This window comes from Pinus tabuliformis, chromosome 9 (genome assembly GCF_031772625.1).
Source record: "Pinus tabuliformis cultivar Carrire ecotype Pingquan chromosome 9, CPIR1, whole genome shotgun sequence".
Classification (NCBI taxonomy): Eukaryota; Viridiplantae; Streptophyta; class Pinopsida; order Pinales; family Pinaceae; genus Pinus; species Pinus tabuliformis.
The window spans coordinates 825,421,880-825,566,058 of record NC_142307.1 but is presented as its reverse complement, the minus strand read 5'-3'; positions in this window follow the sequence as shown (position 1 = coordinate 825,566,058).

Below are 144,179 nucleotides of genomic sequence, written 5' to 3'. Positions count from 1 at the left end.
CAACAAAGGATTGTCGGATCAGATCAATCTCAAGATTGGAGATTTCCACTGGACACAAACCTTGGATTATGAGAATACAGCCTTCCGTTGCCGCCATTGTCATCAAACGGGGCACCTCCAGAGTACATGTACCCAGTTCCTTCACAAAAAGAAGAATCTAAAACGCAAACCCAAATCCAAGAGCTAGAATCCTTGTGTGTCACCCCCTCCTATGGATGACACAGATTCCTCTAGTTCAGATGAGGAGGAAATTGAAGCAGATGGGAAGAATGATGAGATTCCGCTGGACACTCCCTCGGTCGATCCGGAAGTCCCCTCTGCCCCTCAGATCTCTCAGAAATGTTCTCATATATCTTTGTCCTCAGACTCTGATAAGGATATTCCGCCGCCAGAGCAGAATAGTCTACAACTTGTTATGGCTCAGCCAAACTCCACTGGATGGGTCAAAGTAAGCAAGAAAAAAGGCAAAAAATGTCGTGTGGCAGTAACTACCCTCTCGGGGTAGATATCTCTGCTTAGTTCTAGCTTTTTGTATTCCCGTGTTTTCTATGGCCCTTTCCTTGATTGTCTCTAAGGAGCGAGGTAGATAGCCTATCACCTACGACTCCCATGCTTTTTTGCTTCACTTGCATGCAAGCTTGATTGTACTATACATTTCTTATCTTAATAGATTTAGTCTTATTCAAAAAAAAAAAAAATACTCAATATTTAGAATATTTAATAACTTATAATTGAGCTTCCAAATGATCTTGGAGAATGTAACACACCCCCTTGTCTAACTAGAGGTGGTTACTATGGTAACCCGACCCTAAAAGTGCAGTTATGAGAATGGGGTAAAAAAATGATTAAATATAAGAGAACTATGATGCAAGTTATACTTTCTTTCCTCAATGCAACATTGTGTCTTTATGGGTTTGAGTATGGGTATTATCCATAAAACCTGGGACTTTTACCATTTATCCTCGTCCATGTTGACCAAAGACAGATTCTAATTACATAACTACAAATCATAATCAATGTTGAAAAAGATGTCTCTAAAACAAATATCCATAAAAGGAATAGTACCATATATGCTCTGTTGAGCATTCCATTTGTATTTGATATTATGAATATGGTTCTGACTTTGTAACTAGTCATTCAGAGCACTATAGAAAACTTAGTCTATGAGATTAACTTGACACATTCACTTTTCTCATTGTAGTCTCTTAGAATTGTCAGAAAAATTATTTAACGGAATTTTTATGTTTATCTTATTATATTCCCGAATAACAACGAGCATAGATGGGTTTTTTCACATTTATTTAAAAAACCTACATTAATATAGCAATCTGGTAAAATATATCATGTTCTTTAACCAACTCTATAGAGGTTTTGCCCATTGGAATAACTTGGGGTTTTAAGACTACAAGTTTGGTGGTATTTATGGGGAAATACATATTATACCTCTTGTTGATCTATAGATGGTGGACCTATGGCCTATTCATCTCATCAACATGGATGCTTACTACAAAATAAATCATAATGTTTATGCAATTTTCAACAAACTGAGTTTAGGTTTCTTGTGCTCTATTTAGATTGGTTTCAAAGTTGGTGTGTTTGTTTGTAATGTTGAGATCATGTCCAGTAGAAAATTCAATTGCACTCTTTCCCTATAGCTTTGTGCTCAATACAACCAAGCTCAAAAAATAATCAACAACACTTTGTTATACCAGCAAAATAGCATACTCTAACTTTTAAATATGCAACTTGGCCCTCTATAGTTTTTTTTTATGCCAAGAAAAAGGCAAGCCAGGACTGATTTCTTACTACTCATGCTATCTACATAAAAAAAATAGTAAACATATCGCTCCAACAACAACTAATCACTCTCAGAGTCTTGCGGATGAATTACTTCACTGTGGGATGGTAATATCTGGCTAAAATAGAACTAAGAGATGGTTGTAGAAGGCATACCCTTTTCTCTACAAAGAAGATACAATATAACTAACTATTGTAACTATAGCCCAATTCCTCCAACAAGATTTTTTATTTGGTGTTGTTGGTAGATGTCAAAGCCCATGGGTTTGTACTAGTCAAAGGGGTTGATGACACCACTACACAGTCCTCTCACATACATGATTAAGCCATGAACCATTCAATGCTTAGTTGAAAACACAGATGAGTCTATGCCCAGACGTAAAAGGTTGTAGCCTAGGTCTACATAGAAAGAATCACCAGTGAATAAATGAAACATTGTAATTACTACACATCAAGGCAATCCAAAATGGATTTGGAATTAGGATTGTTGTCATTTTTGTGATTCAGTGATCAATAGAATTAACAAACATGAGAGATGCCACCGGTGAACTGAAGCAAGCATACAGAAATTGAATCACAGTAATGGGTGTTGTGGGAATTAATTAATTAAATGAGAACTAAGCATGCAAACAAAGAACCCTAAAAATGTAGCAATTACATAGAAAAACACAATCACAGGATCAACCATAAAATGAATATCTATGTTGGAAACTCAAATGGGAAAACCGACATAGAATGGTTTTTTTCAACCTTCTTTTTCTCAGCAATATTAGAATTGAAAAGTGTTATCCACAAAATATTTTTCTTATGAGTTGCATCTATCGTTTTATAATACCATCGGTTATATTAGAAATCGATAGTAAATATGAATTACTAGTGAAATATCATTTCCATGTAATCTAGTCAATAAATTATGAGACTATCGATGGTTCCCATTTCTTGATCTCCCTTTGAAGGCCCTACAAGAAGAATCGTTATCCACTTTCCTCAATTTTGTGGAGATTACAAAAGGGGAAACATGAATATAGGAAATATGCATTGTTCCCAACACTCCATATTATATTGCATACATAAGACCGTACACAACATATTATGAATGTGTGTTATATGAGCATGACATACATAAAATCATAAAACTAGTAATAGCATTTCAACATATGTAAGTAGTTGCAACACACTATATGTTCATCATACTAATAGAAACAACAATTCCCTATATAATTAACATGAGAGAAACACTTACCTCAAATGAATATATGCAACTAATTCAAGGGTAGTAACTCACCTCCCAACCATATATGAGTTTCAATCAAAACTCTTGTGCATTTGTAACCCCCGAGCCAGATTTTAGGGCTTTAGAGGACTACTCCAGGGTCCAAAACATTCTACAAATTGGACTAGGGATCCCAAAAATGCTACGCAACAATATCGAGCCCCTCTCTTCTTGTAGAGATCTCTTCAATATCCATTTGATGCACTGCCCACACGGCCTTAAATGGAAGAATATTCTTAACAGTGTTTGAACCACTTCTTTGCCTATGAGTGTTGCCTTAGGGAGGATATAGGGGCCAGTATTTGAATTAGAACGAATAGATAAGGTCTAATGGATGTGTGATCGAAATATTCATGCTCTTCCACTCTCCTTCCTTTCCATTTGGCTCTTTATCTTTTGTCATAAGATGTTCAAACTCTACCTATTAGTAGTTAGTGTCAAATCTAGTCTAAATTATGTGGACCAATAAAAAATGTACCTTCTATCCTTTGTTTCCATATTTATGTGGTGATTGGCCTTGTCATCACTATTTGGTTTTTTTTCATATGTCATCCAAGTCTTGCAAGTCAATCTTCCCAATACCACTTAACATTTTCCCCCCTTTCTTGCCATTTGTCTTGAGTGGCATATCCTCCTCATCCTTGGAATCAGTTGTCAAGTTTGGCTCAGCCCATGTGCCTATATTTTCACCTTTGAAGAGGTTGTAAATATTTTGGTGTTTAATGATCATATACAATATAAAAATAATTGCTTAAAATACACAATACAGCTAATATGCAACTTTATATATACATCTCATTTCAGCTTTTACAATTGAATTTATATGTACAGTGGCTCACCGTGTCTCTCGGTACCATTACTTTATAAATTTAGACATCTACTAATGTCCCATTTTGCAGTCTTTTGGTGCTTTATGTATTCAATCCAATTTGGAATGTTCCCTTTCTCTGGAGTGTTTCTTGCCTGCAATGTCTATCATTACTATCCTTGTGCTCCTTGTTCCTTTAGCAAACATTTATTGGCTCATTATTTCTAGGCACATCCCCACTGTGCTTTTGATTCCAATCAGTTATGCTCATAATGAAATGAGCAATATTTAGCTATATGACTTAGTTAATGGCATATAAACATATTAAGGGGACACCATGACAATCAAGCTCGAAAATAACCATAGGTGAGCCCTTCTAAATCACCATTCCCAATACTAATCCATCTCCAAAATAAATTCCAACCATAATCTGAGTGACTGTCGTAATGTTAGTCTTAATAAAATTCATGTTTGCCTCCAAATAATGACCTAAAGAGTTTCCTATCTCTGTAAAGACTCTGGCAAACCAATATTTGATATGTAAGCTAGGTAGATTTCACCATCGATGAATGTCATCAATTGTTTCAAATTGTGCATTGAAGGAGAGAGGCCAACTTTTTAAACTAAGAAGCATATATTTCCATAATGAAAAAGAAGACAATGCCTTTTCTACATTCCCCCATTGAAAGAAAGGTGAAGGCCAACCATCGTCTTGCAAGAAAAAAGCTCTTTTGGAACATAGCCTAATAATGTTCCCAAACCTTACCACTTAAGGACTTAATGTTGGCTTCATTAAAAATTCATTTGAAGATGCATCCTGCTATTGTATGTTATATTATGTTAATAACCATATTGAGCTTAATATCACTGCAAGGACTAACCTTGTATAAGTACCTTTTAGTTTTATGCATTTTCTTGTCTTCTTCTTAATATTTGGGCCTCATAAGTCCTCAACAATGTGTTCAATTACAAGAATATGTTGATATATTTCATCAGCTAAGTCCTTCGATCCATACTTCATCACATATGGAGGGGACACATAGGGAGATAAGTCAAATGCTGAGGCCTAAATATTAATGAGGGCTTCTACTTGGAATCCAATTCCCTTAACTGAATCATTTCTCAACCCTTCTCAAGAATCTTAGCCTTTTTCTTGGAATCCCCTAGGCTTACAAGGATGGATTGAGTTTTTCTTTGATCCAAAACAACCTCCTTTAATGTAGACAATGTTTTCACAATAACATTACTAGGTGATCTCTCCTTATTATACCCATTCAATGGAGGATATGGATGAAAATATAGACGAACATTTCCTACACAGCCTTATGTTTTTGTTATGACAAACACCCTCCAAAATTTGGTCTAACTTGAATTTTGGAGCCTACTGTGGATCTTGTGATCATTCGTTCCATAATCACTTTATGGTCGTTTGTTGAGTGTCAAAGTCACTTGCTCACACATGCTTATTCTACAACAAGTTTTTGAGCGCACTCTTTTATGCAGGCTTGAATGGGAAAAGCACAAGTCCATCAAGGCAGTGCCTATGTAATGTTCCACCTGTATCAAAAGTTAGTGCACACTTTCATCAACAATCCTTCACTTTTTGTTGTGATTTTCCTCAGACATGATGCTCTCATTAAACTATTGTTATAATACATATATTGAACTAATATTTGATATCTAATTTAAATAGTATACAGTATTGTTGTAAATCAGAATCAATCATCAGAAACTATCACAAGTGAAATCCCTATTAAAAAAAGGTCAAACAATTAATTTATTAATCCAAACCTCTTTTATTTACATTATGAAATATTCTCAAAATTTATTAATCCATATAATTTTCAACTAGGGAAAAATAAATGATCGACAAAAAGATATTGTACACAAATTTCAATATCATTGGTAATTGTGCAACTTTGCACCCAGCATCAATTTGCAATTGAAAACAATATCAGCACTACATTTTTGGCCTTCACACTTTTCCTTCTTAAAAATCCTATCTTTGCATTGGCTTTGGCTTCCACTCGAGATCGATTCAAAGTGGAGAAGTGAGAATTATTTATGCATCTGCTAATCTTCATCTATATAGCTCTTTTCTATGTATTCATGGGCTTACTCTATTTTATTGTATCTAGGGTTTTGTGGTGAAAAAAGTGTTTTACTCGCAATTTGATAATATTTTTAAAAATATACACAATTTTTGTGAGTTGTAATTGGGACTTTTACTCTATTTTCCCATTACAAAGGTTTAGTACATAAATTAAATAGCACATTATTATTTTAATCACTGGTAACAATTTTTGTCACCCATTTAATTTATATAACTATGCTAATTATTATGAGTAATCCTATTTTATTATAACAATAGTGGGATTCTATTGATTCGAACCAACGGGAATTCGATGGAGGTGGGATGTTGATAGAAGGGAGAGAGCACTGAGGAACTAGGGTTTTGAACAGGGGGTGACAAACGCGAGTAGGTAACGATGGAAGGGCTTGGAGGAGGGAGCTCCACTCCCTCCTACAGTAATGTGGTTTCAAACAAAAGTAAAGAGGCGAGTCTGAACAATTTCTTAAATCCACCTGAGGCAGAAACAAAGACCACTGACACTCACAAGCCGGGAAGCATCATTTCCCAAGAAAAGGAAGGGACCCACAAGGAAGCTAGGCGGGAAAAGATTCCTGGTGACACCAGTCAGAGAACTAAGAAAATGTCTGCAACGGGACCATGTAAGCCCAAGGCTAACATTAAACCCCAGGTGGTCTTAAATGATCTGGCCCTACAGGTGCACAGAGAACATATGGCGACTTATGCAGTTATTTGCAAGTTCATGGGCATATGGCCGATCAAAAAAGCGTTGTATACTTGGATAAAAAATAACCGGAAACCAAAGGGAGAAATAAATCTACATCTTGGCTCCAAGTGTTTCTTCACAGTGGTTTTCACTAACCTAGAAGACAAAGATAGAGTTTTCGAAGGAGGACCCTACTTCTATGTTGCTGCAGGACTTTACATGCGACCCTGGGTGATGAACTTTGTTTCGGAGTGAGAAACGTTCACTTCAGTCCCGGTATGGATTAGATTATACTCCTTACCTTTAGACTACTGGCTGTCGGAATCTTTAAAAGCTATAGGTAACAAATTAGGGCATTTCATAAAGATATCAGAGGCGACTCTGCGGAGGAAATATACCTCCTTTGCCCGCATATGTGTCGAGATGGACTTATCGGGAGCACTCCCAGATGAAGTCATCCTGGAAGTTTATGATGAGGAATGGATCCAGGCAATCGACTATGAACATGTACCCTTCAAATGTCATAAATGTCATGAACATGGGCATCTCTTCAGAGACTGCCCACTCATCAAAAGGGAGGAATTCTTAAAAACCAACAAAGGAAAAGACCCAGAAGGCTTCACCAAAGTGGGAGGCAGAGGAAAAGGAGGGGAGAAAGTCCCAAAAGAAATCTAGCGAAAGTAAGATACCAAGTTATAATAGTTTCGATATCTTAGAAGGAGAAGGAGGAGAAATGGAATGCACAAGAAAATTGAAGACTATCAAATAGAAAAGGAAACAGAGGATAACATGGAAATCATACAAGATCACAATGGACAAAAGGAGGACACGCCAAGCATAATGGAACTGGGAAAGGACCTTGAGATGACCCCAAGTGACGGTGGTACGAAGGACCAAGACCTACAGGAGATCCTAGAGATGGAGAACCTAGAACTAGAAAAGTTTCTGAAATAGGGAATCAACACAAGAATAGACTCTCTACCATAAGAGGAGTTTGATAGAGTACAACAACTATTCCTTCAAAGGTCTCACACAAAGGCAGCAAGAGTTAAAGGGAATCATGATAGCCAAGAGAACCGAGGGGTTAAATTTAAAGGAGAAAATAATTGGACACTCCACCAAGAACCCAGGCAATAAAAGAGGACGTAAGAGATAGAATGAACTACTAACAGAGTGTGGAAAACTCATGATTAATTCAGGTAAGATGAAAGATCTCACCAGTTACTCTTTTACAAACCCATCATTATGAAGCTTACAACCTGGAACATTAGAGGACTAGGGAGTAAAAGGAAACAAAGAAATCTCAGTAACAGAATAAAAGAAGAAAAACCAGATATGGTGTTTATTCAGGAAACAAAATGCTCAGTAGACAAAATAAGAGAATTGCACAGAAAATGGCTTATTAAGTACGATTATCTAGAATTCAAAGCAAATAATTCAGCTGGAGGAATTCTTACTCTATGGAATCCTCAGAAATTTGGAATCTTGGATGCTAAGGCATCAAGAAACCACCTTTCAATGGTTATCCAACCATTGGGGGACAAGGATAGCTACTTGATCACAAATGTCTATGGTCCTCAACTTCTGGAAGACAAACTCAGGCTCCTCACCTCTCTGGAAGAGCTGAGAGAGAGACATCCAGCAGTGCCCTGGATTCTGGGAGGGGACTTCAATATGATCAAATCTCTCACAGAGAAAAAAGGAGGAACCAGATCACTTGGTAGAGACTCAATAGCCTTCCAGAACTTCCTTAACAATATGAGACTGGTGGATATGGACACAATAAATGGCATCTTCACATGGAACAACAAGAGAGGAGGAACTTCCCAAGTAGCCTCGAGATTAGACATATTCATAATCTCGAAGGATCTCCTTCTCATCAGCCATAGCATGACTGCTTTCATCCTCCCTTTCAAAGGTTCGGACCACTGGCCCATCCAGCTGGAAGCCTCCTTTATTGGAACCCCGAGGAACAGACCTTTCAGGTTCAAAAATGTCTGGCTTACTCACCCTGATTTCATCACTAACATTGGAAAGTGGTGGGTTGAAGAAATACCCACCCAAGGCACAAAAATGTTCCTCCCACATTAGAGACTCAAACACATCAAGAGAAAGCTCAAAGAATGGAATAACAGTGAGTTTGGAAATATATTCAAAGCCAAGGGAGAAGTGGAAAGAAAACTACAGGAAATTAATCAAATTCTCATCACAGAAGGCTTCACAGAGGAAAAGAAAATGCAAGCGGACTCACTTCAACAAGAATGGGACAAAAGATGCCAACAGGAGGAAATCTTCTGGAGACAGAAATCTAAAGTGCAATGGATTAAGGAAGGGGAGAGAAACACTAGATTCTTTCACAAGTCTACCATGGAACACAGAGATCATAATAGAATCACAAAACTTATAGATCCTCAGGGTACAGAGCAAAACACCCACAAGGAAATGGAAGCGGTTCTGGTCCAACATTTCCAAAGTATAGCAGAGGAGACCATGGAAGACAGATCTCTATTTACTAAAAGTTTTACTCAACACATTCCAAAACTGGTAACCAGAGAAGACAATTATAATCTTAACAGGCCAATAACGGAGGAAGAGGTCAATGAAGCAATCAAAGAGATGCACAATGGGAAAGCTCTAGGCCCTGATGGTTTCAATGTAGACTTCTTCAAAACTTGTTGGGAAATAGTGAAAATCGACATCCTGGAGGTGGTGGAGGACTCGAGAAAATCAAAATTAGTTATGAGAGCGCTTAATGAATCCTTCATAGCCTTAATCCCCAAACAGGAAAAATCCATGACTCCAGATAGATTTAGACCCATAGCTTTATGCAATGTGGTGTACAAAATCATTTCCAAAGTAATTGCTAACAGACTCAAACCCCTTCTTCCAACACTTGTGTCAGAAGAGCAGACTGGTTATGTGGAAGGTAGACAAATTCTCAATAACATCGTTCAAGCTCATGAAGTGGTGCATTCCCTCAGGACCAATAAGCAAGCAGGTATGATAATACATCTAGACATAGCGAAAGCTTATGACAAGCTAAGCTGGTCTTATATAAGGGAAGTTCTTAAAGCATATGGCTTCAACCACAACTGGATAAGATGGGTCATGGATCTCGTCACCACTGCTAGTTGCTCAATTCTTCTTAATGGCTCTCCTTCCAGAACCTTCAAGCCATCAAGAGGCCTCAGACAAGGAGATCCTCTCTCCCCCTTCCTCTTCATTCTCATGATGGAAGGATTGGGCAGAGCGATCATTTTAGCCAAGGAGGAAGGAAGAATCCAGGGACTTAGACTCACTCCGAATGGGGACACATTGACCCATCAACAATTTGTGGATGACACTATGCTGCAGGGCACACCAATAGTCAAGGAAGCCAAAGCTTTCAAACAAATCCTGCATGAGTTCACAATGGCCGCGGGTACTGAGGTAAGCCTCACAAAATCTAAAGTTTTCTTTTTTAATACTGATATTTCAATACAAAGAAATCTCTCCATAATTCTAGGATTTCAAAGAGATCATCTTCCCTTGAAATATCTGGGAATTCCCATCACTGATAAACCACTGAGAAAGGAAATCTGGGAGTCTGTAATCAATAAACTAAAGGATAAAGTTCACGAATGGACAAACAAATCCTTGAATTTAGTTGGCAGGTTAGTTCTCACAAAAGCTATGCTATAAACCATTCCAATCTTCATGTTATCAGCCCTTCCAGCACCAACAGAAGTATTACAGCAAATCAGGAATATTCAAAGAGATTTTCTTTGGGGTAAAGGGGAAGAGAAAAATAAATGGGCTCTGGTAGCATGGGACAAGCTCTGTAAACCCAAAACCCATGGTGGTTTGGGTCTCCATGACCCGGACATTTTAAACAAAGTTTTGGGGGAAAAACTTTGGTGGAGATGGCTAAAGGAAATAAGAAACCCCTGGGCTAAACTTTGGAAACAAAAATATGCAAGGGATTGGCAAGAAACGGACCACATCAGAATGACAGGCCACATCAAAGGTTCCCACATTTGGAACAAGGCGTGGGAAAATAGAGCCTTAGTTCAGAAACACAGTTTCTGGGAGATCAGAAATGGGAAGCTTGCATGGTTTTGGGAGGACAACTGGCAGCAGGAACATAACCTCAGTAGAGAAGGACTGGACATTATCAAAATTGATACCATTAACAAAGGACTGGAAAAAGTAAGTGACTATTGGGATCAATCAAGGGACACTGGTAAATGGAGGATTCAGAAGGTACTATATTACAGTGAAGAAACCCCCTTGAAGACCCAAGCTAAAGTGCTGAAAGATATTCTGGAGAAAAGACAAATTTTGACCTCTACCTCGAATGATCTTCTAAGATGGGGTAAAAACAACGAGGGCATCTTCAACCTCAAAGAAGCCAAAAGAATAGCCATGGGGCTTAACTACCCAAGCCCTGATAAGACATGGAAAGACCTATGGAACAACCCACACTAGACGAAGATCAAACTGTTCAGGTGGCTAGTCTAGCACAAAAATATTTTAACTTGGGAAAATCTCAGAAAGAGAGGTTTTGTTGGGCCATCAAGATGCCAATTATGTGGACAGCAGGAAGAAACTATAGATCACCTTCTCAACCTCTACTCTTTCACCTCCACCTTATGGAATTGGGTAGCTGGTATCTTCAAGCAGACAGACAGGAACGAAAATGACATCACTGACACTTTAAAGAATTGGAGGAAGGACTTCTCGGCGATGAGACAGTAAACACAGCCTGGGCTATCATTCCAGGATTCATGATCTGGGATGTTTGGAAAGAACGTAACAACAGGATCTTCAAAGATAAATCTGGCTCAACTCAAAGCATCATAGCTCAAATCCTAAAACAGCTCAAAGAAACTGTCAATGTCCATCGGAAGCAACCTCCTGAGAAACCCCCGGGTCATCGGGATGCTCACATCCTGGAACTATTGGGACTCCAGTCTCTCGTCCCTCAGGGAACAAGCAAGACAACAAAGAGAATATCAGCTGGAAAGGCTTTCTGGCAACCCCCTCCCAAAGGCTTTTTAAAATTCAATATTGATGGAGCCTCAAAAGGTAACCCTGGGGACGCTGGCTATGGAGGAGTCATAAGAGATGAAGAGGGCAACATAAAAGTCATCTTTCACAGTCATCTGGGGAGGGCCACTAATAATATGGCTGAACTCATGGCCATTGAACAATGCTTAGAGATTCTGATAGAGTTCAATTTACATAATACAATCATCGAGGCTAACTCAGAATTAATAATTAAGTCGGTTAAGTGGCTAGGCACGGGTACTACACCTGACAAAGTCTCGAGACACTGGAGACTTTTGCAGGTCTATTACCGTATTCAATCGCACCTAAGAATTCTCAGAACTCTTAGTTTTGTGCATGTGCGTAGAGATGCCAATAAAGTAGTGGACTGGCTCGCTAATGAAGGGGTGAGATGCACAAAAGACAACAAGTGTTGCTTGTGGGAGTCGGTACCCGCAGGACAACTACGTGAGAGCTGCCACACTCTGGCCCTCACAGACAAGGAGCATTATCAGCACATGCAGGGGAATCTACCAGTTGACCTATAAACAATGGACGATAAGGGTTTGATTGTTAGTCAACCTGAGCTTTGGCACAGTCGGGCCTCGCAGTGGAATACCTCAGGTTGCCTACTCGTGGGTTCTGCAGGCGAGCAGGCAGTCAGAAAAATGGTGATGATCTGCTCTAAACTACGAGGCACAGGTTCAATTGGGTGGCTCAGTCGATTGGATGGTAGCAGTGTAGAGTTATCAGGCGTCAAGTGGTTACCAAGCGTCAAACGGTTCTCAGGCGTCAAGTGGTTATCTGGCGTCAAGCGGTTATCTGGCGACGAGCGGTTATCAGGCATCAAGTGGTTTTTGGGTTATCAGGCGTCAAGCAGTTTCCGGGTTATCGAGCATCCTCAAAACCTGAAGTGGTTTATTAGAAATGTCTCTGATGCCACTCAGCGATCAACACGTGGCTTCCGGAGGAGAGAGAATATCGCCTTCATCGGGTGGGTATTCCTCCGGCTTCTTCTCCGCCCGATATCTCCCTCGACCGTTGGATCTTGCAGATGTAGATTAAGGGCTCTGATTTGTCGAGCTGGTCAGTGGGTCTGGGTACTCCCTCGCGGACCCGAAATCTTTATTTTATAGTCACTATTCACCTCCTCGGATCCGCGCAAAGTTTGTCGGGTTAAGTTGTTTTTGTTCCATTCTACCCCTTGACCGCTTGACCTTGGTCCAAGGTTCGTGTGGTGGTGGCAGACTGTTTTGTTCACGAGTAGTTGACTCTTTCCCCAAAGATTGAAGTGATTGCTAAGTCTTTAGCCCTCTTCCTCTTTGGGTGCGATGTATTTTATGTATCATATTTTGAGTGACAAGATAATAGAAGGACCGACTCTTGCTTTAGCAAAAAAAAGAGTAATCCTATTTTATCATCCACCAAGCTCCCAACTGTCACACTCCTCTAGAATTTCTTGATTGTGCTACATTCTCTTTGTCTTCACCGTTAATTTGATGTTCATAACCCTTGCATTATGCACATTTACATTCTTGCTAAGGAATAATGTTTATAGTACTCTTATTCCTAATTTTTTTGTTCAAATACATAGCATTATGTTGTTTGATTGTGCTACATTCTCTTTGTCTTCACCGTTAATTTGATGTTCATAACCCTTGCATTATGCACGTTTACATTCCTGCTAAGGAATAATGTTTATATTACTCTTATTCCTATTTTTTTGTTCAAATAAATAGCATTTTGTTGTTGTCAACCTTGGTTTATTTCCACAATTTATAATTGGTTGAATTGATGTTTAAATTTTATTTTAATAACCATTAATTATTTGTCACCTTTTATTCCAAAAATATTTGTTTTCAAATTATGAGATATCACTTATTTATTTGACATCACATTTTGTTTGCAGCATCTATTTGGTTAATTTTTATTTTACAAAAATAATTTATTTGGTTAATTTTTATTTAAAAAAATATATTTATATTTTCAAAGCAAGTTAACTGAAGTGAAGAGATATATCACTTTTTTATTCAGCATTAGTTTTTTTCTTAGTTTATTTATCCATTAACAATTATAACATTTATAATATACAAATTTATTATTTAAAAGATTTAAATTATTTTATTTCAACTTTTTAATTTATCATTTAAAACATAAATATTTTATATGAAAAAAATAAATGAGTGGTAAATTTTTAATATATTTTATCTATAAATTTTGTTATATTAACTTTTTTCTTTTCTTTTTTCAGAATGTAATATTTATAAATAAATCATAATATTAAAATCTTATTCCATGGACTTACTAAGTGCAATTTACAAAACTTTCATGATCATTTCAATTTTCAGTGTAATATACTTTGATTCATATATTTTATTAATATATTTTTAACTATATGCTATATTTTATTAATATATTTTCATATATATATATTATATTTTATTAATGTATTTTATTTTATTTTCGTATCAGCATTATTTTTTGTTTGGAGTTTTTGGTTTGAATTTGAGGAAATAATTTTTGGTAAGTTTTTGTTATTTAAAATATGTTTTTGAATGCATCAATTACTAGGGTGTAAATTTGATGGGCACTCCCACCTGTCAAGTAAATTCTTGATCATGGGTTTCCTTTTAAAAGTGTCCTGCACATGGCTTTTGATTTTTATTTTTACCCATCATTTAAACATCATGTATTATTTGTTTTTGTTAGTAAGATCAATAGTAGGGACTTAACTTCCATGGAATATTCTAGAATGTTGATAATAGTATACACAAATCAATGGTTGAGATTTATCTCAAAAGTAGTTATGCTCTTTTAACCATTTTAATTAAATTGATTAATTAAAAAAATGTCATATGAAGTGAGTTGTGATTTTTGGGACATGTGGTATTGATAAGGCATGGTATTGTCCAATGGGATTGTAACAAAGCCTATTTATAGATTAAGATTCTCCAATGTAAAGTGGAGGTAAATCTCCATGATTAAGAATCTTATTCCATGCTTTTTTAAATGTATGTATGTTTAACTTATATATTAATTATTTTTATAAATAATAATAATATTTAAAATAATGATAATTTGTTTAGTTTTTATTATTTTTTACTTCTAGCAACATGAGATGCATATGAAGTAATTGTTTTGATTCTTATTATGGATTGTTGCAAATATGCTTTTACCATCCATCTCTCTCTCTCTCTCTCTCCCTTGCATGATCTCTCTCTCACCTTCTCTCCCCACTCTCTCCCAACTCATCTCTATCTCACCATACTTCCCCTTCAATTTGTCTCCCCATCTGATCCCTCTCCTTCTCTTTATCCCCCCACCTCTACCTCTCTCTCATCCCTCCCTCACTCTATCCTTTTCTCTCAATCCTTCCGTCCCTCTCTCCACCCCTCTTCTACATGTTCTCGATATCTTTCTCTCCACACCCTTTCTCTCAGTCTCCCCTTCTTATTCTCTCTCTCTATCTCCCATGCCCTATCTCTCAAACCATCCCTATTTTCCCCATATCTCTCTCTCCCTCTCTCTCAAGCCCTCCCTATTTTCCCATCACTCCCTCTCTCTTCCTCTCCCTCTCTCCCACTTCTCCATGTCCTCCTTTGTCTCGCACTCTATCATTCTCTTCCAAAATCTCTCTCTCCCCTCCCTCTCTCTCTCTCATGCTCCCTTTTTTTCTCTACACCATCATGCTCCCTCTCTCTCCCCCCATTCTCTCCCTCCCTCCCTTGTGCTCTCCCTCAAACCCTCCCTATTTCCCCCCTCTTTTTCTACCCCACCTCTCTCTCTCTCTCTCTCCCCATCGTTGTTTCCCTTCCTCCCTCTCTTTCCCTCCCTATCTCTCTCCCTCCCTCTCTTTCTCTCTATCCCTCTCCTCTTTGCTCTCTCTCCCTTCTAACTCTCACCCCTCTCCCTCCCTCTCTCTCGCTCTTAGCCCCCCTTATCCTCTCTTTCTCTCACGTGCCCTCACTCTCTCGCTCTCAGCCCCCCTTATCCTCTCTCTCTCTCATGCCCTCCCTCTCTCTCTCTCTTTCTCTCACACACACTCTCTCTCCCCCACCTTTAGCTCCCTCTCCCTGTGCTTATCTCTCTTTCCCTCCTACTCTCTATCTCTCTCTCCCAAACCTTATACTCACTTTCTCTCTCCCCTTATCACTCTCACCCTCCCTCTCTCTTCCCCTCTCACTCTCTGCCCCACTTCCCCTCTCCCTCTCTCTTTCTCTCTCCTGCCCCCCACCTTTCTTTCCCTTACACTTTCCCTCTCCTTCTCTCTCTCTCTTTCTCCACTTAACTCTATCTCTCTCTCTCTCCCCACTTAACTTTCTCTCTATCTCTCTCTCTGTCTCTCTCCCTCCTTTTCCTCCCTCTCTCCCTTATTATCCCTCTCCCTCTCCCTTCCTCCTCCTCCATCTCTTCCTCCCTCTCTCTCTTTCTCCACTTAACTCTATCTCTCTCTCCCCACTAAACTCTCTCTCTCTCTCTCTCTCTCTCTCTCCTTTTCCCTCCCTCCCTCTCCTCCTTTTTCCCTACCTCCCTCCTTCCCTTTCCCACCCTCTCTTCTACTTTCCCTCCCTCTCCTCCTTTTTCCATACCTCCCTCCTTCCCTTTCCCACCCTCTCTTCTACTCTCCCTCCCTCTCCCTCTTTCTCTCACTCTCTTTCCCCCTCTGTCCCTCTTTTCCAAACTCTCTCTATCTCTATCCCTCCTATCCTTTCTCCTTCCTCCCATTAATCTCTCTATCTCCTACCTTCTCTTCCTCTCTCTCTCTCCCTCCCTTTCCCTCTTTCTATCACTCTCTCTCCCACTCTCTCCCTACCTCCCCCTTTTCCACGCTCTCTCTATCTCTCTCCCTTTGACCCTCTCTCTCCCCTCCCTCTACTATCTCTCTCTCTCCCTCCTCCGCCTCTCTCTCCAGCGACCCCTTCTCCCTCCCTTCCTATTTTTCTCTTTTCTCCTATCTCTTTGTCTCTCCCTCCTCCTCCCTCTCTCCCATTCACCATTCTTCCCTCTCCCTCTCTCTCCATCCCAACTCCCTCCCTCTATCTCCCTATCTATCTCTTTCTATATGTCCCTCCTTTATATGTCTCTCTACACCCTCGCTCTCTCTCTCCTCTCCTTCCCACTCTCCCCCCTCTCTCATTCTCTATCCTTACCCCCTCCTTTTACATGTTAATTACATGCTAAAAAAAATTGTATCAATAAAAAAAACACATATACAAGAGAAACAATATAAATATAGACATATATTAAAAACTACAATTCATCATTATTCAAATATATATATAGATAAACTTTTAATTGGTCGTCAACTAAAATCAATTTATTTAGATTAATAATAACACACCTACAATATCAGATACATATTAAATTAAAATAACAATAATTATAATTAAAAAAAAAAAAAAAAAAAAAAAATTCATGTTCGAAAATAAATTAAAAAAACTTTTAATTTTTTATAATAAAATAAAATAATTACTAACATTGAAAAATTATATATATAAAAGATAGTTATTTGAAAATCAAGATTCAAAAAAGAAATAAATAATCTAACCAAAACAATTTAAGCACATTAAAAAATAAATTAAGCAAATGATGAATGTAATAAAAGTTATGTCAAATAGTTATATAGTCTCTTATTTTAAGACATTACTTATTTTTAAACATCACGATCACTAACAGCGACTGAAACCAAATTAATAAGAAAGTGTGAGATCTATCTATCAATTGCAGCGATTACCATAAACGATTGTGTGTAGGAAAGAGATGTTTTAGATAAATTAAATTTGCATTTGAAAAATATCGTTTAATTGGTGGTTTAGATTGGTTACTTGGCTACTAATTTCATTCTGTCATGTCATCTTTTTTTTTCTTTGCAGACTAAAATCTCTTCACTTGTAGTGAAAAATGATGAAAATCTTCTTGCCAATCGAAAAACTATTAGTGAAACCGAGCTGAAAGGGGCAATGGATGGGGATTTGAGAGAGTTGCCTCATAGATATTCTTCTTTGCATGTTTAACATTACGAAGGTTTTCTGCTAAAACCGTTACATTCCAACTGTTTCATTACTAGTATCCGATTAGGAAATCATCAGCGAAATTGTTCTCATTACAGTTATATTTAGATGTTACTACTCATGAAATTAATTTTGTACATGATTCCGTCTTTATCTCCACCTTTCTATTTTGTGGAGGTTCTCCAGATAAGCATCTTCATATGTTGTAAAGCTTTTGCAAATAAGTATTTTTCACAAATACTTGATTCTCAAATTTTATAAATTAATATCCTACTTATCCATTCTCTCATAATGATACTTACATTTGTGATAACGTTCCACAATGGGTAATATGTTCACTTTTTTAAATTAAACTTTGAGTTGTTCTCTTATAATATTGTTTAAGATATTATAATTCATGGAGAAATCATCACTTTGTTTAATTTTGTGTGTTTAGGAATTAATTTAATTATGATCTCCATCCATTCCCAATCCTACAATTTTAACAAGAAATAAAATATATAGATATGCATGGGTATAATGAAATTTTCCAAACAGCTCTATTTAGCCTCTGCCTAAAATCAAGGTTCAAATATTTTATAAAATTGTGCCACAATTGTAATAAACAAATTTTTTAATAATTGTTTCCTTCTTATAAAATAATTTTAATTTTACAATATTTTATTAATTACAATTATTTGTCATAAATTTTCTATATTTTAACATTTAAAAAATAAAACAATTTATTTTAATGATGTTGTACTTTTTAAACTTCATTTTGTAAATACTCCACCTATTATCATCTACCCCTTCAGATGTTGTGGAGCTTCTTGAGAAAAGTATTCTTCACGTGAAACCCTAATTTTTAGAGTTTGAAAATTAATATGCTTAGTATCAATTCTCTTACAATGATACTTACATTCGTGATAATGTCAGACAATGGTGACATTTTTTAGTTGTTCTCTCTTGGAATATTGTTTAAGATATTATAATTCAAGGAGAAGTCATTACTGAGAAAAAAATATTTAATTTTATGTGTTTAGACATTAATTTAATTGTGATAATTTTGATACAAGTAAAATTAGTTGAAGAATATACTCAAAAAATGCTTTAAAATGTTAAATTACCACTTTAAATTCAATACTACACAACTATATATGAGAATATGTTTCAGATTTTAAATCAATAAAAATTATTTAAACCATCTTTTAATATAAAATATACATATTTTAAAGAAAAATTTATGAGGTTCCTTTATCATAATATCTTTAATAAAAACTAATAATTAATCCAGCTTAGACACATCTTAACTTTTGATCTACCAAGGGACGAGAGGGATCAAATCTCTTTTCACTCTAAAAGAGGTTTGTACCTCAAGAGATTTGATCCCTCTGGGTGCTTGGTAGATCCAAAGTCTTTTCACTCTAAAAGAGGTTTGTACCTGAAGAGATTTGATCCCTATGGGTGCTTGGTAGATCCAAAGTTAAGATGAATTTAAATGCTTGGTAGATTCAAAATTAAAATGAATCTAGGCTAGTGTAATTTATAAAGAAAAATACATATTAAATTAGAATAACGGTTAAATTATAGTTTTAAAAAAGAAAACATATTCCAAAAATAAATTAAAAGAATTTTATTTTTTTTATAATAGAATAAAATAACTGCTAGCACTGAAAAAATCATAATAAACAATAATTATTTGAAAATAAAGATTCAAAAACAAAGTTGAGACTCTATGCAAAAATAAATAATCTAACCAAAACAACATAAGCACAATTTAATAAAAAATAAATAAAATAATGATAAATGCAACAAAAGTTATGTCAAATAGATGCATCTCCTCATATTTTAAAAGATTACTTAATTGAAATTGGGCCTAGTCGATGACTAGTCACTACTAAAACCAAATTAATAAAAAAGTGTGAGATCTATCAAACCAATCATGAAAGGTTAAACTACTACAATAATCCTAAACAATATATTTTGAAGATATAAATGTATACCAAACATTGAAATGAGCATAACTTATTGCAAGAATTATCCACATAAATGATGGTTTGTAGCAGCAGCATTAAATTAGGAATCATAAAAAGCTAAACATTATGCCCTACACAGATTGTAAATATACATATTGCAAGAACTATGAATAGAGAATGAACATAGAGAGCTCCATGTGAGTAGGAAATTGTAGGAAGGGCACCGATTAGCAACACCATGGAGACTCTTAACAATAAACTTTAGCAAACATGAGAAAGACATTGTACACTAAACTAAAAAACCCTAGTAAAGTGTTGTACATTAAACTAAATATAATAAACCTAGGTAAGGCATTGTACACTAAAATAAATACAGTAAACCCTAGTAAAGCATTTTATGCCTGAAAAGACTGTAAATAAAGAGATGAATTCCTACACTAAGAATATTGCTAGCAATAAACTCCATGTGGAGATGCATTCAACATATGTTATTTTTACTCCTAAATCAACCCGAGCTGAATCCATGGAGGTAGGACATGTACATGGAAGGAGAAGGGAGAAGGCGAGAGACATTTAATTTTGCAATACACACAAAATGAGAGAGGAGGATTAATAATCAAGGAGTTGTGGTCGATAAAATGATACCAGGTTCAGCTTATATAACACAGCATGCACCAAAAATGGTGAGGAAACCTTTCAAACTCACTCCTAAATTTTATTTGATACTTTGTTAGATGTCAATGGGCTCCTTAATGGATGTTTTTCTCAGTAATGGTATGTATTGCATTTTAAGCTACTTTTAATTTCATATTCTCTTTGTTAAAGATTTAGCTCAACATTTTTAAATTTTAAATCTTCTCTGCTCTACTCTATCTTTGCTTTTAAAATTTCATAGCTTTTTAAAATTCATATTTTTTTTGGTGTGGTCTACCCTAGTATGTTAGCAGTTATTTGAAATCCCATTTTGGACCTGCCTACCACATTCACAACAACATACCAGAAATGGAAAAAAAAACATTGATGCCAATGCAAGGAATGAAGAATTTGACATCATTTATTGTTGGTCAAAACCTCAACAAATTAATGTAAATCCTTTCTTTAGGTATGCATGCATCTCTCTTGTCATGTTAACTCACCTCTTTCTGCATTTCCAATTTTTTTGTCCCTCTTTTGTTCCATGTGTTACTAAAATCAAATCTAAGAATGAGTTTCTTAGATTATCAAAGGGACTTTCTCCATTTCCAATACATGTTGTATATGCCAAGCATGGTATCATTTTATCAATCCCATCTCTTCTATTATTAAACCTTCTTTGTCAATTTATATATATGTTGACAGTGATTATGATTATAGTCAGTTTGGTATAGTGGAGGATTTCTTTTGAGAGGGGGACTCTTGTGCAAATATTGCTCTCCTCCACTGGCTATAACTTCTCCACTATCTTATAGCCCCATTGCATCTCGGGGGTCCACGAGGAAGAAGAGTGCCCAAGGATTAGGCTAGGAGGTAAACTGATGAGTCATTAACATTTGGTCATAACACATCAACATTCACACATGTACATGGATGACGGCAAGGGAGTGCAAACAGCAGCCAATCCGAGAACTGAAACTCCACTCCTTAGTGAATGGTACATTGTGTATTAATAATTTTTGTTATATGATTAATGATGTATTTATAATGACCGGAATGTAATGTGAATGTCACGATGATTGAATTTTAGAATATGACTATTGATGTATGTACCTCAAATTTATGTGTTTTCAATATTGATGAAATTTTATAGTGGTCATGGCTAACAAATGACCAGCTGATTATAATGTTTATTTACTTATTATTATAGTATTGTAACTTAAATAGTAATCTCTCCCTATACCTAGTAACCTTATTTCTACTCTGATTAGTAAAAAAAAATGGCATCAGAGGGTGTCCCCACACTTGGTATCAAAGTCATAAATCTAGGACCTATGGACCCATAAAAAATCATTTTCATTAGTGACGTGATGCTCTCAATAAACTGTTGTTATACTACATATATTGAACTAATATTTTATATCTAATTTAAATAATATACATTATTGTTGTAAATCACAATCAATCATAAGAAACTATCACAAGTGAAATCCCTATAAGAAAGGTCAAACAATTAAATTATTTTATTTACATCATTAAATATTCTCAAAATTTATTAATCCAAACCTCTTTTATTTACATTATGAAATATTCTCAAAATTTATTAATCCAAATAAATTTCAACTAAGGAAAAACAAATGATCAACATAAAGATACCATACACAAATTTCAATATCATTGGTGATTGTGCAACTTTGCACCCAACATCAATTTGCACTACATTTTTGGCCTTCACCTTTTTCCTTCTTACAAATCCTATATGTGCCTTAGCTTTGGCTTCCACTCAAGATCGATTCAAAGTGGAGATGTGAGAATTATTTATGCATCTTCTAATCTTCATATATATATATATATATATATATATATATATATATATATATATATATATATATATAGAGCATAAGAAAAAGTTTATTTCAATAAATTTAAATATGAAATTTTGATAGGGTCATTGCTCTAATTAACCTTATTATTGTACTTTTTCAGTAGATCATACTTCCAATGCTACTTTCTCTTGAGCCTGAGATATAAAAGATTGTTTCCCACCTTTCACTAGGTTATTGGCTAAGACATCCTTAACCCTCCCTTCCTCTAATAAAGAGGAGGTTTTATGTGTTTCAATTTATACTTTTGCCCATATTTAGGTGAGTCATTTTGGTTAGCAGGGTCAATATGCCTTGGAAATGAAATAGGGACTCCATTCACCCCCTAGGGAACTCTGAAGGAGAGACTCCTATGACAAACTTATGGAGGAAACTTAGGGGCATAAGTTGAAGGTTCATTGCATCGTGAGTCTCCTTACATGGAGAATCATCATCAAGACCATATAACAAGAGTTTCTAAGGAGATGCCTACATATTCACCGTCATTCCTTTATATCCAATCACCAAAACAAGTAAAGGAGCTAATTCTTCCAAACACATATCTTTATCTTGAGTTGACTTCAAAATATTAGTCAACTCCCTGTGATTGGCATTCTAGTTATCTTCAAATTCTTCAATAATATCTTTAGGTTCTAGTCCCTCCAGAGACTTTCTAAAGCTTTTATCATTGTGATATTCAAGTAAATTTTTTCAATACCAACCTCCATAGGATAAATTCTCTTTGTCAATTAAGGACCCGTTAAAATGTTGGAAGTAGGTGAATTTATACCCTAACTTTTTATTGAAAGTAAATGAGAACTCTTTAGCTATATGACTTAGTTAATGGCATATAAACATATTAAGGGGACACCATGACAATCAAGCTTGAAGATAACCATAGGTGGGCCCTTCTAAATCACCATTCCCAATACTAATCCATCTCCAAAATAAATTCCAACCATAATCTGAGTGACTAACGTAATGTTAGTCTTAATAAAATTCATGTAGATTTCACCATCAATGAATGTCATCAATTGTTTCAAATTGTGCATTGAGGAGAGAGGCCAACTTTTTAAACTGAGAAGCATCTATTTCCATAATGAAAAAAGAAGACAATTCCTTTTCTACATTCCCCCTTTGAAAGAAAGGTGAAGGCCAACCATCATCTTGCAATAAAAAAGATCTTTTGGAACATAGCCTAATAATGTTCCCAAACCTTACCAATTAAGGACTTAATGTTGGCTTCATTAAAAATTAATTTAATGAAGCATCCTACTATTGTATGTTATATTATATTAATAACCATATTGAGCTTAATATCACTGCAAGGACTAACCTTGTATAGGTACCTTTTAGTTTTATGCATTTTCTTGTCTTCTTCCTAATATTTGGGCCTCATAAGTCCTCAACAAGGTGTTCAATTACAATAATATGTTGATATATTTCATTAGCTAAGTCCTTCAATCCATACTTCATCACATATGGAGGGGACACATAGGGACATAAGTAAAATGTTGAAGCCTAAATATGTTATGAAACCAGCTCAAGAAAAGATAGAAAAGATAGATCAACGCCTTAGAATTCAGCCTCTTCGAGGGGGCAACCTCCTTTACATTACATAAATGAAAAATTCTTTGATGATTCAAATGACAAAACCTCCTTTCTATATATAGGAGTCTAAGGAGTCACAATATAATCCAGCCGACCTAACAATAATAATATAAAGACACAAAAATAACAATAGAGGGATTCTATGGGGCACAGTAATAATAATATGGGGGCAATAGGGGCACAACAATATTAATAAGGGGTATAACTACAATAGTAATGGGGTAATCACTAGTATTATAGGGACCCAACATGCCCCTCTCCTTCAAAAAAGTGTTGTCCTCAACGCTTGAGTAGTTCTGGATACTTCTGCATAAACTTCTCATCCTCCCATGTGGAATCTTCAGCGAATAAGTTCTTCCACTTGATAAGATACTCTGAAATTGATCGATTTCGTAGCTGTCGAGTTCTTGTTTCTGTGACTGCTTCCGATTCCAATATAATTTTTCCTTCCTCGTCAAGTTCTAGCAATATTATTTGAACTGGGAGCTTGTCGCCTATAACCTTCTTTAAACATGAAATATGGAAAACTGGGTGCAATCGAGAAGCTACAGGAAGCTCCAATTTGTATGCCATAGTACCAATCTTTTGCAACACCTTGTACAGACCATAATACTTTGGTGATAATTTATTATCCTTCTTAGCTTGCTTGAGGGACATTTGCTTATATGGTTGTAGCCATAGGAATACCCAATCACCTACATCAAAACTTCTTTCACTGCGATGTTGATCTGCCTGTTGTTTCATTCTATTCTGTGCCAACACGAGGTTATCCTTTAGGAGTTGGAGGACTTGTTGTTGATGTTCGATGTGATGTTCCACTGCCTGAACCTTAGAATTTTCTCTTAAATATGATGTGATGGATGGTGGTTGATACCCATAAAGTGCCATAAATGGGGTCATTTTTGTTGCTGTATGGAAGGAAGTGTTATACCACCATTCAGCCAGAGGCAACCATTTGACCCATTATGTCTGTTTATCAGATACAAAGCAACGAAGATATCCTTCCAAACATTTGTTCACTATCTCAATTTGCCCATCAAATTGAGGATGATAAGATGAGCTATGAGCTAACAGAGTACCAAGACAAGAAAATAATTATGTCCAAAAATTTCCGTGAAAATGTGATCTATGTCACTTACAATAATCTTTGGGTTTCCATGTAGCTTTTGAATTGTTTCCATAAATGCAGCAGAAATTGTACTGGCTTTAAATGGATGTGATAATGCACAAAAGTGTGCATACTTGGTAATTCTGTCAACTACCACCATGATGACACTCTTTCCCTCAGACTTGGGTAAACCTGTGATAAAATCCATTGAAACCTCCTCCCAACGTTGGCTTGGAATGGATAAAGGTTGTAATAGACCTGGTGTCTTAATTGTTTCAACTTTATTTTGTTGGCAAACCAAACATTCCACCACAAACTTTTGAATATTTGATTTAAGGCCATCCCAAAAAAATTCCTTCTTAACCCTGTGGTAAGTTTTTAAAAATCCTGAGTGCCCTCCTAAGGGAGAAGTGTGCAATTCCATAAGAATCTTTTGTTTTAGCTGGGAATTCTTACAGAGGTATAAGCGATCTTTGTACCATAACGAATCATTTTGCCAGCTAAATGTATCAGACGTACTGGAATCTTGTTGTAACTTTCGAATAAGCGCCCACACTTCTTCGTCATTCTTTCATTCCTCCTTTGCTTTGTTTATCCAATCTGGTTGGATAATAGAAATGGCGCACAACAATGCTTCCACATCCTCATCCTTTCTTGAGAGTGCATCTGCCACCACATTTTGCTTCCCTTTTTTGTAGATGATTTCAAAGTCATAACCCAACATCTTTGTGACCCACTTTTGTTGCTCTTAAGAGGATAATATTTGTTCTAAAAAGTATTTAAGGCTATCATGATCCGTTTTTACCTTGAAGTGTCTTCCCATTAGGTAGGGTCGCCATTTCTTAAGTGCATGGAGTATTGCCAACATTTCCTTCTCATAAATAGCTTTTCTTAAAAACTCTCCCTTGATTGGACGACTTTCAAAAGCAATGGGTCTTTCATCTTGCATTAGAACAGCACCAATTCCATTTCCTGAAGCATCACATTCCACAATAAAGGTTTTTGTGAAGTCCGGTGTAGCTAAGACCGGTGCTTGGCACATTGCCTCTTTAAGATGTTCAAAGGCCTTTGTTGCTTCCGGAGTCCATGAAAATGCATCTTTCTTCAATAATGTTGTTAGAGGTGCTGCTATTCTCCCATAATTCTTAACAAACTTGCGATAATACCCTGTCAACCCAAGAAATCCTTGCAGATGCTTTATGGATGTGGAGATTTTCCATTCCTTAATGGCTTTAATTTTGCTAGGGTCTACCTTAACTCCTTCATGAGATACAATATGACCCAGATATTCCACCTCCTGGACTCCAAAGAAACATTTGGATCTTTTTGCATATAATTGTTTCTCCTCCAATAGTTGTAGCACCCTGTCAACATGTTCAACATGATCCTTCCAAGACTTGTTGTAGATTTGTATATCATCAAAAAATACTAACACAAATTTTCTAAGGAATGGTTTGAAAATTTAATTCATCAAACCTTGAAATGTTGAAGGTGCATTGGTAAGGCCAAAAGGCATGACCAAAAATTCATAATGACCTTCATGAGTTCTAAATGTTTTCGGAATGTCTTCAGTCTTCATTCTGCTTTGATGATATCCTGAACGAAGATCCAACTTGGTGAAGTAAATTGATCCATGCAATTCATCGAGTAATTCATCAATAACAGGAATGGGGAACTTATCTTTAATAGTGAGCTTGTTGAGCTCCCTATAATCCGGACACATGCGCCATGATCCATCCTTCTTGTGCACCAATACTACTGGAGCAGAGAAAGAACTTTGACTCGATTGAATTATACCAGCCTCTAGCATTTCTGCAACCATACGTTCAATTTCACTCTTTTGGACATAGGGATATCTGTACGGCCTGATGTTTGGAGGAACACTTCCTGGAATCAAATGAATAGCATGATCATGATCACGCATAGGTGGGAGACCTTTGGGAGTCTCAAATACCTTGGAATGATTGTCCAGGACTTTTTGGAGATCTGGAGAAATAGATGATTCCGATGTGGAAACATCTAGCGAACATAATTGTGCAATTACACCTCTTTTCTCCTTTTTTAGAAGCTTTGTCATACCATTAGAGCTGATTATCTTTCCCAGTTTCCTTGCAATACCCCTTAATTCAACTTCCTTTCCTTCCATAGAAAATTTGATGAAAAGTTCTTGAAAATTAAAAGCTATTGTACCCAAGGATTGTAGCCATTGGACTCCTAGTACAACATTAGCACCTCCCATTGGAATGGAAAGCATTGAGCTAGTCAATACATATTCTCCCATGGATAGTTTGATATTATGGCACTTTCCATAGAAATTTATTGTTCCTCCATTTGCAATCATCACTTGACACTCTGGTGTTGGATATAGGAAGCAATTCAATTCTTTTGCTACCTTACAATGAATAAAATTGTGGGTGCTTCTTGAATCAATCAACACTATTACCTTTTTCTTCTTGATTTGTCCTTCTATCTTGATGGTTTGAGAAGTGGTAATTCCTGCCAATGCATTACAAGAAATGGTCGGATTTATTTGTTCTTCATCTAGGCTTTGTTCCTGGAGTATATCCTCTTCTTTTGACCTTTCTTGCTCCTTTTCTTCTTCCTCTTCACAATCTATGTAGAATAATTTCTTCTCAGCACACTTATGACCTTTAGTGTATTTGCTATCACAACTGTAACAAAGCCCTTTTGCTCTTTTTTCTTCCAATTTTTGTGGTGTCAACCTTATAGGTTGTGGAAGACTAGGGGCAACAACACTTCTATCTTTATAGTTGTGAGTGGTATGCTTCCTGGTTGCCATAATTTTGCTTTCCATTTTTCTTGCTAACCTGAATGCCTTCTCTAATGAATTAGGTTCCCAAAGGCGAACATCATGTTGGATATTATCCTTTAAAGACCCTATGAACACATCAATCCTATGCTCCTCTAGAATATCTTTTACCCTTATGTTCAATTTTTGGAACTCCTCAATGTGCTCCATTATTGAACCCTTTTGTTTGAGACTTATCAATTGGTTAAAAAAAGTGTTGTTTTTTGTATCCTCATAATGTGCTATCAATTCTTCCGTAAAAATTGCCCAAGTGATAAATTGTTTACGAGAGAAAAGCCATTGATACCATACAAACTGATTTGGTTCCAAATATAAAGTTGTCATACGTACCTTTTGTGTGTTTTGCACATTATTGAGATCGAAGAATTGCTCCATCTGTAATATCCATGTAGCGGGATCCTTGCCATCAAACTTCCTCATATCGATTTTTGGAATATGGTGGGTCTTCGATCCAACATTAGAGTCTATGGAATCATGATTAACATTTCTTTTGTTGTCATCATGAGTTTCCTTTACTACCCTTTCACCATTAGTGACCATTTCTTGTAGCAACTTATTCATATCTATCTTCAATTCGTCCATGTTTGTCTTCAAATCTATCTTCAAATCGTCCATCTTAGCTTCTACGCCTTTCTTTAAACCATCCATATTAGCTTCTACATCTTTCTTTAAACCATCCATCTTAGATTATGTTCCTTTTTGTGCAAGTGACAATTGTTGCACTTGGTCTCGTAATTTTGATATATCATGTTGCATTTCTTCCTCTTCTTCATGGGTCATGCTAGAGCTTTCAGGTTGCCTACTAGGTGTTTTCATTTTCTTTCCTCGGGGCATCAATTACCAATAATAATGCTTTACTATGCCCTTTTAATTCCTTCAAACTAATTTTTCAAACCAATCTTATGCAAAAAAATTTAAAAAATACACACCTTTTTTCACTTTGTAGGAGCCTGATATTGAATCTGATGTATCTCTGTAATTTCAGATCATCCAGTTTTGAATTTGTGATTTGCAGTAACCCTCTGTGTCCTCTTTCCAATGCCACAAGTCTGACCCAAATTGGATTCTCCAAGGAAGAGTTATGTGAAATCTCCCACAGTGACTTGATTATAGACTAGTTCAATAGAGCAAACTTGTACGACGTGCCACGAGTCACTGTTTCGACCTTTGGATCTGAAAAATGCATACAAGAAACTACAGTCTATCCTCTTTCTGTACCTTCTTACGAAATTTCAATCTGATCCCCAGAGAGAAAGTTACAATGATTTTCCCCAAGTCACCTGTTTGGAATGTAATTCAGGAGTCTGCAAAAATACCAACTTCCTTAGATCATATCTCCACAAATATAGCGCGAAAAGCTCTGAAATTTGGACCAGAGGTTCGGCACGATTTCTTCTCAAATGGGTTTTTTTTGCAACTTCTGAAACATCGCAGAAAAAAAAAGCTATAGCGAAAATTCCACGATGACCTGTTTGGAGCAGCGAAACCCTAGATCCAAAGCTCTGATACCAAATGTTATGAAACTAGCTCAAGAAAAGATAGAAAAGATAGATCAACGCCTTAGAATTCAGCCTCTTCGAGGGGGAAACCTCCTTTACATTACATAAATGAACAATTCTTTAATGATTCAAATGACAAAACCTCCCTTTTTATATATAGGAGTCTAAGGAGTCACAATATAATCCAGCCGACCTAACAATAATAATATAAAGCCACAAAAATAACAATATATGGATTCTATGGGGCACAGTAATAACAATATGGGGGCAATAGGGGCACAACAATATTAATAAGGGGTATAACTATAATAGTAATGGGGTAATCACTAGTATTATAGGGACCCAACAAAATATTAATGAGGGCTTCTACTTGGAATCCAATTCCCTTAACTGAATCATTTCTCAACCCTTCTCAAGAATTTTATCCTTTTTCTTGGAATCCCCTAGGCTTAGAAGGATGGATTGTGTTTTGCTTTGATCCAAAACAGCCTCCTTTAATGTAGACAATGTTTTTACAATAACATTACCAGGTGATCTCTCCTTACACTACCCATTCAGTGGAGGATATGGATGAAAATATAGACAAACATTTCCTACATAGCCTTATGTTTTCGTTACGACAAACACCCTCCAAAAATTTTTATAACTTGAATTTTGGAGCCTACAATGGATCTTGTGATCATTCCTTCCATAATCATTTTATGGTCAGTTGATAAGTGTCAAAGTCACTTGTTCACACATGCTTATTCTACAACAAGTTCGTGAGCGCACTCTTTTATGCAAGCTTGAACAGGAAAAGCACAAGTCCTTCAAGGCAATTCCTATGCAATGTTCCACCTGTGTCAAAAGTTAGTGCACACTTTCATCAATAGTCCCTCACTTTTTGTTGCAATTTTCATAAGTGACGTGATGCTCTCATTAAAATATTGTTATAATACATATATTGAACTAATATTTGATATCTAATTTAAATAATATACATTATTGTTGTAAATCACAATCAATCATCAGAAACTATCACAAGTGAAATCCCTATAAAAAAAGGTCAAACAATTAATTTATTAATCCAAACCTCTTTTATTTACATTATGAAATATTCTCAAAATTTATTAATTCAAATAATTTTCAACTAGGGAAAGACAAATGGTCGGCATAAAGATACCATACACAAATTTCAATATCATTGTTGATTGTGCAACTTTGCACCAAGCATCAATTTTCAATTGAAAACAATATCGGTACTACATTTTTGGCCGTCACCCTTTTCCTTCTTACAAATCTTATCTTTGCATTGGCTTTGGCTTCCACTCGAGATCGATTCAAAGTGGAGAAGTGAGAATTATTTATGCATCTGTTAATCTTCATCTATATAGCTCTTTTCTATGTATTCATGGGCTTACTCTAGTTTATTGTATCTAGGGATTTGTGGTGCATAAAGTGTTTTACTCGCAATCACTAAGTTTATCAACCTAAAGTGTTTTACTCAATCACTAAGTTTAATTACGTCCATAGGTATCCTCTATTTTGAAATGGTTTCTAAAATTTCTATCTTTTATAATAATAAAATGTATATTTGATTTAAATTTCATAATTTGAGAATATTTTTAAAAATATACACAATTTTTGTGAGTTGTATTTGGGACTTTTACTCTATTTTCCCATTATAAATTAAATAGCACTTTATTATTTTAATCACTCGTAACAATTTTTATCACCCATTTAATTTATATAACTAAGTTAATTATTATGAGTAATCCTATTTTATCATCCACCAAGCTCCCAACTGTCACACTCCTCTACAATTTCTTGATTGTGCTACATTCTCTTTGTCTTCACCCTTAATTTGATGTTCATAACCCTTGCATTATGCGCGTTTACATTCCTGCTAAGGAATAATGTTTATAGTACTCTTATTCCTAATTTTTTTGTTCAAATACATAGCATTATGTTGTTTGATTGTGCTACATTCTCTTTGTCTTCACCCTTAATTTGATGTTCATAACCCATTATGCACGTTTACATTCTTGCTAAGGAATAATGTTTATATTACTCTTATTCCTAGTTTTTTTTGTTCAAATAAATAGCATTTTGTTGTTGTCAACCCTGGTTTATTTCCACAATGCTTGAAATACCTAATTTATCTCTGCGAAATAATGTATTTTGCAGTAACATTTATAATTGGTTGAATTGATGTTTAAATTTTATTTTAATAACCATTAATTATTTGTCACGTTTTATTCCAAAAATATTTGTTTTCAAATTATGAGATATCACTTATTTATTTGACATCACATTTTGTTTGCAACATCTATTTGGTTAATTTTTATTTTACAAAAATAATTTATTTGGTTAATTTTTATTTAAAAAAATATTTATATTTTCAAAGCAAGTTAAATGAAGTGAAGAGATATATCACTTTTTTATTCAGCATTAGTTTTCTTTCTTAGTTTATTTATCCATTAACAATTATAACATTTATAATATATACAAATTAATTATTTCAAATATTTATTTTATTTTATTTCAACTTTTTAATTTATCATTTAAAATATAAATATTTTATATGAAAAAAATAAATGATTGGTAAATTTTTAATATATTTTATCTGTAAATTTTGTTATATTAACTTCTTCTTCTTTTTCAGAATGTAATATGTATAAACAAATCATAATACTAAAATCTTATTCCATGGACTTACTGAGTCTAATTTACAAAAATTTTGTTATATTAACTTCTTCTTCTTTTTCAGAATGTAATATTTATAAAAAAATTATAATACTAAAATCTTATTCCATGGACTTACTGAGTCTAATTTACAAAAATTTCATGGTCATTTCAATTTTCAGTGTAACATACTTTGATCCATATATTTTATTAATATATTTTTATCTATATATTATATTTTATTAATATATTTTCATCTATATGTACAAAATATAAAATGTCATTTTCTCATAACCACAGCCTCCCTTGAATGTGTCATGTCTATTCTTGATCAATATTAATTCATCAGATGCAATGTTAGTAATATATACATCACAACCTGATCGCGCTGCTTACTGAAGGAGCTGCGCAGCCCTAGCCAGCAAACGCAGCAATAAGCATGCAGCTGCCTCTCAGCGGCCTCCTGCTACTGGGGACTGAGCACCATGGACGCATTAGAGGATGGAGAGCCTCTCTCAGATCAACAGCAAGAAAATGAAGGAACAACAAAAGCTTTCGCCTCTCTCATTTCTACAATGGGCCCGGCAAAGAACAGACCATCAGTCACCAAGTTTGTTAAAAGATTGGAAGACATTCTTGAAATCTCACTCCCTCCTGCCCTTCCCCGTAGAGCAGCACTTTCTTTGGCGGAGCGTGGATTAGTGGGGCAGTTCATTATGTTATGGCCATCGCCCAAAACTGTGAAAAAATTGATAGAAAGGAACTGGATGGCGTCAATAGATGAGAAAATCTCAATTAGGTTTTGTGGAAGAGGTTACTACACCTTTCACTTTGAAACCAAGGAGGATCAAGATCTGATATTTAGGAATGGACCTTATTTTATGGATACAAGGGGATTGTATCTAAATAGATGGACGCCGGATTTCGATCCAGAAATGGATGTACCCAATGTCGTCCCCGTTTGGGTTAGACTGCCACACCTTCCCCTTCACTATTGGGGGGGTGATTCGGTCAAAGCCATAGGAAATGTGGTTGGGAAATATATAGACAAGTGTGAGCCAAAGGAAAATATGTATGCATGCGCCAAAATCTGTGTAGAAGTGGATCTTGGGAAAGGGCTACCAGAAGCCATCAAAATCAAAGTGGACCAGTGGACGCACATACAATAGCTAGATTATGAACAAATCCCCTTCAAATGCAAGGTATGTCACGAATATGGTCATTTTTCAAATAGATGTACAAAAAAAAATGAAAATGAAAATGAAAAGAGTGAAGATTCGGAAAATAAATGGGAACAGGTTAAAAGAAAGAAGACAGTCCACAAACAACCAAATCTATCTTCCTCGCAGCCCTCCACATCCTCTGATCTCCACCCTCCATCACCAAAAGAAGATAATAATCCTCTTGCTAGCCTTAATCCTTTTGAGCCTCTGGATCCTTTATCCCCCCATCCCCTGGACCAAGATCCAGATCCCCACAAGATACCCCCAACCCCCTTGCATCCCCTCTAATATCAAACACCCATACCCCTCCCTCCCCTCAGTAGACAGAATCCTAACCAGAAAGCAATCAAAGGAAGCACCCCCAAATGTAGAATATCAAAAAAAAGCAGGAAGAAAGACAAACAAAGAACTCAGGGATGAAGCAGCAGCAAAGGAAATGGCATTAGGAACGCAACAACCTATGGAAACCTTCTTAGGAAGGAGTACAGGAAACAATGAAAAAAGCCAGCAAAGAGGGAAAGGAGCCATGCACCACCCAACAAGCAAATAATGATAGTGGTCTCCTGGAATTGTAGAGGAATGGGATCATCCGTCAAAGAAAATGCCACAAGAGACATTCTGGCAAAAGAAAACCCAGACATCCTTATGATTCAGGAGACAAAAACAAATAGCCAAGAAACTGAAAATATCAAAAAAAAATTCAGAAATTATGAAGGGGAAGCAATACAGGCAACAAAGAGTGTCAGGAGGTATTTGCACAATATGGAAAAAAGAAACCTAGGAATTAATAAAATACAAAAAAGATCAGCACTAGATCCAAACGGATCTAATGCACATCAGTACAAAAGAGAAGTATAGTGTCATAAATATATATGCCCCAAACCACTACAAGGAAAAAGAGCAATGCTGGGCCACCATAAAAGAAGCACTAAAAGAAATGCAAGCTGGGAAAATAATACTAGGAGGAGATTTAAATTTGGTAAGAAGTATAGAAGAAAAGTTTGGAGGAACATACCACACAGACCCATCCAGGGATATTCTAGAAGAAATAATGGAACAACACAATTTAATAGACATCCCGCCAAGCAACGGGAAATACACCTAGAGCAATAAAAGAGTGGGCAAAAGAAACATAAAAGAAAGGCTAGATAGAATTCTGATACAAGAAAACATAGCAGTAGTGCACAGCTCCATAAATTCAAAATTTTACACACCACAGCATCTGACCATAAACCGGTGACAATAGTCATGGGAAAAATGGAAAACCAGGGACCGCAAACCATTTATATATAGTTCAATTTGGGACAACAACATAGAAATCAGTGAATTAGTCAAGGAAGCATGGGAGCCAAGAGTAACAAGATCACCATAGTATATTTGGGAAACAAAACTAAAAACTGCAAGAACCAAATTAAAGGAATGGGCAAGGGGAAATGAAATAAATAAATTTACAATAGAAAATGGACAGCATGAAAATTGAAAAAGAAAGCAAAGAAGAAGGCAAGCAAGATTATCTAAGAGAAAAGGAAATCTTTTGGGAAATATATAGGGAAAACAGGAAAGAAGAAGAAGAGGCAAGATTGAAATCCAGAAGTTTGTGGCTCAAGGCAGGGGACAAAAACACATCATTTTTCCACAACACAATGAAGATAAGAAGAGAAAGAAACCAAATAGAAAAAATACAAGTCAAAAGCCAAGAGGTCAAAAGTGTGAAGGAACTAAAAAAAGCATCCTATCATCACTTTAAAAACTTACTTTCAGCCAACGAAGAAATGGCTGAAAGTGAAGATTTCTTAAAGCACACCAAAAAAAAAAATTAAAAAGATCAAAATATAGCAATGTGCAAGGATCCCACGGAAGAAGAGGTAGTGGCGACCATATGGAGCCTGCATCCAGACAAAGCCCTAGGGCCAGATGGTTTCACAATAGCATTCTACAGATTTCATTGGTATACCATCAGAAAGGATTTCTTAAGAATGGTGAAGAATGTCTTCAAAAAAAAATAGAAGGAAACACAAAATCCTCCTATTTTGCTCTAATCTCAAAGGAAGCAAATCCCTCAACTTTCAATAGGTTTCTCCCTATCTCTCTTTGCAATTCATATTATAAGATAATAACAAAAATAATTGCAAATAGAATCAAGAAAGTGCTTCCAATAATCATATCTGAAAATCAAGGAGGATTCATGCCCAATAGGCAAATCATAGATAATGTAATTATTGTACAGGAAGTTATACACTCCAGCATGCTAAGGCAAGAAAAAGACCTCATAATCAAACTAGATATGACAAATGCATTTGACAAGGTCGGCTATCCATATCTAATGGTTGTCCTTCAGAAACTTGGGTTCTCAAAAGAAATAATGGAAGTTATACAAGCATGCATTTCTACTCCATTGATTGCCCCCCCCACCCCCATAAATGGAAGGCCCAGTGACTTCTTTCAAAGCACGAGAGGCCTTAGGCAAGTTTTTCCTCTCTCTCCCTCCCTATATATTATAATGGTGGAAACATTAAGTAGGGCTCTGGAAAAACAAAGAAAGGAAAGAAATATCACAGGGATCAAAATAGAAAAAGGAGTAAAAACAATAAACCACTCACTCTTTACTGATGACACATTGCTGCTGGGAGGGGCATCAACAATAATAGCAAGGAGGTTCAAAAAAGTTCTGGATGATTTTTTACAGGTTTCAGGTGGGCTATTAAACAATACAAAATGCAGGATATATGGATGGAATACCCCTCCCAGAACTATGCAAAGGATCTCACAAATCTTAGACATCCTTGTACAGGAAAAATGGACACATTTCTTTTACCTGGGACTTCCAATCTCAAAAGAGAACATGAAGATAGAAATATGGACTAAACAAATTGAAAAAATGAAAAACAAAATACAAAGTTGGGGTATGATGTGGCTGAATATGGCAGGAAGGGTAATACTAATCAAAGCACTCCTTGCAGCACTACCTATCTACCAATATGCAATAATCATGGCCCCAGCAAGTGCCCACAAACAAATGGAGTTAATCTTAAGAAGCTTTTTGTGGCAGGGGGGGAAGCAAGAAAACAAAAAATTTAGCCTGGTCAGGTGGGAGCAAGTAGTACTACCTTATGAACAAGGAGGCCTATCAATACGGATACCTGGGCTCATGAATGCAGCACTGGGAATGAAAATAGTATGGAGACTAATTACAGGAAAAGAGAGCTGGTGGAAAAAGACTCTTATATCAAAATACATGGATGGCACCAGGAAAAGACTGCTTAATGGAAATATCCCAATAAGACAATGCACCCAAGTATGGAAGCTGGTTAAAAAAACAATTCCATTAATGAGTAGATACATCTCTAAAATCCCAGGCAATGGAAAAACAATTTCAATTTGGGAGGACAAAATCATGGGAAAAGAACCACTATAGATTCATCCAGAAATTGAAGACATACAAGAGTGGATGAAAGGTAAAGGTTTCAATGATTTACACTCAATCTCTCAATGGAACCAAAAGGAGTGGCAAGACTAGAAAATCTCAGTAATTCTAGTAGATCTGGAAGGGTGATGGAGAAAAATTAGGCAGCTCCTAAAAGGGGCAGCACCAATCCACCATGATGAGGAAGATGATTATCTCTGGGACCCAAGTAGTGGACATTACACAGTTAGGACTGGATATTAAATCCTTCAAGAGCAACCAGATCAACAAGACTGGGATTCCTGGAATATAACATGGAAATAAGAAAGTCTGCCTAAGATCAAAATGTTCATCTGGACTCTTTTAAAAGGGAGAATATTGACCAATGAAAACTTAAAAAAAAAAAGGCTTTCAAGGCCCAACACGATGCCCATTATGCATGCAGGCTGAAGAAAATATACAACATTTATTCCAAGAATGCACTTTTGCCAAAGAATGTTGGCAGCAGCTGATAAGTCCATTGGAAATAAGAATAAATTTTGAAAAGCCCTTGCCGGATTTTCTTTAGACCTTTGAGAAGGCCTACCCATACACAACAAAGAAGAAAGTCACAATTCAGAGAATATGGAAGTGCATTCCAGTAGTTCTATGTTGGAAAATTTGGTTGACACGAAACAAGTGCATTTTCAAAAATCAAATTCCAAGGATATGGAAGACCCTCTCAAAAATGTGGGGATTAACTTCTGAAATCCTCAACGTCAAAGGAACAGCACCAACAGATTATAACACTCTTCAACAGGAAGAGCGAGATTGGCTCAGCAAAGCCATAATAAATAATAATGGACAAAAAGGACAAAGGAAGATAAACTCAGGAAATATATGGAAAATAAGAATGAGTGAAGAGGAATTGACAAACTGGAGGAAAAATCAGAATAGATATTGTCTATACTTTGATGGGGCCTCAAAGCATAATCCGGGAAAGGTAGGGGCAGGGGGGAATAATCCTCGATCCCGATGGGAAAGAAAATGTCACATATGGATGGGGATTGGGACAAATCTCAAATATAATGCAGAAGCTTACAGCTTGTTGATGGGAACAAGAATAGTCAAAAAAAGAGAAATTCAAAATCCTATCAGAATACGAGACTCAGCCATAATAATAGAGGCAATGGCAAGAAACAAAAATCCAAGCAATGAGTTCATGAACAGAATTTTTAGAAGAATCGGGAAGAACTTAAAAGTCTCTGGCGATGTAATCTTCAGACATGTCTTGAGAATTCACAATCAACAGGCGGATTATTTTGCAAACCAAGCAATGGAAAAAAATGAAGGGCATGTTCATGAAAACCAAGAGGAATATCACAACTCTGTTCCTTAATAATCAGCAAAAAATCACAAGTATAAAGCTCACCAAAACCAAGGGAAAAATCACAATGATAAAAGCAATAAATCAAAAAACAACAAAGGACATATCAATGCAGCAACAGCCAGGAAATCACGGGAATGCAAAGGAAAAATCATGAAACTTTAGACTCTCGTATGAGCAACAGCAGGAAGGAAAATTGCAATCCTAGTCACAAGAACCACGTTGCAATCTATCTCATCGAAGGCAAGTATCGGGCTGCGTTAAAGCACTATAAGAATAGAGGGTGTTTTCACAAAAATCACAACAACAATCTCAGCGAAGAAATCTTCATTTTCCATGTTAGTATAGTGTTACTTTGGTTTCAAAGCCCCTCCCTGTCTTCTCTAATAGCCCGCAGTGTTTCCTCTGTTCATCGCGCAGACTTCATCTTAAGCCCCCACCCTTCTTCTTACCTAGCTCACTCACCTTGTATCCCTTCACTCCCTTCACTCCCTCCACTCAGCGATCCATTGCAGTGCAAAGCCCTTTGGAGCATCCACGCCCTCCATCTACCCCTCCCATTATCTCAGCCCTCCTCCCTGACTGTTATAACCAAATTTTGGTCTTCCTTCAATTATGTCGCTCACATGGACTTCAACTCTATCGGAATACACAGGAAAAACCTGGCTGAGTGCTTAAACCAAAATTCGAAAAAATATTCACCCACATCTATAATTATCGACAGGTCCGCACTCCCAAGCCATTTCGCAGTGCAACTCCTTCCTTTCTCCGACCTTCGATCAACCATTGATCTGGCACTCACTCTGACGGTTGTCGCTTAGCCTAATCAATCAAAGTTGCGTGACAATCCTCCACTGTCACTCTGTACTCAATGGATCTGACAGTTCACATCGATTTCGGGTAGATATCAAGCACGGAGAATACCCACCTGAAAAGCAGTTTTCTCTCTCTCCTCCGCTGCTACGTGTCACTCGGTTAGTGGAATCGGGCGACCACTCCTTTTTACCACTTATGGTTTCTACCCCGCCCGAAATACCACTTCCGCATATAAATCCGCTTTTATTCTTGGTTAACGTCCGGACTTGTTCACGCCCGATGACCGTAGATTTCAACCATCGATGGTTGTGACGGCTCCTCCAGATTCCTCTTCCACCAGCGCTTCTAGTTAATCTCCACTGTTCATCCCCTGATTCCAATCTATGCAATTTAATCTTGGTCGCTATTCATCTGACAACCTTGTCTGTTGATCTTCAATATCCAACGGTTCCTGTGTATGACAAAAGGAAAGCGCTCAACATCAGCAGAAGAAGAAGTATCTCAGGCAATACAAAATCAAGGAAGCACAGCAAAACAAGGAGCAGTAAGCAGAGCCAAAGGAAGAACAAGCAAACAAATCAAATGGAATTCAACCCCATTGAAAATTCAGCAAGGAATGATGCATGCCCAACATGCAAAGCGAATAAATTTGTTATCCAGCACCTACAAGTGTCTCTCAAGGATGTCAGAAACGAAATGAAAATGGAGTATGGTTTCCAGAAAAGAAACATGGCAATGCAGAAAGAAGAAATCATGGAACTAAAAACCAAATGCAAACGTCTAGAAGAAGCAGTGGCATATTACAAAAACAACACTATGGCAATGAAGGAGAGAAATCGGTCAAATATGACAAGAAGAACCAGCCAACTCAGGAGAAATCAGTCTACAAGCCATGAAAATATGTCAGAGAATCCATGACATGTAAATTTCCATTTCTAATAGGTTAGTTTGTTAAGCAGTATACTAGAATACTCATAAAAATACATGAAGTTTTGAACACAAGCTTAGGAGAAGAGACTATGTTTCTATCTCATGGCTTAGACGTCTATCATGTTACAGTCGATTATAATAGGAGCTTGCTCCATCAAAGCTTTTGGTAATATATCAACTACCTGACCTTGTTAAAAAATAAATAAATAAAAATCACCTATATATTATATTTCATTAATATATTTTTATTAATGTATTTTATTTTATTTTTGTATCTTTTTCGTCATTGTTTAATTATTTTATGTTTCGAGCTTTTGGTTTGAATTTGAGGAAATAATTTTTGCTAAGTTTTTGTTCTTTAAAATATGTTTTTGAATGCATCAATTACTAGGGTGTAAATTTGATGGGCACTCCCACCTGTCAAGTAAATTCTTGATCATGGGTTTCCTTTTAAAAGTGTCCTTCACATGGCTTTTGATTTTTATTTTTACCCATCATTTAAATATCATGTATTATTTGTTTTTTTGTTAGTAAGATCAATAGTAGGGACTTAACTTCCATGGAATATTCTAGAATATTGATAGTAGTATACACAAATCAATGGTTGAGATTTATCTCAAAAGTAGTTATGCTCTTTTAACCATTTTAATTAAATTGATTAATTAAAAAAAATGTCATATGAATTGAGTTGTGGTTTTTGGGACATGTGGTATTGATAAGGCATGGTATTGTCCAATGGGATTGTAACAAAGCCTATTTATAAATTAAGATTCTCCAATGTAAAGTGGAGGTAAATCTCCATGATTAAGAATCGTATTCCATGTTTTTTTAAATGTATGTATGTTTAACTTATATATTAATTATTTTATAAATAATAATAATATTTAAAATAATGATAATTTGTTTAGTTTTTATTATTTTTTACTTCTAGCAACATGAGATGCATATGAAGTAATTGTTTTGATTCTTATTATGGATTGTTGAAAATATGTTTTTACCATCTCTCTCTCTCTCTCTCTCTCTTGCATGATCTCTCTCTCACCTTCTCTCCCCACTCTCTCCCAACTCATCTCTATCTCACGATCCTTCCCCTTCAATTTATCTCCCCATCTACTCCCTCTCCTTCTCTCTTTATCCCCCCACCTCTACCTCTCTCTCCTCCCTCCCTCACTCTATCCTTTTCTCTCAATCCTTCCATCCCTCTCTCCCCCCTCTCTTCTACATGTTCTTGATATATTTCTCTCCACACCCTTTCTCTTAGTCTCCCCTTCTTATTCTCTCTCTCTAACTCCCATGCCCTATCTCTCAAACCGTCCCTATTTTCCCCATATCTCTTTCTCCCTCTCTCTCAACCCCTCCCTATTTTCCCATCACTCCCTCTCCCTCTCTCCCACTTCTCCATGTCCATCTTTGTCTCACACACTATCATGCTCTTCCCTCATCTCTCTCTCCCCTCCCTCTCTCTCTCTCATGCTCCCTTTCTTTCTCTCCACTATCATGCTCCCTCTCTCTCTCCCTCCCTTGTGCTCTCCCTCAAACCCTCCCTATTTCCCGCCTCTCTTTCTACCCCCGCTCTCTCTCTCTATCTCTCTCACCCTTTCTCTCTCCAACGTTGTTTCCCACCCTCCCTCTCTCACCCTCCCTATCTCCCTCCGTCTCTCTCTCTCCCTATCTCCCTCCCTCTCTCTCTTTCTCTCTCTCCCTCTCCTCTTTGCTATCTCTCCCTCTAACTCTCACCCCTATCCCTCCCTCTCTCTCTCACTCTCAGCCCCCCTTACCCTCTCTCTCTCTCATGCACCCTCCCTCTCTCTCTCTCTCTCTCACACACTCTCTCCCCCACCTTTAGCTCCCTCTCCCTATCCTTATCTCTCTTTCCCTCCTACTCTCTATCTCTCTCCCCCAACCTTATACTCACTTTCTCTCTCCCCTTCTCACTCTCACCCTCCCTCTCTCTTCCCCTCTCACTCTCTGCCCCCCTTCCCCTCTCTCTCTCTCTTTCTCTCACTCCCCCCCCAACACCTTTCTCTCCCTTACACTTTCCCTCTCCCTCTCTCTCTCTCTCCACTTAACTCTATCTCTCTCTCTCCCCACTTAACTTTCTCTCTATCTCTCTCTCTCTCTCATTCCTTTTTGCTCCCTCTCTCTCTCTTTCTCCTTTCCCCTTCCTTCCTCCATCTCTCCCTCCCTTTCCTCCTTTCTCACTTCCTCCCACCTTCCCTTTCCCACCCTCTCTTCCGCTCTTCGTCCCTCCCTCTCCCTCTTTCTCTCACTCTCTCTCCCCCTCCCTCCCTCTTTTCCACACTCTCTCTATCTCTCTCCCTCCTTCCCTTCCTCCTTCCTCCCACTACTCTCTCTCTCTCCCTCCCTCTCCCTCTTTCTGTCAATCTCTCTCCCCCTTCCTCCCTCTCTCTTTTCCACACTCTCTCTATCTCTCTCCCTTCCACCCTTCCTCCTCTCTCCCTCCTCTGCCTCTCTCTCCAGCCACCCCCTCTCCCTCCCTTCCTCTTCTCCTATCTCTATTTCACTCCCTCCTCCTCCCTCCCTTCCTCTTCTTCTCTCTCCCCTATCTCTATGTCACTCCCTCCTCCTCCCTCTCTCCCACCCACCATTCTTCCCTCTCCCTCTATCCCTCCCTCTATCTCCCTATCTATCTCTTTCTATCCATCCCTCCTTTATATGTCTCTCTACACCCTCACTCCCTCTCTCCTCTCCTTCCCACTCTCCCCCCTCTCTCCTTCTCTCTCCTTACCCCCTCCCCTTACATGTTAAAAAAAATTGTATCAATAAAGCAAACACACATACAAGAGAAACAATATAAATATAGACATATATTAAAAACTACAATTCATCATTATTCAAATATATATATATATCTATATATATATAGATATATATATATATATATATATATATATATATATATATATATATATATATATATATATATATATAAACATTTAATTCATCATCAATTAAAATCAGTTTATTTAAATTAATAATAAAACACTTACAATATCATAAACATATTAAATTAGAATAACAGTAGATTATAATTTAAAAAAAAAAACAACAACAACCATAATCCAAAAATAAACTAAAAAAGCCTTTAATTTTTTTATAATAGAATAAAATAATTATTAACATTGAAAAATTATAGATATACATACATACATACATACATACATACATACATACATACATACATACATACATACATACATACATACATACATACATACATACATACATATATATATATATATATATATATATATATATATATATATATATATATATATTTGAAAATCAAGATTCAGAAACAAAATTGAGAATCTATGAAAAAATAAATAATCTAACCAAAACAATTTAAGCACGTTAAAAAATAAATTAAGCAAATGATGAATGTAACAAAAGTTATGTCAAATAGATACATCGCCTCTTATTTTAAAACATCGCAATCTCTAACAGCTACTGAAACCAAATTAATAAGAAAGTGTGAGATCTATCCAGCCAATCGTGAAAGGTTAAACAACTACAATAATCCCAAACCATATATTTTGCATTGAGATTAGCATAACTTATTGCAAGCATTATCCACGTAAACGAGGGTTTACACATAAACGATTGTTTGTAGCAGCAATAAAGTAGGAATCATAGAAGGCTAAACATTACGCCTTAGAGAGATTGTAAATATACATATTGCGAGAACTGTAGAGAGCTTCATGCCAGTAAGAAACTGTAGAGGAGGGCGGTTATTGGCAGCACCATGGAGAATTGAAAGGAGGACTCTCTGAATCAACCCCGAGCCGAATCAATGGAAGGAGAAGGGAGAAGGCGAGAGACATTTGATTTTGCACTTACACACACAAAATGAGAATTAATAGTAAGGTTTGGCTTATATAACTCAATCTATGGAGAGGCAGTCTTTCAAACTCACTCCTCAATTTGAGTTTATTTTATTTTAGAAACACATGAAACAGATAGGTATGAAAACAAAAATTAAAAAAACTTGGAAGCACGAGACAGAAGCATACATACTTGGAAGCACGAGAAAGAGGCATACATACAAGATAGAAGCATGATTGGTTTTGGCAGCAACTCAATTTCATCCAGCAGAGGTGGTTCATGAGCAGAGCAGATGTCCAATTCCATTTCCCTAGCAGAGGTGGTTCAAGAGCAGAGTAGAGCAGAGATCCAATTCCATTTCCCCTAAAGGCCACCCTCCTCCTCTAGGCCAATCTCAGACTCGAGACTCAATCTCGGATGTGTAGAGCAGTTCCAACACGACACAAAACAATGGTTTGACAACCATGTCAAAGTGAAGATAGAATACAAAGATTTGTTCCATGGTCGTGGCCGCTTGCCCTGGCTGGGGCTTCCAAGCTAGATCGACATGGAGGCGCAGACTCCCCCACAGGGACCTCCCCCCCCTCCTCCGCCCTTTGCCGCTGAGGCTTTCAAATCTTTGCTGGCCTCTTTGCCCAAGAAGAAAATCACGGAAGCTGCAACGTTTGTGAGGAAATTAGATGATATCCCTGAGATCGCCCTTCCGCCAGAAGGACCGATCCAAGTAGCTCTATCTCTGGCAGATCATGCCCTTGTTGGCCAGTTCACAGGTCTCTGGCCTTCCCCAAAATCCACAGAGAACTAGGTTGCCAGGAACTGGGCTCCATTTATTAAAGGCAATGTAACCTCATTCTTCCTCGAGAGAGGCTACTTTTTGTTCGAGTTTACTGCAAAAGAGGACAAAGATCTCATTTTCCGAAATGGCCCTTACTTCATGGGTCCCAAAGGCCTATATTTGAATAAATGGACGCCAAACTTCGATCCGGCAGTAGATGTGCCTACAGCGGTCCCAGTGTGGGTGAGACTCCCCAATCTTCCAGTACATTGTTGGAATTGGGATTCTCTGAAGCAAATAGGAAATACCCTTGGCAAATTTATAGACAAGGCGAAACAAAGATCAGTATGACTGCGCCATAATTTGCGTGGAGGTAGATCTAGATATCATACTACCGGAAGCCATCAAAATAATCGTAGGCCCATGGACTCATATACAAAAACTGGATTATGAGCAGCTGCCGTTCAAATGCTGGAATTTCCATGCCTATGGACATTTCGCCAGAGATTGTCCGTCCATTGGTGTGGAAGAAAAAGGGAAGGAAGAGGGCTGGAACCAGGCAAAGCGCTCCAAAACCTCTCACAAGAAGAATGCAAACGTAAATGCCAAAGTCCCATAGACGGGTCCTGCTCGGAAACCTCCCATGGAAAACCAAGGGAATAAATTCGAGATCCTTGGATCTGCAATCATGATATCTCAGGAGGCAGAAATCCCAAAGGAGGTTACTCCATCTAAAGCCTCCCCCTCCTCCAAAAGCGCAACAGAGAGATCCAAAGGGAAGATTTCAAAAGAGGAGGAAACCCAAGAATCAGAGGAATCAGAGGAAGAAGGAGAAATAGGAGACTCTCAATCATCTCCCAGAAGATCCACAAGAGGACACAAGTCTGCAAAGGAAAAAAGAGAGCAAGAAACCTATAAGGACAAACTTCAGGGTAGTCAACCAACACTAGAGAAATTACTGGAAAAAACCCCGAAGATGACGAGGAACCAATCCCAGGGCTCCAAAGGAGCTCATCCCAGCAAAAATAAATGATGAAGATAGTCTCCTGGAATTGTAGGGGAATGGGCACTAAAGCCAAGGAAGAAGCAATGAACAGTTTAATAAGACTGGAAGCCCCAGACATCCTTCTCATCCAGGAAACTAAATTGGAGGACTCAGCTTTCCTCCAAGCAAGTGAAAAATTTTGGAATAAAGACGAAGCACATGCAACCTCTGCCCGTGGAGCTTCGGGAGGACTTGGGTCGCTCTGGAATCCTAATAGGTTCTCTTTAATCTCTGAGTCCTTGAATACTCATTGGATTCTTTTAAAAGTGAAACATTTAGAATCTAAGGAAATTATTTGCCTGTTCAATGTATATGCTCCTAACAATGCAGGTGAGAAAAAAATCTGTTGGGACTCCATAAAAAGCCTGGCAAATCTAGAGAACCTGGAAAATATAATCATAGCCAAAGATCTCAACCTCACCCTCCTCTCGTCAGAAAAAAGAGGAAGCAGCATTGTCAGGGATCTGGTAAGAGAATTAGTGGAAGACCTCATGAAGGACTGGGATCTGCTAGACATTAAGCCGATTACTGGTAAGTTCACTTGGTCAAATAAGAGAGTTGGTTCGGGTTACATAGCGGAAATACTTGACAGATTTTTGGTTCAAAGTTCCTTCCTACTTCTTGGGCTAGAGGCTAGAATGTGCATTCTTCACAACAGTGTTTCAGATCACAAGCCCATTAGTCTAGAGCTGCTGACCCCCAAGGACCTGGGGCCTATACCTTTTAGATTCAGCTCACTTTGGACCAAAGAGGCAGACTTCATGGAAAAGGTCAGAGACTGCTGGAAAGATCCAATCAAAGGCTCCACTTTTTTTGTTTGGGAGGAAAAACCTAGAAGAGTAAAAGTCATGTTGAAAAATTGGGTTAAGACCTTGCCCAATCCTGCTGCTGAAAGAAAAAAAATCCAAAGCGCTATAGAGAATAAACATCTCCATCTAGAAGTAGCTGAAATTACTAAAGAAGAGCTGGAAAAGGAGGCTCAGCTTCAGCATAATTTCCACAAGGCCTGTCTGGCAGAAGAAGAATATTGGAGGCTCAAGTCCAGGAGTCTTTGGCTCAAATCTGGTGACAAAAACTCCTCCTTTTTCCATAAACAAGCTCAAGCCAGGAAATGTCGTAACTCCATCTCTGAAATCAAAGAAGATAACTGCACCCTAAAGGATTTTTCCAGCATCAAAAAGGCAGCCTCAGAACATTTTGAGAAGCTGTATAGGGAAGACATAGAGGCTGGTCAAAACGATAATCTGTTGGACGCTGTCCCCAGCCTTATCACTTCCAGAATGAATCAGGCTCTTGAAGGCAAAATCAATCAAAATGAAGTCAGGGATGCCCTCTTCGCAATGGATCCCGATAAAGCCCCGGGACCGGATGGTTTTACACCTAGATTTCTCCAAACCTGTTGGCAGATTGTTGAGAAGGAGTTCTTTAAAATGATTCAGAAGTCCCAAGAATGTCAGAAAATTGGAGGTTGCACAAATTCAGCTTTTCTCGCCCTCATCCCTAAAGAAAAAGGTGCAAACTCTTTCAATAGATTTCGCCCAATCTCCTTATGTAATATTGGGTACAAAGTGATAACCAAAGTGATAGCAAACAGGTTGAAGAAAATTCTCCCCAAAATCATCCCAGAGAATCAAGGTGGATTTATTCATGGCAGGCAGCTTGTGGACAACTTCGTCCTGGTCCAAGAGGCAATTCATTCCAGCCTTCACCAAAAAGAAAAAGGTATGGTTATTAAACTAGATCTAGCAAATTCATTTGACCTAGTTAGACATAGCTTTTTGTTTGATGTTCTGCACAAACTGGGGTTTGGTCAAAATTTCATCAAGTGGATTAGAGCTTGTATTTCGGAACCCTAGATAGCCCCACTGGTGAACAGTAGGGCTGCTGAGTTTTTCAAAGCCTTTAGAGGGCTGAGGTAGGGGTGTCCCCTCTCACCCCTCCTCTTTTTGCTACAGGATTCTGTCCTCAGCTCTTATTTAGAAAATAAACAGCAAGATCAAGACATCATTGGCCTGTGCATTGCAAGAGGGGTAAAGAGCATCAATCACGCCCTCTTCGCTAATGATACCTTGCTACTGGGGGCTGCAACTCCTCTTTCAGCAATTAAATTTAAAGAAGTGCCGGAAGACTACTGTAAGGCTTCAGGGAACGAATTAAATAAGGGAAAATGCCATATCTACTACTAGAATATACCTGCTTCAACCACAAACTCCATTGCCAGCTGTCTAGGCTTTGCAGCCTCTACATCTTGGTCCTCATTTAAATATCTTGGACTGCCCATCTTTCACAAGAGGGCCTTAAACAAAGACTAGTATTCCCAGATAGATAAATTCAAAGCAAAAATGCAGGCCTAGGGATCCTCCTGGCTCAACATTGCGGGAAAATTAGTGCTCATCAAAGCAGTGCTTAGCAGCCTTTCGTTATTCAAATTCTCTATTCTGTTGGTGCCTGTGGGAATCATTAAGAAGATGGAGGAGCTAATAAGAAAAAATTTCTGGAAAGGAGGCAAACAAAATGAAAAGAGGATTCCCCTAGTCAACTGGGAAATTGTCACCAGACCGATTCAGGAGGGAGGACTGAATTTCAAAGACCTCAGTGTTCAAAACTTAGCTATGGGAGCCAAATTGATTTGGAAAATCATAGCTCCAAAACCAGGTTAGGTTCAAGTAGCACTGTGGAGAAAATACTTCAGAGGACAGAGACTCAGATGCCTGGAACAACCCAAAAATCAACACAGAACCCCTTTCAGCATGATCAACAACAAAATTGGCCCACTGATAAGAAACCACTCCTTTTGGATTCCGGGAAATGGAAAACGCATTAACCTGTGGAATGATAGTATATTGAATAGACCCCCGCTGGCAGATTCGGGATCCATGACAGAGCTAAAGCGATGGATGGCAGAGGCTAACATCAGCACGCTATGGGACCTCTCGAACTGGAATGGTGACGTTTGGACGGGTTGGAAACAGCTTCCAGTTCCACCCGCCTTACAAACAGAACTTGTTGTGCTTACAATGATGATGCACGGGCTGGCTCCAATACACGCGCGTAGGCAAGATGTGAGAGGCTGGGGCTCGAATCCAGTAGGCTACACGATGGCTCAGGGCTACACCAAGTGTTTGGAGTGGCCTCACGTGCCTCCCAATCCTGCCCCCTGGGTTGGCATTTGGAAATTCCCTTCAATTCCAAAAGTCGATCACTTCTGTTGGCTACTTTGCCACCAAAAAATTCTAACAGACGACAGGCTACAGAAAAGGGGCATTTCCGGACCTTCAAGATGCTCGCTATGCAAGGAAAGTCTGGAATCCGCCCTTCACCTCATGATAGAGTGCAAATTCGCAGTTTTCATCTGGCATGAGCTTCTTGGTCCATGGAATTATAAGTTCACCTTCCCCCACTCTGTCCTGGACCTGTTTGTGGGATGGATGGCCAGATATCCAGGCCCAAATTCAAAAAATAAAACCGTCAAGGCAGCTTGGTCTGCTCTGCCTAAACTCATTAGCTGGAAAATCTGGTTGGAAAGGAATAGAAGGATATTCTGAAATAAGGAACAGGACTTCAGATTAGTTGCAAATACAGTGAAATGTCAACTAGTTGAGTGGCTGAGAGATAAAAGAGATGATTCAAATCTAAGCCAGCAGGACATTGATTTGGGAGCTGCCCTCAATTTCAAATTTCAAGAATCGAAAAGCACATCTACATCTCTCAAAGACTGGCAAATCAGGAAAAACGAAGAAGATTTTCAATCTTGGATGTCCAAGCTAACTCTTCCTTCTCTCTTCTTTGATGGGGCAGCCAAAGGAAATCTAGGAATTGCTGGAGCAGTAGGGCTCATCATAAACCCAGAAGAAACATCTACACACGGATTTGCTTGGGGACTAGGCCACTCCTCAAGCATACAAGCTCAAGCGATGGCCCTTTTTCAAGGAATCAAATTTCTCAAAGAGCCGGGACACAAGGAGGCAAATGTTTTTGGTGATTCCCAGGTTATCATCAAAGCAGTGGCGACCAATACTAATCCAGCAGATCTGCAGCTTGCAAGGACAATTACAAGGATCAAAGGCATGGCAAAGTTCCTGAAATTGAAATTCTTTCATGTCTTGAGAGCAAATAACGAAGAAGTAGACATTGAGGCTAACAACACAGTCCAATTAGTTGCCGGAACTATTCTTAGAGATAATGAAACCTTTTGGGACCTAATCCCCTAAAGAGCCATGTTTTACTGCATATTATTGAAATAGATTGTATGTATTTATAAGCTCAGGAATTTAGCAGCAAAAGTCCACTATATAAAATGTAAAAAGAGGAGTCTGATAAGAGTAGGCGTTATGTTCCTCCTGCTGGAGAGACATGCAAAAATCTGCCTCACTATTTGTAACCGAATTTGTGGCTCTTTGTAAATCATTTAATGAAATCCCATAACCGTTTCTGTAAAAAAAAAAAAAAAAAAAAAAAAAAAAAAAAAAAAAAAAAAAAAAAAAAAATTGCTTCCAAGTAATAGATATGTTGTAATATCATGTTTGGCTTGTCCTTACTAGTGCATAAAACATTTTGATTATGTCAAATTACATTTTTTTTAAATAATAACAACTAAAGTTAATAATTAAAACAAAATTGAAATAAAATAGTCAATTTACTCTTTTAGGTTTTCACAATTTTCTGCTGGCTTTTCCCTAATATTTGTAACCATGGTTTTTCCCATAGTATTAGCCTATTTAAAGGCATAAAATTCCAATGAAATTTATTTTTTTCTTACCAAAAAGATTTGGCTCGGGATTTGAGTGTTATTTACCAATCTAGGGGCAAAAAACCAAGAGGCCTATGGAATTGAGGGTTGAATTACCAATTTGTAATTTTAATTTACTGCCATCATGCTACCTCAATTTTCCACCATAAGCCTCAAAAGATTATTTGCAGGAAGCTCTTAGTAATGAACGTCTCATCAACCCATAAACTATTTCCACCATTTCCCATTATCTCCACCTTCATATGTTGTGGAGCTTCTCCAAATAAGCATCTTCATATGTTGTAGAGTTTTTCCAAATAAGCATTTTTCACAAGAACTTGATTCTCAAATTTTAGAAATTAATATCCTACTTATCCATTCTCTCATAATGATACTTACATTTGTGATAACGTTCCACAATGGGTAATATGTTCACTTTTTTAAATTAAACTTTGAGTTGTTCTCTTATAATATTGTTTAAGATATTATAATTCATGGAGAAATCATCACTCAGTTTAATTTTGTGTGTTTATGAATTAATTTAATTATGATCTCCATCCATTCACAATCCTACAATTTTAACAGGAAATAAAATATATAGATATGCATGGGTATAATGAAATCTTCCAAACAACTCTATTTAGCCTCTCCTTAAAATCAAGGTTCAAATATTTTATAAAATGGTGCCACAATTGTAATAAACATTTTTTTAATAATTTTTTCCTTATTATAAAATAATTTTAATTTTACAATATTTTATTAATTACAATTATTTGTCATAAATTTTCTATATTTTAACATTTAAAAAATAAAACAATTTATCTTAATTGATGTTGTATTTTTTAAACTTCATTTTGTAAATACTCCACCTATTACCATCGTTACCATCTACCCTTCAGATGTTGTGGAGCTTCTTGAGAAAAGTATTCTTCACGTGAAACCCTAATTTTTAGAGTTTGAAAATTAATATGCTTAGTATCAATTCTCTTACAATGATACTTACATTCGTGATAACATTGGACAATGGGTAATATGGTGACATTTTTTAGTTGTTCTCTCTTGGAATATTGTTTAAGATATTATAATTCAAGGAGAAGTCATTACTCATCAAAATGTTATTTAATTTTATGTGTTTAGACATTAATTTAATTGCGATGATTTTTATACAAGTAAAATTAGTTGAAGAATATACTCAAAAAATGCTTTAAAATGTTAAATTACCACTTTAAATTCAATACTACACAACTATATATGAGAATATGTTTCACATTTTAAATCAATAAAAATGATTTAAATCATCTTTTAATATATAAATATACATAATTTAAAGAAAAATTTATGAAATTCCTTAATCATAATATTTTTAATAGAAACTAATAATTAAACCAGCTTAGACACATCTTAACTTTGGATCTACCAAGGGATGAGAGGGATCAAATCTCTTTTCACTCTAAAAGAGGTTTGTACCTCAAGAGATTTGATCCCTCTCGGTGCTTGTAGATCCAAAGTTAAGATGAATTTAAACGCTTGGTAGATCCAAAATTAAAATGAATCTAGCTAAATTAGAATAACGGTTAAATTATAGTTTTAAAAAAGAAAAACATATTCCAAAAATAAATTAAAAAAATTTAATTTTTTTATAATAGATTAAAATAATCGGTAACACTGAAAAAAAAAATAAATAATTAAAAAAATAAATAATTAAAAAAATTAAAAATAAATAAAATCATAATAAACAATAACTATTTGAAAATAAAGATTCAAAAGCAAAGTTGAGACTCTATGCAAAAATAAATAATCTAACCAAAACAACATAAGCACAATTTAATAAATAAATAAATAAAAATGAATGATAAATGCAACAAAAGTTATGTCAAGTAGATGCATCTCCTCATATTTTAAAATATTACTTAATTGAAATTGGGCCTAGCCGATGACTAACCGCTACTGAAACCAAATTAATAAAAAAGTGTGAGATCTATCAAACCAATCATGAAAGGTTAAACTACTACAATAATCTTAAACAATATATTTTGAAGATATAAATGTATACCAAACATTGAAATGAGCATAACTTATTGCAAGAATTATCCACATAAACGATGGTTTGTAGCAGCAACAATAAATTAGGAATCATAAAAGGCTAAACATTACGCCCTAGACAGATTGTAAATATACATATTGAAAGAACTATGAATAGAGAATGAACATAGGGAGCTCCGTGCCAGTAGGAAATTGTAGGAAGGGTGGTGATTAGCAACACCATGGAGAACTGAAAAGAGGACTCTTAACAATAAACATTAGCAAACATGAGTAAGACATTGTACACTAAACTAAAAAACACTAGTAAAGTGTTGTGCATTAAACTAAATATAATAAACCTAGGTAAGGCATTGTACACTAAACTAAATACACTAAACCCTAGTAAAGCAGTTTATGCCTGAAAACACTGTAAAGAAAGAGATGAATGCCTAGACTAAGAATATTGCTAGCAATAAACTCCATGCGGAGATGCATTCAACATAAGTTATTTGTACTCCTAAATCAACCCGAGATGAATCCGTGGAGGTAGGACATGAACGTGGAAGGATAAGGGAGAAGGCGAGACACATTTAATTTTGCAGTTACACACTGTTAGTGTCGGTCTTGAAAGCCCTCCATCAATGATCAAAGCTCTTTGCATTTGCATTAGTAGGTGTCTCATCAGTGTCAAAGTTTGCATCCCGTTAGGCATGCCATAACCCTGATGGAGGAGCTGGTCTATTATGCCCCTCTTGGCTTTGCTGGATCTGGTCATATCAGTCATTAAGCATTTCAAAATTTGTCTTGTTAGGTCTTGAGGTCAAAGTCCTAGGTCTAGGGTTTTGGTCATTTATCTTCGCAAGGTCATGTCTTTGAAAATCCTTGAGTGCCCAGCAAGCCAGAGGGAGGATTGTAAACATGTTTCTTTGATATTTTCATCATGTACAGTTCATTTTTAACCTTGGATTTAAAAACTCTGTTTTTAAAGCCAAGGTCATGTTAAATTTTTGTAAAAAGAATAAAATTCCAAAAAGTCTTCAAAAAGGCAGCAATAACCCTGGTCCCCTTGCCACAGTCCCTCAGATGATCTACCTGCAAAAAGAATCAAGTCAAAGCACTCAAAAAGTCAAATTCAGAATAAAGGAAACCAAAAAATCAGTGTTTTAAAAAGTGTCAAAAATAAACTTTATAAAGTGGGTTTATGGATGAAATTTTTTCAAATGAAGTTTATAAAGATTCAACTTCCCACCTTTTACTCTTATTGTGCATCCCAACGATTGAAAGAGTGGTTTGAGAGAGTGATTGGCGAAAGGAGCAAAATCGCAGTGATTTCGGGTAGCAGAGTGGTGCGCGACCCATTGAAGGAGGTGCGCGACCTGTTGGACGGTGCGCGACCCGTCCAGAACCACTCCGCAGTGCAGAATTACTACGGGCGCGACCCGTTGGGAGGTGCGCGACCCGTTGAGGGGCCTGCGCGACCCGTTGAACCGTTTACCTCCAAACTTCAACAGAATTCCTCAATCTCCCTTCAACTCATCTCAATTGGTCGAGGTAGGCTCTTTACACATTGCTTTGGAGAATGGTGATGAATATAAGGTTGTATGCTATGATTTTAAACTCAAATCATGCAAATGAAAAGACTTATATGGCTGCAATATTCATGTGCAAATTGTGCTAGGGTTTATGGTGTTTCAAGCTATTTTTCACTTTGATTGGTTTCCTTCCCTTCCCTTTTCCCCACCCTCATATGTACATTTCTTTTCCCCATGATTATTTTATAAGCAAAATACAAATCCCCTTCCCATCCCTAAATCACTAAAACTGAAAACCCTACCCCTCTCCCAAAGCATCAAAAACAAAACAAAGTGAAAACCCTAATTCCCCCTCTACCATATGCATATGCAAGATAACAAAAACTGTTGGTAAAGTGTCAACATGTGTGGTGTATGGTTTCCCTTTTGTTTTTCCCTATTAAACATGTATGCATATGTTCCCATGTTCACTTTTATGCATGTTTTTCCCATATGCAATAATCTTTGCAAATGATTTCCCTATTACAAATATGTGTTCCTATATGAATATGATTTGCAAAATTTCCCTCAAAACTCCCTGTTATTTTTATATATTCCCATTCCTGGTTAAAAAGTTCCCTCCCTAACATTTCCCTCATGTTTGGTTCCCCTTGAAACAGCATAGATTTCAGCACTTTTTGCAGGCAGAGACAGCTGTTTAGTTTGTCCACTTTGCTCCAAAACCATGTCAGAAACCGAAACTTATGAGCAAAGTGATGACCATTCATCATCTACAGAGGTTGAGGAACAGAGGAGGCCTCGTAGAGGGGGTAAGGGAGGACATCATAAGCGGGAGGAGCCTACTTCTTTGGCAGAATTACAGGCCTGTCCTTTGGCAGTGAATTGCTTCCAGTACATGTCTTGCTATCAGTTTTGTGAGAGGATCTCTCGGATTCAGCATCATAGAGAGTTGGCCCGCTTGTTTGTCTTACACCTCCATGATGGACATGTCACTCTGGCAGGGGTGAACTTCACATTGACACCTGAAGTGATCTCACAGGCTACAGGGATACCAAATGTGGGTGAGGTGTGGCCTAAGCGTAGGTTGCTTGATTTTGTTCACTTTGAGCCCTATGTCCGACCATCATTTGTGAGACTTTTGACGGGTGTTTTCCCATTCAGATTTCTCCGGAGTGAGTATGCTCCCCTCATGAGGCTTATTATGCATTATTTTACCTGTGAGGGCAGATTTTCACAGGTGTATTCATATCACATTCGCCTTTTGATGCATTTCACCCGAGTGAGGATGATGAACATCCCGGTCTTCTTGTTTCATAACATTCAGAGGATGGTGCCCATGTTGCAGAGGAAGACCCCGGCCCAGTAGTACAGGAGCCTTTGCCATTATGGTTTGATTCAGCTCATAATCTCATATCAGTTGACTCAGCAGGGCATCTCATGGGAGGAGTTCATCTCCCGTGAGTTTTTCACAGTGCCACATCAGCCACATCAGGAGGTCATTCATGAGGAGGGAGGACCATCTCAGTAGCCCGTTGCTCCCATCACCCGACATGTTAGCTCCACTCCTTTGGTCACTTATCAGAAAGGCCCAAGGGCCTTATTTGCAGCAGCTAGGCGAGTACTATCTCCACAGCAGGTGGAAGGGGTCTCACCTTCATCTTCAGCTCAGCGAGTGTTATCTCCACATCAGGTGGAAGGGGCGTCGCTTTCTTCACCAGCACAGGTACTGCAGAGGGGCAAAAAGCCCATGATTCATGAGGATCCGGTTATTGATCTCGAGGCCAGTTCTCCTAGCCAAGAGGCGAAGGAGATCATTCAGCATCTTAGGGCTGAAAATGATGTTTTACAGAGGAGACTTGAGGGTGCCCAATGGACCATCACCTACCTGGAGCAGCGCAACACATAGCTAGAGGAGGAGAAGGCACTTGATGATCTATGGAGGATTCGTAGCGACCGAGTCTTGAACCGTAGGAGGCCCGGTGATCCATTGCCTGCTGACCGAGAGTCACTGCTCATTCAGGAGAATGCCCACTTGGAGAGGCTGTTGGCTAAGGCCAACCAAGAGAAAAAGCTGTTGATAAACATGAATAATCACTATTGGGCAAGAATGCACGTATGCAAAGCCAAGATGAAAATGTTCCAAAGGAGGTTGTCCGAGGCTCTTAGGTGGAGGAAGAAGACCAATCCACTCCGTATCTTGGCTGAGGCATCCCTCAAAGATCATGGCACTCACTAGCATCAGCTACAGCACAAATCCCAAAAAAATTTGAGAATTTTGGGTAATTTTGGTATTTTTGGGAAATTTACAGGTTTTGGCTTCTCAACGGGTCTCACCCCCGGTGAGACCCTTTGTCATTGTAGCTCCGTTTTGTAAAAACTCAACATTTCTGGATTTTTCATGCAAAGTTACACATGCATATTGATGGACTTGAGTTTTTATGGGGGTTTGGGCCTCCAGAAGGTCAAAATACATGCAAAATTTGACTTTCTTCCCCTTTTTTGAGTTGCATAAGCAGTCTTGGGAGAATTGACTTTTGACTGGGCAAATGACCTCCAAATCCAAAAATTCTAGTTGGGTTGGAAATTAGACTCAGAGACCTTTCCAACGAGATATCCTGCACCTAATTCTGACACCGGGAAGGCCTCCAAACAGAGCTCCAAAGTGCGCGACCCGTTGAGGAAATGTGCGCGACCCATTGAGGAAACTTTGCCAGATTTGACCAGTTCAGCCCAGAAAACGCAGTTTGGCTCCAGTTTGACTTTTTGAGGTGGATGGTGGTCCTCTTGGATGTAATTGTGACACTTTTTGGATATTTTTACTCTTGTTTAACTCTTCTAGAAGATTCTTGCATGTAAAGGGTAAAAATTGAATGTATGAACTGGTTTCCAAGTTTATAGAGGCAAGTTGTTTTGACTGCCTATTTTCTAGTGCTTAGTTTAGAAGTGGTTCAAACAGCTCCTAGGATAGTGATCTCGACCCATGGAGGGAGGGAAAGAGGTTAGATCGTCTATATTATGTACTTTCTTGCTCATTTTCATGGTTGGACTCTTGAGGGAGAAGTTATCACTGTATTATTTCACTTGTATCTCTGCAATTTTTGGCTAAGGAAGACCAGGGTTTTGCAGTCATCTTTGGGATTCTTGTGGACTCATGTGTTGATGGTGTGTTTCTTCATGTTCTTGTAAGCTTTGTTATGTGATTCATTTCCTTTCTTTACTGTTGCACATTAAACAAATGAAGTGATAAAGTATGAATTCATGCTAGCCATGCTCTGCTTTTAAATTTGTTTAATTTCAATGTTTTCTTCTGTCTAAAGAGAATTAAAACTGATTGTTTGCTCTCTTTAGCTCCTCATCTTTCATTCCTAACCATTCATTTCAGTTAAAGGCATCAATACAGGCTCCTACCTCGCCCCAAAGACCTCCCTGCAGAAACTGTGTCAAATCCCCGCACCCTAAATTGCAGTTCCTCAATTTGCCACCAAAAACCCCAAAAACCCCCAAATCGACCTTCAAATCAGTTTACTAGCCTAATATCAGTGTTACCGTGTTGGTCATCTCATCCCATTGAAGATCTACCGAGATTGACCGGAGAGAGCCTTCTCCTGCCCCGTAGGGCTAGCTACGAGGCTGAATGGTTTGATGTAGCTTTGAGGTTTGCCTTTCTCAGCCTGAGGTGAAATTTCAAGTGCTAACATACTGGCGACCATACTGGGGAGAACATCTAATCCTTTGCTCATTGAACGTGTTATTTCATAAGTCTTAGACGGAGCCTGAAGTTACGCCAGGTAGCCTTCGAAAACGCTCTTGTTTTACATCAGCGCAAGTAGATAAACGCTGCTTCAGTCAATCTCTGTGAGCTTGTGAACGTAGCACTTCTTTGACATCTTATCCCTGTGTATTTGTTAACTCTGAGCCGTGGATGATAGATTGAGAGCTTTCACAGGCTGAATGCTTTTTCTTTCCTAGTCATTTTGAGAAAACAAGCTGGCTACAGATCCTAGACCCATTTTCAGATCTCATTCATGCCCAGCTATTTTTTATTATCTTGAAGATTTAGATTTTGACGAAAGCTTTGAGTTGTCTCTGTTTAAAGCTAAGTCTGAAAGTGCGCTCGATTCTCTAGTTCTTGACCCTGATTTTGCAGTTGTTATTGAGTTTGAGAGACATAATAAATTGGTTGAAAATTTCATCTTAAGACATCTTCAGTCAAGTGTTCAAGCTACTACCATTGCTGATTTTGTTGAGAGTATCTCTGATCACATTGGATCTACTATCACGGCTCACAAAGAATCTTACCCTCCTTATGTTTCAGTTTCACCTATAATCACCTATCCTGAATCAGCAGTCGGTTCTCCTCCTTCGTCTCCCACACCTCCGACTCCCCCAACTCCACAAACTACACCTCCTCTTATAATAATCCCTACTATCACAGCTCCTCCACTTCATACTCATCCTACTCCCCCTCTGAGAGCAATGGCTGCCCGGTTTGCCCCATTGGTTTTACCTGCAAATCTTCATGATATGCCAGCTGATTACCAAAGTAAAATTCCCATGTTTGATGGCACTCCACAAAGTATTACAGCTCAGCAACATATCGATAAGATGACCACATTTTTCGATCTATATGAGTTAGATGAAGAAGATGTTACCATGCGGTTATTCGTGCAAACATTTGCAGGAGAAGTTAGAAAATGGTTCAGAGGGTTGACAGCCAACAGCATCACTACTTTGGAAGCACTTCAGAATCAGTTTTTAGATCGGTGGGAAATCAGAAAGGATCCGCTTCAAATTAATGCCGAATACAACAACCTCAAGCGTAATCCGGGTGAGTCTGTTCAAGATTACATAATCAGATTCAATACAGTTTATAATGCTATTCCCGATGATTTGAGGCCATCTAGAAAATCAGCACTTCTTAAGTTCCCGGATGGTTTTGATCCGAAGATGGCTTATTCATTGAGAGACAGAGATCCACCTACATTGGAAGAAATGCAGAAAATTGTTGTCATCGTTGAGGCAAATTTAAATGATAAAAGAGCAAGGATGAAGGCAGAAAAGCGAGTCACAATTAAGGAGGAAGCATCCACTTCAAATCAGTTACATCGTGATGTTGAACAGATAAAGAGGGCACTTGAAAAGATCACCCTTGACAAGCCGGAGCCTCAGATTCGTAATCCTAATTTCAAAGGTCAACAGCAGCAACAATATAGGATCAAGCAGCGCGAAACAAAGGCACAAGACACAGCAGTTCAGCGGCAAATGAAACCTCCTTTTCAGCAGAATTCTGTTAGCCAAGAATCTGAAGATGAAGGTGATAATGTTGGCGAGGAAAATCATTTCTTCACTCCTGATGATATGCCCACATATATTATGGAAGAAGATGAGTTGGTGAGTAATTATGTCTTTCCTCAAGATGAGCATTATATTTTGTCAAATGATACAATACTTGAAGAAGAATCTGAAGAGTATCAAAGAGGCTACTTAAATGCTTTATCAGCTCAGCAAGGACAGCAAAGGCAATTGAGAAGCCGGGCTATTCCTATAAATCCCGTGCAGAAGAGGAAAGACATTGCAGCAAAGAATGATTCGGTTTCTTCAAAGGGTAAAGATATAGTCGGTCCATCAACAACTCAAACATTACCAGCAGCAAAGATTGACCAGCCATCAAATGCACCGAAGGATAAAGCTGAAAAAAGAGATAATCCGGCAAAAGAAGGTGAGAAGTTTCCAGTTTTCAGTTTGGAGAATGAGATTGCAAAGTTGAAGATATCTATTCCTTTAACGGAGGTCATGAAAAACACCACTTATCGAGGTCAAATTTCTAAGTTGCTGAATGTTGATCCAATGCTAGACATGGTGAATGTACAAGATGATCAGTCGGAGTTAATCTTTGGGCCAGCTTTGAATGGTGAGTCTCCTGAAAGTGATATTCCTCCATTTTATATCAGTTTGCGTTTGCATGAATTTGTGTTGCACAATGCCATGTTTGACTCGGGAGCTTCACATAATTTGATGCCAAAAATAATCATGGAGAAGCTGGGACTTGACATCACAAGAAAGTATCATGATCTGTATTCATTTGATTCCAGCCGGGTAAGATGTATTGGCTTGATCAAAGACTTAGTGGTGAGCCTAGATCAAATTCCAGCGAAGAATGTTTTGATGGATGTGGTGGTGGCGGATATTCCTCCACGGTTTGGCATGTTGTTGTCGAGGTCATGGGGAGCCAAACTCAAAGGTACAATTCAGCTTGATTTTTCATATGCTACAATTCCAGTTTTCGATCAAATGAGGAAGTTATATCGGGAACAAAAGATGAAATACATGATCACTAGTAAGGAAAAGCCCATAAATCATCTTGTAAATTATGTACAAACAGATTTAGAATCTTTTGTTTTGTTTGCGGAAAATTTCAATGAGGTAGATAGTCAGTTAGTTCAAGTAGAAGATATACCAAACATTTCAGAAAATTTCAGAGAAGTTTTGAGAAAGGAAAATGAAGAAAGGTCTTCTGTCATAAGGCCAATTGCAGAAATAAATGGGCAGCAAGCAGAACATGAATCAAAATCAGACTTTCAGCACCTAGAAGATGATGAAGAGGGTCTTTGGACCATGGATTTTGATGGTGCAGTGGGCAGCAATGGTGCTGGTATATGTGTGTGGATCCGAAGCCCATTCTCAGCCCAAGATCAAGTTCCAAGCAAGGTACGGGTATGTTCTTATAAATTGGCATTTGATTGTTCAAATAATGAGGCGGAATATGAAGCTCTAATTGCTGGCCTGAAAATTCTTCGGAAGTTAAAAGCAAAGAAGATAGCGGTTTATGGCGACTCCGAGTTAGTTATCAAACAGGTGAAAGGTGAATTTCAGGCCAAACATCCTCGCATGAGAGCATATCGGAATGCTGTTTTAGATATCTTGAAAAGATTTTCTGAACATACTTTGACATGTGTGCCCCGGATTCAAAATGGTGTTGCGGATGCATTGGCTAAGGCAGCAAGTAACCTGAAAATACCCATGAATTCCAGCAATAAGTTTGAGATATATGTGAAGCATCATCCTACAGTTCCAGATAACCAAAGGTGTTGGCAAGTGTTCCAAGATGATGAAGAAATCAAAGATTTTTTGCAAGTTGAAGGTAAATTCGAAGACATTTCAATAGATACGAAAGCTGAAGGAGTGAATCAGATGGATGTGTTGCAGCTCAAGGACAATTACATTCCTAAAGGATTGATTCCTTTGGAAGAATTGTTTGATCAGGATGATGTGGCCCGCAAGCCAACTTTGAGGCCTACAGATAAAGGAGTTGAAGATGTGAACCTTGGGACAGCTGCGAATCCAAAGATGGTGAAGCTTTCAAAAGCATTGCCGCCTAAGGTAAAGCAAGAGTATATCAGATTATTGTCTCTGTATTCTAATGTTTTTGCATGGGACTATTCAGATTTGAAAACTTATGACACAAGCATTATTCAGCATACCATCCCCATAAAGCCAAATCAAAAGCCTTTCCGGCAAAAGTTGAGAAGAATTAATCCTAAATTGCTACCATTGATTGAGAAGGAAGTCAACAGGTTGTATAAGTCTGGAATCATAGTGCCAATCCGGTTTTCCGATTGGATCTCAAACTTGGTGCCCGTGAGGAAGAAAACCGGTGATATTTGCTTGTGTATAGACTTTAGAAATCTGAACAAGGTGTCATTAAAGGACAATTATCCACTGCCCAAGATGGACCACATATTGCAGCGGGTTGTGGGGGCATCTAGGATGTCATTGCTTGATGGTTACTCCGGATATAATCAGATTTTGGTGCACGAAGATGACCGTGACAAGACAACATTTACTACTCCATGGGGTACATTTCATTATGCCAAGATGTCGTTTGGATTGAAGAATGCGGGTGCCACATTTCAGCGGGCAATGGACATGGCCTTTGCAAACGAGAAGGATGTCTTTTTAGTTGTTTATCTTGATGATTTGACCATGTTTTCTAAATCAGATGAAGAGCATTTGTTTCATTTGACTAAGGTGTTTGAAAAGTGCAGAAAATATGGTATCTCATTGAATCCGAAAAAGAGTCTTTTTGCTATGAGCGAAGGCAAGCTACTGGGCCATATCATTTCTAAAGAAGGCATCCGTATAGATCCTGCATGAGTAAAATCAATTCAGCAAGTGGAGCAGCCCCGTAGCAAGAAAGAAATTCAGTCTTTCAATGGTAAATTGAATTTTCTGTGTCGTTTCATTCCCAATCTTGCTGAACATCTTAGAGAGATAACAAATATGTTGAAAAAGGACAGCGAGCTCAAATGGACCGAAGAGGCGATGAAATCTTTTAATTTGATAAAGGTAATCTTATCTTCAGCCCCAACTTTGATTAGCCCGGATTATACACAGGATTTTATTTTGTTTTCATTCGCCTCTGAGCATAAATTGGCAGCCGTGTTAATGCAAAAGAGAGATGGAGTTGAGAGGCCCATAGCTTTTTTCAGCCGCATCATAAGGGACGGAGCGCTGAATTATAATATCATTGAGAAGCAAGCATTGGCCCTGATCAAAGCATTGAAAGATTTCCGAGTTTACATATTGAATTCTCATGTTTTAGCATATGTTCCTAATGCAGCTGTGAAGGATGTTTTAGTGCAAACGGAACCGGAAGGAAGAAGGGGTAAGTGGATCGCTGCACTCTTAGAATATGATGTAGAAATTAAGCCTACCAAGTTGATTAAGGGTCAAGGTCTAGCTAAGTTGATGGCTGAAGCAAACCTTCATGTCCTTGATATAAATCTGATTGCTGCCTTGTCCGATGAAGATGAAGAAAATTCAGTTCTACAGGTGTCTGATATCTTTGTGTCTTCTCCTTGGTATGCTGATATAGTTTATGTGCTTCAAAACTTATCTGCACCTCCTGGAATGCCTAGAAATAAAGCTAGAACATTGAAGCTAAAGGCTGCCAAATTTTGCATTATCAAATCTGTACTTTATTGGAAGGATCCCGGTGGCATCTTGCTGAACTGTTTGGTCGAAGAGGAAGCTAAAACAACAGTAGATGATTTCCATAAAGGTGACTGTGGGGGTCACTTATTTTGGAAGCCACGGCTAATAAGATCTTGAGAGCTGGTTTCTATTGGCCTTCTTTATTTTCTGATGTATATAAAGCGGTAAAGAGCTGTCATGAATGTCAAATTTTTCAAGGAAAACAGAAATTACAGCCATTGCCTCTCAAGCCGATGGGAATCAACACACCATTTCAGCAGTGGGGCTTGGATTTTATTGGTGAAATCCACCCATCATCTTTCGGGCAGCATCGATGGATCTTGACGGCCACAGATTACTTCACAAAGTGGATTGAAGCCATTCCCACCCGGCAGGCCACAGATTTGGTAATTATTTCTTTTCTTGAAAATAATATCTTGTCACGTTTTGGATGTCCACAAAAGTTGATTACTGACAATGCAGCTGCATTCAAATCAAAGAAGTTGGTTGATTTTTGCTATAAATATAACATCAGCTTGGGGCATTCAACCGCTTATCATCCGCAAGGTAATGGGCTGGCTGAATCTTCAAACAAATCTCTAGTGAACATCATAAAGAAATTGTTGGAAATAAACAAGAAGAGCTGGCACAAGAAGTTAATAAATGCACTATGGGCTGATCGGGTAAGTCAAAAGAAGTCAATTGGTATGTCACCTTTTGAAATTGTTTACGGAGTAGATGCAGTGTTTCCTACTTCACTAAGTGTTCCAGTAGCCAAGTTGTTTCAAGAAGCTAGTGGTGAGGACGATCCTATGCAACGACGGATCAGTCAAATGATTCATTTACAGCAGACACGAGATGAGGTTCACCAGAATTCCCTTAAGTTGCAGGAGCGCATAAAGAAAATCTATGACAAAAAGGCCAGAGCAGATGAGTTTCAAATTGATGATGTTGTGTTACGGTGGGATGCCCGCAATGAAGATAAAGGGAAGCATGGAAAATTCGACAACTTATGGAAGGGTCCTTACAAAATTGCAGCATACCGTGGTCCAAATGCTTTCCTTCTCAAAGAAATGAACGGTGATGAATGTCTTGGTGGGTCGGTGAATGGCCGGCTGCTCAAAAGGTATCATGCTTGAGCATTTTCTGCTCTAATCACTCTCATTGTAAATACCATTTCATTTTCTTTCTGCAGCAAGTGTGAAGCTGATTTTCCATCTTCAGTTTGGGGCCCGCGGTGAAGGCTATAATTCTGAAAATGGTGATTAGTTGGTGTGAGTTTTATAAGTTGTTTCATGTCAGTTTATTCTCTGTATAGAGTAAGTGAGTTAGTGTCCAAGATAGTCTTGAATTTCAGTCAATTGTCCAAGTCAAATAAAGTTGTGTTCAAGTTGGTCACATGTGAATAAGTTGACTCCATTGCCCAATGACAAAAGCACTGATCTGCTCTCCCAGAGGTCTGAGGTTCTTGGTACCTCCAAGGAGCTACCATCCCCATTGGAGCCAATGTTAGTGTCGGTCTTGAAAGCCCTCCATCAGTGATCAAAGCTCTTTGCATTTGCATTAGTAGGTGTCTCATCAGTGTCAAAGTTTGCATCCCGTTAGGCATGCCATAACCCTGATGGAGGAGCTGGTCTATTATGCCCCTCTTGGCTTTGTTGGATCTGGTCATATCAGTCATTAAGCATTTCAAAATTTGTCTTGTTAGGTCTTGAGGTCAAAGTCCTAGGTCTAGGGTTTTGGTCATTTATCTTCGCAAGGTCATGTCTTTGAAAATCCTTGAGTGCCCAGCAAGCCAGAGGGAGGATTGTAAACATGTTTCTTTGATATTTTCATCATGTACAGTTCATTTTTAACCTTGGATTTAAAAACTCTGTTTTTAAAGCCAAGGTCATGTTAAATTTTTGTAAAAAGAATAAAATTCCAAAAAGTCTTCAAAAAGGCAGCAATAACCCTGGTCCCCTTGCCACAGTCCCTCAGATGATCTACCTGCAAAAAGAATCAAGTCAAAGCACTCAAAAAGTCAAATTCAGAATAAAGGAAACCAAAAAATCAGTGTTTTAAAAAGTGTCAAAAATAAACTTTATAAAGTGGGTTTATGGATGAAATTTTTTCAAATGAAGTTTATAAAGGTTCAACTTCCCACCTTTTACTCTTATTGTGCATCCCAACGATTGAAACAGTGGTTTGAGAGAGTGATTGGCGAAAGGAGCAAAATCGCAGTGATTTCGGGTAGCAGAGTGGTGCGCGACCCGTTGAAGGAGGTGCGCGACCTATTGGGGGGTGCGCGACCCGTCCAGAACCACTCCGCAGTGCAGAATTACTACGGGCGCGACCCGTTGGGAGGTGCGCGACCCGTTGAGGGGCCTACGCGACCCGTTGAACCGTTTACCTCCAAACTTCAACAGAATTCCTCAATCTCCCTTCAACTCATCTCAATTGGTCGAGGTAGGCTCTTTACACATTGCTTTGGAGAATGGTGATGAATATAAGGTTGTATGCTATGATTTTAAACTCAAATCATGCAAATGAAAAGACTTATATGGCTGCAATATTCATGTGCAAATTGTGCTAGGGTTTATGGTGTTTCAAGCTGTTTTTCCCTTTGATTGGTTTCCTTCCCTTCCCTTTTGCCCACCCTCATATGTACATTTCTTTTCCCCATGATTATTTTATAAACAAAATACAAATCCCCTTCCCATCCCTAAATCACTAAAACTGAAAACCCTACCCCTCTCCCAAAGCATCAAAAACAAAACAAAGTGAAAACCCTAATTCCCCCTCTACCATATGCATATGCAAGATAACAAAAACTGTTGGTAAAGTGTCAACATGTGTGGTGTATGGTTTCCCTTTTGTTTTTCCCTATTAAACATGTATGCATATGTTCCCATGTTCACTTTTATGCATGTTTTTCCCATATGAAATAATCTTTGCAAATGATTTCCCTATTACAAATATGTGTTCCTATATGAATATGATTTGCAAAATTTCCCTCAAAAACTTCCTGTTATTTTTATATATTCCCATTCCTGGTTAAAAAGTTCCCTCCCCTAACATTTCCCTCATGTTTGGTTCCCCTTGAAACAGCATAGATTTCAGCACTTTTTGCAGGCAGAGACAGCTGTTTAGTTTGTCCACTTTGCTCCAAAACCATGTCAGAAACCGAAACTTATGAGCAAAGTGATGACCATTCATCATCTACAGAGGTTGAGGAACAGAGGAGGCCTCGTAGAGGGGGTAAGGGAGGACATCATAAGCAGGAGGAGCCTACTTCTTTGGCAGAATTACAGGCCTATCCTTTGGCAGTGAATTGCTTCCAGTACATGTCTTGCTATCAGTTTTGTGAGAGGATCTCTCGGATTCAGCATCATAGAGAGTTGGCCCGCTTGTTTGTCTTACACCTCCATGATGGACATGTCACTCTGGCAGTGGTGAACTTCACATTGACACCTGAAGTGATCTCACAGGCTACAGGGATACCAAATGTGGGTGAGGTGTGGCCTAAGCGCAGGTTGCTTGATTTTGTTCACTTTGAGCCCTATGTCCGGCCATCATTTGTGAGACTTTTGACGGGTGTTTTCCCATTCAGATTTCTCCGGAGCGAGTATGCTCCCCTCATGAGGCTTATTATGCATTATTTTACCTGTGAGGGCAGATTTTCACAGGTGCATTCATATCACATTCGCCTTTTGATGCATTTCACCTGAGTGAGGATGATGAACATCCCGGTCTTCTTGTTTCATAACATTCATAGGATGGTGCCCATGTTGCAGAGGAAGACCCCGGCCCAGCAGTACAGGAGCCTTTTCCATTATGGTTTGATTCAGCTCATAGTCTCATATCAGTTGACTCAGCAGGGCATCTCATGGGAGGAGTTCATCTCCCGTGAGTTTTTCACAGTGCCACATCAGCCACATCAGGAGGTCATTCATGAGGAGGGAGGACCATCTCAGCAGCCCGATGCTCCCGTCACCCGACATGTTAGCTCCACTCCTTTGGTCACTTATCAGAAAGGCCCAAGGGCCTTATTTGCAGCAGCTAGGCGAGTACTATCTCCACAGCAGGTGGAAGGGGTCTCGCCTTCATCTTCAGCTCAGCGAGTGTTATCTCCACATCAGGTGGAAGGGGCCTCGCTTTCTTCACCATCACAGGTACTGCAGAGGGGCAAAAGTCCCATGATTCATGAGGATCCGGTTATTGATCTCAAGGCCAGTTCTCCTAGCCAAGAGGCGAAGGAGATCATTCAGCATCTTAGGGCTGAAAATGATGTTTTACATAGGAGACTTGAGGATGTCCAATGGACCATCACCTACCTGGAGCAGCGCAACACACAGCTAGAGGAGGAGAAGGCACTTGATGAGCTATGGAGGATTCGTAGAGACCGAGTCTTGAACCGTAGGAGGCCCGGTGATCCATTGCCTGCTGACCGAGAGTCACTGCTCATTCAGGAGAATGCCCACTTGGAGAGGCAGTTAGCTAAGGCCAACCAAGAGAAAAAGCTGTTGAGAAACATGAAGAATCACTATTGGGCAAGAATGCATGTATGCAAAGCCAAAATGAAAATGTTCCAAAGGAGGTTGTCCGAGGCTCTTAGGCGGAGCAAGAAGACCAATCCACTTCGTATCTTGGCTGAGGCATCCCTCAAAGATCATGGCACTCACTAGCATCAGCTACAGCACAAATCCCAAAAACATTTGAGAATTCTGGGTAATTTTGGTAGTTTTGGAAATTTACAGGTTTTGGCTTCTCAACGGGTCTCACCCCCGGTGAGACCCGTTGTCATCGTAGCTCCGTTTTGCAAAAACTCAACATTTCTGGATTTTTCATGCAAAGTTACACATGCCTATGGATGGACTTGAATTTTTATGGGGATTTGGGCCTCCAGAAGGTCAAAATACATGCAAAATTTGACTTTCTTCCCCTTTTTTGAGTTGCAGAAGCAGTCTTGGGAGAATTGACTTTTGACTGGGCAAATGACCTCCAAATCCAAAAATTCTAGTTGGGTTGGAAAGTAGACTCAGTGACCTTTCCAATGAGATATCCTGCACCTAATTCTGACACCGGGAAGGCCTCCAAACAGAGCTCCAAAGTGTGCGACCCGTTGAGGAAATGTGCGCGACCCGTTGAGGAAACTTTGCCAGATTTGACCAGTTCAACCCAGAAAACGCAGTTTGGCTCCAGTTTGACTTTTTGAGGTGGATGGTGGTCCTCTTGGATGTAATTGTGACACTTTTTGGATATTTTTACTCTTTTTTAACTCTTCTAGAATATTCTTGCATGTAAAGGGTAAAAATTGAATGTATGAACTGGTTTCCAAGTTTATAGAGGCAAGTTGTTTTGACTGCCTATTTTCTAGTGCTTAGTTTAGAAGTGGTTCAAACAGCTCCTAGGATAGTGAGCTCGACCCATGGAGGCAGGGAAAGAGGTTAGATCATCTATATTACGTACTTTCTTACTCATTTTCATGGTTGGACTCTTGAGGGAGAAGTTATCACTGTATTATTTCACTTGTATCTCTGCAATTTTTGGCTAAGGAAGACCAGGGTTTTGCAGTCATCTTTGGGATTCTTGTGGACTCATGTGTTGATGGTGTGTTTCTTCATGTTCTTGTAAGCTTTGTTATGTGATTCATTTCCTTTCAGTCCTTTCTTTACTGCTTCACATTAAACAAATGAAGTGATAAAGTATGAATTCATGCTAGCCATGCTCTGCTTTTAAATTTGTTTAATTTCAATGTTTTCTTCTGTTTAAAGAGAATTCAAACTGATTGTTTGCTCTCTTTAGCTCCTCATCTTTCATTCCTGACCATTCATTTCAGTTAAAGGCATCAATACAGGCTCCTACCTCGCCCCAAAGACCTCCCTGCAGAAACTGTGTCAAATCCCCGCACCCTAAATTGCAGTTCCTCAATTTGCCACCAAAAACCCCAAAAACCCCCAAATCAACCTTCAAATCAGTTTACTAGCCTAATATCAGTGTTACCGTGTTGGTGATCTCATCCCATTGAAGATCTACCGAGATTGACCGGAGAGAGCCTTCTCCTGCCCCGTAGGGCTAGCTACGAGGCTGAATGGTTTGATGTAGCTTTGAGGTTTGCCTTTCTCAACATGAGGTGAAATTTCAAGTGCTAACACACACAAAATGAGAGAGGAGGATTAATAATGAAGGAGTTGTGGTTGATAAAATGACACTAGGTTTGGCTTATATAACACTGCATGCACCGAAATGGTGAGGAAACCTTTCAAACTCACTCCTACATTTGATTTGATACTTTTTTAGATGTTAACGGGTTGCTTAATGGATGTTTTTCTCTGTAATGGTATGTATTGCATTTTAAGATGCTTTTAATTACATATTCTCTCTGTTAAATGTTTAGCTCAGAATTTTCAAATTTTAAATCTTCTCTCCTCTGCTCTATCTTAGCTTTTAAAATTTCATAGTTTCTTAAAATTCATATTAGTTTTGGTGTGGTCTACCCTAGCATGTTTGCAATTATTTGAAATCCCATTTTGGACCTGCCTACCACATTCACAACACTATACCAGAAATGGAAAAAACAACGATGCCAATGCAAGGAATTAAGAATTTAACATCATTTATTATTGGTCAAAACCTCAACAAATTAATGTAAATCCTTGCTTTAGGTATGCATGCATCTCTCTTGTCATGTTAACTGACCTCTTGCTGCATTTCCAAATTTTTTGTCCCTCTTTTGTTCCACGTGTTACTAAAATAAAACCAAATCAAATCTAAGAATGAGTGATCCGGATTTAAACAGGAACACAACAAATTACAGAGATAACCATAAACACAGAGATATAGTGAAAATAATACTTCATTTCATTAATGTAAAATACTGAAATATGCTTACAAACAGCAATGGAAATAAACCAGCTAGGGCGATGGTAGCTTATCTCTGAGAAGAGATGTGGCAACTACATGCCTCTAAACTGTGTTACAATGAGGCTCGAAGGCCTATTTATTGTTGAGAAACAATGGAAAACCCTATACATCCAAAAACCTAACCCTAGAAGATGAAACGCCAAATTGTAGGCCCCGTTTGGGTAAATTGGTACATCAACTTCCCGGGGTCGTAACTTTGGCATACGATCTTTGTTTGACGCATGCAATATCTCGTTAGAAATATCTACCCAAGAACTACAACTTTGGGAAGAGCAATATTGGTCCATGGACCCATGTTGCTCCTATTTTTCCCAAAAAATGTCGTTTAGGGCCTTAAAACGGCTCCGGAAGTTCAAGACTCAAAAAACTACTAAAAATAGTAAATTGTGTGACAATTAAGGAAACTGAAAAGTTGAAAGGAACAATGGTGGGGGTCCAAGTGGACTTGGTGGGTGGCCACCAATATCCACTTGGATCATTCCTCCCCCCTTTGGAAGCAATGGTCCCCATTGCGTTGATTTCCTCCATGAGATGAGGAAACTTCTGCTGAACTTGGTCCCTGGTGAGCCACTTGCCCTGGTGAAGGAGTTGGCATGCTTTGACAACTCGATACAGTTGGATATTCTGCTGGCGAGTGTGCTTGATCTGTGTGTCCATGATCCAATCAGTTGCAGCTTGTTCCATGCAATCTGGATTTAACTCTGTGGGTGTGAGTTGTTCTGCAATGTCAGATGTGTCTAGTAATGGTGGAAAGTATGGCCGAAGGCGGTCCACATTGAACACTGGGTGCAGGCTAAGGAATGTGGGAATGTTGAGCTCAAATTCATTGTCTCCCATAGCCTTGGTAATGGTGTAAGGACCATATCGGAGTGGTCTGAGTTTCCGATAGGCTCTGGTAAGGCGTTCCTTTTGTAAATGCAACCAGACTTTGTCGCCCACCTGAAACTTGTGTGGCACCCGATGTTGATCATGTCACTGCTTGTACTTGGCATTTGATTTCTCCATAATGTCATGGACCTGCTAGCGAATATGTTGGATGTGCTCAATGAAGCTATTTGCCTTATCTGTTTCGGATTGGACATGAGTCGAATCTGTGTGAGTAGCTGCAAACAGCATGGCCACCCTGAAAAGGGTTGTGGCCAGTCGAGCTGTGGAGAGCCTGGTTGTAGCTGTGTTGAACATAGGGGAGGCTCTCATCCCATGTGCATGGATGCTTTGAGTTGTACATGCACAGAATGTGTACAATCATCCTGTTGACAACCTCTGTCTGGCCATCAGTTTGAGGATGGAAGGCTGTGGACTTAGTGAGTTTGGTGTCCAGCATCGACCAAAGACTGGACCAAAATGTACTGAGGAACTTGTTGTCCCAATCTGAGATGATAGACTGTGGGATCCCAAAGTGTACCCACACTCGTTCAAAGAAGAGTTTAGCAGTGGCTTCTGCTGTGATATTCTTCTTGCAAGCCGCCATAATGGCCATCTTCGAGAACCTGTCGATGACCACAAAAACACAGTCATTTCCATGCTTAGTGGAAGGAAGGCCTGACATGTAATCTATGGATATGGATTCCCAAGGTCGACCAAGGGTAGGAAACGGGGTATAGAGGCCTTGCTTCTTGACGGTCAGTTTGGAAATGGCGTAGGCAGTGCATGATCTGATGTACTTCCCGACATCCTGTCGCAGATTCGGCCAATAGAAATACTTTTTTAGTACTGCCACCGTTTTCTCGACACCAAAATGCTCAGCAGCCCAACTGTAGTGTGCTTCCCAAATCATCTTGGCACGCTCGCTTGAAGGAACACAAAGGTGACCCCGGTGGCATAACAAGGCATCTTGGAGGTGAAAATCTGGAGCATGCCGACCCTCCAAGAGTGTCTGGTATGTGTGGCCAAATTCTGGGTCACTTTTGTAGAGAAGTAGCCAATCAGAAGTCTCGTTCCCACAAGAGTTGAACACGGTAGTTAATGCCATGATCAGTGGTCGAATGAGGCAATCTATAATATTATTGGTGCTGCCCTTCTTATACTTGATATTCAAATGGAATTGTTGCAGGTATGTGGACCACTTCTGATGGAGATCATTCTGAAATTTCCCTTGGGTCTGTATGAACTAGAGGGGCCGGTGGTCTATGTGGATGACTGTCTCCTTCCCCAAAATGTAATGTTTCCATTGTCGATAGGCTTGCACAATGGAATACATCTATTTTTCATAAGTGGGATACTTACGGACTGTGTCTGAAAGTGTCTCATTGTGATATGCCACTGGATGCCCGTGTTGAGTAATGACTACCCCAATAGCATATTCAGAGGCATATGTCTCGACCTCAAATGGTTGTTGCAAGTCTGGCAATGCGAGCACTAGTGCCGAGCAGAGGTGATCTTTCAACTTTGTGAATGCCATCTGTTGAGATTCAAACCAAAATGATTTTTCTTTCTCTCCTCCCTTGGTGACTTGACTCAAGGGCCAAGTGATATGAGAAAATCCCAACACGAACCTGCAGTAGAAGTTGGCAAGACCTAGAAAGCTACGGAGCTCTGTTAGAGTGGTTGGAGAGGGCCAATCCCAAATGACTTGGATCTTGGCTGGATCCACATGCACCCCTTGTTCATCAATAATGTATCCCAGATAGTGAAACTGGGTCATGCCAAAAGTACATTTCTCCAAATTGGCATATAGCTTGTGTTGCCGCAGTGTTTGGAGAACCTGTCGGATGTGGTGGAGGTGCTCTTCCCAACTCTAGCTGAAGATTAGGATGTCATCCAAGTATACCACTACAATTGAGTTGGTGAATGGCCGAAAGATGTCATCCATTAGCCTCATGAAGTTTGCAGGAGCATTCATCAATCTGAAAGGCATAACCAACCATTCAAAAAGGCCCTCCTTGGCTTTGAAGGTAGTCTTCCACACATCGGAGGGTTCGATTGGTACCTGGTGATATCCTAACTTCAAACCGATCTTACTGAAATATTTTTCCCCCTTCAGTTGGTCCAGGAGGTCATCAATCCATGGGATCGGGTACCTATTACGGATAGTGATCTTGTTCAGCGCCCGATAGTCAATACAGAGTCTCCAAGTCCCATCCTTCTTTTGTACCAACACCATCGGGCTCCCACAGGGTAACGAACTCGAACGGATGTGACCTTTCTACAGTAGCTCCTAAATCTGCCTCTTGATTTCATCATTCTCCAGAATGGAGCATCGATAGATTGGTCCATTGGGAAGCGGTGCACCTGGGGTTAGATCGATGGAGTGCTTGACCTGACAATGCAGAGGAACCCCTGCGGGGGAGGTGAAGATGTCCTCATACTCCTCCATGACCTTGTCCATCTGTAGTTGTCATGCGGAGGGGCCCTGTTTGGAGGTTGTGGCCACCGTCTTCTTCTTTCCTTGAGGGCGTATCATCAAGAAAAAAAAATTCCCGGTTTTGGAAATGAGCTTACTACATTATTTTGTAGTAACCAACGAGATGGTGGTAGGTAGTGCTACCTCCTGTATCCTGTACAAATTATTTCCCAAAGTAATAATAACAGCACGGGGCCTTGATTCATACACAACATGTCACTTCCACAAGTATGGTTGTCCTAATAATACATCACAAACTTCAAGGGGAGCAATGTCACACAATACCTCATCCGTGAAGGGCTTGATGTTGTATGGAAGGTGACACTGTTGGCTCACATGAACATCTCGTCCTTGGTGGAGCCACCCGATGGTGTACGGTTGTGGATGTGCTGTGGTCAGTAAGCCCAGCCGCTTCATGACCTCTGCCGAAATGAGGTTCTTTTTGCTCCCAATGTCGATAATGAACTGTAGCGGGGATGCCTTTACCCACATCTAGGAGTGGAAAAGATGCTCCTCCTCCTCTAGATCATTGGGTTCCTCCTTCTGGATCTTCATGGTGGCAACAGTGGCGTTACGCTTCGCATCGATAATCTGCTTCCCTTTGTCATTCCCCTTGTTGAGTTCTGACTCAAAGTTGGAACATGCATCTGATTCTGAAACCTTTAGCTCAGCCACCATTGACTGCTTGGCCCGACACTCACTTGTGTTGTGAGTGGATCTCTTATGGAACTCACACCATTTTCCCATGTCCTTTTTCGGCTTCGCGACATTGTTCTTTGCTTGCAGCTTTGGCGGGTTGTCTTGGGTTGTTCCACCTTGTCTTTGTCCTTTGTTCTGCGGTTTGGGGGCACCTTTCCCTTGCTTCGGATTCATAGATCCAAAGGCTCGCTTCTTCTGTTTAAACTTCTACTCGACCTTGACGGCATATCGGTATGCTGTGTCGAGTGAGGAGATGTTCAGGAATTCTATTTCTTCCTAGATGTACTTATGCAGGCAGCCGCGGTATTTGAGTATCAAATGCTGCTCTGAATCCTTGATACCCAACTTTGTGCGAAGGGTATGGAAAATATTGGTAAACTCCGACACGTCTTGGTCCCTTCCTTGCCACAGCATGGTCCACTTTATGTATTGATCCTCATAGCTTCCGACAGGGTAGTATTTCTCCTTGATGGCATCCCAGAATGAATTCTAGGTGGGTGCTACTAAAAATAGTGAGTTGGTATTTTCATCCTTCTGCTCGCAGTAGGTTTCCCAGCAGTCCTTGACGTGGGGGGCTGCTTTGAGAAGAGTAAAAAAAATCTTTTCCTGACTCGAAAATTCATGAACAGAAAAATAACCCTCTAGCAGATTTAACCATTTATCTACAGCATCTACATCTATTTGACCCTCGAATATGGGGATTTCAAAATTAACTTGTACCTTAAAGGGCGTGGCATTTCCAGGGTAGCTTCTGGAAGCCGATGCATCACCTCTGGGTAGTCGCTGAAGGATCTGGGCAAATTTGTCCATCATCACGTTCCTCTATCACTCGAGGGCTTCTTTGAGCAATATTTTGATAGGATCTCCTGCCCCCCCCCCCCCCCCCCCCCGTCTTTCTTCTCATCCGTCATGGAAGGCCGTCGAGATTTGCGAGGCTGGTCTTGCAAAGGTTCGACCAGTTCAAGCCCTAACTCCTTATATCCCGACCTCGTTGGGGACATGCAAAGAAAAACAGAGAAAAAGCAGACCGCTCTAATACCACTGATCCGGATTTAAATAGGAACGCAAAAAATTACAAAGATAACCATAAACAAAGAGGTGTAGCGGAAATAATACTTCATTTCATTAATGTAAAATGTTGAAATTTTCTTACAAACAGCAATGGAAATAAACCAGCTAGGGCGATGGTAGCTTATCTCTGAGAAGAGATGTGGCGGCTACATGCCTCTAAACTATGTTACAATGAGGCTCGAAGGCCTATTTATTGTTGATAAACAATGGAAAACCCTATACATCCAAAAACCTAACCCTAAAATATGAAACGCCAAACTATGGGCCCCATTTGGGTAAATTGGTACATCAACTTCCTGGGGTCGTAACATTGGCATACAATCTTTGTTTGACACGTACAATATCTTGTTAGAAAGATCTATCCGAGAAATACAACTTTGGGAAGAGCAACATTAGTCCATGGAGAGCAACATCAGTCCATGATCCCATGTTGCTCCCAGTTTTCCCAAAAAACGTTGTTTAGGACCTCAAAACGGCTCCGAAAGTTCAGGACCCGAAAAACTGCTAAAAATAGTAAATTGTGCGAAAATTAAGGAAACTGAAAAGCTGAAAGGAACGATGGTGGGGGTCCAAGTGGACTTAGTGGGTGGCCACCAATATCCACCTGGATCAATGAGTTTCTTAGATTATCAAAGGGACTTTCTCCATTTCCAATACATGTTGTATATGCCAAGCATGGTATCATTTTATCAATCCCATCTCTTCTATTATTAAACCTTCTCTGTCAATTTATATATATGTTGACAGTGATTATGATTATAGTCAGTTTGGTATAGTGGAGGATTTCTTTTGAGAGGGGGACTCTTGAGCAAAGATTGCTCTCCTCCACTGGCTATAACTTCTCCACTATCTTATAGCCCCATTGCATCTCGGGGGTCCACGAGGAAGAAGAGTACCCAAGGATTAGGCTAGGAGGTAAACCAATGAGTCATTAACATTTGGTCATAACACATCAACATTCACACATGTACGTGGATGACGGCAAGGGAGCGCAAACAGCAACCAATCTGAGAACTAAAACTCCACTCCTTGGTGAACGGTACATTGTGTATTAATAATTTGTGTTATATGATTAATGATGTATTTATAATGACCGGAATGTAATGTGAATGTCATGATGATTGAATTTCAGAATATGACTATTGATGTATGTACCTCAAATTTATGTGTTTTCAATATTGATGAAATTTTATAATGGTCGTGGCTAACAAATGACTAGTTGATTAGAATGTTTATTTACTTATTATTATAGTATTGTAACTTAAATAGTAATTTCTCCCTATACCTAGTAACCTGATTTCTACTTTGATTAGTAAAAAAAAAATGGCATCAAAGGGAGTGTCCCCACACTTGGTATCAGAGTCATAGATCTAGGACCTATGGACCCATAAAAATTAATTTTCATCAGTGACGTGATGCTCTCATTAAACTATTTTTATAATACATATATTGAACTAATATTTGATATCTAATTTAAATAATATACATTATTGTTGTAAATCACAATCAATCATAAGAAACTATCACAAGTGAAATCCCTATAACAAAGGTGACCAAACAATAAAATTGTTTTATTTACATCATTAAATATTCTCAAAATTTATTAATCCAAACCTATTTTATTTACATTATGAAATATTCTCAAAATTTATTAATCCAAATAAATTTCAACTAAGGAAAAACAAATGATCAACATAAAGATACCATACACAAATTTCAATATCATTGGTGATTGTGCAACTTTGCACCCAGCATCAATTTGCACTACATTTTTGGCCTTCACCCTTTTCCTTCTTACAAATCCTATATGTGCCTTAGCTTTGGCTTCCACTCGAGATCGATTCAAAGTGGAGAAGTGAGAATTATTTATGCATCTTCTAATATTCATATATATATATATATATATATATATATATACATATACATATACATATACATATACATATACATATACATATACATATACATATACATATACATATACATATACATATATATATATATATATATATATATATATATATATATATATATATATATATAGATATATATATAGCATAAAGAAAAAGTTTATTTCAATTATTGAAATATTATATGTTTATTAATAAATTTAAATATGAAATTTTGATAGGGTCATTGCTCTAATTAACCTCATTATTGGACTTTTTTCAGTAGATCATACTTCCAATGCTACTTTCTCTTGAGCCTGAGATATAAAAGATTGTTTCCCACCTTTCACTAGGTTATTGGCTAAGACATCCTTAACCCTCCCTTCCTCTAATAAAGAGGAGGTTTTATGTGTTTCAAGTTATATTTTTGCTCATATTCACGTGATTCATTTTGGTTAGCAGGGTCAATATGCCTTGGAAATGAAATAGGGACTCCATTCACCCCCTAGGGAACTCTGAAGGAGAGACTCCTGTGACAAACTTATGGAGGAAACTTAGGGGCATAAGTTGAAGGTTCATTGCATCGTGAGTCTCCTTACATGGATCATCATCATCAAGATCATATAACAAGAGTTTCTAAGGAGATGCCTATGTATTCACCGTCATTCCTTTATATCCAATCACCAAAACAAGTAAAGGAGCTAATTCTTCCAAACACATACCTTTATCTTGAGTTGACTTCAAAATATTAGTCAACTCCGTATGATTGGCATTCTAGTTATATTCAAAGTCTTCAATAATATCTTTAGGTTCTAGTCCCTCCAAATACTTTCTAAAGCTTTTATCATTCTGGTATTCAAGTAATTTTTCTCAATACCAACCTCCATAGGAGAAATGCTCTATATAAGTGAAGGACCCTTTAAAATGTTGGAAGTAGGTGATTTTTAACCCTAACTTTTTATTGAAAGGAAATGAGCAATCTTTACCTATATGACTTAGTTAATGGCATATAAACATATTAAGGGGACACCATGACAATCAAGCTCAAAAATAACCATAGGTGGGCCCTTCTAAATCACCATTCCCAATACTAATCCATCTCCAAAATAAATTCCAACCATAATCTAAGTGACTGTCGTAATGTTAGTCTTAATAAAATTCATGTTTTCCTCCAAATAATGACCTAAAGAGTTTACTATCTCTGTAAAGACTCTGTCAAACCAATATTTGATATGTAAGCTAGGTAGATTTCACCTTCGATGAATTTCAATTGTTTCAAATTGTGCATTGAAGGAGACATGCCAACTTTTTAAACTAAGAGGCATCTATTTCCATAATGAAAATGAAGATAATGTCTTTTCTACATTCCCCCATTGAAAGAAAGGTGAAGGCCAGCCATCTTCTTGCAAGAAAAAAGCTCTTTTGGAACATAGCATAATAAAGTTCCCAAACCTTACCACTTAAGGACTTAATGTTGGCTTCATTAAAAATTCATTTGAAGATGCATCCTGTTATTGTATGTTATATTATGTTAATAGCCATATTGAGCTTAATATCACTACAAGTAATAACCTTGTATAAGTACCTTTTAGTTTTATTCATTTTCTTCTCTTCTTCTTAATATTTGGGCCTCATAAGTCCTCAGTAATGTGTTCAATTACAAGAATATGTTGATATATTTCATCAGCTAAGTCCTTCAATCCATACTTCATCACATATGGAGGGGACACAATAAGAGATAAGTCAAATGTTGGGGCCTAAATATTGATGAGGGCTTCTACTTGGAATCCAATTCCCTTAACTGAATCATTTCTCAACCATTCTCGGGAATCTTAGCCTTTTTCTTGGAATCCCTTAGGCTTACAAGGATGGATTGAGTTTTGCTTTGATCCAAAACAACCTCCTTTAATGTAGGCAATGTTTTCACAATAGAATTACTAGGTGATCTCTCCTTATACTACCCATTCGATGGAGGATATCGATGAAAATATAGACAAACATTTCCTACATAGCCTTATGTTTTCGTTACGACAAACACCCTCCAAAATTTGGTCTAACTTGAATTTTGGAGCCTATTGTGGATCTTGTGATCATTCATTCCATAATCACTTTATGGTCGGTTGATAAGTGTCAAAGTCACTTTCTCACACATGCTTATTCTACAACAAGTTCGTGAGCACACTCTTTTATGCAAGCTTGAACAGGAAAAGCACAAGTCCATCAAGGCAGTGCCTATGCAATGTTCCACCTGTGTCGAAAGTTAGTGCACACTTTCATCAACAGTCCCTCACTTTTTGTTGTGATTTTCATCAGTGACGTGATGCTCTCATTAAACTATTGTTATAATACATATATTGAACTAATATTTGATATCTAATTTAAATAATATACATTATTGTTGTAAATCACAATCAATCATAAGAAACTATCACAAGTGAAATCCCTATAAAAAAAAGGTCAAACAATTAATTTATTAATCCAAACCTCTTTTATTTACATTATGAAATATTCTCAAAATTTATTAATCCAAATAATTTTCAACCAAGGAAAAACAAATGATTGGCATAAAGATATGATGCACAAATTTCAATATCATTGGTGATTGTGCAACTTTGCACCGAGCATCAATTTGCAATTGAAAAAAAATATCGACACTACATTTTTGGCCTTCACCCTTTTCCTTCTTACAAATCCTATCTTTGCATTGGCTTTGGCTTCCACTCGAGATCGATTCAAAGTGGAGAAGTGAGAATTATTTATGCATCTATTAATCTTCATCTATATAGCTCTTTTCTATGTATTCATGGGCTTACTCTAGTTTATTGTATCTAGGGTTTTGTGGTGCATAAAGTGTTTTACTCGCAATCACTAAGTTTATCAACCTAAAGTGTTTTACTTAATCACTAAGTTTAATTACGGCCATAGGTATCCTCTATTTTGAAATGGTTTCTAAAATTTCTATCTTTTATAATAATAAAATGTATATTTGATTTAAATTTCATAATTTGAGAATATTTTTAAAAATATACACAATTTTTGTGAGTTGTATTTGGGACTTTTACTCTATTTTCCCATTACAAAGGTTCAATATTACATAAATTAAATAGCACATTATTATTTTAATCATTGGTAACAATTTTTATCACCCATTTAATTTATATAACTATGCTAATTATTATGAGTAATCCTATTTTATCATCCACCAAGCTCCCAACTATCACACTCCTCTACAATTTCTTGATTGTGCTACATTCTCTTTGTCTTCACCGTTAATTTGATGTTCATAACCCTTGTATTATGCGCATTTACATTCCTGTTAAGGAATAATGTTTATAGTACTCTTATTCCTAATTTTTTGTTCAAATACATAGCATTATGTTGTTTGATTGTGCTACATTCTCTTTGTCTTTACCGTTAATTTGATGTTCATAACCCATTATCCACGTTTACATTCATGCTAAGGAATAATGTTTATATTACTCTTATTCCTAGTTTTTTGGTTCAAATAAATAGAATTTTGTTGTTGCCAACCCTGGTTTATTTCCATAATGCTTAAAATACCTAATTTCTCTCTGCGGAATAATGTATTTTGCAGTAACATTTATAATTTGTTGAATTGATGTTTAAATTTTATTTTAATAACCACTAATTATTTGTTACCTTTTATTCCAAAAATATTTGTTTTCAAATTATCACATATCACTTATTTATTTGATATCACATTTTGTTTGTAGCATCTATTTGGTTAATTTTTATTTTACAAAAATAATTTATTTGGTTGATTTTTATTTTAAAATATATATTTATATTTTCAAAGCAAGTTAACTGAAGTCAAGAGATAAATCACTTATTTATTGAGCGTTAGTTTTTTTCTTAGTTTATTTATCCATTAACAATTATAGCATTTATAATATATACATATTTATTATTTAAAATATTTATTTTATTTTACTTCAACTTTTTAATTTATCATTTAAAATATAAATATTTTATATGAAAAAAATAAATGAGTGGTAAATTTTTAATATATTTTATCTGTAAATTTTGTTATATTAACTTCTTATTTTTTTCAGAATTTAATATTTATAAATAAATTATAATTTTAAAATCTTATTCCATGGACTTACTTGAGTGCAATTTACAAAAATTTCATGATCATTTCAATTTTCAATGTAATATACTTGGATTCATCCATTTTATTAATATATTTTTATCTATATATTATATTTTATTAATATATTTTTATCTATATATTATATTTTATTAATATATTTTTATTAATGTATTTTATTTTATTTTTGTATCTTTTTCAGCATTGTTTAATTATTTTCTGTTTGGATTATTTGGTTTGAATTTGAGGAAATAATTTTTGGTAAGTTTTGTTCTTTAAAATATGTTTTGAATGCACCAATTAATAGGGTGTAAATTTGATGGGCACTCCCACCTGTCAAGTAAATTCTTGATCATGGGTTTCCTTTTAAAAGTGTCCTTCACATGGCTTTTGATTTTTATTTTTACCCATCATTTAAATATCATGTATTATTTGTTTTTGTTAGTAAAATCAATAGTAGGGAATTAACTTCCATGGAATATTCTAGAATATTCATAGTAGTATACACAAATCAATGGTTGAGATTTATCTCAAAAGTAGTTATGCTCTTTTAACCATTTTAATTAAATTGATTAATTAAAAAAATGTCATATGAAGTGAGTTGTGATTTTTGGGACATGTGGTATTGATAAGGCATGGTATTGTCCAATGGGATTGTAACAAATCCTATTTATAGATTAAGATTCTCCAATGTAAAGTGGAGGTAAATCTCCATGATTAAGAATCTTATTCCATGTTTTTTTAAATGTATGTATGTTTAACTTATATATTAATTATTTTTATAAATAATAATAATATTTAAAATAATGATAATTTGTTTAGTTTTTATTATTTTTAGTTCTAGCAATATGAGATGCATATGAAGTAATTGTTTTGATTCTTATTATGGATTGTTGCAAATATGCTTTTACCATATCTCTCTCTCTCTCTCTCTCTCTCTCTCTCTCTCTTGCATGATCTCTCTCTCACCTTCTCTCCCCACTCTCCCAACTCATCTCTATCTCACGATCCTTCCCCTTCAATTTATCTCCCCATCTACTCCCTCTCCTTCTCTCTTTATCCCCCCACCTCTACCTCTCTCCTCCCTCCCTCACTCTATCATTTTCTCTCAATCCTTCCATCCCTCTCTCCCCCCTCTCTTCTACATGTTCTCGATATCTTTATCTCCACACCCTTTCTCTCAGACTCCCCTTCTTATTCTCTCTCTCTATCTCCCATGCCCTATCTCTCAAACCGTCCCTATTTTCCCCATATCTCTCTCTCCCTCTCTCTCAAGCCCTCCCTATTTTCCCATCACTCCCTCTCTCTCTCTCCCTCTCCCTCTCTCCCACTTCTCCATGTCCATCTTTGTCTCACACACTATCATGCTCTTCCCTCATCTCTCTCTCCCCTCCCTCTCTCTCTCTCATGCTCCCTTTCTTTCTCTCCACCGTCATGCTCCCTCTCTCCCCCCCCCATTCTCTCCCTCCCTCCCTTGCACTCTCCCTCAAACCCTCCCTATTTCCCCCTCTCTTTCTACCTCTCTCTCTCTCTCTCTCTCTCTCTCTCTCTCTCTCTCTCTCCATCGTTGTTTCCCTCCCTCCCTCTCTCGCCCTCCCTATCTCCCTCCCTCTCTCTCTTTCTCTCTCTCCCTCTCCTCTTTTCTCTCTCTCCCCTCTAACTCTCACCCCTCTCCCTCCCCCTCTCTCTTGTTCTCAGCCCCCCTTACCCTCTCTCTCAGACGCCCTCCCTCCCTCACTCTCAACCCCCTTACCCTCTCTCTCTCTCACGCTCCTTCCCTCTCTCTCTCTCACACACACTCTCTCTCCCCCACCTTTAGCTCTCTCTCCCTATCCTTATCTCTCTTTCCCTCCTACTCTCTATCTCTCTCCCCACAACCTTATACTCACTTTCTCTCTCCCCTTCTCACTCTCACCCTCCCTCTCTCTTCCCCTCTCACTCTCTGCGCCCCTTCTCCTCTCCCTCTTTCTTTCTCTCTCTCTCTACCCCCACCTTTCTCTCCCTTACACTTTCCCTCTCTCTCTCTCTCCTCTCTCTCTCTCTCTCTCTCTCTCTCTCTCTCTCTCTCTCTCTCTCTCCCTCCCTCTTTCTCCCTCTCCCCCTCCCTTCCTCCTCCTCCATCTCTCCCTCCCTCCTTCCCTTTCCCACCCTCTCTTCCACTCTCCCTCCCTCTCCCTCTTTCTCTCACTCTCTCTCCCCCTCCCTCCCTCTTTTCCACACTCTCTCTATCTCTCTCCCTCCTACCCTTCCTCCTTCCTCCCACTACTCTCTCTCTATCTCCTACCCTCTCTTCCTCTTTCTCTCTCTCTCCCTCCCTCTCCCTCTTTCTATCACTCTCTCTCCCCTCCCTCCCTCTTTTCCACACTCTCTCTATCTCTCTCCCTCCCACCCTCTCTCCCCCCTCCCTCTACTATCTCTCTCCTCCCTCCTTCGCCTCTCTCTCCCTCCCTCCTCCACCTCTCTCTCCAACCACCCCCTCTCCCTCCCTTCCTCTTTTTCTCTCTCCCCCTATCTCTTTGTCTCTCCCTCCTCCTCCCTCTCTCCCACCCACCATTCTTCCCTCTCCCTCTCTCTCTGTCCCTACTCCCTCCCTCTATCTCCCTATCTATCTCTTTCTATCCATCCCTCCTTTATACATCCCTCTACACCCTCACTCCCTCTCCCCTGTGCTCCCCACTCTCCCCCCTCTCTCCTTCTCTCTCCTTACCCCCTCCCCTTACATATTAATTACATGTTAAAAAAATTGTATCAATAAAGCAAACACAGATACAAGAGAAACAATATAAATATAGACATATATTAAAAACTACAATTCATCATTATTCAAATATATATATATACATTTAATTTATTGTCAATTAAAATCAATTTATTTAAATTAATAATAAAACACTTACAATATCATATGCATATTAAATTAGAATAACAATAAATTATAATTAAAGAAAAAAAAACAAAAACAAAAAAAAAACATATTCCAAAAACAAACTAAAAAACCTTTAATTTTTTTATAATAGAATAAAATAATTACTAACATTGAAAAATTATATATATACATATAAGATATTTATTTGAAAATCAAGATTCAAAAACAAAGTTGAGAATCTATGCAAAAATAAATAATCTAACCAAAACAATTTAAGCAGGTTAAAAAATAAATTAAGCAAATGATGAATGTAACAAAAGTTATGTCAAATAGATACACCACCTCTTATTTTAAAACATTACTTATTTTAAAACAAAACCAAATTAATAAGAAAGTGTGAGATCTATCAAGCCAATCGTGATCTCTGGGTGCTTGGTAGATCCAAAGTTAAGATGAATTTAAATGCTTGGTAGATCCAAAATTAAAATGAATCTAGGCTAGTGTAATTTATAAAGAAAAATACATATTAAATTAGAATAAGGGTTAAATTATAGTTTTAGAAAATAAAAACATATTCCAAAAATAAATTAAAAGAATTTTATTTTTTTATAATGGAATAAAATAATCGGTAACACTAAAAAAATCATAATAAACAATAATTATTTGAAAATAAAGATTCAAAAACAAAGTTGAGACTCTATGCAAAAATAAATAATCTAACCAAAACAACATAAGCACAATTTAATAAATAAAAAAAAACAAATGATAAATGCAACAAAATTTATGTCAAATAGATGCATCTCCTCATATTTTAAAATATTACTTAATTGAAATTGGGCCTAGCTAATGACTAACCACTACTAAAACCAAATTAATAAAAAAGTGTGAGATCTATCAAACCAATCATGAAAGGTTAAACTACTATAATAATCCTAAACAATATATTTTTAAGATATAAATGTATACCAAACAATTAAATGAGCATAACTTATTGCAAGAATTATCAACATAAACGATGGTTTGTAGCTGCATCATAAAAGGCTAAACATTACGCCCTAGACAGATTGTAAATATACATATTGCAAGAACTGTGAATAGAGAATGAACATAGAGAGCTCCATGCCAGTAGGAAATTGTAGGAAGGGCGGTGATTAGCAGCACCATGGAGAACTGAAAGGAGGACTCTTAACAATAAACTTTAGCAAACATGAGTAAGACATTGTACACTAAACTAAAAAACCCTAGTAAAGTGTTGTACACTAAACTAAATATAATAAACCTAGGTAAGGCATTGTACACTAAAATAAATACAGTAAACCCTAGTAAAGCATTTTATGCCTGAAAAGACTGTAAAGAAAGAGATGAATACCTACACTAAGAATATTGCTAGCAATAAACTCCATGCGGAGATGCATTCAACATAAGTTATTTGTACTCCTAAATTAACCCCGAGATGAATCCATGGAGGTAGGACTTGTACGTGGAAGGATAAGGGAGAAGGCGAGACACATTTAATTTTGTAGTTACACACAAAATGAGAGAGGAGGATTAATAATGAAGGGGTTGTGGTCGATAAAATGATACCAAGTTTGGCTTATATAACACAGCATGCACCAAAAATGGTGAGGAAACCTTTCAAACTCACTCCTACATTTGATTTGATACTTTGTTAGATGTCAATGGGTTGCTTAATGGATGTTTTTCTTAGTAATGGTATGTATTTCATTTTAAGATACTTTTAATTTCATATTCTCTCTATTAAATATTTAGCTCAGAATTTTCAAATTTTAAATCTTCTCTCCTCTACTCTATCTTAGCTTTTAAAATTTCATAGCTTTTTAAAATTCAATTTTTTTTTGGTGTGGTCTACCCTAGTATGTTAGTAGTTATTTGAAATCCCATTTTGGACCTGCCTACCACATTCAAAACAACATACTAGAAATGGAAAAAAACATTGATGCCAATGCAAGGAATGAAGAATTTGACATCATTTATTGTTGGTCAAAACCTCAACAAATTAATGTAAATCCTTGCTTTAGGTATGCATGCATCTCCCTTGTGATGTTAATAGACCTCTTGTTGCATTTCCAATTTTTTATCCCTCTTTTGTTCCTCGTGTTACTAAAATAAAATGAAATCAAATCTAAGAATGAGTTTCTTAGATTATCAAAGGGACTTTATCCATTTCCAATACATGTTGTATATGCCAAGCATGGTGTCATTTTATCAATCCCGTCTCTTATATTATTAAACCTTATTTGTCATTTTATATATATGTTGACAGTGATTATGACTATAGTCAGTTTGGTATAGTGAAGGCTTTCTTTTGAGAGGGGGACTCTTGATAAAATATGCTCTCCTCCACTAGCTATAACTTCTCCACTATCTTATAGCCCCATTGCATCTCTGGGGTCCACAAGGAAGAAGAGTACCCAAGGAGTAGGCTAGGAGGTAAACCGATGATTCACTAACATTTGGTCAGAACACATCAACATTCACACATGTATGTGGATGATGGCAAGGGAGCGCAAGCAACAGCAAATCTGAGAACCGAAACTCCACTCCTTGGTGAATGGTACATTGTGTATTAATAATTTTTGTTATATGATTAATGATGTATTTATAATGACCAGAATGTAATGTGAATGTCATGATGATTGAATTTCAAAATATGACTATTGATGTATGTACCTCAAATTTATGTGTTTTCAATATTGATGAAATTTTATAATGGTCGTGGCTAACAAATGACTAGTTGATTAAAATGTTTATTTACTTATTATTATAGTATTGTAACTTAAATAGGAATTTCTCCCTATACCTAGTAACCTGATTTCTACTCTGATTAGTAAAAAAAATGGCATCAGAGGGAGTGTCCCCACACTTGGTATCAGAGTCATAGATCTAGGACCTATGGACCCATAAAAATTAATTTTCATCAGTGTCGTGATGCTCCCATTAAACTATTGTTATAATACATATATTGAACTAATATTTGATATCTAATTTAAATAATATACATTATTGTTGTAAATCACGACCAATCATAAGAAAGTATCACAAGTGAAATCCCTATAAGAAAGGTCAAACAATTAACCTCTTTTATTTACATCATGAAATATTCTCAAAATTTATTAATCCAAATAAATTTCAACTAAGGAAAAACAAATGATCAACATAAAGAAACCATACATAAATTTCAATAACATTGGTGATTGTGCAACTTTGCACCCAGCATCAATTTGCACTACATTTTTTTCCTTCACCCTTTTCCTTCTTACAAATCTTATCTATGCCTTGGCTTTGGCTTCCACTCGAGATTGATTCAAAGTGGAGAATTGAGAATTATTTATGCATCTACTAATCTTCATCTATATATACATAACATAAAGAAAAAGTTTATTGCAATTATTGAAATATTATATGTTTATTAATAAATTTAAATATGAAATTTTGATAGGGTCATTTCTCTAATTAACCTCATTATTGGACTTTTTTCAGTAGATCATACTTCCAATGCTATTTTCTCTTGAGCATGAGATATAAAATATTGTTTCCCCCCTTTCACTGGGTTATCGGCTAAGATATCCTTAACCCTCCTTTCCTCTAATAAAGAGGAGGTTTTATTTGTTTCAAGTTATACTTTTGCTCATATTCATGTGAGTCATTTTGGTTAGCAAGGTCAATATGTCTTGGAAATGAAATAGGGACTCCCTTCACCCCCTAGGGAACTCTAAAGGAGAGACTCTTATGACAAGCTTATGGAGGAAACTTAGGGGTATAATTTGAAGGTTCATTGCATCATGAGTCTCCTTACATGGAGCATCATCATCAAGACCATCTAACAAGAGTTTATAAGGAGATGCCTAGGTATTCACCGTCATTCCTTTATATCCAATCACCAAAACAAGTAAAGGAGCTAATTCTTCCAAACACATACCTTTATCTTGAGGAGACTTCAAAATATTAGTCAACTCCCTATGATTAGCATTCTAGTTATCTTCAAATTCTTTAATACTATATTTAGGTTCTAATCCCTCCAAAGACTTTCTAAAGATTTTATCATTGCGGTATTCAAGTCAAATTTTTCAATACCAACCTCCATAGGAGAAATGCTCTTTGTGAGTGAAGGACCCTTTAAAATGTTGGAAGTAGGTGATTTTTTACCCTAACTTTTTATTGAAAGGAAATGAGAAATCTTTAGCTATATGACTTAGTTAATGGCATCTAAACATATTAAGGGGACACCATGACAATCAAGCTCCAAAATAACCATAGGTGAGCCCTTCTAAATCACCATTCCCAATACTAATCCATCTCCAAAATCAATTCCAACCATAATCTGAGTGATTGTCGTAATGTTAGTCTTAATAAAATTCATGCTTGCCTCCAAATAATGACCTAAAGAGTTTCCTATCTTTGTAAAGACTCTGGAAAACCAATATTTGATATGTAAGCTAGGTAGATTTCACCATCGATGAATGTCATCAATTGTTTCAAATTCTGCATTGAAGGAGAGAGGCCAACTTTTTAAACTGAGAAGCATCTATTTCCATAACGAAAAAGAAGGCAATGCCTTTTCTACATTCCCCCATTGAAAGAAAGGTGAAGGCCAACAAATTAATGTAAATCCTTGCTTTAGGCATGCATGCATCTCTCTTGTGATGTAAACTGACCTCTTCTTTCATTTCCAATTTTTTGTTCCTCTTTTGTTCCACGTGTTACTAAAATAAAATGAAATCAAATCTAAGAATGAGTTTCTTAGATTATTAAAGGGACTTTCTCCATTTCCAATACATGTTGTATATGCCAAGCATGGTATCATTTTATCAATCACATCTCTTCTATTATTAAACCTTATCTGTAATTTTATATATATGTTGACAATGATTATGACTATAGTCAGTTTGGTATAGTGGAGGCTTTCTTTTGAGAGGGGGACTCTTGAGCAAAGAGTGCTCTCCTCCACTGGCTATAACTTCTCCACTATCTTATAGCCCCATTGCATCTTAGGGGTCCACGAGGAAGAAGAGTACCCAAGGAGTAGGCTAGGAGGTAAACCAATGATTCATTAACATTTGGTCAGAACACATCAACATTCACACATGTACGTGGATGACAAAAAGGGAGCGCAAGCAGCAGGAAATCTGAGAACCAAAACTCCACTCCTTAGTGAACGGTACACTGTGTATTCATAATTTTTGTTATATGATTAATAATGTATTTATAATGACTCGAATGTAATGTGAATGTCATGATTATTGAATTTCATAATATGACTATTGATGTATGTACCTAAAATTTATGTGTTTTCAATATTGATGAAATTTTATAATGGTCGTGGCTAACAAATGACTAGTTGATTAGAATGTTTATTTACTTATTATTATAGTATTGTAACTTAAATAGGAATCGCTCCCTATACCTAGTAACATGTTTTCTGCTCTGATTAGTAAAAAAAATGGCATCAGAGGGAGTGTCCCCACGCTTGGTATGAGAGTCATAGATCTAGGACCTATGGACCCATAAAAATTAATTTTCATAAGTGGCATGATGCTCTCATTAAACTATTGTTATAATACATATATTGAACTAATATTTGATATCTAATTTAAATAATATACATTATTGTTGTAAATCACAATCAATCATAAGAAACTATCACAAGTGAAATCCCTATAAGAAAGGTCAAACAATTAACCTATTTTATTTACATCATGAAATATTCTCAAAATTTATTAATCCAAACCTCTTTTATTTACATTATGAAATATTCTCAAAATTTATTAATCCAAATAAATTTCAACCAGGGAAAAACAAATGATTGGCATAAAGATACCATACACAAATTTCAATATCATTGGTGATTGTGCAACTTTGCACCTAGCATCAATTTGCACTACATTTTTGGCCTTCACCCTTTTCCTTCTTACAAATCCTATCTTTGCCTTGGCTTTGGCTTCCACTTGAGATCGATTCAAAGTGGAGAAGTGAGAATTATTTATGCATCTGCTAATCTTTATCTATATAGCTCTTATCTATGTATTCATGGTCTTACTCTAGTTTATTGTATCTAGGGTTTTGTGGTGCATAAAGTATTTGACTCACAATCACTAAGTTTATCAACTTAAAGTGATTTACTCGCAATCACGAAGTTTAATTAAGTTGATAGGTATCCTCTATTTTAAAATGGTGTTTAAGAATTTTATCTTTAATAAAAAAATGTATATTTGATTTAAATTTTATAACATGAGAATATTTATAAAAATATACAAAAAAAATTATGAGTTCTATTTGGGACTTTTACTCTATTTTCCCATTACAAAAGTTCAATATTACATAAATTAAATAGCACATTATTATTTTAATCATTGGTAACAATTTTTATGAGCCCTTTAATTTATATAACTATACTAATTATTATGAGTAATCCTATTTTATCATCCACCATGTTGCCAACTATCACACTCCTCTACAGATCCTTGATTATGCTACATTCTCTTTGCCTTCACCGTTAATTTGATGTTCATAACCCTTGCATTATGTACATGTTCATAACCCTTGCATTATGTACGTTTACATTCCTGCTAAAGAATAATGTTTATAGTACTCTTATTTCTAAAAAAAATTGTTCAAATACATAGTATTATGTTGTTGTCAACCCTGGTTTATTTCCACAATGCTTGCAATACCTAATTTATCTCTGCGAAATAATGTATTTGGGGTAACATTTATAATGGGTTGAATTGATGTTTAAATTTTATTTTAATAACCATTAATTATTTGTCACGTTTTATTCCAAAAATATTTATTTTCAAATTATGATATCACTTATCTATTTGACATCACATTTTGTTTGCAGCATCTATTTGGTTAATTTTTATTTAAAAAATAATAATTATATTTTCAAAGCAAGTTAACTGAAGTGAAGAGATATATCACTTTTTTATTCAGCATTAGTTTTTTCTCAGTTTATTTATCCATTAACAATTATAACATTTATAATATATACAAATTTATTATTTAAAATATTTATTTTATTTTATTTTAACTTTTAAATTTATTATTTAAAATATAATATTTTATATGAAAAAATAAATGAGTTGTAAAGTTTTGATACATTTTGTCTGTAAATTCTGTTATATTAACTTTTTTTTTTCAAAATGTAATTTATAAATAAATCCTAATATTAAAATCTTATTCCATGGATGATTCAGATTTACTGAGTGCAATTTACAAAAAAAAATATGACCTTTTCACTTTTCAGCGTAAGTGTAATATACTTTGATTCATATATTTTATTAATATATTTTTATCTATATTATATTTTATCAATATATTTTTATTAATGTATTTTATTTTATTTTGTATCTTTTTCAACATTGTTTAATTATTTTATGTTTTGGAGATTTTGGTTTGAATTTGAGGAAATAAATTTTGGTAAGTTTTTGAATGCATCAATTACTAGGGTATAAATTTGATGGTTAAGTAAATTCTTGATCATGGGTTTCCTTTTAAAAGTGTCCTTCACATGGCTTTTGATTTTTAATTTTACCCATCATTTAAATATCATTATTAGTTGCTTTTGTTAGTAAGTTCAATAGTAGGGACTTAACTTGCAAGGAATATTCTAGAATACTCAATAGTATACACAAATCAATGGTTGAGATTTATCTCAAAAGTAGTTATGCTCTTTTAACCATTTTAATTAAATTGATTAATTAAAAAAAATGGCATATGAAGTGAGTTGTGATTTTTTGGACATGTGGTATTGATAAGGCATGGTATTGTCCAATGGGATTGTAACAAAACCTATTTATAGATTAAGATTCTCCAATGTAAAGTGCAGGTAAATCTCCATGATTAAGAATCTTATTCCATATTTTTTTAAATGTATGTATGTTTAACTTATATATTAATTATTTTTATAAATAATAATAATATTTAAAATAATGATAATTTGTTTAGTTTTTATTATTTTTTACTTCTAGCAACATGAGATGCATATGAAGTAATTGTTTTGATTCTTATTATGGATTGTTGCAAATATGCTTTTACCATCCATCTCTCTCTCTCTCTCTCTCTCTCTCTCTCTCTCTCTCTCTCTTCCTTCCTCCCTCTCTCTTGCATGATCTCTCTCTCACCTTCTCTCCCCACTCTCTCCCAACTCATCTCTATCTCATGATCCTTCCCCTTCAATTTATCTCCCCATCTGCTTCCTCTCCTTGTCTCTTTATCCCCCCACCTCTCTCTCCTTCACTCTATCCTTTTCTCTTAATCCTTCCATCTCTCTCTCCCCCTCTCTTCTACATGGTCTCGATATCTTTCTCTCCCCATAATTTCTCTCAGTCTCCCCTTCTTATGCTCTTTCTCTATCTCCCATTCCCTATCTCTGAAACCGTCTCTATTTTCCCATCACTCCCTCTCTCTCTCTCTCCCCCTCTCTCCCCCCTCTCCATGTCCATCTTTGTCTCAAAAATTCTCATGCTCTTCCCTCTTCTCTCTCGCCCCTCCCTCTCTCTCTCTCTCATGCTCCCTTTATTTCTCTCCATCGCCATGCTCCCTCTCCCCCCCCCATTCTCTCACTCCCTCCCTTGTGCTCTCCCTCAAACCCTCCCTATTTCCCCCCTCTTTCTACCTCCACCTCTCTCTCTCTCTCATGCCCTCTCTCTCTCCATCGTTGTTTCCCTCCCTTCCTCTCTCACCCTCCCTATCTCCTTCCCTCTTTCTTTCTCTCTCTCCATCTCCTACTTGCTCTCTCTCCCCTCTCCCTCCCTCTCACCCTTGCCCTCTCTCTCTCTCTCTCACTCTCATCCCCCCTTACCCTCTCTCTCTCTCTCTCTCTCTCACACACACACACACACTCCCCCACCTTTAGCTCTCTATCCCTATCTCTCTTTCCCTCCTACTCTCTATCTCTCTCCCCCCTCACTCTAAACCTCCCTCTCTCTTCCCCTATTCCTCTCTGCCTCTCTCTTTCTCTCTCTCCCCCCACCTTTCTCTCCCTTACTCTCCCTCTCCCTCGCTCTCTATCTCTCTCAAATTAAATCTATCTCTCCCTCTCCCCAACTTAACTCTCTCTCACACACTCACACACTTTCCCTCACCCCCACTCTCTCATTCCTTTTCCCTCCCTCTCTCTCCCCTTCCCTTCCTCCTCCTCCATCTCTCCCTCCCTCTCCTCCTTTCATGAACTACCTCCCTCCCTCCTGCACTCTCTCCCTATCTCCTCCTTTCTCCCTCCCTCCCTCCTTCCCTTTCCCACCCTCTCTTCCTCTCTCTCTCTCTCCCCCTCCCTCCCTCTTTTCCACACTCTCTCTATCTCTCTCCCTCCTACCCTTCCTCCTTCCTCCCACTACTCTCTCTCTATCTCCTCCCTCTGTTTCCCACCCTCTCTTCCTCTCTATCTCTCCTTCCCTCTCTCTCTCTCTCTCTCCCTCTCTCTTTCTCTCTCCCTCCCTCTCCCTCTTTCTCTCACTCTCTCTCCCCCTCCCTCCATATTTTCCACACTCTCTCTATCTCTCTCCCTCCCACCCTTCCTCCTTCCTCCCAATACTATCTCTCTCCCTCCTTCCTCGCCTCCCTCCCTCCTTTCTCACCTCCCTCCCTCCTCTGTCTCTCTCTCCCTCCCTCCTCGCCTCCCTCCCTCCTTTCTCACCTCCCTCCCTCCTCTGTCTCTCTCTCTCCCTCCTTCCTCACCTCCCTCCCTCCTCTGTCTCTCTCTCCCACTACCCCCTCTCCCTCCCTTCCTCTTTTTCTCTCTCCCCCTATCTCTATGTCTCTCCCTCCTCCTCCCTCTCTCCCACCCACCATTCTTCCCTCTCCCTCTCTCTCCATCCCTACCCCCTCCCTCTATCTCCCTATCTATCTCTTTCTATCCATCCCTCCTTTATATGTCTGTCTACACCCTCACTCCCTCTCTCCTCTCCTTCCACTCTACTCCCTATCTCCTTCTCTCTCCTTAACCCTTCCCCTTACATGTTAATTACATGTTAAAAAAATTGTATCAATAAAGAAAACACACATACAAGAGAAACAATATAAATATAAACATATATTAAAAACTACAATTCATACATACATATATATATATATATATATATATATATATATATATAAACATTTAATTCATTGTCATTTAAAATCAATTTATTTAAATTAATAATAAAAAACTTACAATATCAAATACATATTAAATTAGAATAACATTAAATTATAATTAAAAAAAAAAAACATATTCCAAAAACAAACAAAAAAACTTTAATTTTTTTATAATGGAATAAAATAATTACTAACATTGAAAATATATATATATATATATATATATATATATATATATATATTCACAATAAAAGATATTTATTTGAAAATCAAGATTCAAAAACAAAGTTGAGACTCTAAGCAAAAATAAATAATCTAACCAAGACAATTTAAGCATAATTTAATGTTAAAAAAAAAAAAATTAAGCAAATGATGAATGTAACAAAAGTTATGTCAAGTAGATGCATCGCCTCGTATTTTAAAACATTACTTAATTAAACTGGGTCTAGCTAATGTCTAACCGCTACTGAAACCAAATTAATAAGAAAGTGTGAGATCTATCCAGCCAATCATGAAAGGTTAAACTACTGCAATAATCCCAAACCATATATTTTGTAGATATAAATGTATACCAAACATTGAGATTAGCATAACTTATTACAAGCATTATCCACGTAAATGAGGGTTTACACATAAACGGTTGTTTGTAGCAGTAGCAATAAAGTAGGAATCATAAAAGGATAAAAATTACACCTTAGAGAGATTATAAATATACATATTGCAGGAACTGTCGAGAGTTTCATGCCAGTAAGAAACTGTAGAGGAGGGCGGTTATTGGCAACACCATGGAGAATTGAAAGGAGGACTCTCTAAATCAACCCCGAACGGAATGCATGGAAGGAGAAGGGAGAAGGCGAGAGACATTTGCTTTTGAAATTACACACAAAATGAGAGGAATATTAATGATGAAGGAGATGTGGTCGATAAAATGATACCGAGTTCGGCTTATACAACATAACATGTAATAGAAATGGAGAGGCAGTCTTTCAAATTCACTGCTCAATTTGATTTTATTTTATTTTAGAAACTCATGAAACAGATGGGTATGAAACAAAAAAACAAAAATATTGGAAACACGAGACAGAAGCATACATATGAGACAGAAGCATGATTGGTTTGGGCAGCAACTCAATTTCATCCAATAGAGGTGGTCGAGATCATAGCAGAGGTTCAATTCCATTTCCCCTTAAGGCCACCCTCCTCTTAGCCAGACTCAGACATAGGACCAACCCTCCTCCTTTGTCACATATGGACTCAAGATTCGAGATAAACTCGGACCCAGTTTCAGATGTGTGGAGCACTTCCAACAGTACACAAAAAAATGGTTTGACAACCGTGTCAAAGTGGAGATACAATATAAAGAGTTGTTCCCACAAATCACTTTTATTTCTTTTCTATCCATCAACTATATTTTTAAATTTCTTTTCTTTCTTTTTCTAAATTTTATTGCTTTTCTCTCCATCAGCTATCTTTATAAATTGTTTTTCTAACCATTATAAATTTATTTTCTTTATTTTTCTAACATTTCTTGCTTTTCTCTCCAACGGCTATCCTTAAAAATTGCTTTTCTTGCTTTTCTAACATTTCAATTTTTGGTGTGTTGAGCCTAGAGGGTTCGAAGCTAGAGTTGAGATGGTTTAACTTGGTTGAGAAAAGGACATTTGAGCTTCATCATGTTTTCTTCGTGGATGATGTTTTTCCCCAAACATGTTTCGCTTTGAATTTCAGCTCATTTGAGAGTTGTCGCATAGACATTCTCTATATGTTTAACATTACAAAGCTTTTCTAATAATACCGTTACATTCCAAACTGCTTCATTACTAGTACCCGATTAGGAAATCATCAACGGAATTGTTCTCACTTACTGTAGTTATATTTAGAGGTTACTACTCTTGAAATTGTGGTTAGTTTTGTTAATGATTCGATCCAAAATTGATTTGATTAGGATGCCTTTTTTAAAATGCAAATGGTTTGTTAATTTTAAATTATGTTGTACTGCATGTACATATTTTTGTATATAATAGAATTGTTTCAAAATGTGAGGTTCTGTAACATCAGCAGTACAGATGCAACATTTTCGCAGTAGTTGGTGGATAGAGATGTCAGACATTAGCAACACAGAAAGAGATGTTACATAACAAAGTGATGCTTCAGCAGGTTGCATTACTAGAGCACATTCCTTGCTAAGAGGGAGTGTTGATTTATGGTAGCATTGGATGTGATCAAAGTCTCAAAATTTTCAAGGAGGCTTAGATCCATGCATTCTCCAATACCCAGAAATCGTTTTGGGAAATTCCAACCGGAGACAGTTTTATTAAAATAATTAATTATTTTTAATGGGACACTACATCTAAACTTAGGAAATTAAAATAATTAATGGGTATTAATATAAACTATGGGTGTAACTTCTAAAAGAAGATGAGGATCAAGCCAAAAATGATCTAATCCATTGATTAGAAGTTAATCTGGGTCGTTGGTTGTCCAACAGAAAGATATAAGAAGAGGCTTGAGGGGCACTTGGAGAACACACAGAGGGGAGATTAGAAGTTCGATTTTCTAAAGCAGAGCAACTGTCGGAAAGATTTTCTATAGTGATATTTTTCAGTGAGGGACAGGGATAGTATTCATTAAGGATTTCTTCCTGGGCTAGACAGTACATGGTAGAGAGGACAGATCGATGTCTAGAGAGAGGCTGACGCTGGTCCACGCATTGTTGATGCAGTGGTAGCGTAGAGCCTAGAGGGAGATCAAATTCCTGTTGAGGAAATCAAGTTTCAGAAGCTGGGAGATATGGTGTGAGACTGAGAGGCTGTAAATCAAAGTTTCTGGTGAGCAGAGGGTTTGAAGGAGGAGGAGCGTAGTCCCTAGTAGAGGTGATGTAGAGACTTCGTGGGGTTGATGTAGTTATGCGCAGAAGCTGACACAGAAGGGACACAGAGCCTCTGTTCCAACGAGATCAGAGTTAGATTCTTCCAATGATAGGGTGAGAGCATCTCACTACTTATTTTGTCCAGTTTCTCTCTGTATAGGATAGCCTGTTGGGCATGCAATGAATTGTACTCATAATTGCTACTGCATAATAATAAAACCCTCAAAGCTGCTGCAGCGGTTTTCCCGCATTGGGTTTTTCCGGGGACATTTGTCCAAAAATAATTGTGTAGATGTGTTGTATCTCTTTCTTGTTTAGTTTCTTGTTTTCCTCTTATAATTTAAATGGTGTATACTGTAGTGTATTGGTTTTGATATTTATTATGGGAAATAGTAAGTAACTTGATTCAGAAATTAACAAGTAGGAGAAACTTAATAAGTTATTGCAGTAGAAATTTGGGCATCCAAATTTTCACATTCATGAGGAGTGACTTGATGGATGCAATATAGACGAGACACCTTGGAGTTGGATGGTGCTTGCAGTGATGGAGGTACCTTGTTCTGAGAACTTAGGCATGGGTTGAGTTTATGGGACTTGGCCATTTTTATGGACATGGAGATTGTTGGTCTATGACCATGGTCAACACATGGATGACACAATGAGGCAAGTGAATACTTGCCCCTTTAACAGCATTGATGGGCAACATATCGCATATGAGATGGAGTTTCTTCATGGACCTGGATATGGCACAATGAGCGTTGATTGAAGGATTGATGCATGGAGATGGGAAGAGTTCTTGATCGAGTTGAATATGTGACGAAGTGATGGAGAAACAACCAATGATGGCATGAGGAGGTGTGTTCTCATGGTTTGGATGCAAAGGTTGGATTACCTACCCAACCAGTTCGATACATGGGGGAGTTCGACGCACTGAGATGTGTTGGAGTTGAGTTTATGACAGTATCAGTTCACATGATGATGACGTGCAATGGATAGGCATGATATGAGTTGCAACCAAAGAATGTAGTCGAGTTCGATGGAGCATCCTTCCATGAGATGGGGAAGTATGGAGGATTGCAACAAGTTTTGGCTAATGAGCGTGAGATTGAGGTGTCTCACCCACATGGATTCATGAGCCTTGATGAAGGTTCATGTGATGAGGGCAGGGATTTCATGCAGTAGGGACAATTGACGTTGGAGCTAGTGGCACTTTGCGACATTTGGTCTTGGCAATGGAGTTTGCTAAGATGGTGTTGTTGAGGGCGACAACCTTTTTGAAGTGGGGGAGGACGTTAGGGCCCCGAGTTGTCACCAAATCCAATGGGCACCCATGACTGGTCATGCTCACTTGGAGAGTCGAAAAACCTAATTTTGGACCGAGTTGGGGATGGGTGCACCCGCACGAAGGCAAGGCGCCCACTTATACGACGTGGGCGAATTGGTGACGACTTGGCGAAAAGCGCACATTGAAGGGTGAGTTGAGTGGTGTAGGTACTCTATAGCATAGGGTGCACGTACAACTCAAGCAAATAGCATGCATGACTTGGAGGACCTGTGCCCACAGGTACACCTGCACAAAGGCAGTGCGCTCAAGCGAATGTGACGACGTAGCGAGAACGTGCGACATGACAGGCGGAGACAATCAAGCGAGGTCACAGTGCGGTAGCATGCAATGTGGAGTACACAGCAAGCGAGAAACTATGTGTGGGTAGTGTGTATGACGAGAAAACGATTGGAACGTCATAGTGTGGGCAACATGGCATGGTGAAGCACCCAGGCAGGGGCGCACCTGCCAAACAGGGGCACATGCCTACCCATAGGCAGGTCGGTCTAGGTGCGCGCCCATTTTCCCATAGACAGGTCGGCCCAGGGGCATTCAATACACCTTGTGGGTCGGCTCAAAAAGAAAAAGGGGCATCGACCACATAAATTAACTTGGCAAGGAGGTGTAAAAACACAAGTGAGGAGTTTGGCCAAGGAGGGCAGAAGAAATTCGACCAAGTATATCGTAGAGGCATCAGTCACACTTAGGCGAGTCTGCGATATCGTAGGAAAAATAAAATTTCGCACAAGGGCAGAAGGACGGAGCAAAGAAGGCATAGACAAGGTGGGGCTCGTCCAGCAAGGCAACACAACTGAGTAGATTGTTGGTCTTTGTTTTGGGCAGACTTTTTGGGGTTTATTTATAGGTCACACTGTGCATGCAAGGGCTAAACAATTTGAACAGAACGTGTAGGCAGGTTGCATGATTTGGGAAAAAGTTGCATGGTAGGTTGCACAACTTGGGTATAATTGAGTGGATGAGTTTGTTGGTTAAAACAGGAAACTACCATGCCACTTGTAATTGTAAAATACACTTTGGGCGAACTATTTTGGGGAGTTTCCCCCTCCTATTTTAAACTTGTGTTCATTGTTCAAAGTTTTCAATATCGAATTATTGTGTTTTTGTCATGTTTATATTGAATAGATGTTATCGCAAAATTGAATGATTGAAAGTAAGATAGATTGAATGAATGTTATTTTTGCTTCATAGTTGAAGAAGTGAACACTTAAAGAAAAATTGACTAAGTATTGGAAGTAGGTGTAGTCTAGGTAAAAGTAACTTTGAAAGGTGAAATCTCGTCGGTGTCTCACAATGCTCGCGGTGAACTTAAGTCACCACAACATAGGGTTGTGAAACTAGGTATACTAAAACATTACTTCATTGAAACTAGGCTTGGTCGATCGCTACTAAAACCAAATTAATAAGGAACTGTGAGATCTATCCAACCAATAATGAAAATTTAAACTAGTGCAATAATCCTAAACCATATATTTTGTAGATATAAATTTATATCGAGGCCAAACATTGGGATGATCATGACTTATTGCAAGCATTATCGGCATAAACGACTGTTTACAAATGATGGTTTGTAGCAACATCAATAAAAGTTAAACATTGTGCCTTAGACAGATTGTAAATTTACATATTGCAAGCACTTTGAAGAGAGAATGAACAAGAGAGCTTCATGCAAGTAGGAAACTATAGAAGAGGGTAGTTATTGGCAGCACCATAGAGAACTAAAAAGAGTATTATTGACAATAAACTTTAGCAAACCCCAATAAAACACTGTACATTAAACCAAATATAATAAACCCTAATAAAGAATCATAAACTAAACTAGATAAACTAAACCCTAGTAAAGCATTGTATGCCCAAAAAAAATTGTAAAGAAAGAGAATGAAGCCTGTTGTAACAATATTACTAGCAATAAACTCCAATCGGTATTCATTCCAATCGGTATTCATTCGACATATTTCATTTATACTCTCTATATCACCCCAAGCCGATTCCTAGGGAGGTAGGACATGTAAGTGGGAGGAGAAGAGAAGGAAAAACGAGACATTTGATTTTGTAGTTACACACAAAACGAGAGAGGAGGATTAATAATGAAGGAGATTTGGTCGATAAAATGATACCAGGTTTGGTGAGGCAGCCTTCGAAGCTCACTCCTAGATTTGATTTGATTTTTTTTAGTACATAACTGCATTCTCTCATGACGTCTTTCGCTTTGAATAGATACCTTCTTTTTGTTAATATTGTTACATTCCAAATTTTTTCTTTACTCGCACTCGATGAGGAATAAATAAACAAAATTGTTTTGACTGGGTATATTTCTATTTAGAGGTTGGGACTCCTGAAATTGGGTTAGTTTTGTTCACGATTCCACAAGATGTTTTTTTTAATGCAAATGGTTTATTATTTTAAATTATGCCTTACTGCATGTACATCTTTTTTATATATAATAGAAATTATTAAAAACCTGATATTTAAGTCTAAATGGTGCATTTATTTGGATTTTTTTCCATTCACATAAAATCAAAGTTGAATTGTCATCATAGTTAGCTCAAGGTTGTGGCTAGGCTTGAGTCTCTACCAGGTGAAATCTATTTGTTAGGTATAACTGCTTTTGAATCTTACTCTTACAATATATCTCGTAGTTATACTTTCATTTTACTTAGGATATATATGGGAGTTATACTTTCATCTTACTTGTTTTTAACCACAAAGGATGACACACGCTAATAACCTATATCCACAATAAATCCAAGATATTTGAATTTTTCATAATCAATTGCTTTTCTACCATGGATGGTATTTTTATTTTCTTTTCTTTTCTTTTTTTTGTTCAGAGGTGCTCAGTATGGAAGAGATATTATATGTCATGTTCTAATCTTGTCCTACCTTATTATGTAAACATTTTGAATAGGTCAAATTACATAAAAATAAAATAAATTAAACTAAAGTTAATAATTAAAACAAAATTGAGGTAAAATAGTCAATTTACTTTTTTAGGTTTTGGATTTTCACAACCCATGATTTCTCCCATGGTATTCTTAACCATAGCTTTTTCTATGGTATTAACCTATTTAAAGGCATAAAATTCCAATGAATTTCTCTTTTTTTCCAAAGAGAAAGATTTGGTTGGGGCTTTGAGTGTTATTTACCGATGCAAGGAAAAAAAGCCAGGAGGCCTATGGCATTGAGGGTTTTGAATTACCAAATTATAATTTTAATTTACCACCATCAGGCTCAGAAGATTATCTGTCATAATTTACCACCATCATGCTCAGAAGGAAGCTCTCAATAATGAACATCTCATCCACCTAGAAACTCTTCCCACCATTGTTTCTCATTGTGAATAATCTCCACTTTCATATGTTGTTGAGCTTCTCCAAATAAACATTTTTCACCAGAAACCTTAATTCTTAAAGTTTAAAAATTAGTATATTATGTATCAATTCTCTCAAAATGATACTTACGTTAGTGATAACATTGGACAATGGGTAAAATGTTGATTATTTTTTAATTAAATTCTGAGTTGTTCTTTTAGAATATTTTTAAGATATTAAAATTCAGGAGAAGTCATTTGTTTGTTTAGAAATTAATTTAATTGTGATCTCCATCAATTCACAATCTTGCAATTTTAACAGTAAGTAAAATACATAGATATGCATGTGTGTGATGAAATATCCTAAACTATTCTACTGAACCTATGCCTAAAATCGAAGTTTCAAATATTTTATGAAATGATGTCACAATTGTAGGTTCTGAATTACTAATTTGTAACTTTAATTTACCATCTTCATCCTCAGAAGATAAATTTACCATCATCATCATCATCAAAAGATTATCTACTGGAAGCTCTCATTAAGAAACATCTCATCGACTCCTAAACTCTTCCCATCATTTTTTTCATTAAACTATCTACCCCTTCATATGCTTTGAAGCTTCTCAAGGTAACCATTCTTCACATGAAACCCTAATTATTAGAGTTCGAAAATTATTATATTGCATATCGATTCTCTTAAAATGATACTTACATTCGTGATAACGTTGAACAATGGGTAATATGTTGATATTTTTTTGAGTTAAGATATTATAATTCAAGGAGAAGTCATTATGCAAAAAAATGTTTATTTAATTTTATGTGTTTAGACATTAATTTAATTGTGATGATTTGATACCAGTAAGTAAAATTAGTTAAAGTATATACTTTAAAAAAATCTTAAAATGTAGAAAAGTTAAATTACAAATTTAAATTCAATTACTACACAACTATAGAAGAGAATATGTTTCACATTTTAAATCAATAAAATGATTTAAAATATTTTTTAATATATAAATGAATATATTTTAAAGAAAAATTATGAAATTATTTTTAAATATAAAATGGAGAGAAATTTATGCACACATATCATAATAGCATTAATAAAAATAATAATTAAACCATCTTAGATCAATCTTAACTCTGGATCTACAAGTACTGAGAGGGATCAAATCTTTTTTCACTCTAAAAGAGGTTTGTATCTCAAGAGATTTGATCTCTCTTGACACTTGGTAGATCTGAAATTAAGATGAATCTAAACTGGTGTAATTTATAAAGACATATATAAATTTTTGGAACTCACTAAATGTAAAATTAAAGCATGGCTGTAATTGTAATTTTTTTGAAAAAATAGTATAAAATTTATCAATGATTAAACTTAAATGAGGGATAACTAAAAGTTTGAACATGCTCTTTGCAATGGAAAATATGTGGACTAGTAATTCTTGGAACAATGATAACAAATATAGAAGCATTTCAAGTCCTAAAAATAATTCCTTACTTTTATCAAATTCTACAAGTGTTATTCTCCATCAATCTTGGAATACCTAGGAACGGGTGGCAATAGTGAGCCTACAAAATCTCTTCAATATTAAAAAGAGTTATTTAGAGCTATTATTTTATTTGCATTTTACTTACGAAGGTATCTCCATCAATGATAGCTTAAATTTTGGGAGATTTTAAGTGAATATAAAACTTCAATTTTTCATTACAAAGTTAAAAGAAATATTTCAAAAGAAAAAAGTGATAATAACAATAAAAATAAAATTTTAAGGTGATATTTAAGCCATACACTAAATTGGTGTATGATGCCTCGTGCAGTAATCTCATTATAAAAATCTAAGGAGATGCACATACTCTACTTACTTCATACTTAAACTCACGACCTTTGAGAAAGAAACATATTTTATTAATATCAATAATTTATTAAAAAACATCATAATAAGTCCATGCCCATTTTCACAATAGTAAAATCCAACAATAAGAACAAAATTAATAATGAAATGCATACAGATGTATATTCATGATAAACTAAAATAACAAGTTTACAAAGTGCACTCATTGATAACTTACACGAGCATAGATCTATCTTAACTATGAATCTACTAAGCTCCAAGAGGGATGAGATCTCTCAAGATGCAAATAAATTTTTGAGTGAAAAATATGAGGAAATGTTTGCACCTCGAGATATTTCATTCCTCTCAGCACTTGATAGATCCAAAACTAAGATGTACCTATGTTGGTTCTTAATAATATTATTTATATCTATATAAATTTCACAACTCTATACAAATATTTTCTTATTTTTACTTTTATTAAAAGCCTATAATACATATAGTTTATTGTATTTATTGAATTTTTGTATACTTATTAATAAATTTAAATATGAAATTTTGATAGTTATGAATATGAATTATTATTTTAGCTACTATTTATTTATATATATTTTTTACATTTCTATATTAAAAATATTTTTATTTTTTTATTATACAATTATTAATTAGATTTATTAAGTTGTTATTTATTTATTAATTATATGTTCTGAAATATCTCTAGATTTAAACTTGTGGCTTTTGAGAAAGAAACACATATTCTTAACCTTTAAGCCTACTAAGAGTATACATAATATAAACTAAATATTAATATTAATATCTTATTAAAAAACATCTTAATGAAATGCATATGGATGTATATTCATGATAAACTAAAATAACAAGTTTACAAAGTTCCCTCATCAATAACCTTATCCCAACATAGATCTATCTTAACTCTAAATCTACCAAGCTCCGAGAGGAATGATATATCTCAAGATGCAAATCTCTTTTTTGAGTGCAAAACTTGAGGAAAGGTTTGCACCTCCAAAGATTTCATTTTTCTCAACACTTGGTAAATCCAGAGCTAAGAAGTACCTATGCTAGTTCTTAATAATATTATTTATATCTATATAAATTTCACATCTCTATACAAAACCCCATAATACATATAGTTACATATATGGGCATCAATTTTCCTTGGCATATATATATATATATATATATATATATATATATATATATATATATATATATATATATATATATATATATATATATATATATATATCATAAAGAAAAAGTTTATTGCAATTATTGAAATATTATATGTTTATTAATAAATTTAAATATGAAATTTTGATTGGGCCATTTCTCTAATTAACCTCATTATTGGACTTTTTTTAGTAGATCATACTTCCAATGCTACTTTCTCTTGAGCCTGAGATATAAAAGATTGTTTCCCCCCTTTCACTGGGTTATTGGCTAAGACATCCTTAACCCTCCCTTCCTCTAATAAAGAGGAGGTTTTATTTGTTTCAAGTTATACTTTTTCTCATATTCAGGTGAGTCATTTTGGTTAGCAGGGTCAATATGCCTTGGAAATGAAATAGGGACTCCATTCACCCCCTAGGGAACTCTAAAGGAGAGACTCCTATGACAAGCTTATGGAGGAAACTTAGGGGCATAAGTTGAAGGTTCATTGCACCGTGAGTCTCCTTACATGGAGAATCATCATCAAGACCATCTAACAAGAGTTTCTAAGGAGATGCCTAGGTATTCACTATCATTCCTTTATATCCAATCACCAAAACAAGTAAAGGAGCTAATTCTTCCAAACACATACCTTTATCTTGAGGAGACTTCAAAATATTAGTCAACTCCCTGTGATTAGCATTCTAGTTATCTTCAAATTCTGCAATAATATCTTTAGGTTCTAGTCCCTCCAGAGACTTTCTAAAGATTTTATCATTGCGGTATTCAAGTCAAATTTTTCAATACCAACCTCCATAGGAGAAATTATCTTTGTCAGTGAAGGACCCTTTAAAATGTTGGAAGTAGGTGATTTTTTACCCTAACTTTTTATTGAAAGGAAATGAGCAATATTTAGCTATATGACTTAGTTAATGGCATCTAAACATATTAAGGGGACACCATGACAATCAATATCAAAATTAACCATAGGTGAGCCCTTCTAAATCACCATTCCCAATACTAATCCATCTCCAAAATCAATTCCAACCATAATCTGAGTGACTGTCGTAATGTTAGTCTTAATAAAATTCATGTTTTCCTCCAAATAATGACCTAAAGAGTTTCCTATCTCTGTAAATACTCTGGAAAACCAATATTTGATATGTAAGCTAGGTAGACTTCACCATCGATGAAATGTCATCAATTGTTTCAAATTGTGAATTGAAGGAGAGAGGTTGACTTTTTTAACTGAGAAGCATCTATTTCCATAACGAAAAAGAAGACAATACATTTTCTACATTCCCCCATTGAAAGAATGGTGAAGGACAACCATCGTCTTGCAAGAAAAAATCTAGTTTGGAACCTAGCTTAATAATGTTCCCAAACCTTACCACTTAAGGACTTAATGTTGGCTTCATTAAAAAATCATCTAAAGATGCATCCTGCTATTATATGTTATATTATGTTAATAACCATATTGAGCTTAATATCACTACAAGGACTAACCTTTTTGTGTTATGAATTTTCTTGTCTTTTTCTTAATATTTGGGCCTCATAAGTCCTCAACAATGTGTTCAATTACAAGAATATGTTGATATATTTCATGAGCTAAGTCCTTCGATCCATACTTCATCACATATGGAGGGGACACATAGGGAGATAAGTCAAATATTGAGGGTTGCTACTTGGAATCCAATTCCCTTAACCGAATCATTTCTCATCCCTTCTCAGGAACCTTAGCCTTTTGCTTGGAATCCCCTAGGCTTACAAGGATGGATTGAGTGTTGCTTTGATCCAAAACAACCTCCTTTAATGTAGACAATGTTTTCACAATAATATTACTAGGTGATCTCTCCCTATACTACCCATTCGATGGAGGATATGGATGAAAATATAGACAAATATTTCCTACATAGCCTTATGTTGTCGTTATGACAAACACCCTCCAAAATTTGGTCTAACTTGAATTTTGGAGCCTACTGTGGATCTTGTGATCATTCGTTCCATAATCACTTTATGGTCGGTTGATAAGTATCAAAGTCACTTGCTCACACATGCTTAGTCTACAACAAATTCATGAGCGCACTCTTTTATGCAAGCTTGAACAGGAAAAGCACAAGTCCATCAAGGCAGTGCCTATGCAAATGTTCCACATGTGTCGACAGTTAGTGCACACTTTCATCAACAATCCCTCACTTTTCTTCCTATTGTTCTTTTATTCGGTGAGTTTGTGCAACTGTCACTTTTGCACACCTTTAATTTCATAAGTGTTTTCATGTTTAATACTATCACTTTTGCTTCTTTTCACTGTAATAAGTGTCTTTTTCATGTTATCTTTGTTCAAGCATGTGTTTTTTTCAATGTCATTCGCATTTTACAAGTGTCGTTTGCACTTTCCTCTTACTATCGCATATGTCATCTTTTGGCATGGCAAGTGTCACATATCACACAAATGTAGTTTTAGCTTGCTTCAAGGGGTAATATTGGTGCTAATGAGTCATGCTTATCATCTAGACATGTATCGCACTCATTCCCAAAGTTTAAAGCATTGTTGCACAAGTGTCGTCACTGTAGTCGCAAAGTGTACCTCTAGTGTCGCACTTGGGGAAAGTCGTCGCAATGTCATCGCATTGGGGGAGATTATATTGTTCATGTATTCTAAATGATCAATGTTGTATTTTCAATTATTCTAAGTGTGTGATCATGCTCAGATTTTGTCCTTTTCCACTTTGGCCTTAATGATCCCACACTTAGCCAAATCCAGAAAACTTCCCGACCAAGCAACCTAGCCTCACTTAGCCTTCCTAAACTACGCATTGTGTAGTCTTAGCCCTCAAGCTTAGACTTTACCTCTTAGCACTACGAAATGTAGAGTCCATGCCTTCCAGAATTGCATGTTGTGTAGTATTAATTCTCAGTCCCAATCCTTGAGCTCCAGAATTTCAAAGTCTCTGCCTTCAATTGGATTGCTCTGTGCACTACACAGTCTCATGAATAAGCCTTAGAATCGACCCCTTGAACTGAGAAAATTGTACAAGCCCTTGGCCTTTGTCCCTCTAGAACTATGCAGTGGAAAACCTCAAGCATCGAGCCTTCAACCTCGCCCCTTGAGCCCCTCTATTGTCCAGTTTTTTTTCCCTGACCTACCTAAATTGCACACAACACAGTCTCAAGGCTCATTCCTGGCCCTTGACCTCCTAATTTGCCCAATCCTTGAGCTAGTCTTGCAGTCTTACACCTGGTTCTATCTCAATTGGTGGTTGTCATGAAGCATGTTAGACTAGGGGTTTATTGGATTGATGGTGTCTCGTCATGAGTGGATTTCAATTGCAAGTATCATGTCATGTCCTAACAGGATAATGATGAAGGATATGAAGGAGGAGACCCTACTAGAAGACACCTTTATAGATGCAAAGACAAATTGATCAATCAAGCTAAGAAAAAGGGACACCATATTATGACAGCATCTATAAATCAAGACCACATTGAAGACTCCCTAATTTCAAGCCATATGAAGGAGGAAGAAGAAGAGAATGCACCATCTCTCAAGAAGACTCAAAGATAGCAAAAACAAGAATGGATTGACATTGTCATGTCATCATGCAGTCTTTATCATCAATGTCTTGTCACATCTTATCAAAGTGCCATGTCATCACTTGCCACATCATTTGTGGATTATGTAATTTTAATGTAAAGTGGAAGTCCAAGAGCCATGTATAGAATTTGAAAAGTCATGAAGGAGTTGAAAGGTCATAGAGAAGTCAAATAGTAATGAGGGTAGTCCAAGAGTCACAAGGGAGGTGAATAGTCACCCAATTTGTTATATATACACCCTCATAGCTCATGTAAAGGACTCTTCACCTTGGCTCCTCCTACCAGGTATTAGAGAGGAAGATAGTTCTTTTGGAGGAGCAAGTGGTTGCTTTAATGCTCCACTATTGGAGCTAGTGTTCTTCACTTACTGATGTATCTTAGAAATTTTTCTTAATTTCAAAGCTCATTAAGCCATCACACTTTCATGCATACGTCGTAAATATTGTAAGACTATTCTTTGAATGTTTGTGATGTATGTTGTTTTCATTTCTACTAAGGAAAATGAACTATTTCAGTGGATGTGGTACTTATCTTGTTGAAGTTGTGTTGTATGTGTTTTAACAATCATTTCTTCTATGTGAACTATTTCGTTGGTTGATCAACAATTCATTCATATGTATATGCTCGAGTGTCTTTACTAGATTATTATTATTACCCCTCCTTCAAAGGCTCACTTTTTCCTCCCTTTCAGTGAAATAACCTCGATACATTTTGTAGCTGAACATTTCATAATGCATTCCCACTTTTTCATCTGAAAGTACCAGTCCATTACTCTCTTATGCTAACCATTATAGCCAAGGAAATGCTCTACAAACATATGGTAGTCGGGCCTTATTTCTGGAATAACTCCCACACCAAATGGTGAAAAGTATAATTGGGACTTTTCATCTGGGATACCCTCTCGGTTGACGGATTTCCAGCCCCATCAACACCTTCATCATAGACAGAGTCTTTAAAGGTGGGAGAGTAAGAGGAAGTTTTTCCTAATCATAATGATGGGTCTTAGTTAATTTTATATGTTTATCAAAGCTATATCTTATGTTGAAAGAGGAGCAAGTTTACTCTTCAAGCCTAGGCTCAAGATCCTCCACCAACATCTTAGGCTTTTCATCCAATAAAACTTCTTCCAACTCATATAATGCCTGGTAACCTTTAATAACCAAATTATGCGATCCTAACATGTTGTAATTATCAATCTTCGAATAGAATATTCATATATTAACCTAGTTTTTGAGTGGTCCCTCTAACAAGCCCCATTGTAAGATGAGGTCATATTTGAAAGAGGGTTTTAGGTTGTGTCCTATCTGAACTACATTATTATTGGAACCATCATTTAGAAATTCAACAAATATCTCGTCCTTATGCATCACATTATTTGAACAATCAAACTCCTCCTCATAGCTATCCATGTTATGGAAAGGCTTACTTACAAACTTGCAAACTCATGATTTCACCAACTATGGGATTCCTACTAATCTGGTCACTATTACATAATGCTTGAACCGCTTTTCAATCTACGACATCATGTTCTCAAAATGGTAGGTATTTATATATCCATGCCTTGGAAATTATGAATGAAATAGTGTATTCATATAATCTTAGGTTTGGTATTTTTGCAATAAAAATTCTAAAAATTTACATTTGTCACTAAAAGAATAAGTTCTTAGAAACTATTGGTCAAATTCCAACCCATGGTATGAACAAACTTTGCCCTAGAATCCTGTAGTTTTGAGATTTATTTCTTCTAAAAGTTTACAATAAGTTTTACCTTAATCTCTTGAGCCATATTTCATTAATTAGAGTTTATCATTAGTATTCTAGTTTTCATTATAAGTGTATTTGAAAATAATTTTAGAGTTCCCAAAGCCACTCCCAACTTTCATGCATCGTTTCTATCTAAAATAGAATGGTGGCACACAATGCTACTATTACTTGGTTGGCATGCCACCTTCATGATATTTCACCATTATTGCAATTCTAAGAAGAATATAACATAACATAACATTGGCATTTTTGTTCTCAAGAGAGTCAAAGAATTTATAGGATTGTTAGGATATGTGTCATATTATATAGGATCTAGTAGATAAACTCAATCATGAATTTTAAATTTAGAAAGCTCCTCCTTTTAATATTACTCAAAGCCTTTTGTGATTACAATTGTTTATATAAATATAAATAGACATTTAGAATATTTAATAACTTATAATTGAGCTTACAAATGGTCTTGGAGAATGTAACACACCCCCTTGTCTAACTAGAGGTGGTTACTATGGTAACTCGACCCTAAAAGTGCAGTTATGAGAATGGGGTAAAAAAATGATTAAATATAAGAGAACTATGATGCAAGTTATACTTTCTTTCCTCAATGCAACATCGTGTCTTTATTGGTTTGAGTATGGGTATTATCCATAAAACCTGGGACTTTTACCATTTATCCTCATCCATGTTGACCTAAGACAGATTCTAATTACATAACTACAAATCATAATCAATGTTGAAAAAGATGTCTCTAAAACAAATATCCATAAAAGAAATAGTACCATATATGCTCTGTTGAGCATTCCATTTGTATTTGATATTATGAATATGGTTCTGACTTTGTAACTAGTCATTCAGAGCACTATAGAAAACTTGGTCTATGAGATTAACTTGACACATTCACTTTTCTCGTTGTAGTCTCTTAGAATTGTCATAAAAGTTATTTAACAGACTTTTTATTTTTATCTTATTATATTCCAGAATAACAACGAGCATAGATGGGTTTTTTCACATTTATTTAAAAAACCTACATTAATATAGTAATCTGGTAAAATATATCATGTTCTTTAACCAACTCTATAGAGGTTTTTCCCATTGGAATAACTTGGGGTTTTAAGACTACAAGTTTGGTGATATTTATGGGGAAATACATACTATACCTCTTGTTGATCTATAGATGGTGGACGTATGGCCTATTCATCTCATCAACATGGATGCTTACTACAAAATAAATCATTATGTTTATGCAATTTTCAACAAACTGAGTTTAGGTTTATTGTGCTCTATTTAGATTGGTTTCAAAGTTGGTGTGTTTGTTTGTAATGTTGAGATCATGTCCAGTAGAAAAATCAGTTACATTCTTTCCCTATAGCTTTGTGGTCAATACAACCAATCTCAAAAAATAATCAACAACACTTTGTTATACCAGCAAAATATCATACTCTAACTTTTAAATATGCAACTTGGCCCTCTATAGTTTTTTTTAATGCCAAGAAAAAGGCAAGCCATGACTGATTTCTTACTACTCATGCTATCTACATAAAAAAAATAGTAAACATATCGCTCCAACAGTAACTAATCACTCTCAGAGTCTTGCGGATGAATTACTTCACTGCGGGATGGTAATATCTGGCTAAAATGGAACTAAGAGATGGTTGCAAAAGGTATACCCTTTTCTCTATGAAGAAGATACAATATAACTAACTATTGTAACTATAGCCCAATTCCTCCAACAAGATTTTTTATTTGGTGTTGTTGGTAGATGTCAAAGCCCATGGGTTTGTACTAGTCAAAGGGGTTGACGACACCACTACACAGTCCTCTCACATACATGATTAAGCCATGAACCATTCAATGCTTAGTTGAAAACACAGATGAGTCTATGCCCAGACGTAAAAGGTTGTAGTCTAGGTCTACATTGAAAGAATCACCAGTAAATAAATGAAACATTGTAATTACTACACATCAAGGCAATCCAAAATGGATTTGGAATTAGGATTGTTGTCATTTTTGTGATTAAGTGATCAATAGAATTAACAAACATGAGAGATGCCACCGGTGAACTGAAGCAAGCATACAGAAATTGAATCACAGTAATGGGTGTTGCGGGAATTAATTAATTAGCTGAGAACTAAGCATGCAAACAAATAACCCTAAAAATGTAGCAATTACATAGCAAAACACAATCACAAGATCAACCATAAAACGAATATCTATTTTGGAAACTCAAATGGGAAAACCAACGTAGAATGGTTTTTTTCAACCTTCTTTTTCTCAGTAATATCAGAATTGAAAAGTGTTCTCCACAAAATATTTTTCTTATTAGTTGCATCTATCGTTTTATAATACCATCGGTTATATTAGAAATTGATGGTAAATATGAATTACTAGTGAAATATCATTTCCATGTAATCTAGTCAATAAATTATGAGACTATCGATGGTTCCCATTTCTTGATCTCCCTTTGAAGGCCCTACAAGAAGAATTGTTATCCACTTTCCTCAATTATGTGGAGCTTACACAAGGGGAAACATGAATATAGGAAATATGCATTGTTCCCAACACCCCATACTATATTTCATACATAGGACCATACACAACATATTATGAATGTGTGTTATATGAGCATGGCATACATAAAATCATAAAACCAATAATAGCATTTCAACATATGTAAGTAGTTGCAACACACTATATGTTCATCATACTAATAGAAACAACAATTCCCTATATAATTAACATGAGAGAAACACTTACCTCAAATGAATATAGGCAACTAAGCTAGGGGTAGTAACTCGCCTCCCAACCATAGATGAGTTGCAATCAGAAATCTTGTGCAGTTGTAACCCCCGAGCCAGATTTTAGGGCTTGAGAGGACTGCTCCACGGACCAGAACGATTCTACAAATTGGACTAGGGATCCCAAAAATTCTACACAACAATATCGAGCCCCTCTCTGCTTGTAGAGATCTCTTCAATCTCCATTTTAGGCACTACCAAAGTGGCCTTAAATGGAAGAATATTCTTAACAGTGTTTGAACCACTTCTTTGCCTATGAGTGTTGCCTTAGGGAGGATATGGGGGCCAGTATTTGAATTAGAACGTATAGATAAGGTCTGATGGATGTGTGATCAGAATCTTCGTGCTCTTCCACTCTCCTTCCTTTCCATTTGGCTCTTTATCTTTTGTCATAAGATGTTCAAACTCTACCTATTGGTAGTTAGTGTCCAATCTTGTCTAAATTATTTGGACCAATAAAAAATGTACCTTCTATCCTTTGTTTCCATATTTATGTGGTGATTGGCCTTGTCATCACTAGTTGGTTTTTTTGCATATGTCATCCAAGTCTTGCAAGTCAATCTTCCCAATACCACTTAACAGTTTTCCTCCTTGCTTGTCATTTGTCTCAAGCAAAATATCCTCCTCAGCCCTAGAATCAGTTTTCAAGTTTGGCTCAGCCCATGTGCCTATATTTTCCTTTCAAAATATTTACAACCTCTTCAAAGGTGAAAAGTGATTGGGGCTATCACAAACCCCTTCCCCTTGGGGGAACACCATCCTTGGTGTTTAATGATCATATACAATATAAAAATAATTGCTTAAAATACACAATACAGCTAATATGCAACTTTATATATACATCTCATTTCAGCTTTTACAATTGAATTTATATGCACAGTGGCTCACCGAGTCTCTCGGTACCATTACTTTATAAATTTAGCCATCTACTAATGTCCCTTTTTGCAGTCTTTTGGTGCTTGATGTATTCAATCCAATTTGGAATGTTCCCTTTCTTTGGAGTGTTTCTTGCCTCCAATGTCTATCATTACTATCCTTGTGCTCCTTGTTCCTTTAGCAAACATTTATTGGCTCATTATTTCTAGGCACATCCCCACTGTGCTTTTGATTCCAATCAGTTATGCTTGTAACCATTCAAAACAAATTTAATTCATGGCCTTCCCTTCTATGCTTCCCAGTCCCTCAGGCAATCCGGTCACTCCCCTTTTGTGCAGTCACTCACCTTCCAAGTTTAGGTATCCCCTTCTATACTTATTAGTCCCTCAAGTGACCCATTCCTTGGAAAGGCTTCCTCACATTGGAAGGGTCTCAAAACAAAGGCACATCCCTACCTGAATACTACCATATCGGTCATAACATGCTTATGGAAATCAGTTGGCACCATTGGTGCTAGTGTCCCACAATGGCCCTTTTCCTTAAATCTTTGGCTTTTGTACATTGTTGTTATTCTGCCTTGTGGTTAGATTTGTTAATCTAAACTAAGTAATATCATGCCTAGTCCTCCATCATAGACACACAAATCTCATGAGACTCGTCATAAGAAAATGAAATAATTTTAAATCATACCTTATTAGCAGTTTATTCTTGCAATGAATCTTGGAATTTTACCATAATTCCTATCACAACAAAACCAAGCTAGTTCATAAACCAAATCATCATAATTTAAAATATCACATCAGGTTAGCTCAAAACCCAAACTATCATAAATAAAAGTACTAAAGCATGTTCATGATTTAAAATTCAGAGATTAATAAAGTATTGGTACTTACCTTGATTTTGATTGCTTTCTCTTTTCTCGTACACACACGGGGTAAATTTCCTATCCTAACAAGCACCCAGTGCCTTCTCTTCAATGATCCACCAATGGTGGACACATGGGATATATATATAAGACCATTCGCTACCCCGTGAATATGGGCACTACCACACCAGGTAGTCTTCTATTGATAGGAAACAAGTTTATTCCACACCTCATAGGTTGAGACAGTCCCATATCTGCCCATCCTAAAAATAGGCCCAGACATTCCCATTCTTGTTCATCCTAAACCTTTACACAACATATACACATACATTTGTGGCACAATGCAATGTACACATAACATGATTCCACGTACACATAGCACAAGCATGCATATAACATGGTACAACATATACACATTTACACATGTATAACACATGCACATATACACGTGACTCAACACATTATCACATCGAGTCCAGAGACCACACCGTCTATATTCATGTGAACCACGTCATACTATTAATCTAGGTTGTCATTGATGTCAATAGTTAATCGTTGATATAGTAGTGACTGGATGGCAAATATTATTGAAGATGCAAGAAGATGACTACAACTCTTGTTTAAGTTGATGAAGTGTCAATCATGCTTCTTGATGACATGTCTATGATAAAAGACTACATAATGACTTATGTGGAACATAAACATGATGACATGCCCTACCTCCAATGATCTTCATGATGACACCACATGATGACAAACCTCCAATATGTTGAAGGAAACAAGGTGATGAAGAAGGCAATCAAGGACATGATGACACCACATGATGATAAACCTCCAATAATGTTGGAGACAAGGTGATGAAGAAGGCAAGAATGATGATGAACCTACATTGAAGAAGGCAAGGACATAATAATGATGACCCTATGAAGACAAGGACATGACAAGGACAAGATTACTAATAAAGGAATCACCATGAAGAAGCCCTACACTTTATTTCTACACTCATAAAGGACCAGTCACATTAAAAATTATTTTTCACCTCCTTAGAAGCAGAATATCACCATGAGACCTTCACCATCTTAAAGAGCATAATTTTTCCTTTCCAACGAGCTATTACTCAGCCCGAAACTCCAAGCGGTTTGGGAGAAATGAATTTTTGAAGTTAAGTTATTAATTCTGGACATGGATCCGACCTGTGCTAGAGTCCTCATGTCGGCCTACCTATAGAGACATGCCTATTCATTTAGCATGACATAAACCCTATATATTAGGCCTCCGACTTCATTCTTTCACTATAATTTTCGGTCAAGATTTCAAAGAATATACAAAACAACAAGAAGAGTTCACAACTCGTGAACTAAGAAGGTCGAGGAGGAGAGTTTAGGTTAAATTTATGATTGGGTTATCTTAAAGATCTTGGACCTACAGAAGTTAAAACCTCAGAACCTTACCTATGAACTCAGATTGGTGATCAGTGTTGGAGACTCGTTGAAATATTTTTGTGAAGGCCTCGAGCTCAGACCTGAGCATATCTATGACAAGAGAACAGATGGACTAGATCAAAACCTCAGACCTAAGGGACAGTCTACTATGGAGTGCTCAAATTAGTTGTAGAGGCTCAGACTGGCAGTGACACTTGTCTATAGCTCGGATTTGTGATAAGTCTTCTTCTGGAGCTTAAACGTTGAAGAAGGACACTTAGACAGTCAACCCTCTAGTTCAGAATAGTGTTGTGGAGAAGCTCGAAGGTGCTCAGACCTGTGGTTGTCCTGTGGTGGATTGAAGGCTTAGTTTTAAGCTCAGACAGACCTATTGGAAGCTCATTAAAGCTCACACCTGTGGATAGTTACAGTGGAAGGCTCGGATTTGTGGACAGTGACATGTGAGGGCTCATACATGTGATCAGTCACCTTGGAGGCTCATTTTTAGGGCTCGGTGTTATAACCTGACAAAGTGATCCAAATTTTGGTTGGCGTACATCACTTCGGTCATCAAGGTTTGGGTATCTCTGCTTGGAAGTATATTTTGGACCATCACTGTGGTGCAGAATAATAATTGGTGCAATAACCCACACTGTAGAATCTCGGTTATTTGACCATGGTGTAAGATCCTTGACTGTGATATGAAATAACTCGCATTAAGGTGCAATTTCAGTTGCTCGACTACATTCAGCATTGGGCATAGTTTTGGAGCTCGGAACAATGTGAAGACCTCACCTCAGACTTCAGTTTTGGACCTGTTAACACTCCAGGAAACTCTCCTAGGTTGTAGCTCAGAGATGCCTGGTAACATATAAATCTTCAATATCATTCTCTGAACTATTGGAATGGATTGGGGTTTGGATCAAGTCAGATGACTGTTTCAACTCTGTTTTCACTCAAGACATGCATGAACACCCTCATCTTGACAAGGATTTCGACCACTAATCCTCAATATTTTATAGATTCAATGAATAGATGGAGAATCCTGACTGTACCAGCAGATACATACATAAACACATATGAATGGCTAGCTACAGAAAGTAAATGAAGCTTGCAAATCTAATTTATCAATGCAGAGATAAGATGACAGTTATCTGGCATTAGACACAAAAGAAAACATGAATAACCTATTCAAGTGCAAGCTTAGGACAGAGGAGAAGATGGAAATTGAACATGTAACAACAAAAGAAGCTTGTATTACTGGAATGAAGATGAGATGTTGGGAGGAACAGAGTATCCACAGTCTCCAAAAGTTGAACCCCTATTACTTCGAACTTTCAACCATTTATAGGATTTTTACAATACTCTCAAACTCTCTGAGGCTCTAGATGTCTTAATCTATCCCCTATGTCTTCTAACTACTTGATTCCATAACTAGACAAACATGAGCTCAGAGAGCTCTATTTCTAACAAACACGGTAATCAAATTTTGGTAATTTCGCTGCGCTGTTAGGTGGTTCGCTCATGCCAACAATGTTCCATGATCATTTCTGTTGGTTCAACTGCATCATGCTGTTGTTTTTTTCCCTTTTGGCCATGCATTCTGTTATTCCAATTCAACTATCCGATTGTCAAAAACACTGACAAAGCCAACAAATTTCCTCCCCGGGTGACTGGTGGGAAGTGGGGTACGGGGGCAGTGGAATCAGGAGGAATGGGTGGAGGAGATCAATCACCAGAGGCTTGAAGTCGTGGCGGGAGTGGAATAAGCCCAAGCCGTCAGATCTTAGATGAGTAGATCGAATAGCTATCGGGAGGAGGAGGTGCTCGAAGGATAATGCCCAGGAGCAGTTTACTCAAGCGGAAATGGTTTATATTAGGTGGTAAGTGGTAAAGGTCGGAGCCCGCCCGATTCCATTCATCGAGCGTTATGTAGCAGCGAAGGAGAGAGAGGAAACCGCTTTATCGAGTGGGTATCCCTCTCTCTTGTTGCCCAAGCGATATGCGCGATAGCCGTTAGATCTGGCAAAAATGATCTAACGATGGTGATTGATCGAAGCGGGTGAGCGTATAACGTTGGTCGAATGAAGTGTGGACCGTCAGATCAGTGGGAAGGTCGATGAAGAGGGACATGAAGGTATGGGATGACCTTGAGAAATGTGCAAAGGGGCGCATATGGACGGAAAGGTAAGGTTTTCGGGGTTTTTGCGCATTAGTGCATGTTTTCATGCACTCTCAAAAATAATAATACATAGGGGGGGCAAAAATGGATTAATTCACATAGGGCCAAGGCGAAAGTGAGTTTTGTTATGATGTGAGGGTTGGGTTAGGACATGAGTGAACGTGGATGGGAGTGGATGAGTGAGAAATGTGAGGTGATGGATCGTATGGGAACCTCTCCATGACAGCAGAATAGACCATTTCCCTCCTTTAGTCTTCAAAATAGTGGCAGTGCACCTCAGGGCTGACACTGGCTCCTTCTGGGGATGAAAGCCTCCCTGTGATGTTTCAAGAACTACAGACTACTGCTTGTCCAGTAACAACCAAAACAAACCTATCTCCTGGTGTTCCATTGGGCATGGAGTTTATTTGCATAGAAAACAAAAACTGAAAAAACCTATTACAATATTAAGGCCTTAAAGCCTCATATGAAGTAAAGTTTCAAAAACCACCCATTGACTGGGCCATCAAAAACACCTTCCCCCTCCAAATTGTGCAGAATGAAAGTATTGTTCATCTGAACTTGAGCAATGACAAACAGTCCTATCCATAAGGCATCAAATTTACCATGGTTTCCCTTCTTTTCCTTCAATGCATCCCATTTGAGAACCCAGTCACCAACCTGAAAACTATCCATTTTTGCCTTTCTATCAAAGGTTTCTTTGATATTCTTCTGATGAATTCTTGACTTCTCAACCAGTTGTTCTCTGATCTACTGTAATTCAACCAAGTTACTCATTCTCCTTGCCATGTCATTCTCTTCATCTTGTTCTTCTTGTAATAATTTGGCCACAGGGAGAATCAGCTGGATAGGAAAAATGGCATCAGCGCCATAAAACAGCTCAAATGGAGAATTTCCTATGGACTTATTGTTGGTAACTTTGTCAACCCACAGTGCGAACTTCAACTTGGAATCCCAACTCTTTTTGTTGCCCTCCAACAGCTTTTTGATTATCCTTACAAGACTCTTGTTAGATGATTCTACCAAGCCATTGCCTTGAGGATAATATGAGGTAGAATGCACCAATTGAATGCCCATGGATTCACACATGTCCACCAATTCTTCTGCCCTGAAAGTTGTTGCATTATCAGTGACTAGTTTGGTTGGGCAACCAAATCTAGTGAAAATATTCTCATTCAAGAACTTTATGATAACCTGATGATTAGCATTTTTAGTGGGTATAGCCTCAATCCATTTGGTGAAATAATCAGTGGCTACCAAGATCCATTTGTGCTGGCCACTGGAATGTGGATTGATCTCACCTATGAAGTCCAAGCCCCACTGCTGGAAGGGACCATTGGTGTGTACTGGCTTCAAGGGCAGAGATTTTAGCTGTTGTCTTCCTACAAACCTCTAACATTTGTCACAAGACTTCACAAAAGAAAACACATCAGAGAACAGAGTAGGCCAATAATACCCAACTCTCAAGATCTTGTGGGCTATGGTTTTCCAATAATGATGCCCTCCACAGATGCTAGAATGGAACTGGTGCATGACTTCCACAAATTGTCCTTTGTCTAGACATCTCAAGAGGATCCCTGATGGGTCTCTCCAATAAAGCAGGTTTTTATTAATGTAGAATTTGGCTGATCTGAGCTTAATGGACAGGGCTTGACTTGATCTATTCCATGAAGGGACTTCTAGCTTCTGCAAAAAAAGAACTACACTGGAATACGATTCATAAGTGGCTATATTTTCAGCCAAAGACTGATTCTACTCTTGCTCTTCTGCTGCTTCCTTTGTCCGCTCACCACCTGAATTTGAACCCATGCAATTGATGTGTAACAAACTGTAATTTTCCTCAGCCATAAGCTTAGCCAAGTCCTATCCTTTGACAAGCTTGGTGGGCTTCACCTCTATGTTGAACTCTATGAATTTTGCAATCCATTTATCTCTCTTTCAATCAATATCTGGTTGAGTTAGGACATCTTTTACTGAGGTTGAAGGTACATATGCAACCACTTTGGAATGCAGAATATAAATTCTGAATTCCTTTAAAGATTTTATGAGAGCATAAGCTTGTTTTTCAATAAGGTCATATCTTAGTTCAACATTTCTCAGAGTTTTGCTGAAAAAGGCCATAGGGTGCTCTACACCTTCATCATTTTTCTGCAATAGAACTGTTGCAAGTGTATCATAAGAGGCAAAAGAGAAGATATAAAACTCCCTGGTATAATCTAGACTGATTAGAGTGGGAGCTTCCATGATAGCTTGTTTGATGGCTTCAAAAGAGCTTCTTGCACCATCTGTCCATTTTATTTCTGATCCTTTCTTCAGCATGGAAGTGATGTGCTTCACTAGCTCTGCAAAGTTTGGAATAAACCTCCTGACAAAGTTAATCTTACCCAGGAAATATTGAATGTCCCTTTTGGCCTTGGGATGGACAATGTCTGAATTGCTTGAACCCTTGCTGGATTAATCTTCACACATTCAGGAAAAACAATATGTCCCAGAATTTTTCCTTCTTCTAGAGAAAACTGTGACTTCTTTGGGTTCACAGAAATTCCATATCGTCTGCACTTTAGAAACACCTTCTTCAAACGCTGCAAATGGTCCTTGTGACTGCTGAAAAAGACTGTTATGTCATCAAGGTAAATAAGGACAAACTTTTCCTTCTCTCCCACAAAGGCTATGTCCATGGCCCTCTAAAAAGTAGCCCCAGCATTCATCAGTCCAAAAGGCATCTTGGAGTACATGAAAGTGCCCCAAGGAGTAGTGAAGGCGGTCTTTTCCTGATCTTTTGGATGTACAACAACCTGATTGTAACCTAAAAATCCATCTAAGAAAGACATGACTCTAGCCCCTGAAACTTTTTGCAGCAAGTGTTCCATCTTAGGCAGGGGGTAGTTGTCTTTTTTAGAGCATTTGTTCAAATTCGTGAAGTCAACACAAAACCTAATTTCTCCATTCTTCTTTTTTAATACTACAAGGTTAGCTATCCACTTTGAATACCTTATGGGAACTATGATCTTGGCATCCAACAGCTTCTTGATTTCCTTTTCAATCAAAGGCAATAAGAGAGGACTGATAGGTCTTAATTTCTACTTAAAAGGGATGGTGTTCTTCTCCAATGGAATCTTATGCTGAATGATGTTGGTGTCATAGGTCCTAAGATCACTGTACTCCCAAGAAAAAATCTCAATAAATTGTTTCATCAGGGTGAAATACTCGGAACTTTGGGCAAAAGACAAGTGAGTGGACAGATTTATGTACTTTGGATGGGTTGGACTCCCTACATTATGTCTATGAACAGCAGACTCGTTTTCTTTTTTGGTGGGCTTATAAGGTACATCATTATGATTAAACAACTTCTCTAGGGGCACCAATTGGACTGGTTGCATTCTTCAATGGTTTTGTTTTCTTGGTCAATGTGCATTTTAGAAAATTCATCAATGACTTGTAAAAACCTATTAATTTCATCATCATCTTCAAAAACTTTCCAGTATTTGACATTGTCAGGCAGAGATGGTCTATATTTCACTTGAACTTCATAAGTCAATTAGAAGGCAAAGGAGGAATAAACGTGCTAGCAGACATAGCAGGGAATCAGCAATATGGTTCTTCACTCTAGGGATGTAAGAAATGTTGAAACTATTAAAAGAACCCTTGAGCTTCCATACCTCATCTCCGTATTCTTTCAACCTTAGATGCTTTGCTTGGAAAGTTTTGTTCACCTGCTGAATGATAAGGTTTGCATATCCAAACACCTTCAGACCCTTGATGCCCATTTCTTTAGCAACATTTAAGCCCAATATCAAGGCTTCATACTCTGCTATGTTATTTGTGACCTAAAAAGTTAACTTGAAAGATAAATGAATGCATTCTTATGTGGGGGACACAAGGACTACACCTGCCCCTGCAACTTCCTTAGAGCAAGCTCCATCAAATAACATGTCCCAAATTTGTGGGCCTTCTTCCTCTGTGATCTGGAAAACCGGTTTCCTAAGCTGCATGGAGGCCAACTGGGATTCTTCAATCTAAAGAATACAGGCTCCAAAATCAGTGTCGACAACATAGATGGGATGATTAGTGGGATTCCTTTCATCACTGATGATATAAGCCAACTGAGCTTCTCTGTATAATCTCCTACTCTCACCTCCAAAAACTGGGACAGTAGCATAGGACAGATCATTTTGCAATGTTCCACCTAATCTCTTGATCCAACCTCTGGAAAGCAACATGCCAAACTTGGGGGTACATCTACTACCACAATATCCATCATCATGCTCTTCATGGGTAGCTGAGACAAGGTGATGGCTAGGTCTTTGATTAATCCCAAACATTTCACTTTTCTAGAGTCAAAAGAAAACAGGTCATGATAAGACTTGGTAATGTCAAGACCCAACTCATCCATGACAGCCTTGGGAATTAGATTATGGTTGGCTCCTGTGTCCAGAAGGTAGTTGTGAAGGATTTTGTCATGAATAGTCAAAGAGACATAGAATGATGGGGAGTTGTCATCACAATTTTCAATCATTGGGCTGAGAACAACAATTGGTTTGTCATCTTGCAGATTTACATAGTCAGTGGAGGCTTGGATGGCTTTAGGCTCAGGGGCCTCGAGGATAGATATCTTGAAGGACTCATTCTCCACTAGTTCAATCATAGGTATAGGTATGCTTAGCTTCTAAATTTCTTATTCAAAACTGAAAGGAGAAGGAGAATTGTCAAGGCCTCTTATCTCGTGAGCTGGAGCTTTGAGGATGATGGGATCCACTGTCAGTCGTTTCTACTTATTAGCTTCTTGTATTGCAGGGACAGCAGCTCTCTGAATAGGAGTTTCCATGAATTATTCATCTTCGACCTCAGATCATATCTGTGTTGATCATCAGTTTGCAGGACAGCTCCACCATCCCACTCTTGGTTGATCTGGTCATTGAATAATGACTTTTCATAGGCATCTAAGGTCAAAAAGGAGGCATTGCCTTTGTCTTCTAAATAATGGATCTCATCATCTTCTTCAAACTGCTCTTCTTCCATGACTACATTCTAGAAAGGGGTCTTCACCCTTTGGTCTTCATTGGCATATTTTCTTCTTTACAGAAACTGCAACTGCTCATTAGCTCTTCTATATGGATTTGGATTTCTAGGAGTAAAGGTATTAGGAACTCTTCCTTTCCCAGGGTGCTGCTCAACTTTTAATTTGGAGATTTCAGAGGCTAATGACTCTATCATCTTGGTCATTTTATCTATCTTGGGATCTAAAGATGATGACGATTCGCCCCTCTGTCTCCTTCTATCAACATTCCCCTTGAGCTTCTCTGTAGCCATGATGTTTGATTCTACTTCCAAGGCTACATCATGCATATCAGCTAAGGTAGTACATCGTCTCTCCCTCAACAGTAGACAAAAGTCAGAATCAAAGGCACTAGCATATGTGAGTTTAGCAGAGGTAGAGGTGGGTTTTACTTCAGCTGGTATCTTGTTGTGCATGTGGTTAAACCTCTTATTAAAATCAAACAACAACTCACCATTTTCCCTCTTTAAGTTCCCAAACTCGGTGTGGTAGTAGAGTAGATCCTTCCTATCCCCCCAATACTTTAGGAATGCATTATCTAAAGCCTCAATATCTGCTATAGACCTTGGGGTCAATTCTCTGAACCATTTTCTAGCCTCTCCATCTAGACTTTGGACAAAGACTCTCATCCATACATCAACTTCATTAATGTCTAGGTTATCAACATAGCTATAGAATGATTCAAGATGTTCCTCAGTTGTAACACCTTCAGTCCCAGTGAACTTAGGCATATACTTCTGATATTCTCCAGTAGGCATGGCATTCAAAGGAGTGGGCAGTACTAGAGGTCCATACCTATGATTCTTTCCATTTTGGTAGGTTCTTGTGGTGTTGCCATAGCTGTGGTGGCTATAAGGGTACTGGAAGTCTGAATGACAGAGGGTTGAGGAGTGACTGATAGGACTAAAGGAGTATGATGGATAGGAGGAGAGGCTTCCTTTGGGCTTACAACAAAAGAAGAACCTAAAGAATAAGGAGCTCTATGAATCTCTGAGATTTTTTCTTCACTGCTAGTATTAGATGCTATACTCTCAACATGTATTTGTTCTATTACATGATTTTCTTGAAGAGATATAGAATATTGTTTAGAGCTACCTGAACTTGATGCTCCTTTCTGCAACGCCTTTCTTTCTTTGATGATTTTTTCAAGGTCAGGTACTGGGTCAGCTCATGGCTTCTGAGGATTTCTTCGAGTATGCCTCACAAACTGAGCCAAAACTATGGAGTGGAGTCGCCAAGAGGTTCGTCCTCCAGTAGAGTTGCCAGATAGATGACTACAACCCAAATAGTGTCTAGGCTTTGTATATCATCAAAGATGGATCTGTGTCGTCCCCCAGGGAAGTTGGGCTTAGTCTCCTCTCCCCGACAATGGTGCCAATTATGTTAGCACTCCAGGAAACTCTCCTAGGTTGTAGCTCGGAGATGCCTGGTAACATATAAATCTTCAATATCATTCTCTGAACTATTGGAATGGATTGGGGTTTGGATTAAGTCAAATCATTGTTTCAACTCTATTTTCACTCAAGACGTGCATGAACACCCTCAGCTTGACAAGGTTTTCGACCACTAATGCTCAATAGTTTATAGATTCAATTAATAGATGGATAATCCTGACTGTACCAATAGATACATACATAAACACATATGAATGGCTAGCTACAGAAATTAAATGAAGCTTGCAAATATAATTTATCAATGCATAGATAAGATGACAGTTATCTAGCATTAGACACAGAAGAAAACATGAATAACCTATTCAGGTGCAAGCTTAGGACAGAGGAGAATATGGCAATTGAACATGTAACAGCAAAAGAAGCTTGTATTACTGGAATGAAGATGAGACACTGGGAGGAACAGAGTATCCACAGTCTCCAAAAGTTGAACCCCTATTACTTCGAACTTTCAACCATTGATATGCTTTTTACAATACTCTTGAACTCTCTGAGGCTCTAGACGTCTTAATCTATCCCCTCTGTCTTCTAACTACTTGATGCCATAACTAGACAAACATGAGCTTAGAGAACTCTATTTCTAACAAACACAGTAATCAAATTCTGGTAATTTCGTCGCGTTTTCAAGTGGTTCACTCATGCTAGCGATGTTCCATGATCATTTCTGTTGGTTCGCTTGCATCGTGCTGTTTTTTTCCCCTTTCGACCATGCATTATGTTATTTCAGTTCGACTGTCAAAAACACTGAGAAAGCCAACAAATTTCCTCCCTAGGTGACTGGTGGGAAGTGGGGTATGGGGGCACGTGGGATCGGGAGGAATGGGCAAAGGAGATCAATCGTTGGAGGCTTGAAGTCATGGCGAGAGCGAATAAGTCCGAGCCATTAGATCTTAGATGGGTAGATCAAACGGCTATCGGGCAAAGGAGGTGCTCGAAGGATAACGCCCGGAGGCGGTTTACTCAAGCAGAAATGGTTTATATTGGGCAGTCATCAGGCATTAAGTGGTAAAGGTCAAAGCCCGCCCGATTCCATTCATCGAGTGCCACGTAGTAGTGGAGGAGAGAGAGTAAACCGCTTTATCGAGCGGGTATCCCTCTCTCTTGTTGCCCGAGCGATACGCGCGATAGCCATTAGATCTAGTGGAAATGATCTAACGGTGGTGATTGTTCGAAGCGGGTGAGCGTATAACATTGGTCGGATGAAGTGTAGACCGTCAGATCAGTGGGAAGATCGACGGCAGGGGACACGAAGGTATGGGACAACCTCGAGAAATGTGCAAAGGGGCGCATATGGATGAAAAGGTAAGGTTTTCAGGGGCTTTTGCGCATTAGTGCATGTTTTCATGCGCTCTGAAAAATAATAATACATAGGGGGGGAAATGGATTAATTCATGTAGGGCCAAGGCAAAAGTGAGTTTTTTTATGATGTGAGGGTTGGGTTAGGACATGAGTGAACGTGGATGGGAGTGGATGAGTGAGAAAAGTGAGGTGATGGACCATATGGGAACCTCTCCACGACAACAGAATAGACCATTTCCCTCCTTTAGTCTTCAAAATAGCGGCACTACACCTCAGGGCTAACAACACCAACATTTGAACCATAGTCTCGGTCCTATAGCAACATATCAAAATTCGGATCAGTAAATTGGTGCAGCATGGTGCCAAAATGTTATTGTTGAATTTTTGGTGCAATAAGTACATTGGTGAATCTGTGGTGCAGAAGTCTTGGTGCAGTGTTGAAGTCTTAGTGCAAGAACATTGGTGCAGAATTAATGAAGAAGTGTGGTGCAGAATAGATGGTGCAGTATGGTGTATAAATCCTTGTGTATAAGTATTGGAATAGTTTGAACAGTGGTCTAGTATAGTGTGGTGCAAGGACATTTGTAAATAATAATTGTCACAATCTAGTGCTGAAGGCTTGGTGTAGCAGTGGTCCAATAGTCTTGAGATAATATGGTGTTGAAATATTGGTGCATTTGTAGAAGTCATGGTGCAAACTTTAATGCAGACTTTTGGAGGTAACTTGAAGTAATCTTTGGGACTAACCTTGGACCATATTTGAAGGAGGTGCAGAACTATTATTAGAGCTGGTGCAGAACTTGGTGCAATTCATTGAAGACACAATGAAGTGTTGTATTGAATATCATAATGTAGTGTTGATGTCATGATGAGGTAACTTGAAGAGATTGATTGGGTATTATGAAGAATAGTCGTGACACTTTCTGTATGACAAGGTTGTCATTGATGATGTGACATGGAGACTAACTGAAGGGATAACTGAAGATTGACAGGGTTGGGTGAAGAAGACTTTAGGAGTCATGAAACCAAACATATCTTGACAAAGTGAAGCTATAGGATCGGTGTCCTTGGAGTTGGTGCTCCTAAACTCAAGGTTGGTGCCTTTGATAAGATAGGGTTGAAGCCCTAGAGGTCGGAGCCTCACTAAAGTCCAAGTAGGTGCTTGGCACATCCCAGGTTGGAGCCTGGGTGTCTTCTTCTAGGGTTGGAGCCCTACCTATATTGTATTTGATTCATTGTAAAAATTATATTAATAAAAGCATTTATTTCTATTGTTCATTTTGTGTTCTAAATATAAGTGATCTAATTGGTAAAAGTAACAATTGAAAATAAATACTGATTCACCCCCCCTCTCAGTATTTCCAAAAATTGGTATCAGAGCCAGTACCTTCACTCAAAGCCTAATAGCTTGAAGGTTGATCCGAGTTTACTCAACTTTCGGATTTAACCAAGATCTTTTGCTTCTGTGATGTAGTTAGAATTGCATTAAAAAAGCATAAAGGAACATATATGCATGATGTAAAGAAGAGGGAACATGACAAGAATCAGCAACATAAAACACAAGACGTTGATAACGGAGTTCGTCCAGTGTGGACTATGTCTCCGGGCCCGGTGTCAAGATGGTGTTGGCCACTTCATTCAGTGCTGGAAATGGTGAAGATGTACATGGACTATGTTTTCTATCATACAAGGATATGTGCCCTCTACATGAGTGGCAAAGTCTCTCCATGAGACGTTCCGCTACAGGAACTATCACTCACAACAGACCTCCTATCAGCATGACATAATCTGACACATGGTGACAATGAGTATCCTGCCATCATGGCATCAAAAGGATCTCAACCAAAACACCCATGGTGACAATGAGTATCTCGCCATCATGGAAACAAAGGGATCTCAATCAAAACATACATACAATCCATGATGAATACATCTCACATGAAATAGATACAAAGATTTTGCATCATACATCAAGCAGGAATCGAAACAACATCGTACATATCACAACAAATGATCAAAGAAGTGCATGACAACAACACTCCATATACCTCAACTCTGATGCTAGATGATGAATAGAATGCTCAATTGCTAGATCTAAATGCACCATTGAAATCGTGGAGTCGAATGGCATAGAATCGATTGTCCACACTCTAAAATTTGACACCATCACTCAAATCTAGAACATGGCCAAAAATAGAAGGTGCAGCTACAAAAACTGACAGGACCACTAAATTTGTGTCATCGAGGGGTGTAAAATCGACTATCCATTCGTCGAATTTTGTCAACGGAAAAATCTGGGCCTGTAGGAATCTTTTAGATTCCCTCGTGATTCTCCAAAGATTCCATCCTCCGAGTTGACTGGAGATTTGCAACTCAAATCAGAAAACTGATCTCGCCATTGAGATCCTTACGAAATTCTGAGAAGAATGAGTATAAAGTTGGTTGCATTCTGGATCTGGCGAATTTCAGCCTCCAAGGAATCTGGAAGATTCCCTCAAAATTCTCGAAGATTCTCCTCCACTGGGAATCTGCAAATCCGTTTCTCAAAAGGCGAATCCAACCTCGCCATTGCGTTCCCTATGAAAATCTGAGAAAATTGACTGTAAACTTGATTACATTCTGATAAAATGAATTTTTACCTCCCCATGGAATCTCAAGGATTCCTCACAGCATCGAAAGATTCTTGTCTCGGAATCTGTGCCACATGCTTCCGGCTCCTGGTTCTGCCTTGGGATACTCTATGGTGCTCCACATTCCATCGGTTCTCTATTCGTTCTCCATTCGTTCTCCATTCTCCTCGTGCAAATGAAAGTCTGGTCTTTTTAAATGTTTTTTTGGGCGGAAGTATTCATGAAATGGTCATTGGCACGCTGGTTAAAAATAAATAGTGGTTGAGGAGGGGTCGGGGGATCAAATCCGCCCCTCCCATTTTAATACATAGAACATTGAAGACTCTGTTCTGAGATGGCACGGTTACGTTGTAACTGTTGTTATTTAAAAATGGCACGGTTTAAATATGGCGGAGTTTTGTTTGTTGTTTTGTTTTGAGCATTGGCGTTGAATGGGGCCGGCCCACGTGGCCGGCGCGGGTTCGATACCCATCAACCTCCATATATATATTAAAATTAGTATGGTGGGTGTGGGCCAGGTCCACCGGAGGTGGCCCGCCCACTGCCCGTTAAAATATATGTGTTAACGCTATGCAGGTTGGGGCCGGCAGGGGTCATGGCCTGTCGGCCCTTTTTTTAATTAAAATTTGGTTTGTTTTTAATATATGTTTTTTCATATGGTCTGATGGAGGTGGCGGGGGTCATGGCCCTCCACCTAATTTAATATATTTTTTATTTTTATAATAATAAAGATTTTTTTTATTTTGTCTAATATAAGGGATATTAGACAAATTAAAGAGGCAACAATTTCGCCCGCTCTTGGGAGCTAGATTCCATGTCCGGGACTCGGTCAATTTGTAGGACATTTAAACCTAGCCCATAGCCCAACTTTGACCGCAACTTTGACTGGCTCTTTCTCCCTCATATGAGCTCAGATTTGAGTGTCGTTCACACCGTTGGAATCAGGGCGGCGAGCACTTTGGTCTAGTGCTAGTTTGGGAGCATTCTGACCACTTTGAATTTTGACCCTTTCTGAGTCCTCTGGGACTTCTGCATGTGTCTGGAGCCACATGGATCAATCCTCCCCACTAAGGATCTTTTGGTCCTCCAAAAGCATAAAAATAATCTACAACTTCTTTGTACCTTGTCTGCACTTACAAGTGTTTGATAAGTCACCCTTCCTTCTCCTTCACCTTTGTCCTTCAGAGCCATAAGCGATGAGCTGACACCTGCACCCTCTGCAAACCTGTAGTACAATTCTACAAATTACATGCTTAATTTACATGACCAACTAATGACTTAAGCATCCCATACTTGCCACGATTTTAAAATACATACTCAGTGGTCAAGTTTACATCAAAATGGAAACAATACCCCAGCTATCAATAACAAGGCCAAAATATCATTTTGCGTCAACAAGGGATGGAAAACGCATCATCACTACCACACATGATTTACAAAAATAAGGCCAAACACTAATGTTGCTTTAACGAGTGATGGAAACACAACATCACTTTCACATTTAAAAATGCATCACAAAATAAGACTAGACATCATTGTTGCTGCAACAAGTGATGGAAAACACATCATCACTTTTACAGTTTAAAATGCAACAAATGATTTACAAAAGCACGACCATGACAAGCTACCATATCTAGAAACCATTTTTCACTTATCGACGTGAATGGGTCATCCCCTATGGTGGTTTTGCTTGTCGAATAATTGTTTCCCTTGGTTCATGCATGGATGCTTTGTCCTTGAGGCGTTGCTCTGGATGGAGCCTCCAACATGTGGCTCTTTGATGGCCACCTCTGTCGCAATGACTGCAATAGGTCTTCTTCCTCCAGATCTGCTTTACCTTCTTCTTTCCCTGATGTTGAGAGGGTCTTTCACGCCTCATCCTTTTTTGTGTTGCTATTCTTTTCCAACACTTAGCAAATATATGGTTATGTAAACCACAAAAGGTACATGTTTTTCTATGCCTTGATTTATTTCCATCATTAAAAACATGATTGTAATCAAAATGAACATTCAAATATTAAGACTGGTTAAACCTTTCCTTGTTGTCTCTGGTGTCATTATGGCAATGAGAGCTTGCCTCGGCTCTTTCCCTACAATGGACACTGCCATTGGATGATGGTGATGTGTTCCCATCATTCTCTTTCCTCGACAATTTCAACGATGTCTCGGAAGCATCTGACACCTTCAAGCATTCTCCTTCGGTGTATCCCAAGCCTGCAAATCGAGGTCTCTGCACAACCTCTAATGGTTGAGTTATACCTTGGCTATTAACACCAAGTTCTTCTTCTTCCTTGTACCTCATCCTGGTAAGGGGCCTAATGTTTGTCCCTGTAATTGGTTTCTCCACATTTCCAACAGAAATCATACTATGTGAAGACGAAACTAAAGGGAAATCGACATATTTTACCTCCATTGTCAATTTGGAAAGAACTGATGAGAGCTTCTCATCATCTGTTGTTGGTTGTTCGCTGGCTGTCTTGAAGCATTCCCCAACTTCCATTTCGACATACCCAAGTCCTGCCTGACGGGCTAATTCTTCTACTTCAATGGGATTGACAATGCCTTGGCCATTAATGCCCAGACCTTTTCCTTCATACCCCATTTTCTTCAACAATTTGGAGCCAATTCCTATGGTATGATTTTCAAAAACAGCAAAATCATCATCAGGAAACATACATGAATTCAGAGAATTACTTTTTACTTCACATGGGTCATGCTGCAGCTTTTCCAAGGCCTCGTCCTTAGCTTGCAGCTGTTGTAGCAAACTCTGTTTCTCCTCTTTCTCTTCATGTAGAAGCATCTTCAATTCAGCGTTATCTACTTGAAGACTTTGGTTGTTGTGCTTTAGTTCTTCTAGGGCCTCTTCCGTGGCTCGCAACTGAAGCTGCAAACATTGTTTTTCCTCTGTCTCTTCTTGTAGAGCTACATACATTATTTCCACCTTTTTGGATACTCTGAGCATGGTCTCATACATCGATTTTCATCCTCCATCATTGCACGTTCCATTGTTCACGCTCACTATTCACATCCACGCGAAGACCCCCCTAATACCAAACTTGATCTGAGTTGACTCAACTTCTTAATTTAACCAAGATCTTTTGTTTCTGTGATGTAGTTAGAATTGCATTAAATAGCATAAAGGAAAATATATGCATGTTGTGAAGAAGAGGGAACATGACAAGAATTAGAAACATAAAACATAAGACATTGATAACGGAGTTCATCTAGTGTGGACTACGTCTCTAGGCCCAGTGTCAAGATGGTGCTGGCGACTTCATTCAGTGCTGGGAATGGTGAAGATGTACATGGACTCTATTTTCTATCATACAAGGATATGTGCCCTCTACATGAGTGGAAAAGTCTTGCCACGAAACGTTCCTCTACAAGAAATATCACTCACAACAGACCTCCTATCATAATGACATAATCTGACACATGGTGACAATGATTATCCTGCCATCATGGTATCAAAGGGATCTCAACCAAAACACCCATGGTGACAATGAGTATCATGCCATCATGGCAACAAAGGGATCTCAATCAAAACATACATGCAATCCATGATGAATACATCTCACATGAAATAGATACAAATATTTCGCATCAGACATCAAGCAGGAATCGAAACAACATCGTACATCTCACAGCAAATTATCAAATAAGTACATGACGACAAGACTCCATATACCTCAACTTTTATGTTGGCTGATGAATAGAATGCTCGGCTGCTGGATCTGAATGCACCATCGAAATCGTGGAGTCGGATGGCATAGAATCGACTGTCCACACTTTGATATCTGACACCGTCACTCCAATTGGAAAATGGCCAAAAAATAGAAGGCTCAACTACAAAAACTGACTACACCACTAAATTTGTGTCATCGAGGGGTGTAAAATTGACTATCCATTTGTCGAATTCTGTCACCGGCAAAATCTGGGTCTGTAGGAATCTTTTAGATTCCCTCGCGATTCTCTAAAGATTCCCTCCTCTGGGTTGACTGGAGATTTGCAACTCAAATCAGAAAACTGATCTCACCATTGAGATCCTTGTGAAATTCTGAGAAGAATGAGTATAAAGTTGGCTGCATTCTGGATCTGGTGAATTTCAGCCTCCAAGGAATCTAGAAGATTCCCTTAAGATTCTCAAAGATTCTCTTCCAATGGGAATCTACAAATCCACTTCTCAAAAGGTAAATCCAACCTCGCCATTGCGTTCCCTGTGAAAAACTAAGAAAATTGACTGTAAACTTGATTACATTATGATAAAATGAATTTTTACCTCCCCATGGAATCTCAAGGATTCCTCACAGCGTCAAAAGATTCCTATCTTGAAATCCGTGCCACATGGTTCTAGCTCCTGGTTCCCCCTTGGGCTACTGTTTAGTGCTCCACCTTCCGTTGATTATCCATTCATTCTCCGTTCTCCCTGTGCAAATGAAAGTTAGGTTTTTTTAAATGTTTTTTTGGGCAGAGGTATTCATGAAATGGTCGATGATGTGCTGGCTAAAAATAAACAGTGGTTGAGGAGGGGTCGGTGGATCAAATCCACCCCTCCCATTTTAACACATAGAACATTGAAGACTCTGTTCTGATATGGCGCGGTTACGTTGTAACCGTTGTTATTTAAAAATGGCAATGTTTAAATATGGCAGAGTTTTGTTTGTTGTTTTGTTTTGATCATTAGCGGTAAATGGGGTTGCCGCGTGGTGGCCAGCCGGCCCACATGGCTAGCGTGGGCTCAATACCCGCCAACCTCCGTGTATATATTAAAATTGGTATGGTGTGGCATATGCCGGGTCCATCTGAGGTGGCCCGCCCACTGTCCGTTAAAATATATGTGTTAACGTTATGCAGGTTGGGCCTAGTGGGGGTTCGCACTCAAATTTGAGTGTCGTTCGCACCGTTGGAATCATGGTAACGAGCACTTCGGTCTGGTGTTGGTTTGTTAGCATTATGACCACCTTGAATTTTGACCCTTTCTGAGTCCTCTGGAACTTTTACATGTTTCAAAGCCACCTGGATCAATCCTCCCCACTGAGGAGATTTTGGTCCTCCAAAAGCATGAAAATAATCTGCAACTTCTTTGTACCTTGTCTACACTTACAAGTGTTTGATAAGTCACCCTTCCTTCTCCTTCAACTTTGTCCTTCGGAGCCATAAGCGATGAGCCGACACTTGCACCCTCTGCAAACCTGTAGTACAATTCTGCAAATTACATGCTTAATTTACATGACCAAATAATGACCTATGAATCCCATACTTGCCACGAGTTTATAACACATACTCGACAGTCAAGTTTACATCAAAATGGAAACAACACCCTAGCTATCAATAACAAGGCCAAAACATCATTGTTGCATCAACAAGTGATTGAAAACACATCATCACTGCCACACATGATTTACAGAAATAAGGCCAAACACTATTGTTGCATTAGCAAGTGATGGAAACACAACATCACTTTCACATTTGAAAATGCATCACAAAATAAGACTAGACATCATTGTTGCTGCAACAAGTGATAGACAACACATCATCACTTTTACAGTTTAAAATGCAACAAATGATTTATAAAAGCACAACCATGACAAGCTACCATATCTAGAAACCATTTTTCACTTATCGACTTAAATGGGTCATCCCCATGTGGTGGTTTTTCTTGTCAAATAATTGTTTCCCCTCATTCATGCACGGATGCTTTGTCCTTGAAGCGATGCTTTGGATGGAGCCTCCAACATGTGGCTCTTTGATGGCCACATCTGTTGCAATGACTACAATAGGTCTTCTTCCTCCAGAAATTCTTTACCTTCTTTTCTTATTGTTTAGAGGGTATTTCACGCCTCATCCTATTTTGTGTTGTTATTCTTTTCCAACACTTAGAAAATATATGGTTATGTAAACCAAAAAAGGTACATGTTTTTCGATGCCTTGATTTATGTCCATCATTAGCAACATGATTGTAATTAAAAAGAACATTTCAATATCGAGACTAGTTATACCTTTCCCTGATGTCTCTGGTGTCATTATGGCGATGAGAGATTGCCTTAGCTCTTTCCCTGCAATGGACACTGCCATGGGATGGTGGTGATGTATTCCCATCATTCTCTTTCCTCGACGATTTCAACGATGTCTCGGAAGCATCTGACACCTTCGAGCATTCTCCTTCGGTGTATCCCAAGCCTGTAAATCGAGGTCTCTGCACAACCTCCAATGGTTGAGTTATGCATTGGCTATTAACACCAAGTTCTTCTTCTTCCTTATACTTCATCCTGGTAAGGAGCCTCATGTTTGTCCCTGTAATTGGTATCTCCACATTTCCAACAGAAATCATACTATGTGAATACAAAACTGAAGGGAAATCGACATCTTTTACCTCCACTGTCGATTTGGAAAGAACTAATTAGAGCTTCTCATCATCTATTGTTAGTGGTTCGCTGGTTGTCTTGGCGCATTCCCCAACTTCCTTTCCGACATACCCAAGTCCTGCCTGATGGGGTAATTCCTCTACTTTGATGGGATTGGAAATGCCTTGGCCATTAATGCCCAAGACTTTTCCTTCATACCCCATTTTCTTCAATAGTTTGGAGCCAATTCCTATGGTATGATTTTCAAAAACAGCAAAATCATCACCAGGAAGCACGCATGAATTTGGAGAATTACTTTTTACCTTACATGGGTCATGCTGCAGCTTTTCCAAGGCCTCGTCCTTAGCTTGCAGCTGTTGTAGCAAACTCTATTTCTCGTCTTTCTCTTCATTTAGAAGCATCTTCAAACCAGCATTCTTTGCTTGAAGACTCTGGCTGTTGTGCTTCAGTTCTTCTAGGGCCTCTTCCATGGCTCGCAACTGAAGCTGCAATCGTTATTTTTCCTCTGTCTCTTCTTATAGAGCTAACATTATTTCCACCTTTTTGGATACTCTGAGCATGGTCTCATACATCGCTTTGTCATCCTCCATCGTTGCATGTTCCATTGTTCATGCTCACAATTCACATCCATGCGAAGGCCGCTCTGATACCAAACTTGATCTGATTTGACTCAACTTCCGATTTAACCAATATCTTTTGCTTCCGTGATGTAGTTAGAATTGCATTAAAAGAGCATAAAGGAACATATATGCACGTTGTAAAGAAGAGGGAACATGACAAGAATTCGCAACATAAAACACAAGATTTTGATAACAAAGTTCATACAATGTGGACTATGTCTCCGAGCCCGGTGTGAAGATGGTGTTGGCCACTTCATTCAGTGCTGGAAATGGTGAAGATGTACATGGACTCTATTTTCTGTCATACAAGGATATTTTCCCTCTACATGAGTGGCAAAGTATCTCCATGAGACATTCCGCTACAGGAACTATCACTCACAACAGACCTCCTATCAGCATGACATAATCTGACACATGGTGACAATGAGTATCCCGCCATCATGGCATCAAAGGGATCTCAACCAAAACATCCATATTGACAATGAGTGTCCCGGCATCATGGCAACAAAGGGATCTCAATCAAAACATACATACAATCAATGATGAATACATCTCACATGAAATAGATACAAAGATTTCGCATCATACATCAAGAAGGAATCGAAACAACATCGTACATCTCACAGCAAATGATCAAAGAAGTACATGACAACAACACTCGATATACCTCAACTCTAATGCTAGTTTATTAATAGAATGCTCAGCTGCTGGATCTGAATGCACCATCAAAATCGTGGAGTCGAATGGCATAGAATCGACTGTCCACACTCTAAAATCTGACACAGTCACTCCAATCTGGAAAATGGCAAAAAAATAGAAGGCTCAGCTACAAAAACTGATTGCACCACTGAATGTGTGTCGTCGAGGGGTGTAAAATTGACTATCCATTCGTTGAATTCTGTCACCGGCAAAATCTGGCCCTATAGGAATCTTTTAGATTCCCTCGCGATTCTCCAAAGATTCCCTCCTCTGGGTTGACTGGAGATTTGCAACTCAAATCAGAAACTGATCTCGTCATTGGCCTCCAAGGAATCTAGAAGATTCCTTCAATATTCTCGAAAATTCTCCTCCACTGGGAATCTACAAATTCGCTGCTCAAAAGGCGAATCCAACCTCATCATTGCGTTCCCTCCGAAGATTTGAGAAAATTGACTGTAAACTTGATTACATTCTGATAAAATGAATTTTTACCTCCCCATGGAATCTCAAGGATTCCTCACAGCATCAAAATATTCTTGTCTCGAAATCCGTGCCACATGGTTTCGGCTCCTAGTTCCACCTTGGGCTACTGTGCGGTGCTCCACATTCTGTCGGTTCTCCATTCATTCTTTGTTCTCCCCATGCAAATGAAAGTAAGGTCTTTTTAAATGTTTTTTTGGGCAGAGGTATTCATGAAATGGTCGTTGGCGCGCTGGTTTAAAATAAACAGTGGTTGAGGAGGGGTCAGGGGATCAAATCCACCCCTCCCATTTTAATACATAGAACGTTGAAGACTTTGTTCTGAGATGGCATGGTTACATTGTAATCGTTGTTATTTAAAAATGGAATCATTTAAATATGGCGGAGTTTTGTTTGTTGTTTTGTTTTGAGCATTGTTGTTAAATAAGGCCGTCGCATGGTGGTGGGCTGGCCCATGTGGCCGGCGCGGGTTCAATACACACCGACCTCCGTATATATATTAGAAGTGGTATGGTGGGGCATGGGTTGGGTCCACCAGAGGTGGCCCGCCCACCGCCCATTAAAATATATGTGTTAACGCTATGCGGGTTCGGGTCGACAGGGGTCATGGCCTGTTGGCTCTTTTTTTAATTAAAATTTGCTTTTTTTTTTAATATACATTTTTTCATATGGTCCGATGGAGGTGGCGGGGGTCATGGCCCGCCACCTAATTTAATATTTTTTTATTTTTATAATAATAAATATATTTTTTTTATTTTGTCTAATATAAGGGATATTAGACAACTTAAATAGCAACAATTTCGCCCGCTCTCGAGAGCTAGATTCCATGTTCGGGACTCAGTCAATTTGTAGGACATTTAAACCTAGCCCACAGCCCAACTTTCACTGCAACTTTGAGTGGATCTTTCTCCCTCATACGAGCTCAGATTTGAGTGTCATTCGCACCATTGGAATCAAGGCGAGGAGCACTTCGGTCTGGTGCTAGTTTAGGAGCATTCTGACCACTTTGAATTTTGTTAAGTTATGGTATGTTCTATGCTTATAACAGTTTACTTCTTTTTCTTATTATATTCCACCGATTAGCAATCACATGTACATAAAGTAAAGTGCAGATAGAACATTAAACGATCGACAGAAAACAAGCCAAGACAAGAGACACAAGATGTGGCGGCTAGCCAGGGACAAAGCCCACAATGTGTGGGGAAACCCTTTGATCAAATCTTCTTTTATCTTCAATAATTCAGCAGAGAGAAATAGTACAATAAATATGATTCATATCAGCAATAGCAAACCCTAGATCAGTAGCATCAGCATTAGCGGCTTCAGTATCAAACTAGGGCAGACGATATCTCACAAACCGACTGTTGGATTGACTTCATTCCACCACCAAAAGTTTCAACTTCCAGAGGAGGTTCAGATGAACCTACAGCGTAGTTCAGATGAGGAGATCTTCTAGGCCACACAAGTCAATATTTACTTCTGCAGTTGCAGCGTCAGTTTCAGCAGTTTCTGGCTTCAAACTAGGGCAGTCGATATCTTGCAAACCGTTCATCGGATTGACTTCATTCCACCACCAAAAGTTGTGGCTTTCAGAGGAGGTTCATATGAACCTATAGTGCAGTTCCAAAGAGGATATATTCAAGGCCACGCAAGTCAATATTTACTTCTACAGTTGCAACGTCAGTTTCAGCAGTTTCCGGCTTCAAACTAGGGCAGTCGATATCTTGCAAACCGTTCGTCGGATTGACTTCATTCCAGCACCAAAAGTTGCGGCTTTCAAAGGAGGTTCAGATGAACCTACAGTGCAGTTCCAAAGAGGAGATCTTCTAGGCCACGCAAGTCAATCTTTACTTCTACAGTTGCAGCTTCAGTTTCAGCAGTTTCAGGCTTCAAACTAGGGCAGTCGATATCTTGCAAACCGTTCGTCAGATTGACTTCATTCCACCACAAAAAGTTGCGGCTTTCAAAGGAGGTTCAGAAGAAACTACAGCACAGTTCCAAAGAGGATATCTTCTAGGCCATGCAAGTCAATCTTTACTTCTGCAGTTGCAGCTTCAAATTCAACAGCTTCCGGCTTCACATGTGTGAGAGAGAGAGACCCATTTCAGCGCAGTAGAGAAGAGACTCATATCTGCGCAGTAGAGAGAGAGAGATGTGATGAGATGAGTGAGTCTAAATGAGGAAAATTCCTCTTATATTTATACACAACGTTGGTGGGTGAATAGATGCGACTGTTGGGCTTCTGAGCCTACATGAGTTGTAGGTCGGCTTGATAATAATTCCATAATCAAAATAAATTCATATCTCCATGAATACTTATCGGAATTGGATGATCTTTATATCAATCCTACACCTCTCGATGAGAGGAATCTAATAAAAATATTATCAGCCATGAATAAGATGACCCACGTGAAGTTTTGCCCTGGTTTCCAATTTTAACACTCCCTCTCAACCATGGAGAACTTCATCTATAATCTGTCTATCGGTCGTTACTATTCATCCATCAAATGCACTGCCCTGTTCAGCCTGACCCTTGCCATGCTCTGCTCTATTCTGCTTGTTCTGCTTTGTCTTGTTCTGCCTGCACTGATCTGTAATGTTTTGCTCTGTTCTGCTCTGCTCTTGCATTGTTCTGTTCTGCTCTGCTTTTGTCCGAATTATGAAGAAGAAGAAATGATCGAGGATGTATCATACTGACTCAAAGTCAGTCTCAGAGTATGTACCACTGATCCCAGACCAGTCTCAACCGACCCGAAGTCAGCGTCATAGTATGGTACAACTCCTACCACTGGTCCCAGACCAGTATCATTGATCCCAGATATATGGAGGTCATCCTAGCGTAGGGAGTACAGTAGTTACAACGATGTGTCCATCGGTACTACTATGGTCCCTAACTTCATTTCCCTGCTCATTGATCAGATGAGAGGTACTTCCCATGAGTCCCAGACTGCATGGGTAGGATGCCTCGACAAGAGAACTAATCAATCCTGTCCTCACAGGAGAACACATCAATCCCGCTACAATTTCCATGGAGAACACATCAATCCAGGCCTCACAGGAGAACACATCAATCCTGCTACAATTGCCATGGAGAACACATCAATCCAGGCCGCCATGGAGAACACATCAATCCAGGCCCCACAGGAGAACACATCAATCCTGCTACAATCGCCATGGAGAACACATCAATCCAGGCCTCACAGGAGAACTAATCATCCTGCTACACAAGAGAGCGAATCATCCTGTCCCACAAGAGAGCGAACCATCTTGTTCCAGTGTGCACCACCAGGGGAGAGTGAGTCACCCTGTGGTCGTATGTTGCTCCAGTAATAACCGCAAGCCCTCAGAGCTCCCAGAGCTCAATGTATGCAACATGCAGGACCCTTGTACAAGGGTTTCTTACCGACTCCAAGTCGTTTGGGAAAATCACAGATTAGATCTTTCCTCGGGGCTTTGACAAGGTGTATCAACCTGTACATCATCTTAATGCGATGGAGCCTCCTTGCTCATCAACTTACCATATCCAAGATGATGTCTATCTGCTGGAGCAATCGACGAATACGGGATTCCTTAATAATCGAATCCCACCTCTGGTTGTTATAGAGAATCACAGTGGTATCCAATGTAAATCCAAACAGCTCACTGAAGAGCTTTCGCAACCAGACTACCTCACACAAGGTTATGCTAGCAACAATATATCCTGCTTCGGCGGTGCTCAAAGCCACCGACTTCTGCTTCCTGCTCATCCAAGATATCGAAGCAGATCCCAAGGTGAAACAGCACCCAGAAGTGCTCTTACGGTCCACCACACTTCCTGCCCAATCAACATCAGTATATCCAAGTAGTCTCACATCTCTGGCAGTGTATCTTAATCCATGAGAGATTGTGTCCTGAAGACATCTCAGAAGATTCTGGGCATTAATCCAGTGAGGCTCAACCAAATATGAGCTCACAATGCTAACTGCAAAAAATATGTTCGGACGGAGGTTCACCAAGAACATCAATGCGAATGAGTTTATGAAACTCAGAGGCATTTCCCAAATCTGGTCTGACATCACTACCATATAACTTCTAAAAGTTAAGATCCTTGAGGTAGTCACAGGCTTGCAGTCCATCATACCAAATCTTTCCAATATCTTTACCACATATTTCCCTTGAGATAGGAAAATTTCCCTTGGCTTCTGCCATACTTCAAGTCGTAGGAAGTAGTGCATCAGTCCTAGGTCTTTCATTTGAAATTCAGAAGCCATCTCCCTCTTACATTTGTGAATGAGAGGGTTTGCACCTGTTAGAAAGAGGTCATCCACATACAACACCAGTATGAGAGGCTTTTCATCTTCAACCTTAAAGTAAAGGTTAGGATCAGCTTCACTCCTAGTGAATCTCAGCTTCATCAAGTAGCTATCGATCCTCTCATACCATGCTCGGGGTGCTTGCTTCAGCCCATAGAGAGCCTTCTTCAACCTGCATACATGAGATTTTTAATTATAAATCTCAAATCCTTCAAGTTGCTCCACATAGACCTCTTCTTTGATAGAACCATGTAAGAACGCGGTCTTGACATCCATCTGCTGTAGGTTCCATCCTTATGAAGCCACAAGGGCTATGATCAAGCGGATGGTTGTATATCTGGCAACAGGTGCAAATATCATAGTCTATACCTCCCTTCTGGGATAAACCACGAGCAACAAAATGAACCTTATACTTTTCCATACTTCCATTTGTTGCATGCTTTATCTTGTAAAGCCATTTTGAAGTAACAATTTTCTTGTCCAGGGGTCTGGGAACTACTTCCCAAACATCATTCTTTATGATAGAATCATATTCTTCGGTCATAGCATCCTTTCATACTTGATGCTTGACAGCATCTGAGAATGAAGAAGGCTCATTTTGTATGATCGTGCTCATGATGGTCAGGTATCCTTGATACCTATTAGGTTTCTTACTTTCACAAAAGGTTCCTCGGGGTGCAGCATGTCCTTCAGCATCATCAAGTAACCCCTTAAGCCATGAAGGCCTCTTCCTAGAAGAGGAAGGCTCATATGGAAGAGGATCAATCGGATCCATGGGTTCTTCTACATCAGGCATTGATTCATCATCCTTTTCTTTCGGTTCCCTGGTGTCGGCTTCTTGAGAGCTCCTCAAAGTCGAAAGATTGATCACCTTGCTGAGAGCCATATCTTTGTCAAAGGTGACATCATGACTAATTATGACTTCCCTTTGATCGGCTACATAAATTCTATAGCCTTTAGTATTTTCACCATAACCCATGAAAATTCCCTTCTTTCCAGATGCTCCCAATTTATTTCTTTTCTCTTTCGGCACATGAAAGTATACAAGGCTTCCAAAAAAATTTAAAATGAGAAACATCAGGTTTCTTACCGGTGAATTTTTCTTCAGGAGTCTAGGAACCCAATGCTTGATGAGGGCATCAATTTTGTACATATACGACGGTGATTGTAGTTTCAGCCCATAGAAACTTTGGAAGTCTTTGATCATGTAGCATGGCCCGGACAACTTCCATCATCGTGTGGTTCTTCCTTCCTGCCACACCATTCAGCTCAAGATTATGTGGTGTAGTAGTCTCCCTCTTAATGTCAGCCCTAGATATGCCTGAGTGAACCAACTGTAATACATCGGAGGTCTTGCTTTGGCTTGAGGGGAACGGTCCCCTTTTTGAGCTTTCCTTCGACACATCCCGGACATACACCTTCTTTCTCTACTTGGAATTCGGGCATCCCTGTCACCATTTGTTTTACACCAAGCAGAGCTTTGTAATGAAGGTGGGCAAACCTCTGATGCCAAAGTTCGGACTGAAAAGTTGTGTCACAAGACATGACACCTAGTGGACTTCCATCGACCTGATATGATGAATCAACACTAAACCCAAGAGTAAAGGCATCTTTAACATTATTTTTCCATATACGTACCTTGCCATTGCTGAAGGTTACCTTGTAGCCTTTGTCTTGCATTGCCGAGATGGACAGTAGGTTCTTTTTGAGGTTAGGTGCATTTAATACATCTTGGACTTTCTAGCCTTCTTGAATGGTTGTCCTCTTCCTCGATCCCCAGCTCTCCTCTTACCTTTGCTGTTGAATTTGTCATTCCTTTGATTTGCCATCAGAGGGATTTTTGATCATTGTTATGGTGCGAGTCCTTTCTATCATGGCACTCCCTTGCATAGTGACCTGCTTTATCGTAGATGTAACATCGTCCTTTTCTTCCACCCTTAGGTCTAGCCTTTCCTTTTGATTGAGAAGAAGAGGCAGCAGGAGGACATTTAGGCATGGGCATTTCTTGCTCTTCTTTCCTTGTTTCTTCTTGAATGCATCTAGCCATTAATTCCTTGAAACCAAGAATTACATTATAGTTCAGAAGAGTAGTCCTGAACACATACCATTCAAATGGTAATCCTCCAAGAGTTGTGAGTGCCATTTCTCTGTCAGTAATAGTTTCCCCAATAGATAGGAGATCGTTCTTGATCTCGGTGATTCTTAAGAAGTATGCTTGCATACTTTCATCCTTACCCTTCTTGATTTCCCTTAGCTTATTTCTAAGAAACAAAACTTTATTTGCATCATTAACTTTAAATAAACTCACCAGTCTATCGTAGATTTCCTTGGAGGTGTCCAGTTCAGAGATGTAGGCCACCAAGTGCTTATCGATAGAGTCCCAGATGATCTTCTATTGTTTTGACTTCTCCATTTTTTCATTTGTTCCAGGCAGCAGCAGATGCATTTGATGGAGGCTCAACAATATTGCCTCTCACATGATCCAACACTCCTTGATTCTCAAGGGTTAGATCGATAGACATCTTCCATCCGTGATAGTCAGCTTTCTCACGGAGCTTGTCTTCAGCAGGAAAGAGTGTTGAGGACCCCATAGTTCTTTTAGGATAGCCTTGCCAATCTTCTCTTCAATGATTGCTCTTGCTCTTGCTCGGGCTTTGTCTTCACCTCAGCTCTGATACCATGTTAAGTTATGGTATGTTATATTCTTATAACAGTTTACTTCTTTTTTATATTATATTCCACTGATTAGCAATCACATGTACATAAAGTAAAGTGCAGATAGAACATTAAACGATCGACAGAAAACAAGCCAAGACAAGAGACACAAGATGTGGCGGCTAGCCAGGGACAAACCCCACAATGTGTGGGGAAACCCTTTGATCAAATCTTCTTTTATATTCAATAATTCAGCAGAGAGAAATAGTACAATAAATCTGATTCATATCAGCAGTAGCAAACCCTAGATCAGTAGCATCAGCATTAGCGGCTTCAGTATCAAACTAGGGCAGACGATATCTCACAAACCGACCGTCGGATTGACTTCATTCCACCACCAAAAGTTTCGGCTTCCAAAGAAGGTTCAGATGAACCTACAGCGTAGTTCAGATGAGGAGATCTTCTAGGCCACGCAAGTCAATCTTTACTTCTGCAGTTGCAGCGTCAGTTTCAGCAGTTTCTGGCTTCAAACTAGGGTAGTCGATTTCTTGCAAACCGTTCATCAGATTGACTTCATTCCACCACCAAAAGTTGCGGCTTTCAGAGGAGGTTCAGATGAACCTACAGCGCAGTTCCAAAGAGGAGATCTTCAAGGCCACGCAAGTCAATCTTTACTTTTGCAGTTGCAGCATCAGTTTCAGCAGTTTTCGGCTTCAAACTAGGGCAATCAATATCTTGCAAACCGTTCGTCGGATTGACTTCATTCCACCACCAAAAGTTGCGGCTTTCAAAGGAGGTTCGGATGAACCTATAGTGTAGTTCCAAAGAGGAGATATTCTAGGCCACGCAAATCAATCTTTACTTCTGCAGTTGCAGCTTCAGTTTCAGCAGTTTCCGGTTTCAAACTAGGGCAGTCGATATCTTGCAAACCGTTTGTCGGATTGACTTCATTCCACCACCAAAAGTTGCGGCTTTCAAAGGAGGTTCAGAAGAACCTACAGCACAGTTCCAAACAGGAGATCTTCTAGGCCATGCAAGTCAATCTTTACTTCTGCAGTTGCAGCTTCAAATTCAACAGCTTCCGGCTTCACA